Source organism: Protopterus annectens, chromosome 13.part0 (genome assembly GCF_019279795.1).
Source record: "Protopterus annectens isolate FY-2018-M chromosome 13.part0, PAN1.0, whole genome shotgun sequence".
NCBI classification, from domain to species: Eukaryota; Metazoa; Chordata; order Ceratodontiformes; family Protopteridae; genus Protopterus; species Protopterus annectens.
In genome coordinates this window covers 302,277,122-302,421,300 of record NC_056747.1, presented here as the reverse complement: position 1 = coordinate 302,421,300, position 144,179 = coordinate 302,277,122, and positions in this window count along the sequence as shown.

The window sequence follows — 144,179 nt, the reverse complement described above, 5'->3', positions numbered from 1 at the left end:
TCCTTGCATCTCTTAAATCACAATTAAAATCTCCTTGAATATTCCTATTTAGTACAACATTCCTATTTAGTACAGTATTTTCTTCTGATTTTTTGTTAAGTTTTACTGCTTTGCCACCTACTTTTTGACATTTTCTGGCTTGCTAAAGTTTATATCTGTAACAGTAACAGTACTTGGAACACATCTAGAGCCTGTTTACTGCATTTCCTGTGTTGCACTTAATTTAAAATCGTTTTTTTCTCTAAAACTGCATTTTACCTGATTTTGGCCTAGCACTCAAGTGTGGGGTCATTTATTGCACTGTTGTGATTATTTTGCTGCTTGTGTATCTCTGCTACCTTTAAACTACAACAAAAGAAAAAAAACAAAAAAATTTTGCTTTTTCCCACTTTCTGAAAGTTAAGAAAGTTCAGTTACAGATTTGCTGTTCTGAACTGTTTGGAAGTTTCTAGAAGGCCAGTGCTTACTTGGGCTAAAGGGAAGTCTCTGTGTTAACCAGTGTTGTTAGACAACCTGCCTGTCCCTGCTGTCTGAGGAGAGTTACTACTACTACTGTGTAGTTTTTTTGGCTTGGGTTTTTTTGGGTCCTTGATCTCTCTCTCTCTTAAAACCCTACAATTCTCTTTTTGTGCGGTTTTGCGCACTGAGCAGCGTCAGGCAGCGCTGCCTAAACAGGTTTAAACTATTCCAGGCTCCACAAAGTCTGCTCTTCACTTTTTCCCTTAGAACTGTTAAAACTCTCAAAGTAATCACTCTATTCTCTTTCTAAAGCCCTGCACTTGCTCAGCTCTTATAAGGAAACACTAACTAACTAAAGCACTACACCCTCCTTGACTTCTCATAAGTATTAGGCTCCCAATTCGTCCTTCCTGATTAAGTGAAAAATCAGTTCCCTTCCCTAATCTGTTCAGTAAAAAAACAGTTCCCTATACTAATCTGGTATGTCCAAGGGTCAGTTTCAAGGTTACTCTCCAGTCCAGCTGGTGAATCTGGGAATTTTGAGGCAATGTTACAATTGCCTTATGTACACAGACAACCATCTCTTCCTTCCAGCAAACTCTAATACATGTGAGAGATGCAGTTACACAGCCAAACTGGAGGCAGAGCTCTCTCAACCCAAGACTGGCACAGTCAGTCAGGAGGAAAAGGTAACCACCCACACCACAAATCCAGTCTCACATAGACCTATTGCATCTGCATACCCAACACATAAACACACAAAAACATACTCGGAGGCTGTAAATAAAAATCTGCCTAAACAGCAAAGACCTCCTAAGCAGATATCCAAGCAACAGCCACCCCTCAACAATACCCACTAATCACATATCTCACAAAATCAGTGTGCCTCACAGTCACAGCCCTTAAGGCCGAACAACGCACCAAATACACTTGTTATAGAGGACTCTATTGTCCGGCACACTGACATCCCGCTCACCAGACTGAACAAGGAGAAGGTCACTGTAAGCATCCTGTTGGGTGCCAGGACCCGCCACATAATGCAAGCACTCAGGTCACTCCAAAGCAAGTACAAGTATGCCTCCATCATTGTCCATGCTGGTGTGAATGACCTGAGATGTACCTCCCTGGACTACATGAAAAGAGACATAGAGAAGCTCTCTGACCATGTAGCCCAGGCTGGTATGACCCTGACCTTGAGTAGCATCTTGCCCTCACCAAGAATAATGCCACAGTATAAAGACAAAATGATGAGTTTCAACAATTGGCTAAAGTATTGGTGTCATTCAAAGGGGATCCAGTGTCTGTCAGCCTGGGATGACATGCTTGACAAGCCACGTTGCTTTGCTAGGGACAGCTTGCACCTGTCACCGTTAAGCTTTCGTATACTGGCCAAGGTTCTTGCCACCCCCATAGTGCCTTTTTTAGGCAAGAATCAAAGGACAAACCCACCTCCATAGACAACCCAAGGATAAAAAAACTAAAGATAATGCTACTCAATGCCAGAAGTCTAAACCTCAAGATGCACGCACTCAAGGCTCTCCTCACTATGGAGAAAATCGATGTCTGTGCAGTAACAGAAACCTGGTTCAAGGCTCCCGAGAGCACCCCAGCACTACTTGGTTATAATTCATACCATGCATTTCGGCCCCAAAACTCGGACCGAAGCACAAAATGAGGGGGAGTATCTATATTCATCAAAGATACCTACACCTCCAGGTTAGTGGCACTGCACGAAGCATCGGAAACCATCCATGTGCAACTAACAGTGGGCAAAACTGCCTTTCAGTTTGTAGCCTGCTACAGAACACCCACTCTATTATAGGAACCCCACTTGGCATTCCTGAGAACACTGGAGAATAAGAAGGTCTCTCCAAACACTATGTTATTGGGTGACTTCAACTACCCGAACATTGACTGGGAAAACTACTCAAGCCCAAACACCCTCGCCCAACGGTTCCCTGAATTTATAAACTCTAACGCAATGGAACAACTGGTCACCACTCCCACAAGAGGGAACAACATATTGGACCTGGTCATCACCAACATGGGGACTCTATGTTCCACACCAGAGGTAAACATCTCATTGGTAAGATCAGACCATAAACAAATTTCCCTGGACATCCATATCCTGTCCCCACTCCCAGCCAAGGAAATCACTGTAAAGAATTTCTCAAAAGCCAACTTTGCACTTCTCAAGACTGAGGTGGAATCCTTCAAAGCCCCTGAGCCAGAGAATAATACAGCCCAATCCACAGAATCCTTTACAAATGCATTCTATGAGCACCTGCAGGAATGCATGAATTGTGCTATCCCAAATAAAACCAAGACTCACTCCTCCAAAAACAGGAGACTGGTCTGGTGGACCCCGGCCATAAATAAGCTATACAACAGAAGGAGGAAGCTACTACATGACAGAGCAAAATCCCAAAAAGGGAAGGCATCTCTGATCAGTATTAGCAAGAAACTTCGATCCCTCATAAAATCATCAAAGGCCATTTTGAAAGAAAAATTGTCCTAGACACTAATGATAATCACAAGGCCTTCTTTAGTTATGCCAGGAACATGGGCGGAAACTCCCAGATATGCTCTGAATTGTTGCATAACGGTACAAAATATACCAAACCTACAGACATAGCCAACATCCTGGCAGACAGATTCAGTGCAAACTCCCCCCCCCCCAAAGGAGCAAATGCCTATCCCAACTGAATGTAACCTCCCTGACATCACAGATGCACAGGTGAAAGCTGCCCTCTCCAAAGCAAAAAACACAGCATCTATGGGACTGGACGGTGTCCCAGGTTGTGTCTTACACGAGCTCCAAGAAGAACTGAACCCTCACATTAAGTCACTGTTCAAACTTAGCCTTACTACAGGATATGTACCCAAAGAATGGCGTACTGCTACAGTGGTCCCACTCCACAAAGGTGGTGCCACAATGGACCCTGGAAACTATCGCCCCATAAGCCTGACTAGTCTGGTCTGTAAAACTATGGAGCATATTATCATGGACCTCATAAACAAAGACATTGGGAGCCTCCAGACCCTGGACCCTACCCAATTCGGCTTTGTTAAGGGCAGATCTTGCCTCTTCAACCTAGTTTATTTCTTTGAAACAGTTACCAATGCCATAGATGAGGGCAAGGTAGTCCACACAGCCTACCTGGATCTTGCAAAAGCCTTCGACACAATACCCCACTCGGGCATCATAAATAAGCTTACCAGCTTAAATATCAACCCCTATATCACAAGATGGGTTGCAAACTGGCTCAGAGATAGAACCCACATGGTCAGAATCGCAGGTGCCATGTCCGAATCTGAACCAGTTACAAGTGGCATCCCACAGGGATCAGTTCTGGGATCTCTCTTGTTCGGTATATACTTTTCTGAGGTTCAGGCTAACATGGGGGGATTATGGCTGACAAAGTTTGCAGATGACTGCAAACTGGGGCCCATAATCGAATCTCCAGCTGACACAAGCATCCTCCAAAAGGGTCTCACAGAGATGGATGCTTGGTGCCAGAGCCACGGCCTCAAGCTAAATGCTAAAAGTGCATAGTCATCCCCTTTGGGAAAAACAAGGTGCCCACAAATTACCACATAGGTAGTAACCCATTAAGTACAGAAGAAGTAATTAGAGATTTGGGACCAACGTAGATAGTAATCTCTCCTTTGATAATCATGTTGCCAAAGTGGTTAGAAAGACCTTCTATATAGCCCACCTTATCATGAAAGGGTTCGCAGATAGATCAAGAGAGGTCATTGTGCCTTTCTACTTGTCACTCGTCAGGCCCATAATTGAATACAATGCCCTTTTTGGGATGTACCTTACCCGACACCTGCAGCAACTGGAGAGACCCCAAAAGTACCTCACCAAGAGGATCATGGGCTACAAACAGATGTCCTATGCATCTCGACTAAAGAAACTCCAGCTCTACTCAGTTGCTTACTGCCTACTCAGAGGTGATCTATGCCTGACGTACAAAGCCATGTCAAACCCAGAATTAATGGACATGCTCCACCTCAAAAAATCCAAGTCCCTTAGAGCTACACGCTCCAGGGACCTAAACCTCAGCACAAAAATAAATAGGACATGCTGAAGGGACAGATTCATTTCCCAGAGGCTCCCCTCACTCTGGAATAGAATCCCAATTCATGTTAGACATAGCCTCTCGCTCACCCTCTTCAAGCGAAATATTGACGCGTAGATGGGAAATCGCAAATTCACCCCTGGGATCTCTTCTGTATCCTTGCTAGACAGAGGCACAGTAAACTAATCTTAAAAGGGTACCTTCTGTGACCTACTTTACAGAGGAACAGTATCCTAATCTAATAGGGAGGTGGAAGCCAAATACACTCTGGCTAGGCTTATAAATGCCTTAGGGCAGATAGCCTAGTATCTACCTATGAACCTATGAACCTATAATCCAATAATTGTTGAAATAAACTTCCTTTCTTTGCATTCAAAACATGCACATACTGCTATAACTGTGTTTTTTCTTTCCATCAATAATGATTAAACTTCCCTTTTTACTAATGTTACATCTAATATCTTTACCATTCTTCTATAATACTTCCTTTCTTGCACGATGTTCATTTCCCAGATTCCATATTATATCTCCATCCCATACTTTTTTTGTTTGCAATCTTTCTTCCTCTATTAAACATCTTATGTCTTCTAATACAATTATATCTATATCACATTTATTACACCACTCTAAAATTCCTGCTCTTCTTACTGTATTTTATACTACTTACATTTACTGAAATAATTTTTAAATTATCACTCTCCAGTTTCCTTAATTTAGGAGAAATCGTTTACCCTTTTTCATTTTCGTTACCCATTTCCTTTCTTTTTCTTTTAAATTAATTTCTTTAAACTTTCTTTTCCTATCTCTCATTTTTCTACCAATAGAGTTCTCTTTTCCCCTTACTATTTTCCAGTTTGTATCTTTCTTGTCCCTAATTTCTGACTCTTTTCTATCTCATCTCTGTCTTCTTGTTCTTTATTTTATCATTTTCTCTCTAAATTTTCTTCAATTCCAATTTCCAATTCTTTACTGGTTTGTTCTATAGCTTCCTGCCTTTTTACTATTATTAACCTCTTTTTTATAGTTCATCCATAAATGCCCCATTTGTTGGTATTTATAACATTTTAATTCACATTTTTGCATCATGACCTGTTTTTTCACAAATATATAAAATTTTTATCAAAATTATTCACAAACTGTCATTCTTTCCAACAAAAAATGTCCTCAATACTTTACTACTCTCTTATTGCCATCAACATGTATAACACTTTGAATGTGCACAATCTTTTCCATTTCCATTCTCAAAACAACAATACAATACCATCCCCCAGTCCATAAACCTGTATTGTCATAGACATTTGAAATGTCCATCATTTCTTTATATTATTAAATGTGTTTTTAGTCTCTTTTTCTAGTTCTGCACAAAATTGTATATTATTTTTTTTTCTTTCCCCATAATTTTTTTTACTACATACTTGTTCATTGAGTTATTATTTTGTCTCTTCATATTCACACAAAAAAATATCCATTCTCTGAGCAATCTGAAAAAATAATGTCACAGAAAGTCTCTTTATCAAAATACAGGCTCTTACCTCTTGCATCTTGACATGTCCCATACCTCACATTTGTGTAACTCAGTGTTCTTTTTGCTTTGTATTCTCACCACATACTTTCTTTTTGAACCATCAACACTTTTTTTTCTTTCTGTTCTTGCATACTCTCAGTTGTATCAACATACATTTTTTTCTTTGGTTCAACAACCTTTCCGGAATTTCCTCCACATTAATAAATTTGGATTTTGTCCATTATTTCTCCCCACAATACATCTCCTTCATTTTCCAGTTCACTTTGTAATAGCATCTCCTGTAATATATCATCCTACAACCCTTCTGACTGGATGGTTGTAACCATATACTCTTCCTTCACTATTTATTCTGATTCAGCAAAAAACTAGCCTGAAATGCTATCTCTGAATACTACAGCTGTGAGCTGGCATTCACCTCCACTCATCAAGTACTCCAAGTCATGCATCATCCTCCCAGCCAATGCTATGCTAGGATCTAGACATGTGCAAGTAATTGTGGTTAGCTGTTACACAATTATGGAAATGAATAGGATTTTTTATTGATTGACGTTACTTATATTCATAAAGTACTTATTATATACATATTTAGAATTATTTACACTTTTAACAATATAACTTAAAGATATATTAACAAAAACTTCCTCCCACCATTTCTTCCACAACCAAAAATGTATTTTTTCAAGATTTTTGCTAGTATCCATTTTCCAATGAACTTAATTTCATTTAATCTTTCGGTCCATAATGTCCATAAAACAAAAAATATTTTAACCTTTTTTACATCTTGTTTTTTTTCTCACCTTAATAATCATACTCAATGATATCCATGTTTAGTTGTTCAACCTTTGTAATACTCTGTAACATTTTATTTTTACATAACTCTTCACATAGTTTATTCACCTTCGCACAAGTTAAAAACACACGTTCTGTTGTTTCGTATTCACCACAATACATATTCTATCTTGCTTTATTTTATAAGGCATATTTGCCTTAATAGACAAATTACTTAAATACATTCTCCATAAAAATCCTCACATTCATATATACCCTTATGCAATTTATATCTCATTCTAATTGATTTCTTTTTTCATATCTAAATGTTTCCAAGGGTCAATCAAATAATATGTTCTCGTAATATTTAAATACCATTCTTTTCTATACTTTTTAGTCTCATTCACTTTTAATTTCCACAATATAATTTTATTTTGATATTCCTTTACTTCATTTATAACATTTTGAGCCTTTTCTTTATTTCCACTTTTCCCAAAAAAAGTTTATACTTATAGTATAAAATAAGCTCTATCAAATTCTTCTTTTCATTAGAATAACATTTTAAAACTCTATACAAATTCAATGATGCTGCATAGACAACTTGATTTATTAAGCTTAATCCTCCTTCCTTCATATGCAAGATTCCCCTCTTGACTGAGTTAAATCTTGATCCAGATATAAAGGAAAATATAATAGACATTAATTCTTTCTCATATTGTGTTGGCAACACATAAGTATAGGCTATATATGCTAATTTACCCCAAAGGATAGAATTTATTAAATGCACTTTCTTCCTGTATGACAATCTAAATGTTTTCCAAAAAGTACATATCTGCTTTATTTCTTGAAACACCTTTTCACATTGCTTATTCTTATAGTTACTTAATCCAAATATTATTCCTAATACATCTATAGATTCTTCATTAAATTTTATATCTGCTATTTTTCCCTCACATCCAAAGCCTTTACTTTTTTTTTCATTTATACATAGACCAATCTTCCTTAATGATTTATTTAACTTCTCACTTATATCTTTATCCATTCTTTATTTCTAGTGATTAATATGATATCATCTGCATTATAGGTAAATGCAGCTCTTCTGTCATCTTGTATCCTGCAATATCTGTAATTGTATTAATATTATTCACTATGACATTCATAACTAAAGAAAACATAATGTTGCTAGCTAGATATCCCTGTCTTATTCTGCATTCTATTTTTATTTTTTTCAGTTATCCATCCATTCATGTTTATTCTAACATTATTCCTTTCATATATTGATTTAACTACCTGTATTATTTTTCCACTTACATTATATGCTTCTAAAATTTCCCATAAAGAATCATATTGTATTTTATCAAATGCCTTACTCAAGTCTCCTATCATAATCTTTGCTTCTACCTTACTATTTATAATATCATCCATTACTTCTTTTATTATCCATAATAAGTCTTGACTTCCTTTTCCCCTTTCTATCAAATATTGTTTGATCAAGTAACTTATCCATTTTATTTAATCTTTTAGTTGTTATTCTCATGAGTATTTTATAGTCTGTATTGTTTAAAGCCATCAGTCTCCAATTCTTTATGCCATCTTTTTCTCCTTTTTCCATATGAATATGATAATTCCAGTACCATATTTCTTCATCTACTATTCCATACCATTCATTCAATACGTCTACAAATGTTACTTTTTGGCAGATTTCAATTTCATTATACATATGATATTCAATACCATCTAATCCTGTTGTATTCAGGCCAGTTATTCTACATTAAGAAGGTTTGTGGTCTGCACTCTTGTGGGAGGAGAGGCTGGATTCTGCCCTTCTGAGCTGGGAATTTCTGGTCACAGGCTTATTGTGCCTGCTTATTTGAACTGTTTCTTTCTGAAACTGGTGTGCCTTGTTGCTGTAGCATAGACTAGATTCAGGCCTGCTGAATCTAGCTTTGTTTGTATAACTTGAGCTCTGATCCAGGCCATCTTTTTTTGGAGAAGGTTCCCCTGCACCCTAGTGGCAGGAGTGTGCAGTTAGAGCTTGTCTGATTGAAGACTGCTGGAACAGGGCTCAGTTTTGAGTTTTTTTCTGCTTAATTGGGTAACTTGTTTAAATCAGTTTGTTTGTTTTTTATTGTTTTATATATAACAAAAAATAAATGAATAAAAATTGCACTTTATTCTTCTGCTTTTACTGTATTTGTGTTTCTTCCTACTTTATTACTAGGGGCATTGACTACAACTCTGATCTGAGATTTATAAAAATAAGCATCCTTTTTTGTGCATTTAAAGTGTTTTTTATTGTATCTGCTTTATTTTCTGGGAAAAAAAAAATATATATATATATATATATATATATATATATATATATATATACTTGTTTCCCATCTTTCTAAGCTAGTATAGTCCAGTTTTCATGTTAGTGCTGAATTCAGGGCTGTGTTACAAATCTCTGTGATTGCCCATATCTTACTTGGCTAGAAGGCTGTTTCTCTATTCACCTGTGAGAGAGGGGAGCATTGAGCAGCCTATCTGTCCCTGGAGGGGTGGTTTCAGCACAGAAATTAGTAGTTTATTGGCCATTTTGGGCTAATTTCTATCACTTTCATCGCATTTGCTCGGTTTTGTGCATCGGTTAGCTAGGGTATAACTATTCCCGGCTCCACAAAGTCTCCTCTTGAATTTTTCCCTTGGAACTAGACAAACTTTTAACTTAAGCACTCAAGCCATTAATTTCTTAGCCTGGCACTTGCTCAAAACTCATAGTAAGCACTTATAAACCCTAGCACTAGACACCCTATAGTGTACAGAAGGACAAGGCTCTCTATTCAACCTTACCAGCCATTCAGTGAAACAGTTCACTGTACCTATCCAGGCATGTACAAAGGGCAGTTTCAGGTGTACTCTCCAGTCCAACTGGTGAATCTGAGCATTTTGAGGCAATGTTACAACTGCCTCATGTACACAAACAGCCCTCTCCTCCTACCACCAAACACTAATCCATGCGAGAGATGCAATTATACAGCCAAACTAGAGGCTAATGCTCTCTCAACCCAAGACAGGATCAGACAGTCAAGAGAAGGGAAACACTTGCATCACACCACCAGTCTCACATAGACCCATTAAAACAGCACTGGCAAAAAACACACAAAAATACACGAAAACATTCTCGGAGGCTCTAAATAAAAATCTTCAAAAGCAACAGAGACCTGCAAAGCAGACATCCAAGTAACCTCCACCCGCCAACACAAACCATGAAACACATACTTCACAAAACCAGTGTGCCATGCAATCACAGCCCTTAAAGCAAAATAACATACCCAACATACTAGTAATAGGTGACTCTATAGTCAGGCACACTGATGTCCCACTCACTAGGCTGAATAAGGAGAAGGTTACTGTTAGCTGCCTGTCAGGTGCCAGGATCTGCCACATAACACAAGCACTCAGGTCACTCCAGAACAAGTACAAATATGACTCTGTCATTGTCCATGTTGGTGTGAATGACCTGAGCCGTACCTCCCTGGACTACATGAAAGGTGACATGGAAGAGCTCTCTGATCATGTACCCCAGGCCGGTATGACCCTGACCCTGAGTAGCATCTTGCCCTCACCAAGAATGATACCACGGTATAAAGAAAAAATGATCAATTTCAACAATTGGCTAAGTTTCTGGTGTCATTCAAAGGGGATCCAGTGTCTGTCTGCCTGGGATGACATGCTCGACAAGCCACGATGCTTCACTAGAGACGGCTTACACCTGTCACCCTTAGGCTTTCAAATACTGGCCAAGGCTCTTGCCACCTCCATAGTGCCTTTTTTAGGCAAGGCTCAAAAGACAAACCCACCACCATAAATAGCACAAGTAACAAAAAACTGAGGGTAATGCTACTCAGTGCCAGAAGTCTAAACCTCAAAATGCACACACTCGAGGCACTCCTCAGTATGGAGAAAATCGATATTTGTACAGTAACAGAAACCTGGTTTAAGGATCCAGAGAGCAATAGTGACGGAGAAGTACCTGTAGTTTGGAAGAGCTTTTTTTTCCCATTCTGTACAAAATACATCTCCGTATTTTAAATTATGGAGAACAGACATCCTGTAGTTATATTTACAAAGGCACCAGAGTCTAGCTACATATCACAGTTGATGCAAAATTTGCAGTTTGCACTTTGGCAGGTTGAAATACCCTCCTGGTGTTCTTAATTGAAAAGACAAAAAAAAAGCAGCTTCACTACACTGTGCCAGTAGTCACAATAGGTACCTTGAGTGTTAATCTGATTTAAAACACTATAAAAACATTTCTTTTTAATAAGTAAGTGTGCTCTCCACATTAAAAAAAAGAAGAAACTGGTTGAGACTAAATAATTTAAATGAAGCCAGCAAGTTGAATGGGGAAGGGAGTGACAGAGGCTTGGCATGGAGATGTTGTGTGTGATAGCCAATCAGATCATGACATGAGAACTGCATGAACAAAATTTAAAGTAAGACACTTTAAAGGGAGATAGTTTATTTTATGCAGTTAATGTGGTGTATATATCAGCATATTATGACTATTAAAAAAAAACATGTTATCCGAATTTGATGTATTTATTTTTTACTTTCTCTCTTTGTAACTTATCAGGGCAACACTTTCAACGTGATCATTCAGCTGTAATCTAGTACCTTAACACGCTGTTAACCAGATGTTGTAAAATTTACAAATAACTTCTATTTTTTAAACTTTATTATTAAAACAAATAATTTTTACAGATATGTTGTCAACGGACATGTCAGGGAACTGGATTACAGCTGAACAATTGCGTTGAAAGTGCTACCCCGATAATGGAAAAGTACCGAATTTCTCTTTCCTCTCACTATTTGCCAATTCACATACCCTTCTTCACTTGTGTCCACTGATGCTTCTTCCCCTTTCTTTCTCTCCTTCTTTTTTATTTATTTCTATATCTTGTGTCTCAATCTGCCCTTCTTGTTCTTTTCTTTTATTTTCACCCTGATCTACTTTTTGTATATCTTCTTTTTCCATAACTTGTACATTTACTTCACATTCTAACCATGCATGCCCGGTGTTACACCACATTTCTTACATGTCAAATCACATTTGTTAGCTTCATGTTCAATTTTACCACATATAAAACATTTTCGTTTCTCACATTCACTGATTAAATGATCATCTTTTCCACAGGAAAAAAAACAAGTTTTAGGCTGACCTTTATATTTCACAAAACCCCTATTGCCTTTTACATTAATAACGCTAAGAATATGTTTTACATTGCCATTTTCCATTTTTAGTATAACCTCACATTCCCATTCCTCAGTCAGTAAACCCCTTTCATCATAAATTTTTGTTGTGTCCATAACATCTTTGCATAAGCACAATAAATGTCTTTTTAAGTCCTTTGCCTCAATTTCAGTTTTGAATCAGACCATAACTCTTTTTTTAGTTTCTTTATAAAAAGATTGAACCACACACCCTGACCAAGGACTATCATTCTTTCTTTGTTCATATTTCTCTATAATATTTTTCATGGCTTGTCCAGTCTCGAATATTATGCCACAAAATGTCTCTTTATTGATAAGACTAAAAGCTCATTTCTTCTGCTGCAACATCCAATGGTGCAGTCACTGAGTCCCAAACTTTATACCCGTCTAATCCTTCTTCTTTTTTTACTGCTCACTATCACTTCTTTGTGTCCTTCACCTCCTCGACCCTTTCTCCATCCTTCACTGTTTGTGCATAAGACTTATTTCCAGGTAGCTTTTCAGCATTTTCTTGCTGTATTTTTTCCATTATCTTACCCCAAGATGCTGCAACTTCAGTCTCCAGCTTGCTTTGGTTTATAAATTCTTCCCAATAAGCATTTCAGGTTGTAATACTACACTCTTGTTGACTCTCCATCACCTTCATGAACAATTTATTTTGAAACAGGTCCTCCGAATCCATTCCTGTTTCTGCTATCACCTCCAATGCATTCATCTGCTTCATACTCTCCTTCTCCTCAGGTACAAATGATTCTTCCACCTCCACTAACTTAGTATTACTTTTAGTTACTTGCACCAATGTTTCTGCTCTGATATTTTCATTCTCCATTACTTTTAAGCTTGATTCATAGTCACCATTCCTCCTGTTTTTCCGGGCTGCCTACATGCCTGGAACAGAAACAGGAAGTAAGATGTGCCACTCTCTAATGAGTCCCGCTATGCTATGAGTAGAGGAAGTTCACTGTTGCCCTGGTCAAATTGTCCCTGGTTCGTTTGAATATCACATGGGGTCTCCTCTGGAAAGAGTCTCTCAGCCTAGTGAGACTAATCCAGTCAACAAAACATAAACCAAAATAAAATGTCTTTATCATTTAAGTAAAGTTAATGTATTTACTGTCACACTCTTGTGGCTAGTATTTATTTATTTATAAGAATCTTTAAGCACTATTATTTTCTGTGAAGAGTGTAATCACTATTTACATTGTTGATTAACATGAACTTCAGAATGAACTGGCTCCCCACTTAAGCACCATGTTCAATAATAGCCTTGCATCAGGCTTTGTGCCCACTGAATGGCACACAGCAACAGTTATCCCACTCCACAAAGGGGGAGCCACCACTGATCCCGGGAACTATTGACCTATTAGCCTGATGAGCTTGGTCTGCAAGGCCATGGAACATATCATCATGGAACTCATAAACAAAGACATTGGTAACCTCCAAACTCTGGATCCCATCCAGTTCGGGTTTCTGAAATGCAGATCATGCCTCCTGAACCTGATCAACTTCTTCGAGGCAGTCACCAAAGCCGTGGATGAGGGTAAGGTGGTTCACACAGCCTATATTGACCTCGACAAGGCTTTTGACACCATCCACCATTCTGGAATTATAGCTAAAAACACTAAACTAGGTATAAATCCCTATGTCACAAGATGGGTTACCAACTGGCTCACTGACAGAACCCACACTGTAAAAGTTGCAGACTCCAAATCTGACCTCAAAGCAGTGACAAGTGAAGAACCACAGGGTTCCATCCTGGGACCTCTCCTGTTTTGGTATCTATTTCTCTGAAGTACAGACTAACACAGAAGGCCTCTGGCTAATGAAGTTCGCAGATGACTGCAAACTAGGAGCCATAATCAAGTCCCCAAATGATGTGGACATCCTACAGAAGGGCTCACTGACACAGATGCCTGGTGTCAGAGCCATGGCCTCAAGCCCAATGCCAAAAAGTGCAGTGTCATCCCCTTTGGTAAAAACTATGTACCCATGAACTACCACATAGGCAGCAATCTACTTAACACCGAATGCATGATAAGAGACCTTGGGACCCAGGTGGACAGTAGTCTCTTCTTTGATAGTCACATCACCACAGTAGTCAGGAAGTCCTTCTATGTGGCACATCTCATCATAAAAGGGTTCTCATCCAGGAAAAAAAAGGTCATTGTTCCCCTCCACTCATCACTGATTAGATCCATTATAGAGTACAAAGCTCCTTTTGGAATGTACCTCACAAGACATCTGCAGCAGCTGGAAAGGCCACAGAAGTACCTCACAAAGAGGATTACAGGCCTCAAACAAATGCCCTACACTGACCACCTCATAAAACTCCAGCTTTACTCCATAGCGTATCACCTTCTCCAAGGTGATCTCTGCCTAAAATATAAAGTTATGTCAAGCCCAGAGTTGTTGGACATGCTACACCTAAAAAAATCCCAATCCCTCTGAGCTACATGCTCTAGGGACCTAAAACTTGTCACCACAATAAACAAGACACGCTGGAGGGATAGATTCCTGTTCCAGAGACTTCCTATACTCTGGAACAAGCTACCCATCTATGTCAAGCAAAGTTCTTCATTAGCACTGTTCAAGAAAAATCTTGATGAGTGGATGGGAAATAGGAAATACACCCTGGGGATTACTTCTGTGTCTCTGCTCGACAGTGGCACAGGAAAATAACTTTCTTGGGTGGTGTAAGCCATGGAACCTTGCTGGCTAGGCTTATGTAGGCCCTTGGGCCAATAGCCTAGTACCTACCTATGAACCCATGAACTGTGTGGCACGTGCATTCCATGAGACTGCTTAGGCTGATCACCAGTGATAGAAGCATTAATTGCCATATTTAATACTTGGTTTAAGAGCAGCAGGCAAGTTTAAGTCTGTGGCTTGTTCAAGAGTGGTGGCAGCACTGCTGTGCCAAGAAGAAAGTTGTGAGGAATTGTAGAATTCTTCCAGCCTTCCTTTGGAATTGTGTGTGTGTGTGTGTGTGTGTGTGTGTGTGTGTGTGTGTGTGTGTGTGTGTGTGTGTGTGTGTGTGTGTGTGTGTGTGTGTGTGTGTGTGTGTGTGTGTGTGTGTGTGTGTGTGTGTGTGTGTAAGTAATATTTTGAGTTAGTGACCGTTACCCTATATAAAGGGGTACTGAAAAGAATTAGTCCACAAAGACAGAGTGATTTAAATGGTTGTCTTTGTAAGTGTCCTGTGTGCACTCCAATCTAGGTATGGAGGGTGAAAAGCCCATAACTGGGACAGCAATGCATACTCCTTTTATGCTGTTTGGATTCAGGTTGTACTTTATATATTCCTACTGACTGTGTGTACCTTCTTCCTATTACTTCACCTCTTGGAAACAGTACTTACAGCTTACCTCCACATTTGGTGTCAAATGCCACCCATCCTTCCCATTTGGTCAGCAGTGGTGGAATTCAAACCCTATTAATGCCAGTCCAGTACTGTATTTTTTTTTTACTGGAAAAGTCCACATGGGCACAGGCCCATTTTCAATGGAGGCTGGGAAGAAAAGCTGGAATGTACAAACAATAGTAATAGACTGAGTGACACTAATGTTTGAAAGGTAAAACATACAATAGTCTTTACATTTTTCAAAAGAGGGAGAACTGCATTTTAATTCTGATAAAGCATACAGATAGCCATATTGTTTCTGTCTTCAACAGAAAGCAATATGTCTTACAAGAGGTATAATGGTGAGGGAGCTAGATTTGAGAGATAGAAGCCAAGGATGGTTCAGGGTGAAGCAGTATAACAAAGTAGGGGAAAGTGAGTGAGTTACCGTATAGGTAGAAACAGGATATAGATGGAGTTGAGCAGCGATGAGGTTGAAGAGGTGTGATGTGCTAAGCTGGTGCAGCACATTTGCAGAGCCGGGAGTTAGTAAGTGAGACTTTAGCTACAGTTTGAATGAATGTAGCAAGCAGTCCTGTTTTACTGTTAAGTGGAGGGATGAGTTCCCGGATTTTGACATTTGATGGGAGTAGTGGCAACAGCCTGCAGAGATATTAGGTTTGGGCTGAGCTGGGAATTTCTGGTTAAAGGCTGTGCCTGTATATTTGAACTGTTTCTTACTGAAATTGGTGCACCTTGTTTGCTGTAGCATAGACTAAATCCAGGCCTGCTGAATCTAGCTTTGTTTGTATAACTTGAGCAGTAATCCAAGCCTTCTTTTTTGAAGAAGGTTCCCCTGCACCCCAGTGGTAGGAGTGTGCAGTTAGAACTTCTCTGATTGAAGACTATAGGAACAGGGCTCAATTTTGAGATTTTTTTACTGGTTAATTGGGTAATTTGTTTAAAAGCTTTTTCTGATTGCTTGTAGTCATTTAAAGCTGTTTTAAGTGTATTTTTTACTGTTTGTAGTCATTTGAAGCTGTTTTATTGTTGTATTTTTACTGTTTTTGCCTTATCTTTTTTAAAAAAAAATTGTTCCTTGTTTCCCACCTTTCTAAGCTAGTATAGTCCAGTTTACAGGCTAGTGCTGAATTCAGGGCAGTGTTATAATTTTCTGAGTTGCCCATACCTTACTTGGATAGAGGGAGGTTTCTCTGTTCACTTGTGAGAGAGGGAGCTTTGAGCAGCCATCTGTCCCTGGAGGAGTGGTTCCAGCCCAAAAGTTATTAGTTTATAGGCCATTTTGGGCTAATTTCTATCTCTTTCATTTCCCTGCTGTAAAAGCCACATTTACACGGTTTTGCACGTCCGGGCAGTGCTGGTTAGCTAGGGCTAAATTTATCCCAGCTCCACCAAGTCTCCTCTTCAGTTTTTCCCTTGAAAGTAGTCTAACTCTCAACCTAAGCACTTAAAAAGCATCCTACAGTCCAGCACTTGCTCAGACCTAATAGCAAGCACTAATATACCCTGACACTTGATTGCCCAGCAGGGTAAGGCTCATTATTCACCCCTCACCAACCAAGTGACTAAGCAGCTCACCCTACTATTCAGGCATGACCAAAGGGCACTTTCAGATATACTCTCCAGTCCAGCTGGTGAACCTGGGTATCCTGAGGCAATGTTACAACTGCCTCATGTACACAGACAACCCTCTCCTCCTACCACAAAACATTAACATATGCGAGAGATGCAATTATATAGCTAAATTGGAGGCTAAGCTCTCTCCACCCAAGACTGGAACAGGCAGTCATGAGGAAAAGGTTAAGACTCACACCACACCTCCAGCCTCACATAGACATTCTAAACCAGCACTGGCAAAAAATACACATAAATACACAAATCATACTCAGAGGCTCTAAATAAAGGCCTGCAAAAGCATCACAGACCTCCAAAGCAGACACCCAAAAAACCTGCATCTCCCGTCACAAACCAGACAACACATAAAACACAAAATCAGTGTGCCGCACAATCACAGCCCTTAAGGCAAAATATCATACCTAACATACTAGTAATAGGTGACTCTATAGTCAGGCACACTGATGTCCCACTCACTAGGCTGGACAAGGAGAAGGTTACTGTTAGCTGCCTGTCTGGAGCCAGAATCTGCTGCATAACACAAGCACTCAGGTCACTTCAGAACAAGTACAAATATGACTCTGTCATTGTTCATGTTGGTGTGAATGACCTGAAATGTACCTCCCTGGACTACATGAAAAGAGACGTGGAAGGACTCTCTGATCATGTAGCCCAGGTGGGTATGACCCTGACCCTGAGTAGCATCCTGCCCTCACCAAGAATGATACAGCAGTATAAAGAAAAAAATATCAATTTCAACAATTGGCTAAGCTTCTGGTGTCATTCAAAGGGGATCCAGTGTCTATCAGCCTGGGATGACATGCTCAACAAGCCTCATTGCTTCACAAGAGACGGCTTGCACCTGTCACCCCTAGGCTTTCGAATACTGGCCAAGGCTCTTGCTACCCCCATAGTGCTTTTTTTTAGGAAAGACTCAAAAGTCAAACCCACCTCCATAAACAGCACAAATAAAAAAATGAGGGTTATGCTACTCAACGCCAGGAGTTTAAATCTCAAAATGCATGCACTCGAAGCACTCCTCAGTATGGAGAACGTCGACATCTGTGCAGTAACTGAAACCTGGTTCAAGGCTCCAGAGAGCACCCCAGCACTACTGGGCTACAACTCATACCACACATTTCGGCCACAGAACATGGACCGAAACAAAAAAGGAGGGGGTGTATCCATATTCATCAAGGATACCTACACCTCCAGATTAGTGGCACAGCATGATACCTCTGAGATCATCCATGTGCAACTAACATCAGGCAAATCTCCAATGCAAATTGTGGCCTGCTACAGATCACCCTCCATGACCTAGGACCACCACTCCGCCTTTCTGGAGACACTGGAAAACATGAAGGTCCTACCGAACCCCCGATATTGGGTGATTTCAATTACCCTACCGTTAACAGGGAAAACTACTCAAGTACAAACTTCCAGGTCCAGCACTTCCTGGAATTTATCACCTCAAATGCCCTGGATCAGCTGGTAAACTCCCCTACCACAGGTGAAAACATATTGGGCCTGGTCATCACCAACATGGGTGACAGGTGTTTCACACCGGAGGTTAACCTGTCACTGGTTAGATCAGACCATAAACTAATCACTCTGGATGTCCACACCACACCACCACCTCCAACCAAGGAAACCACAGTGAAAAACTTTTCTATAGCAAACTTCACCTTACTTAAGACAGAGGTGGTAAGTTTCACAGCCCCCCACGCTAAAGGATAACAGTGTCCAAGATGCAGGAACCTTTACAAATGCACTCTATGAACACCTACAAGGATGCATGGATCATGCCATCCCTAGCAAAACCAAGACTCACTCCCCTAAGAGAAGGAAACCAGTCTGGTGGACCCCTGCCATAAACAGGCTATACAATAGAAGGAGGAAACTAGTTAAAAAAAAAGTAAATCCCAAGGAGGAAAGACATCCCTGATCAGTATCAGTAAGAAACTAAGGTTCATCATAAAATTCTCCAAGGCTAACTTTGAAAGAAAAATAGCCAAGGATTCGAAAGATAAACACAAAGCCTTCTTTAGCTATGTCAAGAATCTAAGTGGCAACTCGCAGATATGCTCTGAGCTAGTGCAAAACAGCACAAAATATACTGAACCCACTGATATTGCCAACATCCTGGCAGATAGATTCAGTGCAAACTTCACCCCCTCTCACCCCCAAAAGGGCCTACAACTATACCAGAAAAGTGTAGTGTCCTGGAAATCACAGATGCACAGATGAAAACAGCCCTTTCAAAAGCCAAAAGCACAGCGTCAGTGGGGCCAGATGGTGTCCCAGGCTGCGTCTTGCACGAACTACAGAATGAACTAACCCCCCACCTAAACACACTGTTCAGCCTCAGCCTCTCCATAGGCTATGTGCCCATAGAATGGAGCACAGCAATGGTTATTCCGCTCCACAAAGGTGGGGCCACAACTGACCCTGGTAACTATCTCCCCATAAGCCTGACTAGCCTGGTCTGCAAGGCTATGGAGCAAGTTGATAGCAATCTCTCATTTGACAACCACGTGGCCAAAGTGGTTAGAAAAACATTTTATATAGCCCACCTAATCATGAAGGGATTCACATCTAGATCAGGGGAGGTCATCGTGCCTCTTTACTCATCCCTCATCAGGCCCATAATTGAGTACAATGCCCCTTTTGGGATGTACCTTACCAGACACCTGCAGCAACTGGAAAGACCCCAAAAGTACCTCACCAAGAGGATCAAAGGGCTCAAACAGATGCCATATGCTGCCCGGTTAAAGAAACTCCAGCTCTGCTCAGTGGCATACCGCCTGCTCAGAGGTGATCTGTGCCTGACGTATAAAGCCATGTCCAACCCGGAATTAATGGACATGCTGCACCTCAGAAAATCCAAATCCCATCAAGCTATGTGCTTGAGAGACTTGAACCTCAGCACTGAAATAAATAGGACATGCTGGAGGGACAGATTCATAACCCAGAGGCTGCCTTCACTCTGGAATAAAATCTCAGTCCAGGTTAGACAGAGTCCCTCATTGACTCTCTTCAAGAGGAATCTTGATGAGTGGATGGGAGATCATAGGTTTACCCCGGGTATCACTTCTGTGTCACTGTTAGACAGAGGCACAGTATACTAACCTCGAAAAAGGGCATAGCAAAATTAATTTAAAATGGGTGGCGAAAGCCAAACACACTCTGGCTAGGCTTATAAATGCCCTAGGGCAGATAGCCTAGTATGAACCTATGAACCTATCATCATGCAACTCATTAACAAAAACATTGAGAACCTCCAAACACTTGACCCGACCCAGTTTGGCTTTGTTAAGGGCAGATCATGCCTACTAAACCTGGTTGACTTCTTCAAGACAGTCTCCAAGGCCATAGATGATGGGAAGGTTGTTCACACAGCCTACCTTGACCTCGCCAAGGCTTTTGACACCATTCCCCACTCGGGAATTATAGAAAAATTCACTAGCCTGAACATAAACCCCTACGTCATGAGACAGAACTCACACGGTAAGAATAGCGGGTTCCAGGTCCGACTCTAAACCAGTCACAAGCGGTGTCCTACAAGGCTTGTTCCTGGGATCCCTACTGTTCAGCATATACTTCTCAGAAGTACAAGCAAACACAGGAGGACTATGGCTAACCAAGTTCGCTGATGAGTGCAAACTGGGAGCCATAATTGACTCTCCGGCTGACACGGACATTCTCCAAAAGGGCCTTACTGAGATGGACACCTGGTGTCAAAGTCATGGTCTCAAGCTAAATGCCAAAAAATGCATAGTCATCCCATTTGGGAAAAACACAACACCCATGAATTACCACATAGGTGGCAGCCCCTTAATACAGAAGAGGTAATAAGAGATCTGGGAACCCAGGTAGATAGTAATCCCTCATTTGACAATCATATTGCCAAAGTAGTTAGGAAATCCTTCTATGTAGCCCATCTAATTACTAAAGGGTTTGCATCTAGAAATAAAGAGGTTATCGTGCCCCTCTACTCGTCACTCATCAGACCCATCATAGAGCACAATGTCCCATTTGGGATGTACCTCACAAGACAGTTCCAACAGCTGGAAAGACCACAAAAGTACCTCACCAAGAGGATTACTGGCCTAAAACATATGTCCTATGCAGCCTGACTGGAAAAACTCCAGCTGTACTCAGTCGCATATCACTTACTCAGAGGTGATCTCTGCCTGACTTACAAAGCCATGTCCAACTCAGAACTGATGGACATGCTCCACCTAAGGAAATCCAAGTCACTGCGAGCCACTCGGTCTAGTGAGCTAAACCTTGCAAAACAATAAATAGAACATGCTGGAGGGATAGATTCCTGTCACAGAGACTCCCCATGCTTTGGAACAAAATTCCTAACTAGTGTGTGTGTGTGTGTGTGTGTGTGTGTGTGTGTGTGTGTGTGTGTGTGTGTGTGTGTGTGTGTGTGTGTGTGTGTGTGTGTGTGTGCGTGTGTGGTGTGTGTGTGTGTGTGCATGTGTGCGTGTGTGTGCGTGTGTGTGTGTGTGTGTATGTGTGTGCGCACTTGTGTATGTGTGTGTGCGTGTGTGTGTGTGTGTGTGTGTGTGTGTGTGTGTGTGTGTGTGTGTGTGTATATATAGAGAGAGAGAGAGAGACAGAGAGAGACAGATTATATATATATATATATATATATATATATATATATAGAGAGAGAGAGAGAGAGAGAGATGTGTGTGCATAACACACACACACACACATATACATATATATATATATATATATATATATGTGTGTGTGTGTGTGTGTGTGTGTGCGTTTTTCCTTGAATTGGTTTCTTTTCAGTATGAGATAGCAGCCTTCCTGAGAAACAAATATGGTTTCTGCTACAGTTTACTATTCACACTTCTCTGTGATGTATCAATCAAAAAAATGAGAATATTAAAGCATGGGGTGAATCCTTCTGCATGAGCAATGCAAGAGGGCTTCTCCATAGCATTTAGGGGTCCTGGGGTTTCACCCCAGTACTTCATGCCCAAGATAGCCCAAGTCATAATTTTGTGGAAGATACTTAAGTGACCTTATTTTAATAGCTACAGCCCTTGATGTATGACATAATAAGTAGTCATTTGATAGAGCAACCTAATTAGTTGATCTAGTAACAAAAATTTGATTATTATTTGCAAATAAGCAACTACTTAGATGAGTTAAAAAATGTAGATTCCTGGCTGCGAATTAGAAAGTAATTGTTAGTCAAAGTACCCAAAAACGTTAAGCAGCTGGCACAATAGTAATGGACAGTTTGATGACTCCGATTAGTAAACAGACGTGAAAACCTCAGGTGACACATTTGTTACATGTTTGACCACTAAAAGGTATTGGGCTGGCTACTTAGTGACATAATTTATTACTGACTTTTTGTTATAAATAGTGCGAACACAAGACAACTGAAGACAGCATAATTTAGCAGAAGACTGAAAGCATAGGTTAGAAGAAGTAATGATGGAGACACATTACTTGAGTGACAAAATATGGTTATTCCTTACCTGAATGACAAAGGTACAGTCCAACAACTCCATATTTATAGTTTGGGAATGAAAGGCTGTAGTGTATACTAGATTATTTTTAGCCAATGAAAAATGTTTACATAACATACTATTAGCTGTCTATACAGATCATCCTTTAGATTTATCTTTGACTGGAGTAGGTATATCCTGCTAATGAAATGTCTGACAATACAGAACAATATAGTCCAAGTATGTAGCTTTAGTTCCTGTCAAGGTGTAATCCCTGGGACAAACGTATAAATCTTATAACACTGATGCTTTTTAAACACAGTGTCACTGTGGTCCAAGGTTATTTTGAACAGTTTTGCTTGTTTAGTGGTTCATTATGAGGACTATGGACCAGATTCTAAAAGATTTACTCTCAGTGTAAGTCTGCCCTGGTTCCAAATGACCTGCTCCCATTGTAAGCAACTTAGTTCTGTGTATGGCCTGTCTGTAAACAGGATTACAGAGGGGGGGGGGGGGTTCCAAAACACCTTCTCCTAGCCTGATCTCAGGGTAAGTGGTCACTTACCCTGACAGCAAGTCTTTAGGAATCAAGGCCTTTGTGTAGTGCTGTATCTCTCAGTGGAGTTAACAAAAGGTTCTGATGAAGTGCCTTTTATCCCATCGCTGATCTATAAGATCTGCTACTGTCCTTGCGTTATTTGCAAATAGGCATTAAATATTTTGACTCTTACTTAGATAACATTGACTATAATCACAGTACATAAGTTGCGCAGTAGTACAGCTCCATTGACTGACATATTTGAGAAAAGAATTATACAGAATTCAAAAGACAGTTAGGAACATTTAAGGCTTCATATTTAAATATTCTGGTTAAGAATCTAATGAAAACTTAGATGAAAAGTCTGTTTTGCAGCAGAATTGCACAAGGCATGTTTAAAATATGATAAGAACAAACAAGGTACTCATTGTCATGATTAATATGTAAAAGGTGGACTATAACTAGCTAGTTCAGACAACTTATTTTAAAATCATTGTAGGTGGTGGTCTATCCAAAATAAACAAATGAAATTTTGAGAATAGGCAACAAAAACTCTGATAAGTATGGGACGAAGGAAAGTTATATTCTAAAATACATTTCTCTGTAATATTTTATAAAAAAATACACATTTGGAAAATTTCAATGCTACAACTTATCTTTAAAGAAAGGCATTAAAAATTACATTTCAAACTACTGCATAAGAGAAGCAATTATGAAACATGTCACTATAATATTTTAACTCACATAACAGAATAACATTCATGATAGTTTTGTACCTTTCAGAACATGATGAAATACCCAAGTAATGAGTTTTATATGCCTTGTTTAAGTGATTCAGCGGTAACAGGCTTTGGCCTGTTACTGCTAAATTACTTAAACAAAACATACAAAATCTGCATGTTAATGTCCATTTTGTCTAGTCGAGACAAATAGCTCTGTTAAGAAGCAGTCAAAAGAAAGCTTCTAAACAGATGGCTTAGATGCTCAAAAATATTAGGATAACAATTTCAAAACACACTTTATATAAACATATACACACAAGCACATGCACAGGTGGTCTGCAACACATATGATATTGTGGTGGTTAGCTAGTCCCCCCTTATGTCAGTTAGCCTTTGTTTAGCTTGACATGGTTCTCATGTGTGTGTGTGTGTGTGTGTGTGTGTGTGTGTGTGTGTGTGTGTGTGTGTGTGTGTGTGTGTGTGTGTGTGTGTTTATGTGTCAGCGGGTGGGTGTCACAGGACTGGGGACAGCTGCCAAGGATATACCTGACTACTAAGCTAATGCATATTGATACCTGCATGCAGTGACACAAGCAAGGTGCAAGACGTGTGAGATTCCTGATGCACCTGCCCCAAAAACAGCTAACATCCCTGATTGTAACATTGCCTGACACTGACCTTTCCATGGCTTCCATCAGAGAAGCAACACTGCAGTACTGCAACCTCCCTCCTGCAGGATAGAGGAAGTGGCTTCTGCTACTTCATAAGACCCCATCCTTCAATTTCTAGCACCCAGGCTTCTGTTTAGCTAGGAACATAACCCCTACATCACTGGGCCAGCTCTGTCATCTAATATTTTGTTTACTGAGGACAAGGAGAGCCTTGCTGTTTTATTTGCTCCAAAAAGCATTTTACAACGACAGCATGAGCTTGCAAGTAAGAAGATTCTCAGTCACCACTCCAGTCTTAAGGTTACATCTCGTTGGTCAGAAAAATCCACCGCTCCCTAGATTGGTATTAGTGACTACAACATTGTAAAATAGTTCGCATCATTGAGGAAAGAAATATATTTAGTCTCTATCTTCTTTTCAAATCACTGGGAACAATGTGAACATACAAAAAAAGGTAAAGAAAAACAAAGAAGACCCTTGTTGCAACAAAAGAGAAAAAGAGAAAGCATAATTTTATCAGGATATGCTGTCTTGCCATCAGATGGTAGGGATAAAAAAGCCTGGTCCATTAGTAGTGCAAGTAAGAAAAATGTCATTAATAAAAAAAAAAAACTACAAAAGGGAAATTACTCTGACTGTGGGGGAGGGAGCCCTTTGATGTATAAGGGTACAAAACCGGACACTGCACAGATATTATCACCACTCATTTACAGAGGGAACCAATAGCTCCACTGGGACAGATTGGATTGCATTTCCTGAAACCATTCTTTTTAAAATACAACAGCATCGCTAAAGATTTGCATCTAGGCAGAGACACAGTGTCCATCAAGGGGACAGAGCTATTTATGAAAGCACAAAATACGCAAAAAAATATACCTCATCTGGGCAAAGACTGATTGTTGAACACTGTTAACCAATTAAGACAAGAAAAGACAGGCCTTATTTGCAAGGAATTAGTTTACTATGCATGGGTTGTTATGTATTTTTGAATACAATAAAGTCATCCCCTGAATCCACTTTGCATATAAATAATATGATAAGATTTTGTTTTGCTTAACCTTTTTAGTGCTAACTTGCTTTAAGATGCTGGTCTGTTAAATTATATTTCCGTATATGAAGTATGCAGTAGTATACAGTAATACTGCATGTGAAATATAGCAAAGAACTCACAATGAATACATTTAATTTTTTTCTTTCTTAGTAGCAAATAAATAATGCAGCTGAAAAAAGCAATGACCAGCATTTTAGAAAAATCAGTTTGAAATTGATCACTTTTTTCAAATAATAGTAAGTTAATAATCTTCACCTCCACATTAGCATAATAATAATAATAATAAAAACAATAATAATAATAATTATGATGATTAAACCCGCCTCTGCTCTCTACATGCATCCAAAATATTTGGTATCCACTCAAGAATGAAGCATATGAATTTTTCCATAAAACTGAACGTATCATGAACAACAAAAAAGTCACATTTTTGGTAGCATTGCAGTTAGGTGCTTTATTTACTGATGGAGATAAGGACAGCAGCAGGTGTGGTATCCCCATTTCCTGTTTAATGATCAGGCAAAACTTGCAAAATCAGAGACATCTGTCACAGTGCCAGGTTTATTATAAAGGTATAATCAAAAAGGTTTAAAAAAATACTTACTGTATAACTTAATAAAGCCCACTCAGTTGTGAGTAATGTTAGATTTACTCATATTTAGTGACATTTGCCCATTCATTCTTGCCTCTTAAGGGTAAACAGCACTGGCCATGGGTAGAACAAACACTGCTGGCAGTTCAGTTAGATAACACTTGTCTGACACAGATCAGAGAAAAAGAGTAAAGTTATTCACCGAGGCACTATATTTACAGGTGAGCACTTTCGTCTACAAAAACATTTTCTGTTGATTTAGACTTCGTCATATTAATGTCAACTGTATATAGTTTAAAGGGCCAGAGATGTAATAAACACATAACATTTGTGTAGTTCATGAGAGAAGCTTTCTCTACCCACTGATAGTGTGATGTATAAATAGGGGAGGGGTGGGCTAAGGCTGTTGATATGGGAGGTGTGGACAAGTACGACATGACAGCTTTTGAGCAGAAATTGTAAAGTGTGTGTGTGTGTGTGTGTGTGTGTGTGTGTGTGTGTGTGTGTGTGTGTGTGTGTGTGTGTGTGTGTGTGTGTGTGTGAGTGAGAGAGAGAGAGAGAGAGAGAGAGAGAAAGAAAATAGGATGATAGGTGGAATATGAGCTGTCATAAATGAGGTTTATGGTGTGTAGCTGGTGTATGGTGATGTGGAGTTGGGGATCTGTAATCAGGGTAGGTAAGTCTGTACACTGAAATTGACAAAGCTAGGTTTAAAATGGTTGGAGAGTCACCACGGTCACAGAGGAGAGATTACAGCAGTTTTGCACTTGGTGGGGCAATGGACACAGTGGCTGAGGTTGAATGGTCATAAGTACCTTAGTGATGTATGACTATCCTCAAACTCTGTTGGAAACATAATGAGACTTACTCTGTTCTCCTTTTTTCTTTACTTTCCTTCTTCCCTATTTTTTTCTCTCTCTACACTCCTTACAGCTTTTCTTTACCTCTCATTACACTTCAGCATTCCTCTTATAAAATTTATGTACTAATTTTTTGTATTGTAATGTTCTTTGTGAAGCACATTATGTAGGTTGTAGTTTATGTATTTTTTGGTTCTCAGATTGTAATATGCAATCTCCTGATTAAAATTTTTTTTTATTTACTAGTTGTTTACTGTTAGTTTTATACTTGTTATTACTTCTTTTGTAACACCTTCTGAAACCATGTAATACTCATTTTCTCCCCGGGCCTCTACTGAAAATGGACATATATCCAGATAGACTAGCCCGGTCAACAAATGTAAAATAAATAAAATAAATGACGTGTAGCAGGATAGAGGATTTTGTGGGTCCCTTGTGTTGCTGTCCATAAAGAAAGTACACTGTGCTAATAGGTGGGAAAAATGGCTTGGACCTAAGCACAAGTTGAATAAAAAGAACAAAAAACAGAACACTGAATATGAATTAAATAATAATGACCCTGCTAGGAAGAAAATGCAATAAAACAAACAAAATTAAAGTAAAATAACATAAAATAAAGATTATTACAGGCCCAGTGGAGTCTTTTGTGTGTGTGTGTGTGTGTGTGTGTGTGTGTGTGGCGGGGGGGGGGGTGTTTGGAGTTTAACTGTGAATAAATGAAAAGTATAAAAAGTATAAACATTTAAAAATGAAATAAAATAGTGTTTTGTGTTACCTCACTGTATGACTGGGTCTATATTAAATTTTCGAAGTTTCAAAACTTCGAACCTCATATGTTTGACAACATATGAGTGAAGTTTGAAACTTCGAACATATACTAAAAAATTAAAAAAAAAAACTTACCTGAACCGCTCTGAGCAGGGGCCTCACACCCCCCCCCCCCACTTAAATATACCAACTTTGAGATTGCACTTCAGTGCAGAAAAGGGAAATTTTCCCATTCTGCACAATACAGAGCCGTTTCTTTTAACCTTTGAACTTTTCAAACTTCGATCATATGGTGTTGACCATATGACATTCGAACTTTGAAAAGTTCAAATAATTAATAGGGACCCGTGTGACTGACTAATGGGCAAATTATGTGACTGGTACAAGTGAGAGAAGTGGCCTGTGGAGGGTGTTGAGGAAATGTGGTATAATCCAGAATGAGAGATACATTCCATTTACTGAAAAGGATGGTGTGAGACCCCCTGTGATTTGGGGTTGAATTCTTCCCAGTATGCTGTAAGTTGGAGCGTACATGGAGAGCACTGGAGCCAGAGTTAATCAGTTACACAGCATTTACAAAATGAAGAGAAATTAGAAAAAATACAAAGACAGTGAAACAAAAATACAAATGTAAACATAAGAAAGGTAAAAAGTGCATAAGTACAAAAAAGTTTAATCTGGAAGAAAAAGCACATGAGAAATTCTGGAGAAAGGCAAAGGCAGATGTAATATGTAAAACTCTTGTAAGTCTACATGAGTGGATTGATTAGAGAAAATACAAGCCTGATATCATAGAAATATACCACTACTGTGGTAGAAAGCTGAAATGATGTAGAGAGACAAACTAAAAAAAAGATGCAAAAAGGTGTCAAAAACATGTGTTTATACATTTGTACATATAAAACACACAGAATTAGTCAAATCAAGTCAGTGCCCAACAAATTTGGAAATAAGCTAAACTGATAATCTATGCAAATAAAGACTAGTCAAAGCAGGTGAATAATCATAATATTGAGTACTGAAATGCATGTTGGTAACAACTCCAAAGTAAGGTTCGTAGGCTCATAGGATCGTAGGAAGTTACTAGGCTAATGGCCCTAGGGCCCTTACAAGCCTGGCCAAGTTCTACCCTTATGTGATGACCCTCCACTGGAGCAGTAATCAAGGAGCCTAAATACTCATCACTGGCATCTGTGGCGGGACATTCACTGAGGGGATAACAGGTACACACAGACCTCTAGCACTCTCTCTGTCCAACCAGTGCTTCGTGTCCCCGCCCAAGTAGCTGACACACATACACTCTTTGGGGTTTGATTTACACACACACACACACACACACACACACACACACACACACACACACACACACACACACACCTGGGAAAGGTTGGCACAGGTTTACTAGCTATGCTCCCTTCTGCCCAGACTATAAGGTAATTTCCACTGCCACCAATCACTCCTGCCAGCTACCTTAGGGCCCTTAATAAAGGTTGTCCAATTTTACTGTGTAATATTAATACTAATACAAATGGTAGTTTGACCAAGAGCAAGGCTATTAGGAGTGTCCCACACAGTATCACCAAATAAATATGCAAGAATACAGAATTCACTGACTCAGAGACTTCTCAACATAATATCTAAACTATTACTGCTGGGATAGCTTGCAGAGTGACATAATTTCTTATCATCTGACTTCTGGTTCCTAGGCAAACCCCCCATTGCTGAAGCTGGTAGTATTTAACATCTACCTGTAAAAATACTCATACAAGGGCTTTTTCTCAGATCTTTGTTAGGTGTTGGAAGTCATAAAACAATTACATTTCTTCATGCTTACAACGTAGCAATTAGTTCACCCTAAAGACAACACAGAAAGCTTCCTAACACAGACTTTGTGTCTCTAGCTGCATTGAAACATCTTTATGGTGTAGCCTATAAAGTAATTTAATTTCAGGTATTTTTTTTCTAACATTTGCTGGACTGAAGTTAACCTCCTGTATTCCAGTTTTCACTGTTAAAATATATACATTTAAACAGTTACAATAGTGCATGCACATTTCTGTTCTCTTCCAGTAGGGCACATTGCGGGTACATTTTAAACACAGCACTTTACAAATACCTTTTCAACACAAACATCTGTACAGAGGAGTTTGATATACACTTGACATACAGTTCTAATACATTTGTAACACAATCATCTTATATAAATTAGTTTGATATTCACAAATGACATATAACTATTTACAAAATTCCAGTTTGTCACATCTTATTTCCACGATCAGCACTTATTACCCCTGTACAAGAGGGACACAGGTGGAGCCCATGGGGTGAATTCACAGTTACCCATCCAATAGTCCAGACTGTGTTTGAAGATGGCTAATGAGGTGCTTTGTTGACCTGAAGTGGGAGTCTATTCCAAAGGTGTGGTAACCTCTGGGAGACAAATCTGTCCCTCCAGCAGGTTCTATTAATGTCACATACCAGGTTTAGGTCTTTAGAGTAAGTAACCCATGGCCATTTGACTTACGAAGATGCAGCATTTCCAATAAAGCAGGGTCAGCGATTGCCTTGTATGCAAGGCAGAGATCACCTCTGAGTAGTCTGTATGAAACAGAATAAAGTGACAGTGATTTCAATACATAGGACAGATGCTGAAGACCTTGAATTTTCCTTACGAGGAACCCTTGTGGTCTCTCCATTTGCTGCAGGTGCTTGGAAAGGTACATACCGAAAGGGGCATTGTAGTCAATTATTGGCCTGATTAGGGAAGAAATCCTGCTTAAGGCAAGGGACATACCTGGCTGAAATACGTAGTCTGAGAGCTCAGTTGTGTCTCTCTGCATATAGTCCAGAGAGGTACATCTCAAGTTGTTCACACCAACATGGACTGTGGCGGAGTCATAACAGTACCTGCTGTTGAGAGACTTGAGTGCATGTGTGATATGGTGTATCCTGGCACCTGACAGACAGCTGACCGTGACCTTTTCCTTATCCAACCTGGTGAGAGGGACATCTGTGTGTCTCATGATGGAATCACCTATCACTAATATGTTTGGTTTTGTGGTTTGCCTTAAGGGCTTGACAGGTGAGAAACTGGTGCATGAGCTATTATGTGTATTGTGTTCTGCAGAGGAAGTATTATGTGTAGTGTGCTTGTGTTTGGGATGTCTCTGGTGGTTAGGCTTGTTTCTGGTGAGGATCTCTGCATATTTAGGTATGTGTGATGTGGGTTTGGGTGGAGTAGGAGGTGAGGTGTGTACGCTGAGAACCCGCTTGTTGTCATATGTACTGAGTGGTGTGTGAGAGAGCATGGATTCAAGGTTCTTGATATAGTTGCATCTTTCATGTTGAGTTTATACAGACTAGGAGGAGAAGAGGGTTGTCGGCGAACATGAGGCAGTTGCTACACTACCTCAGGATGCTCTTGTCAATCAAGCTGGCTGGAGAAACTGTGGGAAATTATCTGTCCATAGTGTTAGGTAAATTTATATGATCAGGAAAAGAGGTCACACTTAGCAATGGCTAGTGGGTGAGAAGTGTGTTGGTACCTCTGAGGCTAGGCTTAGTGTTTCACCTGACAGTAGAGCAGGATAGCGAAAAACCTCTGGAGGACCAGAAGAAAAGGGAATATTTAACAAGCATCTATAACCACCAATGGTAACCACTGCTGTGCCCCAGTGCACACTGGTGCACTGCACGCAAACAAGTGCAAACACGGGGCTTAAATAAAACATGAAATAACCCTTTTAACTCAAACTAGCCAATAATGATGCTCTCTCTGAGCTCTAGTCCAACCACCCTCGATTAGATGGGACCCAGACAGTACTCTCATCCCACAAGGGTGCAGTAGGTCCTTCAATTTATTGAAAAGGATACAGGAGGGAAATCCAGAACTGGATACTGTTTTATGAAAAGTGAGCAGTGAAAAAGAGTCAGTAATAAAAAATAGTAAGAAATGTTCTAGCTAAAAGTATCTTTTAATGGATATTGCCTTGTTTGTGGTAAAAATCAGCACCATTATTTTACTTTTTGTAGACAAGCTAGGTTCAGTAAGGGCTCCCTGGTGTAGGTTTGCAGTCATGAAACCTGATATGCCATTCAGGTTCCTTATATTTCAGCAAACTTTCAGATTCTTCTTTCATAGAAATGATGGGGACCAAATCTTGTACATGGAAATTAAGATTGTGAAGTTCATTCAAAAATGTGAATGTCTATAAATAGCCTAGTTTTCAGCTTTCTACGATAAATGCTAAACATACTCAGAAGTTTTCTTGTGGAAAGTCCTGGTTGTCTCTCCCATGTAAAACATAGGGCCTTTGGAATATTTCTCAGCATAAATCATCATTATGGTTTTGGACTTGGAGTTTGGTCTGGAAGTATAGTTCCTTCTGATGGAGCTACCAAAAAAACTGTCCTGAGTTGCTACCCAGGTGGCATTGGTTACTGTTCACACAAAACGATGTTCCTAGTAGGAGTGATAGATTCAGTGAAAAGGGTCAGTCTTACGGAGATTCCAGTCTTGCTTTTAGGTTCCTTGCCCGTTTGAAGATGATGAGTCTAAGTATATTGCACACAAACGTATCCCATAAAGATTCTCCAGTTGTTTCTGAGGTTCTTGGATGGATTTTCAATTTGTGGTAAAAATCATCATCACCCTATTACTTTTTGTGCATTCACTATCTTCAAAAAAGGCTCCCTGTTTTGGTCACTTTCTGAGTGATACAGGGCTTCAAGTAGTTGGGGTGGGTCTAGTATTGGGTCACGCACACTTTCAGTTGTTATGTTTTATATTCCCTTTTTAAAAATTCACTAGACATGTCCAGTTCATGGGAGAAATTGCTGAGTTTGCCCTTAGCTTGGTCAGTCTTAAGGCTTGAGATATGATGACATTATTTTTTGTGAATGCAGGGTACCTGCTGGTTGCATGCACATTTTATTTAACTCTGATAGGATTAAAATAAAATCCTTGAACAGTTTTGAGCTCAAGTTATTTTGGGGCCAGCACTGTCAAGGAAAGTCAGTTTGTGGTAATCTGTATGTTCACAAAAATGAATGTGATCAGATTCCAAATCCTAAGCCATTATGGCATGGGCCTTTGACAGAAATGTCAGCATGGCAAGCAAGTACTGCATGTGGAATGGAGGTGTGCTCAGTCTCCAGGCTGTGGAAGTTAGGGGAAGCATAAATAACAATCCTGCTCCAACAAATGTAGGAGATCCATCTGTTATGGGCAGAGGTCAGGTAATAGAAGGAGAATGAAAACACATACAAAAAAAAAGGAAGCCTATTAAATTCATATCTAGAATTCTGCTCAAACTTTATTTTATACAAGCAGTTTGTGAAAAAAAAGATGAGAAACTAAGCTTTCTGTATCAGCTCAAAGACTACTAAATAGGTAAGACCAGGTTGACTACAGCAGCAAGAATTAGTCCTGCTTCTCAACAGCCACTGTTGATATATACAAATACATTCTGTTCGCCATAGAATAACTAATTTAACAGCTGGTATGATGTATAACTACACTCATTATTTCATGTAGCATTCCATCCTTAAGTGGGTTACACTCCAATAACTGCTACTATAATTCTGGGTCTAAACGCCTGCATTAGTAATGATGCAGACAGCAGGCAAATGTAATACCTCTTACAGACCTGTCCGTGAGCTCACATCCATTAAGATCCTCATACTTAAAGTGCCCAAAGTACAGCTTATCACTTTGATGGAGGAAAAGTTGTTTAGTGTTTATGTATCAAGGCAAAGGAATATCTTCCATGAAAATGTAACCACAACTTCTCCCATGGGACTTTTCATAGAACCTAAAAGCTTGTTTAAGTGAAAGACCTGTACTCCCAAGTTCGATTCTCCTACATTCCAGCTCATTTCTCCCTTGCGGCCTCCTCCCCATCATCCTCTGAATCTTATCACCTCTCCACCACAACTATTCTAGTTGCTGAGGTGTTATTGTATTCACCTTGCTTACTTTATATGTTCATTTGTATTTTTGGGGTGGGTCACAACTGAAATGTCGCAATATGGCTTACTTGGTCAATATATGTGTAAATAATAACTCAGTATACATCTCCTTTTTCCACTTGTCTTGCCTCTCTAACTATTCATGTTCCATCTAACTTTAACTTGTTCTCAACCCCCCTTCCTACTTAGTATGACTTTGATACAACTCTGCTCATCAGTAACTAAGTTATAGTCCTCCATTCTCTTCACCCACTGAACCATTCCAAAACAGAGCTATTCATTCTCTGTCTACCGCTTTTGCTTCTTCTGAACTTCCTTCATACTCGAAACATTTATTCGCTCATTCTTGCAGTCCTTACTTGTTCTTATTCTCATTTACAGCAACCTTAAACTGTCAGCAGTGACACCATTATCTCTCACTCTGCTGTCAGCGGTGACACCATTATCCCTCACTCTGCTAACTGTCAGCAGTGATACCATTATCCCTCACTCTACTAACTGTCTGCGGTGACACCATTATCCCTCACTCTGCTAACTGTCAGCGGTGACACCATTATCCCTCACTCTGCTGTCAGTGGTGACACCATTATCCCTCACTCTGCTAACTGTCAGTGGTGACACCATTATCCCTCACTCTGCTGTCAGTGGTGACACCATTATCCCTCACTCTGCTAACTTTCAGCGGTGACACCATTATCCCTCACTCTGCTGTCAGCGGGGACACCATTATCCTTCACTCTGCTGTCAGCGGTGACACCATTATCTCTCACTCTGCTAACTGTCAGCGGTGACACTATTATCCCTCACTCTGCTGTCAGTGGTGACACCATTATCCCTCACTCTGCTAACTGTCAGCGGTGACACCATTATCCCTCACTCTGCTGTCAGCGGGGACACCATTATCCTTCACTCTGCTGTCAGCGGTGACACCATTATCTCTCACTCTGCTAACTGTCAGCGGTGACACCATTATCCCTCACTCTGCTGTCAGTGGTGACACCATTATCCCTAACTCTGCTAACAGTCAGCGGTGACACCATTATCCCTCACTCTGCTGTCAGCGGGGACACCATTATCCTTCACTCTGCTGTCAGCGGTGACACCATTATCTCTCACTCTGCTAACTGTCAGCGGTGACACTATTATCCCTCACTCTGCTAACTGTCAGCAGTGATACCATTATCCCTCACTCTACTAACTGTCTGCGGTGACACCATTATCCCTCACTCTGCTAACTGTCAGCGGTGACACCATTATCCCTCACTCTGCTGTCAGTGGTGACACCATTATCTCTCACTCTGCTAACTGTCTGCGGTGACACCATTATCCCTCACTCTGCTAACTGTCAGCAGTGATACCATTATCCCTCACTCTGCTGTCAGCGGTGACACCATTATCCCTCACTCTGCTAACTGTCAGCAGTGATACCATTATCCCTCACTCTGCTGTCAGCAGTGACACCATTATCCCTCACTCTGCTAACTGTCAGCGGTGACACCATTATCCCTCACTCTGCTGTCTGCGGTGACACCATTATCCCTCACTCTGCTAACTGTCAGCAGTGATACCGTTATCCCTCAGTCTCCTAACTGTCTGCGGTGACACCATTATCCCTCACTCTGCTAACTGTCAGCAGTGATACCATTATCCCTCAGTCTCCTAACTGTCTGCGGTGACACCATTATCCCTCACTCTGCTAACTGTCAGCAGTGATACCATTATCCCTCAGTCTCCTAACTGTCTGCGGTGACACCATTATCCCTCACTCTGCTAACAGTCAGCGGTGACACCATTATCCCTCACTTTGCTAACTGTCAGCGGTGACACCATTATCCCTCACTCTGTCAGCAGTGACACCATTATCCCTCACTCTGCTAACTGTCAGCAGTGACACCATTATCCCTCACTCTGCTAACTGTCAGCAGTGATACCATTATCCCTCACTCTGCTAACTGTCAGCAGTGATACCATTATCCCTCACTCTGCTGTCAGCGGTGACACCATTATCCCTCACTCTACTGTCAGCAGTGATACCATTATCCCTCACTCTGCTGTCAGCAGTGACACCATTATCCCTCACTCTGCTAACTGTCAGCGGTGACACCATTATCCCTCACTCTGCTGTCTGCGGTGACACCATTATCCCTCACTCTGCTAACTGTCAGCAGTGATACCATTATCCCTCAGTCTGCTAACTGTCTGCGGTGACACCATTATCCCTCACTCTGCTAACTGTCAGCGGTGACACCATTATCCCTAACTCTGCTAACAGTCAGCGGTGACACCATTATCCCTCACTCTGCTGTCAGCGGTGACACCATTATCCCTCACTCTGCTGTCAGTGGTGACACCATTATCCCTCACTCTGCTAACTGTCAGCGGTGACACCATTATCCCTCACTTTGCTAACTGTCAGCGGTGACACCATTATCCCTCACTCTGTCAGCAGTGACACCATTATCCCTCACTCTGCTAACTGTTAGTGGTGACACCATTATCCATCACTCTGCTAACTGTCAGCAGTGACACCATTATCCCTCACTCTGCTAACTGTCAGCGGTGACACCATTATCCCTAACTCTGCTAACAGTCAGCGGTGACACCATTATCCCTCACTTTGCTAACTGTCTGCGGTGACACCATTATCCCTCACTCTGTCAGCAGTGACACCATTATCCCTCACTCTGCTAACTGTCAGCGGTGACACCATTATCCCTCACTCTGCTAACTGTCAGCGGTGACACCATTATCCCTCACTCTGCTAACTGTCAGCGGTGACACCATTATCCCTCACTCTGTCAGCAGTGACACCATTATCCCTCACTCTGCTAACTGTTAGTGGTGACACCATTATCCATCACTCTGCTAACTGTCAGCAGTGACACCATTATCCCTCACTTTGCTAACTGTCAGCGGTGACACCATTATCCCTCACTCTGTCAGCAGTGACACCATTATCCCTCACTCTGCTAACTGTTAGTGGTGACACCATTATCCATCACTCTGCTAACTGTCAGTGGTGACACCATTATCCCTCACTCTGCTAACTGTCAGCGGTGACACCATTATCTTATCCATCACTCTGCTAACTGTCAGCAGTGACACCATTATCCCTCACTCTGCTAACTGTCAGCGGTGACACCATTATCCCTCACTCTGCTAACTGTCAGTGGTGACACCATTATCCCTCACTCTGCTAACTGTCAGTGGTGACACCATTATCCCTTACTCTGCTTTCTGGTTTAATTAAGATGTGTTAATTATTCTGATGTACTCTTTCCTTGCATATATGTATTACATGACTCCTATCACTGATTCCTTATATTAGCTGAGTTTTGCTCATATTTCTGTATTCTGTAGGTTGTTCTTAGGTTCATAGGTAAGTACTAAGGTAGCTGCCCTTTTGGGCCATTTTAATCCTAACCAATTTGCCTCAGAGGGGAGAATCAAACCCTGTACTTTGTATATGTGAAGAAAACACCTTAACCATTATGCCAGCTTCCAACCCTAGCTCATTAAATAGGTTCAAAGGTGATTACTAGACTAACAACCTCAGGGAGCCTTTTTAAGCCTAGCCATGCTTCCCAGGGTGAGAATCAAGCCTTGCACCATGTGCCTGTGAGGTAAACACCTTAACCATTAAGCTAACCCCAGCCTTGTTGATTTTTGTTCATTTTCAATTGTACAGTTTTTACTTATTTTATAGGTTCATAGGTTGGTACTATGCTATCTGCCAGAAGGCATATATTAGCCCAGCCACATTGTGCGGTATTCACCGCCCCCTTTAGTAGTTCCCTAGACCCTTGTACTAGCAACTAGTACCCTTGGCCCCTATCTAGTAGTGCCGTTGGTGTGATCCCCGGTGTGAACTTTCTGTTACCCATCCACTCATCAAGGTTCCTCTTGAACAGTGATAGTGAGGGGCTCTGTCTTATGTAGATCGGGACCCTGTTCCATGGTAAGGGAAGTCTCTGCGAAGGGAATCTATCCCTCCAGCATGTTCTATTCATTGTTGTGTTGAGGTTTATATCCCTAGAGCGTGTAGCTTGAGTAGATTTGGTTTTGCTAAGATGGAGCATGTTCAATAATTCTGGGTTGGACATGGCTCTGTACGTTAGACAGAGATCGCCCTGAGAAAGCGGTATGCAACAGAGAACAGTCTTAGCTTTTTCAATCGTGCTGTATAGGGCAACTGTTTGAGGCCAGTAATTCTCTTGGTTAGGTACCTCTGTGGTCTCTCCAGCTGCTGGAGATGTCTAGCCAGGTACATTCCAATTGGTGCATTGTACTCAATAATGGGTCTGATGAGGGAAGAGTAGAGGGGCACCATTACATCCTTAGATCTTGATGCGAACCCTTTCATGATCAGATGGGTCACATAGAAGAATTTTCTAACCACTTTGGCAACACGGTTATCAAAGGAAAGCTGGCTATCTACTTGGGTCCCTAGATCCCTTATTTCTTCTTCAGATTTCAGGGGATTACCTCCTGTGTTGTTTTTTGTGGGTACTCTGTTTTTTTCCAAAGGGGATTACTATGCATTTTTTGCATTTAGCTTGAGACCATGGCTTTGACACCATGCATCAGTCTCATTTAGGCCCTTCTGGAGGATCTCCATGTTGGATGGAGACTCTATTATAGCACCCAGTTTGCAGTCATCCGCAAACTTAGTCAGCCACAGCCCTTCCGTGCTTGCCTGTACTTCTGAGAAGTATATGCCAAACAGGAGGGGCCCCAGGACAGAGCCCTGAGGCACACCACTCGTTACTGGTCTGGATTCAGACATAGATCCCGCTACTCTTACTTTATGGGATCTGTCTGAGAGCCAGTTTGTGATCCATCTTGTGACGTAAGGGTTTATGCCCAGGCTGGTGAGCTTATCAATAATACCCAAATGGGGAATGGTGTCAAATGCTTTAACAAGGTCAAGGTAAGCCGTGTGTACCTCCTTTCCCTTATCTATAGCCTGAGTAACTGTCTCAAAGAAATCCACCAGGTTCAGGAGGCATGATCTGCCCTTGACGAAGCCAAACTGTGTGGGGTCCAGCGACTGGAAGTTCCCAATCTCTCCATTTATGAGTTCCATAATGATTCGCTCCATAGCCTTACAGATCAGAGTGGTCAGGCTTATTGGTCGGTAGTTCCCAGGGTCAGTTGTGGCCCCAGCCTTGTGTAGTGGGACCAACGTTGCCATGCGCCATTGTCTGGGCACATATCCTGTGGAGAGGCTGAGACTGAACAGGGTATTAAGATGCGGGGTTAATTCCTTTTGGAGCTCGCGTATGACACAGCCTGGGACACCATCTGGTCCCATGAAGGCAGTGTTTTTAGCTTTAGCTAGAGCCTTGTTAACCAACATATCAGTAATAATTGGACTTACACAATCCCCTGGAATGGTAATAGGCCCTGTAGGTGGTGAGGGGGGGGGAAGAAATTTGCACTGAACCTGTCAGCCAAAATGTTGGCAATATCAGAAGGGTCAGTGTATTTTGTTCCATTTTGTACTAGCTCAGAACAGACCGGAGCGTTGCCATTTAGGTTTTTGATGTAGCCATAGAAGGCCTTATGGTTATCCTTGGCATCCTTGGCAACTTTCTTTTCAAAATTAGCTTTAGTTGACTTGATGAGGCCCTCAATGTCTTACTAATGCTGATCAGGGATGATTTTTCTACTTGAGATTTGGCCTTTTTTTGTATAAGTCTCCTTCTTTTATTGTAAAGTTTGCTTATGGCTGGGGTCCACCAGACTGGTTTCTTCTTGCCTGAGGAAGGAGTCTTGGTTTTATTTGGGATAGCATGGTCCATGCAATCCTGAAGATGCATATAGAGTGCCTTGGTGTAGGATTCCACATCATTATCCTTCTGCAAGGGAATAGTGAAGCTTTCCACTTCGGATGCAAGTAGTTTGAAGTTTGCTTTGGAAAGGTTTTTGACTATGTTTTTTTTGACTGGGGGAGGTGGAGGGGTGAGGATGTCCAGGGTTATCAGTTTGTGGTCGGATCTGACCAAGGAGGGAGTGATAACGGGTGTGGTACAGTGGGCGCCCATATTTGTGATGATTAAATCCAATATGTTGTCCCTCTAGTGGGGGAACATACTAGTTGTTCAAGGGCATTTGAATTTATAAATTCTATGAATCGCTGAGCATAGGAGTTGGAACATTGGTAGTTCACCCAGTCTATACCAGGGTAGTTGAAATCACCCAAGATTATGGTGTTGGGTAGGACCTTTATATTTTCCAATGTCTCAAGGAATGCAGAGTGAGCATCTTGGGACATGGTGGGCGATCTATAACCGGCTATGACTTGAAATGTGGTTTTGCCTGCTGATAGTTGCGCATGGATGATCTCTGGGGCATCATGCTGTGCTACTAACCTGGAGATATGGGTATCCTTGATGAATATGGATACACCTCCGCCCTTTGTACTGCGATCCGGTAACTGAGGCCAGAAGGTATGATATGAATTGTAAACTGGCAGTGCTGGGGTGCTCTCTTGAGCCTTGAACCAGGTTTCCGTCACTGCACAAACATTGATTTTCTCCATGCTGAGGAGAGCCTCGAGTGTGTGCATTTTGAGGTTGAGACTTCTGGCGTTGAGTAGCAGTACCCTTAGTTTTTGGTTACCTGTGCTGGTTATGGTGGTTGGTTTGTCCTTTGAGCCTTGTCTAAAAAAGGCACTATGGGGATGGCAAGAGCCTTGGCCAGTATTCAAAAACCTAGGTGTGACAGGTGCAACCCATCTCTGGCAAAACAGCGAGGCTTGTCTATCATGTCATCCCAGGCAGACAGACACTGGATCCCCTTAGAATGACACCAAGAGCTTAGCCAATTGTTGAAATTGATCATTTTGTCTTTGTATTGTGGTATCATTCTAGATAAAGGTGGTATGCTACTCAAGGTCAGGGTCATACCAGCTTGGGCTACATGATCAGAGAGCTCCTCAATGTCTCTTTTCATGTAGTCCAGGGAGGTACATCTTAGATCATTCACACCAACATGTACAATGACAGCGTCATACTTGTACTTGTTCTGGAGTGACCTAAGTGCTTGTGTTATGTGGCGGATCCAAGCACCCAACAGGCAGCTGACAGTAACCTTCTCCTTGTTCAGCCTGGTGAGTGGAACATCCGTGTGCCTTACTATAGAGTCTCCTATTACTAGCGTGTTAGGTATGGTGTTTTGCCTTAAGGGCTGTTGTGAGGCACACTGCTGAGGTGAATTATGTGTTTTCTGGCTTGTGTTTGGGGTGCAGGTTGCTTGCTTGTCTGCTTTGGAGGGCACTGTTTCTTTTTCAGATTGGTACCTAGTGCCTCCGAATATGTTTTTGTGTATTTATGCGTATGTTTTGCCGGTGCTTATTTTGTAGATTCATGTGTGACAGGTGGTGTGATGCAAGTGTGTCCCTTATCCTCTTGACTGTCTGTTACAGTCATGGGTTGAGAGCGCTTAGCCTCCAGTCTGGCTGTGTATTTTCATCTCTCACAAGTGTTTGTGTCTAGAGGTAAGAGGAGAGGGTTGTCTGTATACATGAGGCAGTTATGACATTGCCTCAGGATGTCCAATTCCACCAGATGAACTGGAGAGTACACCTGAAGCTGACCTCTGGACATGCTTTGAAGAGTAAATTGAACTTAAGTCCTGTGGACGATCGGGTGTCTTATGCTATATTATAATAGTGCTGTCTAGGAAATTTGGAGAATAGTAGTGCTGTCTAGGAGATTAGGACAAGTGCTGATTTCTGTTTTGCAAGTGCTGCAATAAGAGCAGCTGATCTGAAGCACATGATTTGAGGCTTGCCTAGTTCTAAGGGAAAATTTACAGCGCAGACTTTGTAGGGCCGGGAATAGTATACCCCAACTGCCCGACGTTGCTATGTGCGCAAGACCACGCAAAAAGAGAGTTGCAGGGTTTTTCCTCTAGATAAGTGAGGAAAGTGAGTACAAGAGCTGGTTTTCCCTAAGCAAGTGAGAAAAGTAAGTACAAAAACTGTTTTCCTCTAGGTAATGAGGAAGATAGAGTGCTATAGTAATTAGTAGCTTATTTAGTGCTTACAAGTTCTGAACAAGTGCTGAGCATGAACAAGCAAATTTAAGTGCTAAAACTAAGAATCTGTATCTGCACTAGATGACTAGATTACTTATTTAACTGTTTAAAGTCTACACCTCTAATGAGGACATTAATTGCCGATCACTCTTCTGGCTTGGCCTGGCCGACTGCTTATCATTACCAAATGTAGGCTTTCAGTCATATGTCAGACTCATCTCAAAATTCTCCCCTAAAAATAGGTCTATGGCTTAATAGGCCCTATCTAGTCTCCATAATAAAATAAATCAATAATAAAGTTCATGAAATGCATCCCACTGGCAATGTGGCTGGATCATTTTATAAAACATGTTATCTTGCTTCAGTATTTGCTTATGCAGCTGGTATTCATCACTCTGACACAGATCTTTGTCAAGCTTGTTAGGTTTTTCTAAGCAGTTTCTGAGGCCCTCGTCTGTGTACTGATCTAGGTGCCTTTCTCATCAGAATGCCTGTAAATAAAATAGTCTGTTTCTCCCTTTGTCATTGCTTCCTTGTGGTGGTCACATCACAAGTGATTAGCATTTTTTTTTTATTTGCCAGCGCTGAAGAAAGTTTACCTGTTGTGAAACAGCAGCAGCTCCAGACACAACTCTCTTTCCATCATGGACAAATGCCATATGCCTCCATTTGCAGACTTTGTCAGGCTTTACTTCCCACTGCCAGGGACTGATGCCTAAAGGCACTGGATGCTATTCTGATTTAGAAAAAATTGTCCCAGACTGAAATAAATAAAAAAAAATCTGTTGTCATACCCTAGGCTCATTTGTAGAGCTAGAATAGCTGTATTACTATGAAAGGAACTAAGTGGAACATAAATCTTTCTTTTCACTACATCTCCAAATAACTTTATCCTCTCCCCATCATGTCTTCCAACAGTGGTTTGGTGTTGTTCCAACTACTCCTGACTTAAGCGTCCAGATATGATCACTACCCACAGAGCTGGGATTGCTATGGATATTGATACATTAGGAAGGAGAAGGGGAAACATAGAGCAGAGCACAGCAACCTGGCTGTCCTGCTATGTAGGTAGATTTCTATTCTGCCATACATTGGCTGCTTGACATCACATGAACATGCACCACTGAACATAATGTCAATTAGTTCTTGTCCCCCAATATGCTAAATTTAATAGCTACCTGCCATGTAACTACAGAACTACCCCACTACCCACATTACTAGGAGAGTGCTAGATTGCAAGCAAAATTTGCACTACCCCTACCAGAATGAGCAAGCTGAGAGTTGTTACTCCATTCAACTCCTCAACCCCACCTGGCTTCTCTAGCACTTGAGCCCCTAATAGGACCCAAATAACTTTGTTATTATGCGCAACATTAAGTTATAGATATCCCTTATCTGTATGTATATGAAGTATGTGAGTCTCTCTCTCTCTCTCTCTCTCTCTTTCTCTCAACCTCTCATTCTCTTTCTCTCTTTCTTTCTCTGTCACTCATTTTCTCCCTTTTAGCTTTCCATAGTCTTAAAACAGTAAAATAAACTTGACTTGAAATGTGTTGAAAGCACTGACATATGCACTTTGTAGAAAAAAAGGGGTGGAGGATATGACATTTAACCAACTCTTAAAGATCAGTTGGGGAGACAGAGAGACTTAAAAAGGAAGAAAAGAACAGAGGGAGGGGTGTGACTATAGATGGGAAGTGTAAGCTTCTTAAATGATGGAAGGAAATATATATATATATATATATATATATATATATATATATATATATATATATATGTGTGTGTTTTTTTTTTTTTACAGAAAAGGTGGTATAATCCTGAGATAGCCATCTAAGCAAAACAGTGAAGTGCAGGTCAATAGATATATCAAAGAGATATCTCTGTATGAATGGAAAGTAGGTAGCAAAAGAAGACGTGGAGAGGCAGCTGCACAGAGGCTATGATATGCACCAAATGTCTGGATCCTGTAGAGCACTGGTCATCTTCTGTCATTCTCTTCATATGCACTTGATTCCTTAGCCATGAACAACTTTTCATGGACTTTAGTCCCCTCCTGAAAACATTTAGCTCATGGAAAAGTTGACTGATGTGTGGTGTAGCTTGTCTGAAGTGGCCAGTATCCTTGAGGGAATTCTGGGATGCATGAGACAGAAGTTTTTTTGTTTTTTTTTTTTTTTTGTAAAAAGTAGCTAGATTTGTGGCACAGAAAGATAAAGGCTTGATTGTGATGCCACATGGCTTGTGATTAACTAGCAATCTAAGTGTTGGACAAACTGACAGGGGAAGTTTAGACTGAGAAACCACCACTGGTTGGCCATCCTTGGTAGACTGAGGCAGATAACTCCAGTGCAGTATTAGAACTTGGCAGAGGATAATGTTCCAACAAGACAACAGCAAGGGCCTGAACATGCACCCATTGAACTGTTCATGCATGTGTCATAGGCAAGTAAAGTGTACATGCACAAGTGCTCATGCCTAAGGGGTAATGATGTGTTTTACATGCATATCAAGGCTGTTGTAGCCACTAGAGAGTTCTGGGTAAATAAAAGCTTCCTTAATCCCTGAAGGTGAAATTCATGTTTCTTGTCACTCTCCACTTTCCCCTGCTGTCATTGTAGTCTAGGTGGGGAGATAACTTAGCTCACGGGGAAAGTGTTAAATTACTAGCAGCAGGTCTAGGAGAAAAGAAAATACTAATAAAACACCTGAAACTGGAAATAAGGGGCTGGGGGTTAACCAGAATCTGCATCCAGTTGCTGGAGAGATGAGCAAACTAGTTGCATTAAGGTACTATTATTTATTTATTTTATTTTATTTTACATTTGTTAACCAGGAAAGTCCATCTTGGAACGAGCCAATTTTCAGCGGAGGCCCGGGGAGAAACACTCCAGACGCATGTCTTTTGCTGACAAAATATGTATTTTTGTGTTGCTTGTTTTGAGTATCCTTATTTAATTGGAAAAGTTCAAAAGATGATTCTCTTAGCTACATTTCTGGGAGGTGTCCTTACCATGACTGACCTTCAAACTTCCCATCCCTCAGCCATTGCACATTATTCCACTAATAAATAACCCCATGTAAATCTTCTTGCGGCAGAACCTGGGTGACTTGGAAAGGGACAGACTGGAACCTAGGCCTTACTTCTACAGCTGATGAGATTTTATTTTTATTTTCATTTTTTTCTAATGTCCCTGATGCCATAATGTGCTGCATAACATGTTACTTGTATGCCAAGCAATTGTATGGACTATTCTAAACAACGACAGCTGTCACTTGTATTTACCATGGAAACCTGCTCCTGTTGACCCCAGGCCTACACCAGGGAGTGAACAAGCAGCCAGAGGACTGACTGTCGAACACTTTATCCTCCCTCTTGCAGCATGTACATGCTTAAGGAGCTAAGCTTACTAATAAAGTCAAGTCACCAGAAGTACAGACAGATGCTCTACCCTTGCATTAACAGCTGTCATTTTTTTCTTTTTACAAAAATTATGACTGTGCTTAAAATGAATAAAAACATTTATTGTGGTGATGATGCCCATGCAAATTACCAGTGACGGAATTGTCTAGTTCCTTCTTAATGCATATATCACTGCACATTTGCCTTTTAGTATGTAAGAACTTTAAAAGTTATTTTGCCAGTAGAAGAGGCCTGGCTGATAAGAACAGGAACAATACAGAACAGTGATGCAAGCACACAGCTTAAATCCTGCAAGCCTGGTCACATTCTTTGAGGTGTAACCCAAAAACCTGGATAAAAGCAAGACTACAGACAAGCAGTTCCATAAGACCATTAACTTTATGGCAATGGTAAGCATTCTGATCTGGAATGAAGAGGCCCGTCCTTGTCAAGAACCAGGACTAAACCCACTGATCTTAGTCTGCTCAGCATATAAATATTTCCCAGGTTACTAGCCTCCCCTCTTTACCCATAATGCTCTGCGAATAAGCTTTCTCTCAAGATCCTTATTACTTTGTAGCATCTTCAAGTAAACATACACATGCATTAGTACACCTAGTTAATTCTTTGCTTCCTCTAGCAGTTTAGTGTTATATTCCTAATTTTGCAGTAACTGACTGCATGTGTTCTTCTTAGTTACTGTACATTGCTCCTATAGAAGCTTTGGTTGGTAGAGAAGTTACTAATAGTGATTATGGAGGGTAAAGCTGCAAATGTAGGAACAAAATCCCACCGCAGGGTAGGCATTTTGTTTGTGTGTGTGTGTGTGTGTGTGTGTGTGTGTGTGTGTGTGTGTGTGTGTGTGTGTGTGTGTGTTTGTTGTTTTTTTTTGGCAGGGAGAAGAATGTTTTAAAGATGACTTTGAATTTTTGAATCCTTTAATCTGGTGCTTGTTAGAAAATGGAGAAACAATATTTGGTTATCTAGATATAAGGGAAGTTTCACATTCATTCCTGACAAGGCTTCAGTCAAGAGCTCCCTCTCGGGGTTGGCCACATTGGGTTTGAGGGCTGAGCCCACGGTTGATAAACCTAAACAGAGAGAGGAGGGTAAGGTTAAGAAACTCAAAAGGGAACATAAGTTAGAGTAGAGCAGGAGAGCTGATAAAGACAAACTTAGAGATTCCACTCCAGGTCCCAGTTCAAAGAAGTCAAGACCAGAGGAGACTCCCAGTGTTATTTCTCATTCTGAAGTTTCCAAGCTGCCATTCATTGCTGCTTCCAAAAGGTTTCATTAAAAACATATTTGATCTGATGGTGTTTCATCTCTCTCTGATACAAAACTGAGAAAAATGTATCCCTATAAACATTCTTTGGTTAAATTTTACACGTCTCATCAGAATTCTTCAGTGCCCACAGAAAAAATATTATTGGAAAATTGTGGACATATTTATTCAGATCCAACAAATAATGACTCAAGGCAAAGTTGTGACTAGGGTGGGGATGGGGCTGAAGGATGCAACTGCCTGATGCAAGCTATCAGGGGGGACACGATCGTCAGGTGCATGCAGTCCTGTGTACTTGCCTGATTATCCCATTATGGAGACAGTTGTGGACATCTGTCCCTTCACTTACCCATGTGACTGAATATCAAGCTAATTTATCTAGCATTCATCATGCACTGCCATACATTAAGTGTTATCCTTGGATGCCGCCTGTTGACTACTACACATAACAGTATTTATAATTGCTATGTAGTGTATGGAATGCTATGATTATGCTCCAAAACCAAGAAAATGATAAACATGTTAAGAGCTTCCATAGGACAAGACAAGATCTTAGAGGTGCTTAATAAAACCTTGTTAAGGACACTCTAAGTCCTATTATGTGACTAACAGTGGGTAGCGTTGGCTGGCAAAGAACAGTGGCAGAAGGTAAAGCAGCTTTTAAAAGCTGTTAGAATTTCACCATGTCCCATATTTAAAAGCTGTTTTACCTTTTGTCAGAGGAACACTTTGTTTCTTCCTTACGTACCTCTTAACTGTCCCCAGCATATGCAGAATGTCCCTGGTTTTGCTTCATGTTCCTGCTCTGTCTTTCATAAAATGTTTGATTTTCTGGTAAATCATTAAGGATTATACTCAGTCGATGGTGCCAGACATTAACGTTTTGTACTTACTATTATTCAGAATACGTGTTGATTCCACGCCTGTTGTTCTACTAATTTTTAAGTGAATTAGAACATGTAAAAACTGTTCTGCTTTTAATCCATTTCTCCTCTTATTTTTGGATTGCCACAGAATTAAGTTGAGAAGGATGCTGCTTTCTGTTTGACAGCATGAGTTAAATGCTTTACCGAATTTTTAAAAAGCCAGTAAAACACTTTGTGCTTCTACGCTTACTCTTTTTTCTCCTATAACTGGTAGTATATGCAAGAGATAAAGCTCCATGCACTGCAAAGAATTATGATCTGGTCTCTGATCATAACTCCCTATTATGAGATCTCGACATTGATTGCAAAATTCACCTTTTGAGTTTTATTCCTGGGGTGAATTTCCTGGCTTCCATGTTTTGAACACATAATAAGCTAGTTATGGTTGGAGACCCGATCATAATCCTGTATATTGCACACTCCCTCACCTGAAAGATGCTTCACCTTTTCAAAAGACAAAGGAAAGAAGTGTTAAAACCCTAACAAAAAAAATCCAGCCAAGAGGTCCCACCAACCCAAAGGATCAGATTTCTACTTCAGATTCTTTTTAGTTCCTAATAAGAGCAGCAAAATGAGGGCCATTCTCAGTCTGAGTGACTTAAACCATTTTATTCCCAAGGAGACGGTGTGTATTCTCATGGTTCAGCTCATCCCTCCCAGCCTGTTAGAAGGAGACTGCATGTAGTCTTTGGACCTCCAGGACACCTACATTCAAATGAAGATCAACAAGGACTCCAAACGGATTTTATGCTTCTGCGTCATAACCAGCTGTTAGCAGTTCCAAATTCTTTCATTTGGCTTCACCTCATCTCCATGGCTTTCACTAATTGCTTATTTACAGTTGCAGTGAAACAAAGAACAGCTTATCTGCAAGGGATTCAGTGCTGACTCATTTCCAGCATTTGGGAATTATGAGATGGGTGCCATCTCAGATGCTCAAATTCACAAGAAGCACGGTGGCCTCTCTGCCTTACAAGGCACTTCTACATGTCTACAGCATCCTTCCTCTATAAAATACTGTGAATCAAATCATCCAGGCTCATTTATTTCCTCCATTTCCTTTTCTCAAAATCATGTTTCCCATGTCAGCTACTGTTTACATGCATTCCAAAGTCAGATTTTATCTCAGATGTTACATTAGAGTTATTTAATGGACTCTGAGAGTCCAGTGGTGTGACTAATGATTCCTTATGTCTATCCGTCAGGATATGAAAGACTTTCAATGTTTGTTTAAGACAATGGATGCAATTACAAACCTAACTCTGGGCATGCCATTTCTGATCCCCACACCTGCTGTGGCTGTCACCACAAATGTCACTGCCTAAAGTTAGATAGTTCAAGAAGTGTGGTCACAGAAAGAGGTCATCTACACATCAACTTTGTATAAATGAGAGCTGTCTTCTCCCCACTACAGGTGTTTCGAATTTCACTCAGTAAGGTGCAGATATAATCCATGTTGAAAATATGGCAGTACTTCAGTGCATGAATAAGCATAGAGGAAATCGCTGCTTCCCCACTCTGATGAGACAACTTGAGGATATGGAAATCATCTGTTCCCATGCTTTCTGGTAGCTGAACAGTACTGGGAGAAGCTATTTCTTTAATGGACAGACACACTGATACTCATTATTTACTGATACCCTTTGAGTGGTATTTAAGTCACTCACTAGTGCTGTAACACTCCCATTACTGGGGGAAGTCTTGCTGTGATCTGCCTGCATGCATCTTTGACCAACACCAAGTGCAACAACATTTTTTTCCCGCTCATTCTCCTTTGGGAGGATGTCTTGCAAATGCATTCATAAAAAATGTCCCCTAAGACTCCTTTACATTTTTCTCTCATTTCTCCTGAGCCCAAAGCTCACATAGAAGGTCAGATGAGGAAAAACAAGGTCACTTTCATAGCACCACATTTGCCTCAGTAAGTTTGGTTCCCTCTGTTATGGCCTCACCATCTAGGGAAGCCTTACATTTTAGGTCTTTTAGAACCATTTTGACTCACCTATCAAGTCTTACCCATACTTTCACTCCCTCTCAAGGTTGCTGCAGTTCCATTGATGTTTAGATCTCCCCATAGACCTAATACCAGGAAAATGTACAAAATAAATGTGCACAGTTCTTTTTGGGGCTACTGCAAAGAGTTAAGAAGATTTACTACTCATATACCAGCCATATTGAACTATGTGTTGCAGATTTTTTTACACTGGTTTAAACTACTCCGCCATCAAAGTGCAGATTTAATGCATCTTGGAAAACTCTCTCTCCGGTGGCCATAATTTTGGCCAGAAGACTGAATTGTAAATCTTATATTTGTCAATACTCCATACCTGGTCTGTCATAAGGAAAAATGCACATGCAAACTAATACGCTTTCTTGTCCAAAATAATTGCTGAAATTAATCTTAATCAGTCCATGAATCTGCCTGTTTTCTTGCCAAATTACTATAAAAGAGGAGAATATTTGCTGTATCACATGGATGTTAGGCATCTCAAATTTTACCTGGACAGAACTACATGTATTAGAAAAGATTCCCAACAGTTTATTTAATTCTCCAAAAAAGAAACTAGGCTGATTCTAACATCAATCTGTCAAGGTGTTAAATTCTGTTAATGCAAATACAATAAACCTTTGCTTTCAGTGCCAACAGATAAGTCAACCAGGGCTGTTACTACCTTAAAAGGCTTTTTTTTGTTTGTTTTTAGTAGTGCATCCTTGCATATCTGTGCAGTAGCTACATGGCCTTCATTGAATATTTTAGCATCATTGGATGATATCTGTGCAGTAGCTACATGGCCTTTATTGAATATTTTTTCAAAGTACTACAAGGTAGGTGTGATCTCTAGCTCTGGGTCTTCATTTGGAGACACAAACACTGGGGTTATGTTCCCATGAAGAGGACCACCCAGGAAAATAAGCTTGGGATGCTATCCTGATTGCTGAGAGGCTAGAACTTCTTATCTCAGATACAGAAGTTATTTATTTATTGTAATGCTAGATCTAGATGAGTAGCTCCACCCACATCACCCCACCCCACACACAAACACAGTGCAGTGCCGGTGTAAACATTTTGGGGGTCCCCAGCAAATGTCAAGTTGGGGGCCCCCTGGGCACTTTCAGTCTAAGTATCACCCTGTCACTGCCACCACTTCTATCCATCTTTTTAGTTCATGCTGCAGGCTTTTAGGAGTAGTACACACAGACTGACCTGTAGCTACAAATATCTTATTACAACAGGCATACATACCACACTGTGTTGGCCCATCTCACAAAGGGACATTTTACAGTTACTGGCATTTAGGTGTAACAAAAATACATTACAACAACTCTATGTACAGGGGAGAACTAATGTGCAATGGAACCTTAGGCACTGCTTACTGTTTCAGCCCCCGCCAAAAAAAAAAAAAAAAAAAAAAAAACACCCTCCAGAGTTTCCCCCATTTTGGGCTTCCCACTTATGCACAATACTTTTTTTTCTTTCATTTCTCACATTTTACCTTTTTTCTTCAGCTTTTTCATGAAGCCATAACTTTATATATGCTTTAAAGTGCTTTTTAATTTTTTTTTTTAACCCAATGATGGCTTGAACAGAAATGATGATTAAGGAAAGAAATTCAATGTTGCTGTTCAGCTTTAGTTTTCCTTCTGTCTTTTCAAAATACTTTCTTGACCAATACAGCACAGTAATAACCATTTAGGAAATAACTCAATTAAGCCGGTGCCCCTAGAAGCTAGAGCAATTCCTTTTAATCCAAAAGTGGCCTAAACAAAAATCGTGAGTAAGAAAAAAGAATTTCAGTCTTATTTTTTTCTTTCAATGAAGACAAGTTGTATCCAAGGCTTAAAATTCAAAGCTGACAAAAATAGTAGCTCAAAATAAATTAACAAGTCAATTGTTGTGAGGATACACAGATCCTGTATGGGAATACTGCCTGCCTCCCTAATCCTCCCAAAAAGACAGTCACTGCCTATGGAACCCTCTGGTGTTAGATTGGGATGAAAGCAGAGATTCAAATGGCCACAGACATATATTTCAAGTGACTTCTGACATACATATACATAGCATGCCTACTTACTCCTCGATCCTAACCCCCAAAGGCAACCAGCTGTATATGTGCCTGTTGTTTGATTGTGAGGAAAGTGAAACTAAATAATGACTGCAATAATGTATTCTACTTTGCTGCTGCCAGGCAGTACACTGCCCCTACAGGAGCTAAAGTAACCTTCTTTGTATACCTCTGAGGTCTGTTAGAAAAGTAAAGGAAATGATAACTACACAATCCCCTGCACCCTCATAACCTACGGTAAATTTCTGTACACAAGCATCTGAGCAGGGATGTTTTAGAATGTTTGTGGTTGAGGACAAAGGCTATTATCAGTTTTATCCTAACAGTCATATCATAACTCCATTCAGGCTAAAGAGTGCAATCAGAAAATGAAAGCATTTTTTTCTCCTCATTTTTCCTCAACCAAAAACAGCTTTTTTGGGGTCCCCACAGTCAAGGATGATTAAGGGAGCCTCCTGTATCCATTTATACAGTTTAAGAAGTGGGGGCCACCAGCTTCCTAGAAGATCTAAGTGTCTGAATGCTCTGTGATATATTTTCTGCTTTACTTTTGAAATATAATCACTTGTTAGTTACATTTTTATTGATACCCTGAAGAATAATGTGTGTGTTCCGGCATTATTGGATATGTGCATTGATAAAAATCTGTGATATTTTTTACACACACACACACACACACACACACACACACACACACACACACACACACACACACGCACGCACGCACGCACGCACGCACGCACGCACACACACACACACCACAGCAATGCTAATTTTGTACTTATTTCAGCAAGTACATTGCACAACACTAGTAATACTACACAAGATCAGTGCATTTAGCAGTAATCAAACAGCAACAGGGATAAGTCACTTTTATTTACCTCAGTAAGGAGTAAATTAATACCCATCACTATCCCTGATTTCACAGATATTCCTGATTTTGTCTCATAATTTTGCTCTGTTACAATAAATCCAGTCATCAGAGTTTTATACTTATTGTCTAAAAATGCATGTTGATGCAAAATGTGTTATTATAGTAACTTTTTAAATGAATTAGAGTAATATATAAAATGTGTTCCTCATTTTGAGACTTTATTATGCTATTATTTTTATCACTGAACAGAATTCTTCAGCAAAGATGTTGAGAGTTACAGTATCAGTTGTTCTGCCAGTATGTATAAAAACCTTGAAAGAGAAACCATTTCTGAAGATTAGAAGCATCAGCTCTTAAACACCACAGTTTGCAATGAGATCGGTCACCCTGGGCTGCTGGTCTCTGCAGTGCTTACTCTGCTTATGTTCATTACAGCTTTGTCCTAACAGGGTCATATCACAGTCCTGTTCAGGTTAAAGAGTATAACTGAAACTTAATACATTTTTTCAACTCATTTTTCCCCAACCAACAGCAGTTTTTGTGGCGCCCCCACACAGTCATTGATGATTAAGTGCCCCCCTCTAGCCACAGTTATTGCAGGTACCTAAAACTGGCTATGTTGTTAATTTTAGTGAAGAGGATGTCCACCATCAGGGCTTAACTAGGCCAGGGCATTATGCCATTGGTAAAATATTTAATGAAATTGTAAAGCTTGTTATTTGACAAAATACTGTTACTATAACTAAAGATCTTTGAATTTTGAAGGAGATAAATAGGAGTTATTATTACTTACCTGCTTTATTAAGTATACAAGATTGCTGTACTAGCTTTTGTTGGTTTGACAGACATGTTACAAAATATCAAGATAAGATAACTTGCTGTGGTTGGGGGCCCCCCCAGGACCAGAGGGCCCCCAGCGACCGCAGGGTTCGCTGGTGCCTAAAACCAGCTATGACACCATCCACTTGTTTCACAGCAAATGTGCTCTAGAGTTTCATACAGTACAGTGGTTGATTCTGCTCTGCAACAGTGTGACCTAATGGAGATCTGACAGGAATCTTCCTTGCAGAGCACTGTGGGTAAAAGGGAGGGGCTAGTAACTTCTCACGTTTCAGATGGTGAGCAGATTAAAGACTGGCAGCTTTAGTCCTGACTGTTGAGGAAGACGGACCTGCTCATACAGATCTAATGTTACTTTAAGTACATAACTTGCATTTTAAGCAAATCACCTCATTATACAGTATTGTTGTACAAGTGAAGCTGCCAACTAACCTGTGGACAAGATACAGAGAGCTGTATTTCATTGCCACTATGCTATAAGGACAGAGTGCTGTTTGATGCCCCTCAAGAACTGAGGCATGTGGCATGTGTGACCTTACTGATTTGTTTGCTAAGGCAGTAAGTTACTTGATCCAAGGACCATTTTTCTGCTAAAACTTAGCACTAATTACTGTTTCTGATGACCTAATCAGGTTTTGCATTTTCTTACACTAAATTGTGAAGTCATTTTATAAAATGTTATTTATAACTGCCATTCTTTTCAGTATGTATATTTAGAAGCATATTATCGTGTGACATTCTAATGATAAGGGTCAGTGACCAATGGATTGCACATCCCTTTTGTTGGAAGGTCAGCCAGATACAGTAAATAGGCCCTTAGTTTGCCTGGTTTACCTATCAATCAATCAGTCAGTCAGCAGAAGTAGTACACAGTCCATTCAGTATGTGTGTGTAGTGTGTGTGCTGTAGCTGGCAAACAGAGAGGCAGCCAATACAGCAATCTGGTACCTGTGGTGGGTTTTCAGAACTGTCCTGAGTAATTTAACAGCAGATTCATTCAGTCATGCCCTACACTGACAAGGTCAATTTAAAGATTACTTACATTTGTATGCCAAAAACTACTTCAATCATGTTACTTAAAATCTCAGGTCTCTTTTGAAATGTCCAAACTTGAAATGCCAAGTCCTGAAATGCTACAAAAACAAAACAAAAATAAAATAACACGAGAAGAGTGAATACTTAATATCTCTGTTTCCTTTAAACTTGGTTTTTGCAGGAAACAAGTCCCCAGGACCCCACAATGTAGGGGCCAAGACCCTCACACTCTCAGAAATTATATATATCAACTTTAGGATTGGTGCATCTCAGAGAAAAGGAAATATTTTGAGACATGGCAATCTGAGATTAATATATGTCAGTCCAGATTTTCGGTCATTCAGTCTTCACATTCCAGGGCCAGTACTGTAGGTCTTGGCATTTTAAACAGTTGCACACATTTAATAAAGTTTTCTGTAACACTAGGAAACAAATTAGTTACGTTCCAGATTTAATAGTATACTTTATGAGAATTTCAGGGAAAATGTCAGATTTGATTTCTGAAAATGGAGGGACTACTGCAAGGACTGCAACCACAGCTGTGTCTGAAACTAAAAAAAAAACGTACTTCCTTACCTCCAGGTCTGATCTTGCAGCTTTTATATTTGTGTTTGGCATACCTTAGTATTCAACTGATGTCATTAGTTCACAGAGACCCAAATAACAAGTTCAATGAGGCAGAAATACTTTAATAGGTTCATACGTTCATAGGTTGGTACTAGGCTATTGGCCCTAACAATTCCCTCGCTCTTCCCACAGTATTTACTTCCCTGGACCCCTGTCTTGCAGGGCGACTGACATGATCCCCGGCGTGAATTTCCTATCTCCTATCCAATCATCAATGTTCCTTTTGAAGAGGGCCAAAGAGGCGCTCTGCTTGACATGTATGGGCAGTCTCAGAGTCTGGGGAGTCTCTGGGTCAGGAACCTATCCCTCCAGCATGTTTTGTTCATTGTGATGACAAGGTTTAGATCCTTGGAACGTGTGTCTCTGAGGGATTGGGATTTCTTTAAGTGTAGCATGTCCAACAGCTCTGGGTTTGACATGGCCTTGCATGTTGAGCAGAGATCGCCTCTGAGTAGATGATATGCGACAGGTATAGGTGGAGTTTTTTTAGATGGTCAGCATAGGGCATCTGCTTTAGGCCTGTGATTCTTTTAGTGAGGTATTTCTGTGACCTTTTCAGTTGTTGCAGATGTCTTGAGAGGTACAAACCAAATGGGGCGTTGTATTCTATAATGGGTCTAATGAGGGCTGCGTACAGTGGGACAATGACCTCCTTTTTTCTGGATGAAAAGCCCTTAGTGATGAGGTGTGCCACATAGAAGGATTTCCTGACTGTTGTAGCGATGCGGTTATCGAAGGTGAGACCACTGTCCACCTATGTCCCTAAGTCTCTTATCACACTTTCGGTGTTTAGTGTACTGCCACCTATGTGGCAATTCACAGGTAGATGTTTTTTCCCAAAGGGGATAACTATACATTTCTTGGCATTGAGCTTGAGCCCATGGCTCTGGCACTAAGCATCTGTTTCTGTAAGGCCCTTTTGTAGAATATCCACATCATTTGGAATTCAATAATGGCTTCCAGTTTACAGTCATCTGCGAACTTTGTTAGCCAGAGTCCCTTAGTGTTGACCTGTACTTCAGAGAAGTAGATGCCAAACAAGAGCGGTCCCAGGACTGAACCCTGAGGTACTCCACTTGTCACTTGTCTGGAGCTGGATTTGGAGTCGGCTACTTTTACAGTGTGGGTTCTGTCAGTAAGCCAGCTGGCAACTCATCGAGTGAAGTAGGGATTAATGCCCAGCTTAGTAAGTTTATCTATGATTCCAGCGTGTGGGATGGTGTCGAAGGCCTTGGCAAGGTCCAGATAGGCTGTGTGGACCACCTTACCCTTATCCATGGAGCTGGAGACTGATGTGAAGAAGTCAATCAGGTTTAGGAGACAGGATCAGCCCTTCACGAGCCCAAACTGCGTGGGGTCCAGTGTTTGAAGGTTGCCAATGTCTTTGTTTATAAGTTCTATGATAATATGTTCCATGGCCTTGCAGATCAGGCTCAGCAGACTGATGAGGTGGTAGTTCCTGTGATCCAAGGTGGATCCCCCCTTGTGGAGTGGGATAACTGTAGCTGTGCACCACTCAGTGGGCATGAAGCCTGAGGTGAGGCTATGATTAAACATGACACTTAGGTGAGGTGCCAGTTAATTTTGTAGTTCATGTAGTACACAGCCTGAGAGGTGGCTATCAAAACAGTTATTCTAAATAGTACTTCATCTCTACATTTTCCAGCGACCGCTAGTCCTAGAGAGACAATTGGGTTCTGCCACATTTCACTAACTCTGTGTAATCTTTATTAGATGATATTGGCTAACAAATGATGAGCACAAAGCTGGCCTGTCCTCATCCTAAAATAAAATGGTAGTCCACAATCACTAAGGTCAGTCTTGGGGGATCTAAGTAAATGGCAGTTTTGCACCAAGAAATGTAGGGAGGGATAGTAATTCTATGGTAAAGCAGGCTAATGGAATGTCTTTGCTGACAAGAGGGAAAAAAACAGAAATATATATTTTCCATTGTGACCCTGTGATCCTCTTTATGAACTGAAAATGCTATGATGCAAAAAATAAAAAAATAAAATAAAATAAATAAGTAATCCAGTAGTAGAATATTTGCTTTAGATCTTCTTTAAAGATTGAGTTAATAGGTATGAATCCTTTCCTAGATGTATGTGGCATGGTGCTAGTACCCAGCCCACAGGCTATCACGTTGTTAATCTCATAACAGACTTACGTTGAACTTTGGGAGTTTCGGTGTATTCTGACTTCACTCCTGAATACTTTATCTGTGTTTGGGTGGAGTTCGAGGAGTGAATGACAGGGATTTCCTTGATAGGAGCAAAGGGCAAACAATAAAAGCTCTAGTTTTTCCATTGGTCACCCAAGGCAGTCTCTTCATGCAATTAAGGCAGAGAAATTTCAGTTTCTAGCAGGAAATGCCCTGACATGTGTTGATCTACACTAGTATCTAAATGTGTGGGTGGCAAGGTGATACATGCACTATAGAATTGTTCTAGAGACGTAAGTAAACAAAGTACACTATGTGCAATCCAGAATATGTTTTTATTGGTGTAATAGAATGGAAAACACAATTACAAACATTAAAGCTGAGACACAAATGAGACTCTGAAAGATCATAGGTTTATAGCAAAATTGTTTACAGGGGCCCATTCCTTTCCACCCCTCCCAAAATAAAAAAGTTTGTCTGGTGTATAGTCTATAGGTAGCGTTATACTGAATGACCTACACAGCCAATAAGAATGGTACAGGAGGAGACAACCAATAAGTTACAGTTTTGATGGGGCAAAACTAAAAACAACTGGTGATAGTAATTCAGGATGAAGCCACACAGACAGAACCCATAAATGAATACCATTTAAATACTGCATTCACAACACCTGAAAAAAAAAAGATCTCACTGAAGCCTAGTGTGTGTGTGTGTGTGTGTGTGTGTGTGTGTGTGTGTGTGTGTGTGTGTGTGTGTGTGTGTGTGTGTGTGTGTGTGTGCGTGTGTGGTTTTGAATGCTTATAGCAATGGTAGGAACATTTGCATAATCTGGGAGATTAATGTGTATGACTTATCTTACAATCTTTCTATTGCTCCTTGCCAGTTGTAGGTGACACTGTGTTGCCACATACCAAGATGGGCAAATATCAGCACTTTAACAAAAGTATGGCGGTATGGGGTATGAGTCTGCAGTCCAGCAGGGAGTGTGGCACATGCTTTTTCCAGTTTCTGATCTGAGTGTAGGCAGGAAGCAGGACCCTGGGTACATTTACATTACTCTGTTCTTTGCTCTATCCTATGTGCTGAGGTCAACAATCATTTCCCCTCTTTTCAGTCTTAAACAATTTGTTCCCCCACCACTCAGTGAATCCCAAATGCAGAGGTAAGACCCAAGTGGAGGGGGCATTTATCTAGTCAGTCACAGAGGAGTTTGTCTCCTTGCTGGGATCTGACAATGTGAGCAATGATGGTGTTTCTAGCTAGGCCCTAACCCCACCTTGGTGGTTGATGTGGGCTCCCACATCACCACAAGAGCCTACTGTGTCCTCACTGTATGTGAGAGTAATTCCATCCACATATTAATGTGGGCTACGCTTACCAGCCTAGTAAGCCAGGCCCACGTCCCCAGTAAACAGCTGCAGTTTTGTCACCTTAAAGCCTCCACTTATGTGTGGTGAAACATCTAACTGAACAACAACTCTGTCACCCCCGGGTAGGCAAAGCCAGCAGTAACCACAGTTTTGTTTAAGTCCTCCACGAGGTAAACTGTTTCTCACTCATGTTACCTGCAGTATACTAATGCATCTTTTTCTGAAAACTTTACTAGCTCTGCTTTCACACACATTCTGTATGTATCACTTTATCTGCCAACTGTTAATGTCAGTACTGTAACTTAGACCACCTCAGTCCTAGTCAAGGGGTTAACTACTTAATCCATCAAACCAAACTGCATGGAATCTTATGTACATATTGATAACTGGTATTTTTCCTAACATCTTAGGCCTTGCTTAGTCACAAGGGTGAAAGGAGTGCTTTGTATTTGTCATTAAGGGACTTGATATAAGTAAAGCTGGAACATTTCATAGAAAGACAAGCCCTACTTTTTTTTTAACCAAGGAGTTTAGGTCATACTATGATGGTAAACCATGAGACGGTAGTGGAATACCACTATACAGCATGGTTTTCTTATGTAGTTATGGGGGTTTCCTTTAACTAATAAAACTCAAACTTTAAAAATATGTACTACAAAATGATAAAATAGTAGGTTGTCCATTTTGGAAAGGTGTTTGTGTGGCAAAGAGGGATAAGGCATATCGCTTGTCTAGTCAGGATGAAGTAGACGAACATTGTGGGTTCTGTTCAAGCAGCTTTATTATATACAAACATAAACATGTATACAAACTAGCTGTCTCATAAATAGATGTTCACTCTCTGGCTGTACTCACAAAATGGCACTGAAGATAGCATGTGTCTACAATTTATACTGCACATTCAGGTCTTTAGAAATGCTTCTTAAAAGTACAACACATCTGTTATTCTATGTCCTCCATCTTTGAAAATGACATTGACAATATTGACTGACATGCTATAGGTACAAGTAATTTTCATCATGCAATTATACAAAACTAGATACATATATACAACTACTACCAAGTTGCTGTGTATCTCACACTGGGCCAGGAGATATGAAAAAATCGTGTGACTTATAAACTGGAATTGGGATTAGCAACTGGGATTGTCTCTGCTGAATGTTCAACCTTAGGGACGTTATGAACATTATCAGAAATGGTAGTGGGAATCAAGACACATTCTGGGACGAGAACACTGAATCACTCTGATATTTAGAGTCTGCATCACAGGAACAATGCTGTGGTAATGGTTCTAGTACAGGAAGTAGATGTCTGCGATTCCTTCTATACTCCATACCCTCAGATTTCACAAGATAGGATCTCGGCTCTTCACATATATTTGTTACTTGACCAATCCGGTCGAAACCTTTCGCTGTTTGTATCCTCACTGTCTTTTCTTCTTTCAACGGATGAAGAAATCTGCTCGATTTGTCATAACTAGACTTCTGGAAAGAACGCTTTCTAAGTAATTGGGTTTTGATTGTTTTGTTGTTTTTAGCTTTAAGCCTCAATAAACTGGAACTGATAGGCAATGTTGTTCTGGTTTGCCTAGAAAGAAGTCTTTGAGCAGGTGATCCAAGTTATATCATCATGGGGTATGTTTCCGAGACTAAGTTCAAAAAGACATCGGTACTGTCACGCTTTGACTTCTCAAGTAATTGCTTTACATTCTATACTGCATGTTCAGCTAGTCCATTTGATTGCGGATATTCTGGACTACTAGTTGCATGTACAAAGTCTCATTATCTTGCAAATTTCTAAAACAACTGACTGGTAAATTGGCTACCATTGTCAGAGATAAACTTTTCTGGACTTCCATGGAATTAGAAATGACATTTCAACTTGGTTATAACAATAGTGGATGTTAGGTTAGATAGTAAATTGATTTCAAACCAGTTCGAATAAGAGTACTAAGTAATGTTGATTGTTCCACTTGAATATGTCAGTGGCTACTATTGACCAAGGTAGTTCAGGAATTTGACTTAGCTGAAGTGGTTCTTTTTGCAAATGCGGTTTAGTACTATTGCATACTGAACATGACGAAAGTACTCTATCAATGTTTTTTGCTAGAGAAGCCCAGAATACTAGTCCTCTCACCCTTCTTTTGGTAGCTTTGGAACCTGGGTGACCATGATGCAAAATCTAGATGTATTCGTCTTGTAAGGAAGCAGGAACAATAGTTTTGGGACCTTTGAAAATAATGCCATCTTCCATCAACATCTCATCCCTGCAAAGAAAGTAGGGTTGCACTTCAGGTGGTACACTAGATTGCTTTGACGACCATCCAACATCAATGTAGTGGTTTATGTTTTGCAAAACTGGATCAGTCTTTGTATGATCTCTTAGCTCATCAAGTATTGTGGTAGGACATACTTCCATCAAATTGAAGTAAAAATTTTCTGAGTCAAGCTGCTCTGGTATATTTCTGGGCAATCTGAATAAGGTATCAGCCAGATGAAGAAGTCTGCCTTTTGTGTAGACCATTTTGAAGTTGTATTTTTGCAATTTAAGCATCATTTTTTGCAATCTCTCTGGAGTTGGATGTATAGGCTTCTTTAAAATAGTAACCAGAGGTTGATGATCAGTTTCAATCTGAATATCTCGACCATAGATATAATCATGAAACTTGGAACATGCAAACACTATTGCTAAAAGTTCTTTCTCAATCTGAGCATATTGCATTTCAGTTTAGGTAAGTATTCTAAATGCATAGGTTACTAGTCTACCTTCTTGAAGAATAACTGCAGCAAAACCAAATTTTGAAGCATCGCAGGAAAGAGTTACTGTTTTTTTTTACATCGTAGTATCTTAATGTAGGTGGAGCAGCTATTTTCTGCTTAAGTTATTCAAATGCTGTCTGGTGATGTTCTAACCATGACCACATAACATTCTTACATGTTAGCTCTGTCAAAGGTGCTGTCACCTAATTGAAGTATGGTATAGACTTGCCTAAATAGTTGACCATACCAAGAAAATGTTGTAGAACTTGTGCATTATCTGGTGCTGACATCTCAAGAATGGCTGCCTGCTTGGACAGGTCTGGTCTCAAGCCAATGCTAGTAAATAAATGACCTACATATGTAATTTCTGGTAGTCTGAATTTGCACTTTAGAGGATTAAGCTTTAAGTTTACTTCACATGTTCTGTCTAGAACTCTCTTAAGGTTTCTGTCATGCTCTGCTTCACCATTGCCTCCGACTAACAAGTCATCTACTATTATGGCACAGGGATAACCTGAAAAAAATTTCTCCATTGCACACTGAAAGACTTCACTTGCAGAATTTATTCCAAATGTCATCCTAAGAAATCTGTATCTTCCAAATGGGGTACTGAATATAGTCAGTAGTGAAGATCTGCGATCAAGCATCGCTTGCCAAAATGAACTTTTTGCATCTAAAACAGAAAAAAACAGTGCCATTTGGTAATAAAGCTGCATTTTCTTTGACTGTACACATGGGATGATGCAGTCTTTTTAATGCTTTGTTCAAATCTCTTGGGGCAGTGCATATTCTGATTTAGTTTGAGCCTTTTTTGTGAGCTGCTACAATGGACAACACCCATTCGGTAGGTTCTGTAACTGGACAAATTACACCTTGCTGCACCATTTTGTCCAACTGATCTTTGACTTTATGCTGCATAGCAATCAGAACTTTTCTTGTTGGTCTGACCACTGGACTGATCTCTGGGTATAACTTCATAGAATACACAACTGGAAGTTTGCCCAACTTGTCATTGAAAACATCAGCATACTCTGAAAAATAGTGTTAGTGAAGCTGGAACTGGGACATGTGCTTACTTGATGAACTTCTTTGGTAAAAGAAAATGGATTCATTCTCAAACTGTTTCTGAGACCCAGTAATGACTGTACAGGTCTTTGAACTACATAAAATAATAAGCTATAACAGTTCTTGGCCACATAACATGAAAGCACTACTGAGCCTTCGGTTTGAATTTTTTCACCTCCATAACCAACAAATTTCACACAAATGGTTGCCTTTAGTTGTTCACTAGTTCTCACCTTAGCAAAAGTATCTGCAAATATAACATTACATTTTGAACCAGTGTGTACTTTGAGCTCAGTGGTTTTACCATTGATTTGGACAGTACAAAATGCCTCATTCTTTGCCAATGAATCTACTGCATCAATCTTGTCACCAATTACTAATACACCATCTACATAGAAAGCAGATTGTTGCAGTTTGACTTTATCAATTTGCTTTTTGAATGACCATTCTTTATAATAGTGTGAGGCTTACTTGATTTGCAAAATTTTTAAAAATGATTCCATTTCTTACATTTATGGCATTGCTGACCAAATGCTAAGCACTTTTCTCTTTTAAACTCATTGTTGGCACCACAATTGCGACAGTTAACAATAAAGCTTGATTTGAGTTTTGCTGATTCACCCTTGTATGGCACTGAACATGCTCCTTTAACTGAACTAGTCTTAGAACTTGCTGGAAGATTGCGGAACCTCCTAGAAAAACTCACAGGGGCAGCAGCCGCCATGTGCTTAGGCCTGTTTCTGCCTGCCACATTTTGCATACTGTCTACATTTACTCTGGAGCCTGCTGAAACCATGCTCTTCTCACTTGCAAGCATATTTGTGTGCCTTTCTGTAACTGTGTGAATTTGACAAATCTCAATAGCTTTGCTCAGTGTTAAATCACTGTCACGAAGCAAAACCTTTCTCACAGCAGCATTATTAATACCTCACATGAGCCTGTCCTTTATTAACTCATCTTTCAAGTCACTAAACTTACACATCTTAGCTTTATTTCTCAGGTCAGTAATATAAGCTGTAAAAATGTCTCTTTGCTTTTGATCTCTTATGTAAAACAAATGCTTTTCTAACATAACATTGGTCTGGGTGTTGCATATTTCTCTAAATTTGTGCTTCAAACATTTGGGGTCTTCCCTTGATTCAGCCTGCACAACAATATGACAATGTTCCCCTTCACCTTCATATACTGCTGGTGCATATACAAACGAAAACTCTCTTTCTATGGCCTCTGACCCTGCTAGGTTTGGTAACATGAATGTCCTGGTGCGTGCATCTGTCAGAAAAAGCTGCTTGTATGAATATATCATACTCTTGCTCAAATATTCTCCAATTCTCTGCAATATTCTGATCAAAAACAAGTGGTATCAGTTTGCGAAAGTCAGCTGCCATATTAATACATCTCAGTGAAGACTTTTGCCAGTATGCATGAACACAGATTTATGCCAGTAGTTGTAACTATGCCCAATAGCACAACTAGCCTCTGTATAACTGAACTTTGCAAAATACCTTTCCCAGGTACTGTAATACTCTTGAAATCACTGTACTGCAACAATCTCTTATCATCATTTTAAGAAATATTTTGAAGTAATTCCAGTTTGTGAATAAACAGTACATAGCACACTGAAAGTTCCCCCAAATGGATGTACTTTGCTAAACAACTCTGTACGGTGCAAGAAACACTCTGTAATGGTGGCACTCTGCAAATAGACACATCCAACACAAGAAGCTTTTTGAAATGGCTGTATTTCACTGCACTTTACGAAATAGTTGCACCTTGTACACAACAAATTCTTCGGAATAAACGCACAGTAATAAACACATACTGTAAGCACTTTTGCACACTTTGAGATATTTTGAATAACTCTAGTTATACTATTCAGAGCTCCAATCAATGCAAAGTAGTAGTTTATGCCAAAACACAGTAATTCACCTACAAACATGCAGTTGCCTTGCTTTATTTATACTCACTGTGCCCTTTTTGCCCTTTGTTATATTCCTTTTCCTCATTTAATCTCTTTTCATGCCCATTATATTTCCTTGTACTCGTTTTAACTCTAAACATGCTTGTTTTACTTTAAACATGCTCGTTTTGTAATTCTGAGGTAATTCTGAACCCTCTATGTGCTTTTCTGATGCTCGTGTTATCACGCCTCTTAATTTCAAACATTTCGCTTAATTAATAAACTTTTTTACGCTTTTCATTTGCTTAATAAACATTTTCATGCTATTCATTTACTTAGTATACATTTTGTACCCTTGTAATGCTCCATTTTATCTTTTTTATAAAATACATCATTTGTGCAAGTTTTTATTACCTTTAGTTTGTTTCTGGCCCTTTTTTCTCTCACTTCACTTAGTTTGCCTTCACTGTTAACTCTGCACCTCGTGGCTCTAAAAAGCAGTCTCTGGAATCCCGGTTTGGACACCATGTCACTTGTCTAGTCAGGATGAAGTAGATAAACATTGTGGGCTCTGTTCAAGCAGCTTTATTATATACAAACATAAATATATATATATATATATACAGACTAGCTGTCGCATACATAGATGTTCACATTCTGGCTGTACTCACAAAATGGCACTGAGGATAGCTTGTGTCTGTTATTTATACTGCACATTCAGGTCTTTAGAAATGCTTCTTAAAGGTACAACACATCTGTTATTCCACAAGGCACCCTTACTGTGTTTTGAAGGTGCATTGGAATGCAAGTTCAAATCCAGAGCTATGAAGAAATATTTCATGTGTACTCACATTTTGGACTACCTATTATTTTATTATTTTGTAGTATGTATTTTAAATTTCGAATTTTATTTGTGAACTAGGTGCATAACATATATCAAGGAGTGAACTTCACACCCTCCACACTGCAAAGTTTCTGGTTGGTTTGTTTTTGACCCAGTATAGGTTACGTACTGGGTTTTCTGAGACGTCAAGGGATACCACGGATTTTTCTTTTCGATATAGGTAAAATACTTGTGATTACTTTTTCTGTCTGAATTTTCTTGACCTGAATACTGGGCAGTTTTTACTCAGAGTCTACTCAGGTAACTCATTTCCTGTAGAAATTATTTGATACTGTATTTTGAACCATTGTGGACAACATACAGATAACCTATGGCCACTCTGAACACATGTTCACCTATAATAAAAAAAAGTTTGTCTATTTTAGGACTTAAAAAGATCATTTTGAAGAAGTGCCTGGTGTACAGATGACCTTTCTTGAAGATGCAGCAGTACTGGGACTACTGCATTTTTAACTATTTTTCATTCAGCCACTGCTTTATAAAATGCTCACAATTTCCATCTGTCTTCCAGGCCACCGTACAAAGCTGTGAGAAAAAGTCTGGATTGTAGTTGTTCTTGTACATCCATCATACGCTGTTAATGATGCTCTGGAATATATTGTTTCAGGAGTTACAACTATGTTGCTGCAGTATAAACTTTTCTGACATGTTTACAGATTATTTTCCTTGGTAATAAATCAGAGTACAGCAAGTCATTGACTTTAGACCATTCCTTCATAAATAGAAGTACTGGATACTTTCTAGATTCCTTTCACATGGGATTTATTATCATGAGTAACTGAGCATGGCTGTTGTAGAGTGTACATCTGCTGGAGCCATAGCCATTGGTTCTTCATATGGTAGCCATGACAACCCTTGAACTCTGCTGTACAACTTTGTTTCTATATATTAGGTGTTTAAAAGTGTCCTTGTGTCCTCCTAGTATGGAACACCAATTTGTACTGGCTGTGGTCACCAAAGGCATCTCTTCTTTCATATTAAAAATATCAAGATATGACTGGTTATCTGTAAGTAACATAAACTTCCCTCTTTTATAAGCACCAGATCCAAGGAAAAGAAGGATAAATGCCAAATTAAGTCCAGAATGTCTTATCTAATCTGTCTTAATTAGTAGCCAGAGAGCTGGAAGAGATAGTCATGGAGAAATGGGAGTGACAGGTCATCAACATCTCATGCATGCTAAGTGGGAGGGGTTGGTATGTGCCCCAGTGCAGAAGTGGCACCTGTGGGCCACACTGCATATGTACACTCTGTATGAAAAAACAGGCTGTAGAGGCCTGAGCCTGTTAGTGAGTGCATTACTGTCTAACTGGACCTTGTGGATATGTGGAAATATTCATCCAAGTGGGACCCTAATGTTGAAGGCTTTATACAGCACCTACTGAGCAATATGGGTAGGGATTAGAAGAAGAAGAAAACTCTTCTGACTAACTGTGAGATGATGGCCCATGATCCTTGACTTTCATCTCCCATTCCTGGTGTCCTTGGACACTGGGAATTAGGCTAAATAAATGGGTGAATAGGAGACTGATGGCCTAAATGGTTATAAAAAGATCAGAGGGATAAAAAGAGCTAAAATTAATAATATGTAAGCACTATTAGACTTTTCTCACTTCTCAAACTAAGTGAATGTCAAGGATTTATTTGTTTATGTGGTATAAGCTACATTCAGTTTCTCTTAATAACCTTAAAGCAAATGCTATGAGTTTATCTCTACCATCTTTATTTTTAATTATTTATTTATTTGTACTTTTGTTTACCAGGAAAGTTTGACTGAGTCATACCAGCCATCTAGGGAGAAACGCTGCAAGACAGTGTACAACCAAATAGTAATAGACATTCTAGAAAACATTTGAAAGCACAAAGAAATAGGCATTGCAAAAGCGATGTATAGCACACAGCAATGTAAAAGCTTTCTACAGAATACAGTACTTGGATGTTTGCAAAAGCTTTAATTATTACTTATTCTCAAGAACATTATTTATTAAGAGAAATATTTATTAATAATTGGGCAATGCTTATGGATGATCCACATTGTAAAAAATATTTAGGTGATATACCAAAAATAGTTTACAGAAAAGGTAAAAGTTTTAAAGACATACTAAAAAAAGAATCTTATATAACTACGAAAAATAGAAATATAGTAAAAGGGATGAATAAATGTAGAGCCTGCAATTGGTGTTTCAAAATTAAAGAAGGACATGCTTTGCATCTAAGAAATAAAAAATATTATTTGAAAAGTAGATATAATTGTAAATCTAAAGCAGTAGTATATTTAGCGAGGTGTAACTCTTGTCCTGTATTTTATATAGGAAAAACAGAGAGAATGTTATCACAGAGAATATATGAACATGAATATTCCATAAACAAAAATAAAACAAATAATGCCTTAGCAAAACATATTAACGAATTTATAGATCATCAATTTTATTTTACAGTAATTGATCATATAGAAGTAGATGATAAACATCCCTGGGGTTATTGTTAGAACAAAAGGAATTACAATGGCAAATTAAAGTACAGGCCAATATGTGGCCAGGAATTAATGAACGTAGTTCAATAGCCCCAATTTTAAAACTTAAAGCATTAAATAGAAAGAAAATTAAAGATCAAGATAAAATAATTTAATAATTATTATAATGTGTAGTTTTTTTAATTAATTATCATTAGTTATTATATCATATATATTTATTAAATATTTTTAAATAAATATTTTTAAATAAATATTTATATTTAAATCATTATTGAAGGCAATCATTAAGATAATTTAATTTATTTATTTATTTTAATTATATATACTTATTTATACATTAATTTTATATAATACAATAATATATTTTTTATATGGTTAATCCACTTATAATCTGGTTATTGATCCATAATTTAGTATATCTTTTGAGGACGTACAAAACTCAATGTATACATAGCTATTAGATTCTATTTCCCTATTTATTACTATTAGGCATGCGCGAATTTGAAGAGCCATATGGCGGGCTTTTTTGAATTTACAGGAAGTTATAAAAGGAAGTGATGTTTTTTAAAACAGTATCTGATGAAGTTTAAGATTACTTAAACGAAAGCACTTTAGTATTAAATAATAATTATTTAATGTTTGATAAAAAATATTTTTTGCAGAAGAAAGGTATTGCAATGGGCTCTCCATGTGGATGCACATATGCAAACCTTGTTATGGCATTCTGGGAGAAAAAATATATTTTTAATAGTCATTATTCTTCATTTATTAAATGTTATCACTGTTTCCAAGATGATGTTTGCCTCATTTGGATTGGTACTTTAGAAATTTTAAATGAATTTTTAACATATATTAATCAAACCACAGAATTTTTAAAATTTACATGGAATATTAATGAACATAGTATTAATTATCTAGATATACAATTGACGAAGGATTTAGAAAATGAAACATATATTGCAGCTATCCACAGGAAAGAATCATATTCGAACAGCTTCCTTCACTATAATAGTTCTCATCCCGAACATCAGAAAACATCTGTAGTGAAGGGACAATTAGTGAGAGCTGCTCGAATTATTACTAATTTTCAACAATTTGAAATAGAATGTGATTTTTTTAAGAAGTATGTTTATTAATAAATGTTATCCACAAGCATTGGTCGATGTATTAATATTAGAAGTAACCAATAAAAGACTAAATGGTCATTTTAAGCCTATTCTATGTAAACAAGAATCAGTAGAGATTATTAATAATAATACATTTAATATAATAAATGACCAAATTATTGATGGTAGAAATAAAGTTGAAAAGGATAATTTTGCAAAAGCTTTAATTATTACTTATTCTTAAGAACATTATTTATTAAGAGAAATATTTATTAATAATTGGGCAATGCTTATGGATGATCCATACTGTAAAAAATATTTAGGTGATATACCAAAAATAGTTTACAGAAAAGGTAAAACTTTTAAAGACATACTAAAAAAAGAATCTTATATAACTATGAAAAATAGAAATATAGTAAAAGGGATGAATAAATGTGGAGCCTGCAATTGGTGTTTCAAAATTAAAGAAGGACATGCTTTTCATCTAAGAAGTAAAAAATATTATTTGAAAAGTAGATATAATTGTAAATTTAAAGCAGTAGTATATTTAGCGAGGTGTAACTCTTGTCCTGTATTTTATATAGGAAAAACAGAGAGAATGTTATCACAGAGAATATATGAACATGAATATTCCATAAAGAAAAATAAAACAAATAATGCCTTAGCAAAACATATTAACGAATTTATAGATCATCAATTTTATTTTACAGTAATTGATCATATAGAAGTAGATGATAAATGTCCCTGGGGGTTATTGTTAGAACAAAAGGAATTACAATGGCAAATTAAATTACAGGCTGATATGTGGCCAGGAATTAATGAACGTAGTTCAGTAGCACCAATTTTAAAACTTAAGGCATTAAATAGAAAGAAAATTAAAGATTAAGATAAAATAATTTAATAATTTATATATGTGTAGTTTTTAATTAAATTATCACTAGTTATTATATCATATATATTTATTAATATTTTTAAATAAATATTTTTAAATAAATATTTATATTTAAATTATTATTGGAGGCAAGCATTAAGATAATTTAATTTATTTGTTTATTTTAATTATATATACTTATTTATACATTCATTTTATATAATAGAATAATATATTTTTTATACGGTTAATCCACTTATAATCTGGTTATTGATCCATAATTTTAGTATATCTTTTGAGTACGTACAAAACTCAATGTATACATAGCTATTAGATTCTATTTCCCTATTTATTACTATTAGGCATGCATGAATTTGAAGAGCCATATGGCGGGCTTTTTTGAATTTACAGGAAGTTATAAAAGGAAGTGATGTTTTTTAAAACAGTGTCTGATGAAGTTTAAGATTACTTAAATGAAAGCGCTTACATTAATTTATTGTTTGTTCATTAATGCTAATACTGAAGTTCGCACATTTTTATTGTTTGTTTGTCTATGCAACTACTGAAGTTCGCTTTGGATTTATAATAAATTTGGTTCGTATCCAGTTGGTGGCTTTTCGCTTTGTTGTTTGGTATACAGTACTTGGATGTATAAGGCTATACATGGTAAAACTAGTTCAACTGCACAGAGCTGACAAAAGACCCATAATTATTTTTTTTACCATAATTATTAATATGATGCATAGACGGAAGAGGATATTCACAATATATAGAATATATCCAAAAGTAGTTCTAGGGTGCCATGTGTGTAAATCCTGAATCCACTGTGGAAATGGTTAGGCATTTTCAAATAGCCTAACTTCTCCTAGTGGCAGACTGGATATAGACATACTGTCACAGCACTGGGCCCAAAACTGTGCATATGTCTGTACATGTGTGTATTACCCAGCTACAATGTGAACTATGTCTGATAGGCCCAATCCCTGTCTCTCTATCTGTCTTTAACTGTAGTCAACAAAAAAGGAACTAGGCAGAAAACTGGACTCCAACAATGCAGTAACATTCACACACATTTAATAATTAAGCGCTTTTTGTCCCGTGGATTCACGTGAACTTCATCAGATATCGACATCAAAGTATTCTCCCCTTTTAAAAAACACTCCTTACCAAGTCATATGACTTGTAAAATTTTCATTTAAAGAAACATCCATGCTAAAATGTATGAAATACAATCTCCAACAATGATGTTGTGTCTTTCGGCTTTTCCCGGTTAGGGGTCACCACAGCGGAACTCCGGTCCGCTAATGATTGGCAGTTGATTTTTACGTGCTGAGTTGCCGGCCCTAACGCACAACCTTCAATGAAGGTACGCCCATTCACGCATGTCTCCACAGAAGATGCTCTAGCTGAGAATCGAACGGGACAACGTCTTGCTGTGAGGCGACAAGTACTCTACTGCAGCACCACCCCCACGGTATTACAATCTCCAACAATATGTAAAGAAAAAATGTTAAAAGATATATTTATAAGCAAAATTAACAGTTGTGTGTGTGTGTGTGTGTGTATGTATATATATATATATATATATATATATATATATATATATATATACTATACTAAAATACTATCTAGTTAGATTTTTTAACTTTAATAAACAATGAATTGAACACATCATTGAGTCCTGGATGGCTGTAAGCATTTAAGTGTACCTGCCATAACAGTTCTAAGTGTTCTAAAAGAAGACTGGTAGGTCCTTCTCTTATGTCAGTAATAGCCTGATCTATGACACAGAATTTGAAACTATGGTTCAGATTCATCAAGACATGTTTTGCTAATGCAGTTTCAATCTTGCGTCTACTAATGCTATACAGGTACTTGTATACTCATTCTTTGAGTTTACATTCCGTTTTGCCTATATAGAAAAAGGCACAACATGGAGTTTAATAATATAAGACAAAGACATCGTAGAGAGAGTAGGAATGAGACTTAAAATTATTTTCAGAAAAGGAATGAAGTTGAAAAGTTTACCTGAGGGTAATAAAAGGCCGATATGTAAGAATACAGGTCTGTACCAGTGTGGAATTTGCTTGTATTGTAAATATATGGAATTGGGGCAAAATGTGGAAATTAATGGGTTGAGATTGAGCTGCAAAAATAAATTGAATTGCAACTCGTGAATAGTTGCCTATCTTGCCAAGTGCCAATTTTGTGCCTCTTTAGAACTGTTATGGCAGGTACACTTAAATGCTTATAGCCATCCAGAACTCAATGACGTGTTCAATTCATTGTTTATTAAAGTTAAAAAATCTAACTAGATAATATCTTAGTATAGTTATTTATATATATATATATATATATATATATATATATATATATATATATATATATTTATATATATATATATATATATATATATATATTTTTTTTTTTTTTTTTTTTTTTTTTACAACTATTAATTTTGTTTATAAATATATTTTTTAACATTTTTTGTTTACATGTTGTTGGAGATTGTATCTGATACATTTTAGCATGGATGTTTTTTTAAATGAAGATTTTAGAAGTCATATGACTTGGTAAGGAGAATTTTTTAAAAGGGGAGAATACTTTGATGTCGATATCTAATGAAGTTCATGTGAGTCCACTGGACAAAAAGTGCTTAATTATTAAACGTGTGTGAATTTTACTGCATTGTTGGAGTCCAGTTTTCTGCCTAATTCCTTTTTTGTGGATATTCAGTTTGTTTGTATGTGGGTTTGGATTCTGGGGTCTATATTATCGAATTTTCAAAACTTAGAATCTGATATCGTTGACACCATATAATCGAAGTCTTGAAACATCGAAAATGTAATAAAACACAACAACCTACAAAAACAAACCATTTAAACGATCTAAGCAGGGAGGCAATCCCCCCTGCACCTCCCACTTGGGGGGCTGCACCCCCACACCCCCTGCTACTTAAATATACCAACTCCGAGATCGCACTACAGTGCAGAAAAGGGAAATCTTCCCTTTCCGTGGTGTACGGAGATCTCCATTAAAAGATTCGAAGTTTCAAGACTTCAATTATATGGTGTCAACCATAAGAATTTCAAAGTTTTGAAACTTCGATCTTCTGATATAGACCCAGATTTTGGTAGTCTAACTGTAGTCATACTGAGCCTTTGCTAGATGTTTCTCTCATGAAAGGCAGAGCTGCCAGCATCAGCTTTTCACAGTCATCCTCTATGGTTGGGTCCTTCGGCTTTTGGGCCACTAACTGAACCTCGGTCAGATGGGTGATCCTTAAGGCATTTCCCTCAGTAGCATAGACCCTGCTGCTAGTGGGTTAACATTTTATCCCATATGATAATTTTCTTTTATTTTTGAAGATGTCCACAGTCCATTTCCATTCATTTATCTCCAGGAGCAGTGCATATAACACCCATAATACCTTTGAGAAGTTCTGCAAAAACTCAGCATAATACTTTCCAAGCACCCAATATGATCTCAGCTGCAACAATTGCTTAGGTCTAGGTGCCTGCAGCACAGTCTCCACCTTCTCCTGTGACTGTAACTCTCAACCCCCTAAGCACAAGAAATCTGGACAAAACCAAAAATTATGGGAAAACAAAAGCTCAAAATCAGGACAGATTTTAAATATTGCTCTTATCAACTTAGAAAGTTGTTACAATAAAGGTGTTGCATTAGCATGTAGTTTCAGAAGGATAGGAAGTCTGAAACACAAATCTTTGTCATTATTTAGTGACATCAGTCCTCAATGATGGGCCAGAAAACCACACATTTTATTAGAAACAAACTGAAAATATGAAGCCAAAATCTGGACAGTTCAGCTGTATACCTGTGACCTATATAGTCAATTCATGCCAATCACATAACCTCATCACAAAAGTTCATCTTTGAAATATTCACCCCTATCATTATCTACTTTAAGAAGATACTCTGCTAGCCTATCTAGGATGGCTTCAAGTCAGTTGTTCAGATCACCAGAATTCACAAGATAACAATATGAATATACTTGAGAATTCAAGTATAGCAGCTGACTTGTCAGCTGCAAGTGACCCTGCCCCTGGATTCACATATGAGTGAAATATTACTGGTTGTATATGACTGTTTATTCATTATTCCTATCCTGCAGCATTGTGGTGACAGATTTTATACTGCCTGCCAGTGATCGATCAGTCATTATCCAAGGTGTAGTGACCTTGGTGTGAGAATAATAATGTAGAGGGCTTGCCAATCACAAACTTAGTAGTGCTTAAAAAGCATGGCAATAAATTAAAATTGTCTCTACTTAAAACATGTAGATGGCAAAGCATCTTATGGTCCCTATTATCACTTGCCTAGTATTGTTCCTATATTCCTATATGCCTCATTAACACACAAATTCTTATAAAGTCTATTTGTGAGTCAAGACTCTGAATGTCTCTGTGTTTATTTAAGTAGTCCCAAATAACATCAAGTGATATCAATGCAACCTGTCACAGGTAGATGTGATAAAGCCTAATTTGCTGGACCTAGTTGCCTGAAAGTGAATTTGATGCATCTGTGAAATTACTTTCTTCAAAATGCAGTGATAATGAAGTTAGAATAATTAAAAAAGAGGTGTATAGGAAATCCTCCTGTGTAGGAAGTGTGGGGAGTAAAATATCCCCATAGAAACATTATTTTCAGAATGCATTTTGATATTGTCAATTAATACTGTTTTAGTAGATCAGATGCAACAAAACATGAATATAGCTAATGAGTAGTATTTGTAATCACTTGAAATGTTTCTGCACAAGTCTACATTCAGTAGTAGTTTTGGCTTTACATAATTAATATGGTTTGTTTCAACTCGGAAACACTGCTTATACTTTTTAATTATCCTCAAACAGACTGAAATGCTTCCTCCCAAATTCATATCTAATAATGTGTAAAACAAATTGACTCTTTCTACAGCTTAAAAGGTCAATGTCTGTTTAAGCACACTATTTGCCCCTTTTTTTCCTGATGCTACAATCCAAGTAAAATATTTTTATACAATGTTCTATGAAAAAAATGTGAAATTTAGTTCATTTCACTTTCACATAATTTATTCATTTACCAAAATTCTTGGAATTCATTTCAGCATTTGAAAATAAACTCATTAACTTGTGCCTTATAGCACCAACATTACAGTGCATTTTATTCCTTATAATGTTACACAAAATACTGCGGTGGTGGTGCTGCTGTAGCATTGTCGCCTCATAGCAAGATGTTGTCCCGTTCGATTCTCAGCTAGAGCGTCTTCTGTGTGGAGGCATACGTAAATGAGGCATGCCTTCGTTGAAGGTTGTGCGTCAGGGCTGGTAACCCGGTATGTAAAAATCTACTACCAATCATTAGCGGACCAGAGTTCCGCTGTGGCGACCCTTAACCGAGAAAGGCCGAAAGACACAAAACAAAAACTATTACACAAAATCAGTTTTGCTTTCTTTTTAATGTAAATTATCTATGGGTTTACTAAATACTGGATATTTTTGACTATTGCTCCCTTTTTGATAAGCATACAATTTTTTGACAATACTTTGTTCTATATTTCTCATTGCATTATTAAGGATTCACTGATTCATAATAAATAAAAAACACCCGTATAATAACTGCTATAAAATTTGCTGCTAATTAGTTCCTTTGATAAGTAGCCACTGCTTTCTGACCCTCATAAATTTATTGTGTATGGCTTGTGCAAAACCTTACCATACAATCTTTTGATAAAAACACACACTGTTTCCACATACATATGTAGTCACTGCATACCGATTGTTGCATTTTGTATATTCCATTTTTGGTAAACCTGTAATTACTGCACTGAAGAGTTTGCATGGACTATTATTGAGAATTGTATCACATCTCGCCACAAAATCACACTGCCTTAGTCATGCAACAAAATAAAGTCTTTTTGCTATTTCCAATCCCTTTTTAGCTCCTTTCTGCTCAACATTTTACTCAAGCCATCACCTAGTTGGCAACCTAGATCAGAACAGTTTTCTATGCTTCTTTTACCCTGATGCCTATTTTTACTGCTTTCATGAATGGAGATGACCTCATCACCATTGACTGATTACTTGGTCTAAGCATGCATATGTAGCTGCATAACACTAATAAATACACAGCTGTGCTTCAGTACTACTTTACTTACAGCATGAGTCTGCACTTGTCAACATTAATATCGGTGTCTGGCACATTATATAAATTACTTCAAACCACAAAGAAAAAACACAGGAATGGTCCGTAATCAGGAATTGCAAGCTGGCATCAACCACAAGAAGGACGACAGTTTACCTAGGTTTCGTCTTTATTCACAGACTTCTTCAGAACAAAAACCTGTACAAGCTTAAGGCAATAAATACACTCCCACTAATTAAATTCAATTAATTTCAATTAAATCTAATTAAGCATACCCCTCTCCCAATAAAATATTGAACAAGCCTAAACTTCAAGTTTAAAATACTTGAAAACATATAATGTACACCTAATAATCTCATATAAAACCACTAAATGTGTCTTATCAATACAATATATATATGAAAATAAATCCTAAATTTTAATATATACATGAACCAAAAAGATTAACTACACATAAAAACAATAAATCACAATGTATCTGAACTAATTTTGAACCCCTAAAATTAATGGCCAACAAATGTGAATAAAAATGTTGAATATGGAAATAAAACTATAAATATAAACATAATAATGAGTGAATAATATAATGAACCATTTTAAAATTTATTACATAAAATCCAATAGAAAATATATCAATTGAAAATATATCAATTCATCCCATGATATGTTTTAACTTTAAAATGGGGGCAATACTTATATTGTCATTGATGCCTGGGAACACTGTGGTGTCCAACTTCAACTGCCACTTCATTTCACATATGTCAAGGTGTACATCTAAAACTCCACCTTGACTATCTTTTTTGATATGCTGTATCACACAAAATCTGAGTTGATGCCCAGTATTTTGTTCTATATGTCTGACCAATGCATTAGTATTTCTTATATGTTTAATATCCAAAATATGCTCACTGATTCTTTTGTTAAAAGATCTACACGTTTTTCCTACATAAAAAGCTGAGCATTGGCAACATTTGGCTAAATAAACAACATTTTTGGTGTAACAATCAAAATGCCCATGTATACCAATAGACATGTTAGCCACTACTATTTTTGAACCTGTAACCAAAATGTACTGGCACGTTACATCTCCCACACTTAAAGTTACCCTTAGCCCTGTTTGAATTACCTATATCACCCATACAACATCCTCCCTTTTCAAACAGTTGCTTGAAAGATCTTCCCTTCCTATATACATATTTTGGAGGGTTGTTTAACTTACTCCATACATTATTATCCAGTCTCAACAACCTTCAATTATTATGTTTAATGTCCACTATATATTTAGTATCATAGGAATATGTGGTGATGAAATATATGTCAGATTCACCTGTTTCAGTACCGTTTTTTATACTGTCATTTATACCATTTTTTGTAATGCTACTCCCCCTTTCAATTTTTGGATTTATATTATTACTATTAATATTATTATTCGTTAAAGAATTCACATTTCTATTCATCGTTAATAATGCCATATAAGTACCTTCATTCCTTTTCCGTATTACTTCATCACCAATGGAATCACACAAAATGGTAGGATAACCTCTCTTAATAAACATACCCTTTATAAATTCCACCTCACTAAAAAAAATCTCGTTCCTCACTAACCATTCTGGCTGCCCTAACCATCTGACCTTTTACTATGGCCTTCTTCTGATGGCTAGGATGCCAGCTATGATAATTCAGATATGAGTTTGAAAAGGTGGGCTTTCTATAAATACCAGAAGTCAAGCATTTCCTTACTTTATCAGCCTTCAACTGAACATTTAAGTATGACAATTCATCCTTACTAAATTCAAAAGTGAACTTTAGAAACTGCACTGTATCATTTATATAATCAATAAACATTTTAATTCTTTCAACACCACCCTCCCAGATCACAAAAATATCATCCAAAAAACAGGTGTAGTGCTGAATATATTGCTTATATTGACTAGCAAACACATACTCCTGCTCCCAGAAGGACATTATATAGTTAGCATATATGGGGGCACAAGCAGCCCCCATTGCCACTCCTGTATTTTGCTTAAAATAATGCCCTTCAAAAAATATATAGTTATTATCTAATATAGCTTCCATTAGAGTAACAAACACATTAATACGGTTTTGATCATACATCCCAGTCTTTCCTAATTGACATTCTAACCATTGTAATCCAATACCACTTGGAATTACCGAAAAAAGATTACAAACATCAATAGCCAACAAGACTGTATGTTCACTAATCCTAACTGTTTTGAGCTTCTCCAAAAAATGCCATGAATCCTTTGTAATGTAATCAAATTTCTTTATGCCTTTCTGTAAATGAAAATCCAAAATCTACTAATAAAACATGTCTTACTTCTCTTCCCGTCTACAATGGGTCTAAATTTGACATTGTCCAACCCCTTATGCAATTTTGGAATCCCAAAAATGCTGCTGACCATTGGAAAATAATTTTTTAAATAACAATACTTGGACTCGTCAATTTGGCCTTGCATTAAAAGGTCTTCTATCAGCAAATCTATTTTTGAATATGCTACATGCACCTGATTCAAACTACTTTCCTCATAAGTGTCATCCCCTAACATACTTAACATATAGTCAATGTAATCATTTCTGTCCATAATAACTGTACCACTACCTTTATCAGGCTTCATAAACCTGAGAGTTTTGTCATTAATTAATTCTTTTAATAATTTTTGTTCGTCTTCATTTAAGTTGTTGGCCCTATCATATGCCCTATTTTCAATACAGTTCCTATTTTTCTTCATATATTCCCTTATATCTAACTCACAAATCTTCTCATAAAAAGCCACTATTCCATTTAAAGGGGGATTAAATTTACTTGGCTTTCTTAACTCAATTCAACCTTGTTCCGTTGTGTTTTCAAAAAACATTTTAAGGTTCATTCTCCTAGTCAACATTTTTAAATCAATCCAAATCTCATTTAAGTTCCCCCTCATTACTGGAATAAAAGAGGAACCTTTTGAAAGCAACTCCGCATGTTTGTTATTTATTTCTTTGCTAGAATAATTAGAAACTCAATAGTCACCAAATGTGTTAGGGACAACACAAGGATTACTTATTGTTACAGCATTACTGGCCCCCTGCATGGCATCAATGACTTCCAATAATTGACTTAATTCCCCATCCTTACTAACATTGGTCAATATTAGTTCACTCAAATGCATGAAACTATCATTAACATCTAAACAACTGGGGCTCATAGAAAAATGCCCCTTAAATGCATCACTAACATCACAATTTCCAACTTCCTCCATCTGTTGATCAAATACAATTAAATTTTCAACATCAGCAGTAACCCCACTATTAGAAGATTCAAAAACTGGGTAAATACTCAGTTCAACTATCGACTCAGTTGAATTATTGACACTCGGGCCACTGGATGACAAAACACTCCCCGCCAATACATTGGCATCAAGTACCTCACAATTTTTGCTGCTACTGGTATTCATAACAGCTGTTAAGTCACTTTCAATATTACTTAGGCCAATGCCATCAATAGCGTTAACAGAACTCACATTTACACAATGCCGCTGTTTAAAAAATATGTCAGCTTTGCATACTTATGCGTCAAGTGAGTGCTGTTCCAAAACGGAACTGGTTCCAATAACCCCACTTGACCCACTGTCCTGCAAACACCCAATCAAAGGCCCACTTACTTCACATAAATGTCCATGTGAAAAGTCTATCTCCATCCACCTTGGTTCGTGTTGCACTGCTGCTGGGGATAATTCCATTTTTTCGGCCTTGCCCCCTGCCACTGACAGTCGCGATTGTCATCTATCTTTTGCTGCTGGCCTCCCTGTCCACGATTCCGCAACCTCTCTGAATGCCTTAACCCTCCGTCTAAAGGGAAATCCATCAGATCTGCGCCTCTATTATACTCATTTGACTTTCTCGTCACTTCCTGTCCCACCTCCGACTCGCGATTGGTTGAAACCCTTCGGTAACCATGGTTACCCGCTGAAAGGGGATATACACTCTTATTTTTATACTCATCAGTATCTCTACAAATTTTATTTAACTTTCTTTGATGTATGACTGAACAACTAGAGTCAATACTTGCCAACATGTTTGTATAGCTGGTCTGATAGTGTTCAAAATTCAAGTCAGCCAAAATAAATTCATTTTCCTCTTCAAGATCTGCTAAATAACGAGCTATAAGCTGGTCATTGAATTTAATCATTATTTTCATTAATTCAAACCCACTTCATCAATCATTTCAGTCTTCCCTTCAATACCATTAGGATACCTCCATCATGTCAAGGTGGAGTTTTAGATGTACACCTTGACATATGTGAAATGAAGTGGCAGTTGAAGTTGGACACCACAGTGTTCCCAGGCATCAATGACAATATAAGTATTGCCCCCATTTTAAAGTTAAAACATATCATGGGATGAATTGATATATTTTCAATTGATATATTTTCTATTGGATTTTATATAATAAATTTTAAAATGGTTCATTATATTATTCACTCATTATTATGTTTATATTTATAGTTTTATTTCCATATTCAACATTTTTATTCACATTTGTTGGCCATTAATTTTAGGGGTTCAAAATTAGTTGAAATACAGTATGATTTATTGTTTTTATGTGTAGTTAATCTTTTTGGTTCATGTATTTATTAAAATTTAGGATTTATTTCCATATATATTATATATATTGTATTGATAAGACACATTTAGTAGTTTTATATGAGATTATTAGGTGTACATTATATGTTTGCAAGTATTTTAAACATGGGGTTTAGGCTTGTTCAATATTTTATTGGGAGATGGGTATGCTTAATTAGATTTAATTGAAATTAATTGAATTTAATTAGTGGGAGTGTATTTATTGCCTTAAGCTTGTACAGGTTTTTGTTCTGAAGAAGTCTGTGAATAAAGACGAAACCTAGGTAAACTGTTGTCCTTCTTGTGGTTGATGCCAGCTTGCAGTTCCTGATTACGGACCATTCCTGTGTTTCTTCTTTGTGGTTTGAAGCAGTTTTTGTGTGGTCTATTTATTCACATTATATAAATGATCTGATCCTGCATTCCTAAACAGTAAAGTACTGCATGTTATCTTATGCCAGGTCTATCTTCCCCAGTTACTCTGATTGCTAGGATGTAGTTTTGAAAATAAATCATACAAATTTCCTGTGGTCCAGTGATGCAAGGTTTGATTCCCTCGGCCTCCATTGAATAACTGTCTGACTCTGAACAAGTCCCTTAACCAGACTCTGCTCCTGGGCTGAGTCTGAAAAAAGGTCCATGGAGATCAGCATTCTACTGCAGAATACAAATACAGATAAAATAAGTTTATTTAAACTGAAACTGCATACTTCCTGCACGGGGAAGAAATGCTGTAGGCAAGGAAGTAACCATTTACTGGATGGCAGAATTCAAAAAATCTTCACCCAAACTTCAGATGGAATCATAGGTGTTCCACACAAGAAAGGAAGTAGACAAGGGAACAGGCTAGTTTATTATGTTTAGTTGAGCAATAAAAAAGGAAATAAGCAAATATTCCAACATTGTAGCTGTTTATACAACAATCCTAGATTTTATATCTGCATACTTTATACTTGTAGCTTCAGTGGCACTGAATAAATAACTACAAACTTTACCTGGGCAGACATAGTTATCACCCTGCCCAGTTGAGACTATCAAGTGCTTCAAACAGTCAATATCCCACATTACTGTTACATGTTGTTCCCAAAGTCTATACTAATGAAAAGAGATAAAAAAATCAGATAGGATTTGGATGCATCTCATTGTTTGGTGGCAAGAGGGAAGAGCAGAGTTGAAGAGAAAGAGGAAGAAGGAATAGAAGGGGAATAGACCAACACAGCCTTGAGGAAATAATGTTTTATGAAATGCATGTTTCGTCCCTGAAATGTATTTTCTAAGGCTATGGTACAGTGCAAATCACCAGACGGAATAAGCCAAGATGCTGTGCTCTCGTAAGGCTGTTAATAGCTAATGTGCTGGCAACCTTCTTCCTTGTGGCAGCGGAGGTAACAATCAAAAGGTATAGCTAAAAATCCTATGGTTACCTGTAAGGACCATGGGAGCCAGTCACATCTCAGATTAGAAGTATCACTGAAGAACCTTTTCTTTTGTGCAGTTCTAGTTACCGGTGCCACATTAGCCTCTGTGGTGAAGCAAAGGTATTCTTCTTGTCTGGCCGCTAAGGAGCAAAATTACTTGCTAGAGAATTTTCCAGCAGGTTAGGTTTGGTGAAAGAAAGAAAGAAGCCTGGAGACAATGCAGTCTGGATCAGTCCTTTATTCAGTCCAACCCATACTGCATGCTATCATATAATGTGTCAAAGATGTTCTTAATTTGCATTGACTTTATGTACTTCTGGGACCACTTAACCTGCTCTTCCAACAAATTCACAGAGAAGAAGCCATTGTCATCTAAGATGTATTCTCCATACTGTTCCTTCTCATCTTTATGACTGTTTTATATATGCCAAATGACTGTTGCTTAATATGTACTCTTTTGTGGCAGGTTATTATCATATCACTCTCAAGTGGTCCTCATTATGAGGATCATCTCTCATTCTGAATCTTAAAAAGTCCATGTTCCTTGCATTTCCACACTGAAAAGGTTTGTCACACATTCAGTGTTAAGAACTTTTTAACTGATATCCTTGGTAAATAATACTGAATCGTGTGGTTCTTAGTTGAAGTTATTTTATTGCCAAGCGTTATTAAGTGTACAACATTTCTATTAAAAACCCAAACACTGAGTGCTTTCATCCCACACACACTTCCTTGGATTTCATTAGAAATTTTTTGCAATTTAGAGCAAGCTTTGGGTTCTGGCTCCATCCTCCTTCATGCACAATATTTGTGGTTACTTGTCATGTGCATGACAATGACTGATTTTGTGTACAACATTTTTCCCATTTGTTCCACAATATGAGAGGCAGTGTTCCACATTCTGGAGATAGAAGGTTGAGAGCTCTGCATTATATGTATACTTCCATAGGGCTTCTTTATATCCTCAAAGGTACTCTGTTTTTATTTAGTCTGAATTTGGTTATCCAAGTGTCACATTGACTTACGTTTGATTGTTCACTACACATGACAGGGATGTGTGGATTACTTTGATCTCAATGTGTTATTCCTTCTCTAAGACTGTGGTATCCTAGATATAAATTAAGTATTGCCTCATTGTATTTTTAAAGTATTGGTCTTTCTCTGGGTTGCAGTGATCTCGACTCGAGAATAATAAAGTAACTGGTGTGTGTGTGCTGAGGGGGCAGTGCAAAACCATTTGTTTGATTATGAGTAGCCAAAATGTTTGCATGAATGGACTGCTTGTTTGAGTGCTCCTAAAATAATCTTTTATGTACTCACACAGTTTCATGCTCTGGTGTATGAGGCAATACGTCCTGAACATTGCAAATTTAAGGTGACATAGTACATCATAAGCACAGCATCTTCAGGGCAAAATTCTTCCGAATCACGAAAATGTCATCCTCTACTCAAACTATTCACCCTTATCAATGTGCTAGTCCTTTTCTGACAGATGCTACGAGCTTGGATTTAGTGATTTTCTTAATAAATTTAAAAGTATCACCCACTCTTCTCTCTCTCTCTCTTGCTCTCTCTCCTTCCATTTTGAGGGATGTGTGTACATGTTAAGTTCTATTAATCTCTCATTTTAAATGTTCTGCCACATAATGCACACTCCACTGACAGCCTTCCTATGAAAAGCCTCTATCTTATTTATGTTTGTGAGGAACAGAGTCTCCAGAACAGCAGAAAAATCTCAAGATCAGGGTTGCCCAAAGTTTCTTTTCACCTTTGTGCTAGGCAGCACTTCACATTTTCTTCCAATTTGTAGCCATTCCGTGAATTTTGTCTTTGAAAGTGCATTACTTACAATTACAACCAGTCTCCCTCACATTACAAAACTCTGCATTTTAAGTGCCCCAAAACAACACTGCCATTTGACACCCATGTTTAACTAATTCTTGTCATCCTAAGAAGCGTAACCACTATTTTCACTTAATTAAAGTCTCTGTTCTCCTTTTCTTCTTTACTCTGTATGCTTGCAGTACCTGCATATAAAAATCTTTGGCTAATGCCCTACTAATTGCAAAAAAAATATATGATGTTGAAATCTTAACTGTATAATTGTTGTACACTGTACTCGACTCTGTTATATCAAGTTTATTCACTGTGCATCATATTGTGTGTTCTGTTGTATATTGTCTATTTTTATTTGTGTATGTTATCTCTGTATGTAATCATGGAGCTTCTCTCCCTGGGCCTACACTGAAAAAGGACAGCTTGTCGAGTCGGACTTTCCCGGTAAACAAATGTAAAATAAATAAATAAAAATTTCCATATCCTGTTTCATAGTGCTATGTTGTCCTGTGTAAACACTCTGGCAGATCCTAGTGCTTTTTCTAAGAGACGTTCTTTCCATCGACCTGTCTACCATGCCTCTTATATAAGTATTAAAGAGGGCTGGACCAAGCAGTAGCCTCTGTGAGAGGACTTCCGTTACTGCTGACATCATTTACCACTGTTATTGTCTATGAGCTACTATGCAGATAACTTTATTTCCCTACATCCTTGAACTCTCTATGCATTACAGTTAATAAAACTTACTTCCATTTCATTTCGTGCAGGCATTAAAAACCCATCTTCACTCTTCAGCCCCCAACCTCATGTCTTGTCACTGCCTGACTTACTTGACTTACAGCTTATACAGCTGTTTTAGTCCTCAAAAATAAAATGCTATTTTTTTCATAATCTAGAGTATCTACAAATTACTGTAACATTCAATACTGTAAATTGTCAGTATGATGGTAAACTTGTTTTGGGGCACTTAAATTGATCATTGTATTGTTTAGGGTGGAACATATAGGGCATGTGATTAGTATAATGTACCTTCAAGAGCCTTAGAGGAAAAGGTAGTCAGTCGTGATCTAGGGAGCAATATCAGTCTTCAGTAAAGACTAGAATGATAAACAGCTTTTGTGTGTATATCTTACCTGTGTAAATTAAGAATATATTTTCTTTTTACCAATATGCAGATGCACACTAGGTCCTGACAAGCAAATCAGGCATTTTTGTAACTTTTGTTCCTCTATTATTATTGACACAGTCACATTAACTTTTTTTCTATATTGTTATTGATACTATCACGTCTTAAGTATGTATATTTTTGATCATTTTAATATGCTTTTTATATGTAACATACTTTGGCAGACAGTGCCTGAAAATTTGAATGGTTTTGGCCAAAGATATGTCTTAAAATAAGAGTCATTATGTGATGGAGAACTTTGCATTGCGTGACACTAACTACTACTACCTATGAACTGAAACATATTAACAGTACATCACCTTATACTTGGGAACATTACAATTCTTTAAAATACCAACACGTGTCTGTTTTCTCTCTCACTGATAGGATTATGGTCTGCTTCCTGAATACCTTCATTTGCATTTTACAGTGTGTTATCTCTTAGATGTCCCCTCCCTCAGTACTTTAGAGAACTCATCAAAGAACACTGTAAAACCAGTGAAAAATGAGCCCTGCCCTGCAGAAAGTGTTTTCCCTTTAGACAGAGCAACCATGAAAGTGTGCATTACCCATAAAGGAGGCTCTCCAGCTCTTTGATCTGATAAAAATTGTTTAATTGTAAACAAATAATTGAACAAGTGATACAGACACAAACATCAAGGTAGGTTCTCCATGCCTGCAGTTGGAGCAGATACATATGCAAAACTAAAATCAAAAAGTTTGGCAAAATCTAGAACAAATCACAGGCTGGGCTCAAGTAGGCTGAGGGGAGTACCTGGAAAATCAGTAAAGGTGGGCTTAGAAAAAGAAATTTAAATTAATCGGTTCTGGGTTTCCTTTTAATACCTTGGCTTTTTATTTGAATCTTCACAGTCTAGTGTTATTAGAAAATATTTAGTACTTGTACATAAATACATTCAGGTGCAGCTTAATAGGAAGGCAGCAAGGAATTTCTAGCAATCAGCCAGTCATATGGGCTATTTTAAGTCTGAAAGCCTTTTGAGTCTTGATTAGAGAAGGATGTACTATAATGGAGTAAATGATTAATCGTAGGATATTCCTGGTGCCTGTTTCATATTAATCTTGTACTGTAATAGTCAGAACTTGTATACAGGACAATGGGCCTGATTCAGAAAAATCACTTATTTTTATTTTATTTATTTATTTTATTTTATTTTACATTTGTTAACCGGGAAAGTCCAACTGGATACAGGTCCATTTTCAGTGGAGGCCCAGGGAGAAAAGCTCTAAATGTACAAAAACAAGTGTAAATACAGTGAAATTAGTGAGTTATCACAAAACTGAGATTTGTTTAACGATATGTACACACAGGTACATGTTTTTCTCACATACACACAGCAAAGGTTGGAAGCAAGTAGCTGAGAAAGAAATAGTTAAAGATTTAATCTGAAAAAGGAAAACATATTAAGGTGGTTATCATACATGGTGTTGTGTTAACTTTAAATCTTTCCAGTAGGTGGGTGATACACAGAATTTTAAACAGTTAGAAAGTCAGAGTTTTATTCTTGTAATGAGGTTCTCATTTATGAATTATGTTTGAGTGGGAGTTAGTCAGGGTTTGTACAGGGACAAAGCCACTGCATTTTTATGTGGCCATGTAAGGGTCAGAGAGCACAGTTGAAATATAGCAATGCGGTCTGATGTTGATTTATGCGGTAGAAGTGATGTTGCATGATGAGGACAGAATAAGAAGGCAATTCACTGACAAAAACACATCATATTATGCAATGACTGGTACAGAACCACAGGGGTCCAGTGGTATGTTTACAGCATGCACATGACTATGTACATTCAAAGGTACAACAACATGCCTGTATGAGCACAGCTGATAGTCCCAGTGGTATGTATACAGCATGCACATGACTATGTACATTCAAAGGTACAACAACATGCCTGTATGAGCACAGCTGGTAGTCCAGTTAATGGTTATACAGCAAAGTCCTTACAATTTTTATATTATAAATGGAAAGGATAGTTGAGAAGAAGCTAGAAATGAGGAAAAAGTCCAACTGGGCATTCCTAGACTTAGAGAAAGTTGATTTGGGCAGTACTGCAGTGGTTTGAAGTTCCAGAAACATTGGTAGAGTTAGTACAGGCTATGTAGAAGGATCTAATGACTCAAGTATAAACAGTATTCAGCCTCACAGAGGGGCTCCCAATGGGACTGGGTGTACACCAGGGTTCAGCTGTCAGCCCACTGCTGTTCATACTGGTGATGGACTACATTAGCAAACAGGTTGGAGGGGACAGATCAACAAAGTTACTGTATGCAGACAATGTGGCATTACAGGCAGACTCTGAGCAAGAACTTCAGCAAAAGATAGGAGAATGGAATGCAAAATTGAAGGCACATGGGATGAATCTAAGCACAGATAAGACAGTGGTAATGGCAGCAAATTGAGAAAATCAGAAGAAACTGAGAAATGCGATAGAAGAGAAGAGAGTGGAACAGGTAAATAGCTTCAAGTACCTGGAAGGGGTAGTTGAGGAGAAGGGAAGTCTGACTGAATAGATCAAAGTTAGAATCAGAGGGGCTGCAGCCAACTGGCATAGCGTCTCAGGTGTATTCTATGACAGAAGAATGCCAAAGAAGCTGAAAAGTAAGGTGTACAAGATAGTGGTGCAACCAGCACTGCTCTGTGGTACAGAAACCTGGGCAGTAAAGGAAGAGTAGATGAAGAAGCTAGAGTTGATGGAAATTAAGTGCTTGAGAAGGGTAATAGGATGCCCACTGTGGGACAGATGAAGAAATGAGGACATAAGAGCAAAAGCCAAAGTAGCTCCAGTTACAGAAAAGATCAACAAGAACAGATTACGGTGGTTCGGACATGTGCAGAAAAGCAGAAGACAATCTGGTGAAGAAGATTTGGGACAGACAGCAAGAAGGTAAGAGGAAATGAGTACATCCAGCAAAGAGGTGGATGGATTGTGTGAAAGATCTGCGACAGTCAGGCATGAGTGTTGAAGAAGGTAGGAGTGTGGCACTGAATTGAGAGAGATAGCGACAGTTAACACAATGCCCCAACCTCATGTGGAAAATGGGAAAAGGGGCTGATGATGATGAAATGGGAAAGAAATGGGTATACAGAACAGGTAGAAAGGGGAAGAGCATGTAGAGGAGGAACACACTGAAGGTCAAAAGAATGGAAGAGGTTTGTATGGGTGGGAAGCAAGGGTGTTTGTACGTGAGACAGGTGCCTATTTTTATATTTTCAAGAAGGATAGTGGGGAAAGTAGCACTGGGAAGGCAGGGGCAGGAAAAAGAGTGCAGGGATGGCAGCAGCAGCAAACAAGCAAAACAAAGGACAGACAAAGACAAAACGATGATGGAGAGGACTGGACAAGAACTGAGGAATGATTTGACACACAAGGAAAGGGATGAGGATGGGGGATAGGATGAGATGGGGTAAAGTCTGACTTTCATTCAGCACAGTGTCACTCCCAACCTGAAGTTAGTCACCTTTGTTTCCAATGTCATGGGTGGACCCAGCCACTGTCACTCAGATGGTCACTGCCAGGCAGCTGTGTGACTCTGCCAGTTGCACAAGAATATGCCCCAGGCTGCCAGTTCAGAAAAGCATCTGCTGATGCACCAGGGCCATCACCAGGCTTTTCATCTGCTTTCAGGTGACATAGAAACCTCTAGTAATGTTCTCCCCAATGGGGGCCCTACTCCCTCCCCCACAAGAAAGAGACTGCCAGAAGGTACTATGGAGCCTCCAGATCACCTCTTGCTGGATGACCTGCAACAACCTGTAAACAGGCTATCCTGGAGACTGTAGAGAACCCTGCAGGTGATGGCAAAGGAGGTGCAGAATGTAGTGGCCTTTGCAGCATCATGTCCATGTCCACTGCAATGACCATCATTGTATAAAATATGAATGTAAATGGGGAGAAACAAAACAATAAAGGGAAAATTAAAAAAGAAGAAGAAGATTCCAATAAAGAAACAGAAGAGCAAAAGCAGGTGTCAGTAGTGTGTTGCACTGGGTGGCAGTGTGACATTCCTCCTCAGGGTCAGTGATCAAGGAACCTCAATCCTCACCACTGACACCAGTGGGGAATATTCACTGTGAGAAAAATAGACACACATACGGTATTTCCAGATGCAGCTCACTGCACCAGGTACAATATCCCTTAACAGCACACAAAGAATGAATACCCCTGTGCCTGAGCTTTCTCTCCAGGCCCCAAATAAGACTCACCGTTGACCACTATATAGAGGATTCCTTAGAGGGGTGTTCCAAACCAAGTCCTCCATCACCCTGTCTGTGAAATCAATGCTCTCAGTGTCCCTGTTCAAAGTAGATGTCACATACACCCCCACCCCCCGGATTTACTAATCCTCCGTGCAGGACTAGCTTAGCCCTGCACGAAGGCAGCCATTTAGGAGCAAGATGGCAGCGCGCCATGCATAATAATGAGGCACACTGCCTGAGTTCCTAGGCTTACATGGAGCATGTAAGAGTGCAGGGGGTGTGTCTGAGAGCAGAGCTCTCAGAATATACATGCCCCTACAATGAAGAACAGCAGAAAGGGGTATAGAATGAGCGAGACTGCTCATAGGTGACCGCATATCCCCACCAAGAGTTCCCCTTATGTACAACAGCAACAGTATACATACATAAAATGAAGAAACCCTTTATTTTTTTATAAAAGTCCGATTAAAGCTAACCATAGATGCGCGGGTGTGCCCTTTGCTTAGCTACGGTTAATGCAGCTTAAATGGCTGAAGAGGATAACAAGGAAGATATATGCAAATGAAGTAGCATAGCAATAGTGTAGTGGGCAGAGCATTCGCCTTATGAGCAGACATTCCTGGTTCGATTCCCACTGCAGCACATTCCATTTTCCATGCCAAAGCAAGTCATGACTAATATTTATGTTGCATAACCCACTAAATAACATATTTTCATGAACTGGAGTACTGCAGTAAATGCACATGTGAGGTGTCAGTGTCATAATGAATAGGGCACTAGTAAACAGGTTTAAGCACAAATAAGCAGTAGTAAACATATTTAAGCACTAGTAAGTGGGCATAAGCCTGTTTGAGCGGCGGTAAGCAATGCCTACACTGGTTAAGCAATTCTAAAGCTAACTCTCTGTAAGCAAATGTAACAGCAGGTTAGCAGTGCTTACTGTCGTGCAAACCTGCTTACAACTGCTCAAAAGTGCCTTAATCACTCTGTATCCAATGGCCCTTGTTCTGCCCATCAACAAAATAAACAACCATGCAGGTCTCAAACCCAGGACCCTATACACCATAGTCACAGTAGTTAACCACCAAGCCATCACAGATGTACAGAAGAATGAGGTATCAGCAAACAAGTCTTCACCATAGTAAAACCAAACTAAACCTGTGAAAGGAATCAGTATACAGACATATGTGCCTCAACCCATTACATAACATAAATATGTGAACCGGAGTACAGCAGTAAGGCCAGAAGTGAGGTGTAATTGTAATAGAGTGTTGAAGTCCCCAATAAAACACAAGGACCCCATAGAGTGTACGTACACATTAATCATGGATATCAGGCAGATATATAAGATGTAATGAATAAGAAATCAATGCCAAAAAGAAAACATAATGCAAAGTCTAATGTAAGCAACTCTAAGCATCCCATAGGCCAGCTTAGGAGGTGTAAGCAATGTGTAGGCCAGATAACTCAATGTGCCCAGTAGTATATACCTTTAAGCAATGCCAACCTTAGTTAAGCAGGTTTGCCCATAGCTTAGCCTTTTCAAAACTGGCCAATCACGGAAAAATGCGTGAAATCGGTCCTACTTAAACCCAAGAGGCGTGAATACGTCTCATAACTGTGTAGCTTCCCCTTGCAGGCACTATGGCAGTAAGGGGAGAAGGTATGTACTTTTGGGTGCAGCGCTGGTGCATCCAGGAGTCCAAGGTCATGGCAGGACTCCTTGTCAAAGACCATGATCAGAGACTGCTGCAGGGCCAGTACTAGGGCTCCCAGTATAAGGTGGAGGCCTGGGACCATCTTGCCCGTGACCTCACCAGTGCCACTAGCATACCCCGAACTGGTGAGCAGGTCAGGCACCACTATGCTGACCTGAAGCGATGTAAGGGGGACCTCTTGGAGGAGTGGCTTCAAGAGGCTAGAGCGTCAGGGGATGTTCCAGCTGTGTGTAAGTATCACCCCAGTATGTGTGTAATAATTGCCAGTTCAGGTATATCATGGATAGGTATGGGTAAATATTCCTCTTATGTCCCCCACAGCTGCAATGGAGTGGAGTGTGAACCAGGAGGCCCACATCAGTTGCCTGGCGAGGTTGCGACGCGAGGCAGGTCAGTAATACTCATGCATTTACTGTCATAGGAAATAAAAATAAAAGTAGTAGTAAATTAATTGCTTGTATAAAACCTGTATTGTTCAAGGCAAGTACTGCATACACTAGAGAATATGGCAGGAAAAGTTCCATATTGTTTGTAAGTCAATAAAAGTGTAATAGCCTGATAAAACAGGTCTAACTGCTGGACTGCATGTGTATATCCTGGTATCATACGGTAATGTAGATATGCAATCATGTAATAGTACTGTAGTATTAAGCACTGTTACCCACACCATGTGGTTGGGTGGGCATTCGAAAGACATGCGTAAATGGGCGTGCCTTCGTTGAAGGTTGAACGTTGAGCTGGCACCTCTGCGTTTGTGAAAATCTACTGCCAATCATTAGCGGACTGGAGTTCTGCTGTGGTGACCCCTAACCGGGAAAAGCCGAAAGACAACAACACAACCCACACCATGCACCATAAATTGAATGTGTAGGAATGCCTGTATATGACAGGTGTAATCTCCAGAGGCCATTTAGTACAACTGAGAGACACATAGACAGTAAACAGGGAAAATGCAGACAACAAAAACCGAATAGTACATGCAACTGAAATGTGAACTGTTGTTTTTTTAGCACACACAGCCACGGTTCGAATCCTGCCAGTGGTAGTAGTCTGCATACAGAATCGTACCCCACAACTGTACAGGTATGTCCAGAATGTCTATTAAAGTGGCCCATATCTATTGCCTATCAACCTGTCCCCCTGGGAAATCAGTGGGATGATCCCAGACATATAGGCAGTAAACAGGAAATACAACTGATTGACACACAGCTATGAGAACAAAGCTGGCACACTAGCAACTCCCCAATACCTTATGTGACTAAGAAGTCAGGTATGTCCCATTTACACCCTGACTTGTCAAGTTGTGGTCAGAGTGTGTACAGTAACAGAGTGAGATGCATGTGCATAATAGTAATGTGGAACCTGGTACTGTATGTGGGAACATTCAGGTAGTGCTAATAAACATTCTTCCCACAGGTCTGTCAGATATAAACACTGTGCCCAGAAATACAAGAATGATATGCAGTTGCTCTGAATAATGAGGTATTACACATCACTGTCACCCACACTGTCCTACAACATATAACTGTATTGGAAATCTGTATACGAGTGTTGTAATACAAGGTCAGAATGTAAAAGCCCAGGGGATTAATAAGACAGAAAGCAGATAGGAGATATACAGCAATATCTATATAGCAGACACAACTGTGATGGACAGTGTTTATGTTGTGGCAGACACAGCCATGGTCTGAATCCTGGGAGTGGAATTAGGCTGCATACAGATTCATACCCCACAACTGTACAGATGAGGCCAGAATGTCCAGTATATATGCGCATATCTGCTGCCTGTCCCCCTGTCCCCTTGGTAAGTCTGTGGGATGATCCCAGATGTTTACCCAGCAAACAGGGAATACAAGTGATTGTTAAACACCATGAGAACACGCCTGTCACTGTAGCAACCCCCAAAAACTGTTAGGAGAGTAATATTTCAAGTATGCCCTATCTACACTTCCATGTTGTCAGGCTGTCACCAGAGTGTGTACAGTAACAGAGTGAGATGTATGTGCATAATACTAATGTGTAATCCGGAACTCTGTGTGGCAACAGTCAGGTAGTGCTAACAAACATTGCTCCCACAGATACATTGGATACGAACACTGTGCTGAGAAATACAGACCATTATAACCTGCAGTGGTACTGTTCACTCTGGTATTGTAGGGAACTGTGAGTGTTGCAGTTTCTTTGAATAATAAAGTATCTCTGGTCACTGTCACCCACACTGTGCTACATAATATAACTGTGTAGGAAAGCATGTATATGTGTGTGTCAGGTCACTAAAGGTGGAAGAGGGCAATATTTTAGATGTGTCCTGGCACACCAGCATGTGGCCAACACATGGCCAGAGTCTGTGCAGAAAACGTTGGATAGCTATGTGCAAAACATCAACCCAGAATCCAGGAGTATGTGCAGAAATAGCTAGTTAGTGTTAACAAACATTTCCTTCACAGGTATACAAGGTAAGAGGTGTATACTGCAGGTTAAACCGGTTCATGTGTAATGATGATGACAGCCATATCACTGTCCAAACTAAGGCTATAGGGTAGTGTAGTAAGACTTGTAAGGTACAGATAACAGCACTAACTAGGAAAGTAATGTGGACTACAGGAATATACTAGTTGTTAATTGACATCTTTCTCTCCCTCCCACCATATCTCCAACAATAATCAACATACCCACCCCAACTGGCATGTAATGACTCTGATAATGTCCATTTGTTTGATAGATATTTTCATGGTTCCCATGCATGTTCTATATTGAATTATTCCAACATTGGTGGCATGGTGCCATCAATGTACCTGCAGGCTGTACTTATCACCACTGTGGTCCCATATATGCATGTGTTTTGTTTGCTATGCAACTGTTCCGTATCTGGTGTCTGGGTTAATGGGAATATCTATGCATGCTGATATACCTAACCCTGGAATGTGTTGACCATTACTAACCCACATATGATGATGAAATGTAAACACTATAGCACGCCTGGGAAGGCCGGTCCCAGTGGACCCATCTGCCTCACCTTAGTTGGCCATGGCACTGGGCACCAGCATGTCTGGGGCCCAACCCCGGACCTCCATGTCCGTTGGTCCTGCACCACCTTCGGGTGAAACCGCCTCAGGGGATGTGGCTCGCCCTCCCGGGAGCGGGCGCAGACAGGCACCTGTCACCCTTCACCAGGTCGGGGTCGTGGAGCGTAGAGAGATCGACCAGCAGTTTGAATCTTCTATGCCAGCTCAAGGGTTGTGTGTCACAATTAGAGAGTCAGCCTGGCTCTGTGACTCAGCCCACACACAGCCACCTTTGGGTCTGTGAAGGTGCAGTGATGACTGCCCATGGGTGGGGACTTCAGTCCCACTGTTACCACTAGGGGGCTTGTGGGCTTCTGATATCCCAACACCCCTCCCCATCAAGGTGTTTACCCCCCACATGTGTCATATACAACCCCTGTATGTGTCTTGTTTGTCTTGTCTGTTAACCTACCCAACCTACCTCCCCAAATATACCTACTACCCCTCCCCAACATCCCACTCTCATCTGAAAAAAAGGGCAATCTGTTCCCTCAAAAAAATCTCGCCCCATGCATAGCTGTCCATTTCGTACATGTGTCCACTGGACACATGTAATCTGGTCTAATTGGCATCACAACTTATTATTGTTGTCCTCACCCCTTTCCCAGGGGTTTGAGTGTCCAAATCTACCTCCAAATTCAGTGTATATGCACAGCTGTTGCTGTAGAAGAAATGGGCAGCTATGGACCTACACCCTTCCTGCACATCACTGGCTATTTTCCCTACTGTCTTTCCCTCTTTGTGCCCCTTTTTTCACCACTTTCCTATCAACCCCTTTTTCTTTTCTTTTAAAGAAACCAGCAAGGGGGTAAGTGGGAGTAAGCACCTTTAAGCAGCAGTAAGCGGGTTTAAGCCTGTTTGTGAAAGGGTAAGCAATGTCTACACAGGTTAAGCAATTCAGAAGCTAACAGAGTATAGGAAACTGTAACCAGAAGTTATCAGTGCTTACCTCCGCACAAACCCACTTACAACTGCTTTAAAGTGCCTTAATCACTCTGTATCCAATGGCCCGTGTTCTGCCCAGCAACAAAATAGAAAGGCTCTGCAAGGCTCGAACCCAGGACCCTGCACAGTATAGACAAAGTGATTTACCACTAAGCCATGCCAGATATACATAACTCAATTTTCAAAAACATATCATCCAGCCCAGTCATGCAACAGTACAGACACTATTCCAACATTTAGATTTATGTGTGTGTGTAAATATATTAATACCTAAACAGATACAACAGATCTATATATATATATATATATATATATATATATATATATATATATATATATATATATATATATATATATATGAACATATATACATGCAAATGCCTACATCAACACATATATATGTCTACACCTATATGTCTACATATACACAGCAAGCTACATATATGTAAGCAGATGTATATATCCAAAATAGGTATATATGGCCATACATCTGTAGATAACAATGGTAGATTAACTAATACATATATGTCCACATGCACTGTTAATGGGGTTGAGAGGCCCCAAACAATATACGACTTGTACGAATAGGTATACCCTCCCACAGCCAAACACGGCCACCCTGCAATACACTACCAAGTGTTGCAGATCCCATAACCAGGACCTGACACGACATGGGCACAAGATGTTAATAGTTCTACATCCCACCTGTATGATGTCAGGCTGGTATTGGTAACATATCATGCAGTACAGTCTCCCATAGGAAATGTAAAATGTGGAAGCTATCAACATCCCCAGGATACATATACACAGACACATATATGCAGATACACACACACACACACACACACACACACACACACACATATATATATATATATATATATATATATATACATATATACATGTGACTACACATACACACGCAGAGATATGTACAGTAACATACATATGTAGAAGGTGCACACAATATGGAACAGCCACTATGCCTACAGTTAACACCTTAACAACTGGACACTGTATGGGCCACCCATACAAATGACAATCGTTGCCTGCAACATATACCCACAGAGAGGTCATAGGATATAACACCACACACAGGTTTGCAGAAATGGAAAAACTTTATTTGTGAACTATTACAGTTTTATATGCCATGTCATATAGCTGTTCAGACACTGACATCCATATAAAGAGAGTAATGCAACTGTGAAACAGTTATACTAATACAGTAGTCTGGAAAGGTTCACAACTGTTGCTGCCCAGGCCAAGCCCTTCAGACTGTACAATAGTAAAGACAGACTGGGTCACAGGATACCAAACAATAAACAGTAAGTAATGCAGGTGTATAGTTTAACAGCTTCTATCTACACTCTGTACAAAATTACTAGGTGGTAAAGACTTCAGTTGACCAAATGGGATGTAACTGTTACATAACAAGGCATAACTGATGCCATCACAAGCACGCTGACAAACAGAACAGTCTGTATGGCAGAAGGCAGTAGGCTTGCATTAACCCAATTTATGTAAGTAATGTAAATATAGGTGAATTGTATGGTACTGTACATCCAGATACCTTAAGGCAACTCACCTCTGATACCCCCACAATTTGTAACAGCCTAGGTTATTTCTGGTGCATCCACCACCCCAGACTCTATAATACAAGGCCATATACCACTGTTACATACACTGGCCTCTGGAGTGCATAAGGGCACACACGTATTGTGTAGGTGAAGCCCACACATATATGCCCCCAGCCCCACTGAATATGTGGGGGATACAACAGCAGTGGACTGATGGCAGCAATGGCAGCATGGTATACTCACAGCCCACTACAGAACAACTCCTGACAGCATGTCATATGTGCAAAGCTTGGTATGTAGGTGGAGGACAGAGGCTGGAACACAGGCCCATATGTGGAAAACTGTTGCCATACACTAAGCAATTCGCTGGTGTTACAGGATAGTCTGCCACATACCCTTAGTCAGGGAATTGAGGTTAGAAACATAAATGGATGTAGCAATGTACTGATAGCACTCAATGCACACACTGCCAATGAAATATCTGACACAGGACCTGTGTGGTGGACAGACAAAACATGATAGGCACACCACTGGCCACCAAGAGGATAGGCCCACAGTTGAGAGCTATGCGGACAGACTGCATTCCATGTTGTAGGGAGTAGAGTGTGAGGCATATTTGGCAGGTAGTGTAGCCATCCATCAATGATGCCTTATAGCTATTAGTAACACTGGTTGGTTGTGGTCTCTATAATGTTATCCATTTTTGTTGTAGGTGTACATGTGTCAGCACTATGATGCCCTGTGCATATGATGATACCTGTGCCACATTCCTGTCATCCATACCATCAATGCAGGGACAGGCTGATATAGTTCTGATGCACATGGTGACTGTACCACAGTGTACCACAGTACTGCAATATACCATGTTGTAGGGAGTAGAGGGTAAGGCATATTTGGCGGGTAGTGTAGCCATCCAGCAATGATGCATTATAGCTGGTAGTAACACTGGTTGATTGCAGTCCCTATAATGTTATCCATTTGTGTTGTAGTTGTACATGTGTCAGCACAACGATGGTCTGCAGTCATATTCCACAACGGGGTATGTCACTATGCTGACACCATGGCTGTGGCATATCTGGGGTACAGGTGAACACATTTCACAGGTTACTAAACCGGTTATTGCCTGTGCTACATGGACAGGTGGCCCACTGAGACATATATACTCTGATGTAGACTCATCCACATACATGCACACTGTTACTTGGCAACACTGGGATTAGACCCCTACCTATCTGTGTTGTGATACTGACGTGTGTGGCTTACACTGCACACACCACACAGCATTTAGGGTGAGGTGTGTCCCAGGTTACATGGTATATGCAGAACATCCCCAACATGTATAGTATGCTAATGTGGGGTGTAATGGGTGTATTTGGACGATACATAGTGTGACATACCATCATATACACATTTACAGACATATAGCAGCGAAACACACATCTGAGATACCAGGGCCTATCGCTGCTAACTAACTTGACCATGTCTCCAATGTGTTACATGTAGGCTGCACACATGACATGCATAACTGGCTTGGATTGTGGTAACAGTTACATGTATTATTGATGGTGACAGTGGTAACCATAACATGGTACACATGGGACATATACCTAGTGTACCTTGGTGTAATGACAGTGTACACAGCACCCACATCTCCCACTGGATAATATACTCCCTGAAACCCATGATGGCACTCTGTCATACCCACCATCACACATTGGCCTCGACTGTGATACAACCCATAGTATACCCCAACATTGGTACTACAGGGATATGCATCTCATGCACATGCCACACGCATAGTAGGGTGTCATTCAAGCATAGGTTGCCTGTACATATCCCAGCTGGATACCTGCCATCTGCACATCTGTACAGGGACTGACAGTTATCAGCTTGGCAGGTAGCTATGCAGTAGCACGAGTGCGGTGACAGACCAGTAAGGGGTATATACTGTGACACAGCTTACACACCAGGGATACAACAGGGAGGCCTCGGTGTCCAGCCATGCTCGCAGGTGTGCCTGTTGTCAGTACTACATTAATCACTCTGCTCTTGCCAGGGTTAGCACTGTCAACAGTTGTACTGCCATGATACACTACATGCCAGTGTGACAGCACGTACCCTGGGCTACTACACCTGTATGTAACACATTCACATGGATAACAGTGCTGTACAGGCCTCATATATGTCTGTGTCCTACACATGACACTCACACCCCTTGCTACTGTAAAGACAGCACATAGGTGCATGTATTGTACATATCATTACATACACTTATTACATGTTATCAAACTGGGTTATGTATCCTGGTTACCAGAGCTAAGCTAGGCTTAGCAAGTATCAACATTGCTGCAATATAACAGCTAAGCTGATTTGTGCACTGGTATGTGCTGCCTACACTGTGTAAGTGCCTGTATGTTTACCCATAGCTTAGCACCGCTTAGATTCGCACAAACCCTCTCAAACCTGCTTAAAGCTGCTTAAAACTGCCTTAACCACACTGTATCTGACAGCCCTTGTCCTGCCCAGCAACAAAATGAACAACCCTTGCAGGTCTTGAACCCAGGACCCTTTACACTGAAGTCACAACACTTAACCACTATACCATGACCACTGTGAAGACTGCTGTTGTTTTACCAATATAGATGTCAATAAACATATTGAGTAGTATTCAACTTGACTGTAGATCCTAAATTGTGTAGTCCTTGTTATTAATATGACTGTTGCATCACATATGTTGTTTCATCATAATGTGCACATAGCAGATACATGGGAGGGTATACACAACAGTGACGTTTACTCATGACAGGAATATGGTCGTATACATATAATAGGTCTATATATGTCTACATGTACATACACATGTATACTCATACATATGTCTGTATACACATCTGTATAGTGCTACATATGTATGGCCATGTGTATATTTCTTCGTATGTACATATGTGTAGATATATATATATATATATATATATATATATATATATATATATATATATATATATATATATATATGTGTGTGTGTGTGTATATATATACATATGTGTATAGATATACGTATATGTATATATAGATATATGTGTATATAGCTATATATGTATGCACATCCTATGTGTACAGATATGCCTACTTACGTTGGTATATATGCAGATATCTATAACTATACGTGCATACATATCTATTCTGATATAAATACTACTGTCAATATATATGTAGATATCCATACGTATATGTGCATATGTATCACTATCTGTATATGTATATATCTGGGTGTGTATATGTATATCTATGTACATATTCATACCTATCTATATATGTTGATATGTATATCTGTAAATATCTATATAGATATCTGGATAATTATATATGCATATATTTTCACCATATGTCCTGAACTTGGAGTGTAGCCCTACCTCAGCCCCTATAGTCCCAACTTCATAGTGCAAGGGGTGTCAGGTATGTATAGCAGGTATATTAGTAGACTATTGCTGCTGTAATAGGGATTGTCTTCACAGACATGGTGTGTGTGGGAGGTCACATCTGCTTTTCACATGTGCACCATTAGCTACTGACAGACATCCTAAGGACATCATAGTACAGTACCGCTGCTAGCACATAATGCTCCTGTGGACTACAGCAGAGATACTGGCCAATATATGTGGACATTCTGACACACTCTGGACAGTCCAGTGGTATACACAGAACCCCTTAGTGCAAAACATGTGGACCATGCCTGACAATATGGATGTTAACAGCCATGTAGATGGGTATAACACATAATGACTGGTATACATTTTCCCCCATAGGTTATGCATTCACACACTCCTGACACATAATAACTGCTGGTACAGAGGTGCCATGGCCACATACTACCCACTAGATATTGACATACATCTGTACAGCATCCCACTGCTTTGTCTGACATACATGACTGTTAAGGGAGGCCCGGCAGCAGTACATCTGGCAAGTATCTGGACATGACATCTCACTGGGTAAGTACACTAAGCTGCTAGGCATGTAACAAAGCACTGTGCACGCTACAGGCAGACTGGCTCAACACTTGCCTACATCTCCTAAGGGGGGATGCACATGTACCTGCATATATAGCAGACTCTACAGGCATGTCACAGCACAGGGTAAGATACATCTGTGTGAAAGTGCATAACCACAACCAATGTGCACACAGCCACAGCCACATATGGTAAGCTAGCATAATATTAAAGTATATGGACTATCTGTTCAAAACCATCCTCATATGTGCCACTCACACACCAACCCTACATATACTGGGCCACTACACAGTGTGGCCTGATGCCTGTCTGTGGTATAGGACATGTGTGAGTATGGCCCTACAAACATTTAAGCCAATACGGTAACATACAGTGGAGCAGAATGTAACATCAGATAGGACGTGACCAAGAACAATGACATCTACCACAGTGTGTACACAGGCCAAAGTACATATTAACAATACACACACTGTCAACATTCACCATAAGTACACAAACCTCAGTACTGTACACACAACCACAGAATGTCCAGGTTATGTCATTAAATATAACCCCTACTATACATAACGTGTAGCAGTCTGATATCTCACTGGCTTGTTATCAGATATGATGACACTTATTATGGTGTATAGCACATATGCACCTTTTAATGCATTACATATGTACAGAGTTGTGGCTGGAAGCACATACACAGGGCCAATATTGACATGTTGCTCTGATAACCTCATACATTTACTGTTGTAACAGGTTTTGTTGCAACATATGTCCTATGAGGGATATGAAGTCAGTAACTGTCACGGCTTTCACCATCTATAGACTGCAATCCTCACACTACCTTCTGCAGTTCACAGATAGATGCTCTGTGGGTAACACATGAAACCAAAGGCACCACACACTGCCCAGTCTGCAGATGACCCTACAAATGGGGATTCCTCATAAACATAGCACTGACATGGCAGGTATTAAAACATGTAGGACAGCCATATCCACACACACCCTGTTAAACAACATTACTCCAAATGCAGTATAGCAGCGCTTACAGTCTATAGTCAGGTCAGGCACATCCCCCTCCTGTGTGTTGCCATGTTTCCACAGTGTATATTGTTAGAGGTAAATCCCCAATCCATCTGAGATGCTGTTTGCCAAACAACAAATTGAGTTCCTGCTCACATTGCGGGAGGGTGGCCTAATTGCGGGAGGGTGGCTCATCCACGGGGTAAGTGCTTACAAACACAGGGCACAGGGGTTTGAGTCTCATGAGGATAGTGTAGGAAGCACAATGGCCTGCAAAGAGCCTTAACAGTTACTAAAAAAAAAAATAATGTAAAGGCCCAACACCAACATGATGTTCCTAGATATTGGAGTGTGTTTCCATGTAATTGGTTATGGGAATGTTACCACAGCTGTTCCACATGCAATCAGCTTGAGGAGGGCTGCAATTCGTGCACAGGCCATCAGCTGATCATGAGCATCACTTAAAATACACATGCTGCTGTCTAAGCAAAGCAGGTGTAGGTCTCCACATCCACCAGAGAGGGAGTGAGAGAGGCAGATAAAGGCAAATACAAGTCAGGGAGGGGTGGGAGAGTAAAACTTAAGCATGTTGGTGTCACACATCTACCAGCACAGGGTATCAACCCCCTGACGACTATGTAGTGCTATCACATTTCTATGCAGTTATTGGATGCACCACACAGGTTACATGTTGTGGAGCCCTCAGAATGTATGTATGATGGTGAGTGACATCTGAAACAAAGATATGGTAGCTATATGGTAGATGTAGTACATGGGCCTGTCTGCATGAACAGGTGCCAGCGTCAACACAGCCACATTCTCACAGGGACGCACACACACTGGCACACTTGGCAGGGCCAGGAATACAACTCATCACTAGTGAGATTGCCACAACATATTATTGTGCAGGTATCACATGCACCACAGGGATCATATGGAGGTTATATGGGCAAAGGGTATGGGGAGGTGTCTGACATCAGACAGCATGCTTCAGTATGCCAGTGGGGGTTGTAGTGAGTGTGAATGTGAACATATGCATCACACACACACACACACACACACACACACACACACACACACACACACACACACACACACACACACACACACACACACACACACAGTGCCAGTACTGACATGCATGGGTGCATTGATTCATGGGTGTGTAGTAGTCAACTGTGCCAGTTGGCTATACAAGGCTAGGTGATGGGTATACCTTGGTATCAGGCCACATGACAATGGTCTGCATTGTGGTTCAGGGGTGTAGTCTCTGGATTTTCCCACACAGGTGGGTATTATATTCACCATCCAGTCACCTGGGTGAGTATTGCATGTGGCCAATGTTGTGCATTGTTTGCCATGTATGTGTTCTTTAGTCCATGACATGGACAGTGTCTGTGATGTGCACACCTCCCACATGCATGTACAGTGACATGTGGAACTGTACCTGGGGTGTCTGGCCCATGTTGTGTATACAGATTATCATCAGATGTGTCAGTCCTGGCTTCATGTAGTGGGAACTTGTAATAGACAGCAGGTTTACCCTGCACCTACATTGACAGCATGCTAATGGCATTCCCTGGTGTCAGTGGCATTTGTCCATATAGGGTATGTTTTCAGGCATGGTATGTCCTTTGTGGATCACATTTGATGGCACCACAGGTGTTGCAGGTGTCCAGTTGGGAACATGTGGAAGATGCACTGTCTGCATGTATGTGCCTATTGGACAAATGGACAGGGTGCCATGCCCTCTTTAGGTCACTGCAATCACTCCATAGTTACTACCAGTGGGCAATATGCAGTGTACTACCAACATAGCATCTGTTGCCTAGGCAAGTGTGTGTGTGTGTGTGTGTGTGTGTGTGTGTGTGTGTGTGTGTGTGTGTGTGTGTGTGTGTGTGTGTGTGTGTGTGTGTGTGTGTGTGTGTGAGACATGGGTTGAGAGTGTTCTCTGGGTAATGCTAGGGTTGCTAACTTTGTTTGCCTGGCCTTGATGTCACATGTATGGGTATGGATTTGCACCCCAGCAACTCGGATATTACACATCTGTTATCCCTGTACAGTGGACATTGTGATATATACTAGGGCCACCATATAAGAAATTAGCAAAACCCACTCCACATTGGGCCCAGTTGTTACACACTCACAACCACCTCCACACAGGATACTAGTTACACACACACACACACACACACACACACACACACACACACACACACACACACACACACTCCTCTGTCATGTCTGGGATTAGAACTCCTACCTAACAAGTTTATTACACTACAGCACTACGCAGTTATAGTATGCGCCATGGTGATTACTGGAGTACCATTTCCCCAAAGGTGTATTTCACATTGGATGACATCAGCAGGATTGCCAAAGTAGGGCATTCAAATTGTAGTGAGTGTGGCTAGGCTAAAATGCATTCCTCCCTACACAGACATTGACACACACAAAACATCCACAACCTATATGTGTGGGTATAGAACCCCTAACAGAGGTCTATATCACACTACAGCTTGAAGCTGTTATAGGACGCGCCACAGGGATTACTGGAGAATTCCTTCCCCAAAGGTGTATTTCACAAGGAATGACATCAGCAGGATTGCCAAAGTAGGACATTCAAATTGTAGTGAGTGTGGCTAGGCTAAAATGCATTGCTCCCTACACAGACATTGAAACACACACAAAACATCCACAACTGACATGTGTGGGTATAGAACCCCTAACAGAGGTCTATATTACACTACAACATGAAGCTGTTATAAGATGTACCACGGGGATTACTGGAGTACTCTTTCCCCAAAGGTGTATATCACATTGGATGACATCAGCAGGATTGCCAAAGTAAGACATTTGAATTGTAGTGAGTGTGGCTAGGCTAAAATGCATTGTTCCCTACACAGAGATTGAAACACACACAAAACATCCAGAACTGCCATGGGTGGGAATAGAACCCTACCAGAGTTCTATATCACACTACAGCAGTAAGTAGTTATGGTACGCGCTATGGAGATTACTGAGCTACGTCCTTCCCAGAGGTGTATTTCTAGGTGGATGACATCAGCAGCCTTACCAAAGTAGAGCATTTGAATTGTATGGAGTGTGACTACCTTAAAAAGTATTGCTGTCTACACAGACAGAGTCAGACAGAAACACACACACACTTGCCAAGTCTGGGACTAGAACTTCTACCTAACTAATTTATCATACTATAGCAGTACACAGTTATAGGATGTGCTATGGAAATTACTTTGCTACAACCTTCCCAGAGGTGTATTTCTAGGTGGATGACATCAGCAGCCTTGCCAAAGTAGAGCATTTGAATTGTAGGGAGTGTGACTTCCCTAAAAAGCATTGCTCTCTACACAGAGAGTCAAACACACACACACACACACACACAGTCACACACACTTGCCAAGTCTGGGATTAGAACATCTACCTAACTATTTTATCACACTACAGCAGTGCATAGTTATGGCACGTGCTATGGAGATTAATAGGCTACAACCTTCCCAGACATGTATTTCTAGGTGGATGACATCAGCAGCCTTACCAACGTAGAGCATTTCAATTGTAGTGAGTGTGACTATCCTAAAAAGCATTGCTCTCTAAACAGACAGAGGCAGACACACACACACACACACAGTTGCTGTGTCTAGGATTGGAACTCCTACTTAACTAGTTTATCACACTACAGCAGTATGTAGTTATAGGCCACGCCACAGAGATTCCTGGGCTACAACTCTCCCAAAGGTGTATTTCACAGTGAATGACCTCAGCAGGCTTGTCATAGTAGGACTATGGGGAGGGCAGTGTGTGTGTGCATGGGGAATAACCCATTCATCTAGAGGTTGACACACCACATAGGGGCACACACAGGGTCATATTTCACAGGTACTTGTATACAGCTACTAGATAACTACTTCCTTGTACAGTCATGTTGCACAGCTAGCACGTGCACCACATAGTTTGCAATGCTGACAGATACCAGTGGCAAGTATCTGCAGTCAGTGACATCTGAACCTCATGTGGTTGTGGCCCTTTGGCTGTGTGCTGGGTGGGACAGGCCTGGATGGCTCCTTGTCACAGTCACCCTCTTCCACACATCTATGTACATCTACCTTTGGCTTATTATAGTGTGTTGTCCTTACATATATGTCTGTATTCCTATCAACTGTGTGTGCAAGGCATGAGTGGTGCATATTGAGGAGTGTCTGTGCTAACATCTATGACTGCCAGTAATGTCTGGTCCAATGGTGTTTGCAGACATGGCCTTCATGTGTTTAAGTGTGTGAGCATGCCCAGTATGACCTTTCAGTATATTGTTGACTGACATTGCCTTCATTTCTCTAAGTGTGTGAGCATGCATAATATGCCCGTCTGTATTGAATGTGTGGATCGAGTCCAGGTAGTTTGTACTGCAGTGCTGACCTTTGTGTTGTACACCTGCAGGTAGCATGCTGTTTCTGCAGGGTATCTGTCGCTCATTTGGCATTGACTGTTACTACATTTCCGCATAGGATGGGGGGCACACCTGACTATTTCTACATTTTTACACAGGATTGGGGGGCACACCTGACTGTTACTACATTTCTACGTAGGATGGGGGCACACCTGACTATTTCTACATTTCTACACAGGATTGGGGGGGCAAACCTGACTGTTATTACATTACTACGTAGGATGGGTGGGGCACACCTGACACTTGTACACATTTGCTATGACTGTACTGGTATGTCAGGTACTCCATTTCATTCTGTATTCTAACCTATCTTGCTGACTAGAGGCATATCAGTGTACTACAGGTCTTAGCTTTGGTTGCCCTACATATTAATGTCTGACTGTCTACCCTTCAGAACTAACATCCCACTGCCTGACCTGCTGTTGTCTGTCTGTGTAGGCCTGGTGGGGAGGTTACCCATAGCCATCATTCAGAAGCCATAGCACATGCTCTGTTTGGGCTTGTCTACACCTGTTCTGCTGGCTGAGACTGTTGGGTATGTGAATCTCCCTGACTGGCATGTGTGAGTCATATGGACACACATGTCATCCAGCACACTTCCTGCAGTGGGTTTTGTCACCGTGTGTAGTAGTGGCTACTATGGTGACTCCAGTATGTGTTACAGATGTCATGGTGCCACTATGGGTATCTACTTTCTGCTGCCATAACATTCAGCCACCCAATTCCCTTGCATGCTCACATCCATACCATAGATACAGGTAACGGCACATTCTACTCCATTTGGCAATTGGTAGGTTGATTGACTTACCTTGTGGGTGTGTCAGAATTGCAGATGGTGCTGGAGGGCTGCCTATGTTGGATACACATAGTACACTCCCTATACATGGTTGAGCACAGGTATTGTCATGTTTGGCATCCCTTTTACTGTATGTGCAAGTCAGAGAGAGGTGTCATTCCCTGGGTCCCTACTGTGTCAGTGTATGTGCTATGCATTGTCCCTTTGCAGTGGCCTCGGCATACTGGGCAGGCCTCCATCTGCCTACTGGGGCAGGCTCAGGTTGTTCCTCCTCTGAGTCACTCTGTGCCTGTGCAGGCCTTGGCATTGGTGGGGGGGGGCTGTGTGGCCCTGCCCCATGCTGTTCCTGCTGCAGCTGTTTCCGCAGGATCATATTGTGTAGCATGGCACATACCACAACAATTTGGGTACATGTAGCTGGTGAGTACTGCAAGGCTCCACCGGATGTGTCCAGATATTGAAACTGTGACCTGAGCATCCCAAACACACGCTCTATTATAAGTCTGGTCTGTGTGTGTGCCTCATTATGGCGCTCTTGTTCAGGTGTGTGTGCATTTCTGATGGGTGTCAGCAGGCACGGCTCCAGTGTGTAACCAGCATCCCCCACTAGGTGACCGTAGGGAATGTCCCCATTGGTAAATCTCTGGTTCAGCTGCATCAGATGCCAAATGTGGGAATCGTGATAACTTCCAGGGCAGCCAGCACACACACACATTCATTATAATGCCCTGGGCATCACAGACGACCTGGCAGTTGATGGAGGGGATGCCCCTGGGGTTGATGTAGGCCCTAGCCTGTTCACCAGGTAGTGCTTTGATGCATATGTGCATGCAGTCTATAGCACCCACTACCTCAGGGTATTCTGCTATTTGGTGGAAGAGATGCATATTGCTGCCAACACCTCATGGGTGTTGAGGAAATATACATGCTCGCTGGCATGTGCTGACATGGCATCCAGGAACTGGTGGAATACTCTGGATGTTGATGCTTGTGAGATCCCCATGATATCCTCATTTGAGCTTTGGGAGGTACCTGTGGCTAGTATTCCTAGGCCTACATATACCTTGGTATCCACTGGGATGGGTTTTCCTCAGTCAGTTTGGTGTGTCAGGTGTGGCCGGCACAGCTCAACAATTTGCTGTAGGAGGTCCCTGTCCACCCTATAGTGCTCCACTATCTTCAGCTTATGTAGCCCCTGGTAGGTTACCCTGGGTCTGTACACTCTTCTCCATCTCCTCACTGTGGGTTGATCAGCAGCATTTACATCCTCACCACCCTCAGCCTCTTGCACATGTTGTTCTATTTTGCCTGTTGCAGCCCCACTCATTTTGTAGGTTTGTTTGTTAAATTTCCCCACTTGTATACACCGGTGGTGTAGAGTATGGGAAAAACCAGAGGGGAAGGTGTTTGCATAGTTTATAGTAGTGTTCTAGGCTAGGCTGGTCTGCTGCCTGTGTAATTGGCTGATTCTGATACATTTCACCTGCCAGCTATGCTAGTTCTCCTTGATTACCTTCCTACTGCTGTTTTTCCTTTCCATTGCCTTCCTGTTTAAGCCAGGGGTCGTGCCGCACAAACAGAGTGCTCAAATGTGCACAGTGCTGCTATTTCCTGGTTTAACTTTTTTTTTTCCTTTAAAACCCGGAGTGCAGCACGCACACCTGCTTAGGCAATGTAAAGAGTGCTAGGCAGATTCAGACACGCCCCCTATCTTAGCTGTGCTAAGCTAGGAGCAAACCTGAGCCACAAGGCTTATATCTGCTTACAGTTTGCCTGACACCCCCCCCCCCCATGATGTCACCTAACTCCTAGGCTTGCACCAAGCCATTCTTATTCTTACACTGTTGGGACCTGACTAGCATGCTGGGGAAAACTGGGATTCACTATCATTCCCCTCATTTGTATAGGATTGCCTGCTAATGCTTAGTTACGTGTCTCACACTGAGCCTCCCCCCTTAGCAACCACTACTCTCTGCCCGTTGTCTTCTGCCTGCCATTGACTTGCATGGCAGAATAGGGATTTTAGTTAGAATGCTTAATTTAGGTTTATTTTGTTATTTTTCCCCCAATCCCGTTTGCGCACCGCTGCCCTACGCTTAAACAGCCGAGATCGGCTAAAAAAAATAAAAGTTGATATTTTTTTTGGCTGTTTGCAATGCCAATGGCTTTATACTTGGCCATTGGCATGCTTCCTAAGTGATATACAGCATTTATTTGGAGCTGTCACAGCTGTGTTTTGGATTTTGCAGAAATGTACTCGGTTACTAACCGAGTACATTTCTGCAGATTGCACTAGTCCCGCACGGCCGGTTGCATGCTTCCTTGATCGTAAATTCACCTCATTTACATGGATTTATCCTGCAAATTAAGTGATTTGCACACAGGGGCTTAGTTAATGCAGGACTAGTGCAGGAGCGCTCATGCGCGCCCCTGCAGGCTGTTCCTGGATCGCACAGCAGACATATTGCCTGCTAGAGCTCCTGCACTGATCTTGCACGTCGTGCAAGGCATAGAGAATCTGGGGGATTCTCGTTGAGATTTGAGTTTCACACACACACACACACACACACACACACACACACACACACACACACACACACACACACACACACACACACCTGGGAAAGGCTGACACAGCTTACCCACTCTACAACCTCCACCCAGACTATAAGGTAGATTTACTCTCACCAGAACACCTAAAGCCAGCTACTTTAAGGCTCTCACCAGCATACCCAATTACACTTAGTAAAATTAATACTTTTAGAAATGGTACTGTTTAACCAAGTAGCAGGACTTTCAGGAATGTGGAGCCACAGTGCCACTAAATAAATGCAAGTACTCTCAAAGGTTAAATATTTTCTTAAAGATCAGCCACAGTGAAAGGTTTATATATTTTTAATAATAAATAATAAAATATCATGAAAATACTGGATATCTATTTAGAATAAACACCGGAGTTTTAATCACAGGAAATATTAAAAAAAAACAGCATAGGTGGAAAGATTCAGACAGATACAGAAAAAAACAATATTTAGTTAATCTCACTATATTTGTTTAACTGACTGAAGAATTACTATTCCCTAGTTACTTACTAAAGTAAGGCAAGATGAAAGTGGATGAGTGTCTTGTCAAGTCCAAAAATAGAGTGCACACCTCACATCTGTCACTAGTGTTCAAATACAATTTCAGTGCTGGCTACAGAATGACATCACATCTGGTAACCTGACTCTGTGGTTCACACACTACCCTCTCACTAAAAACTGAGCTAGGATCTGGCACTGATGTGTCACAATACACACAAAGAACTTCAGCTAAGGTTTATTACAGCATCTGGAAAATGTAAAACAATTCCAACACTTTTGCCCTTCCTGCAGAAACTAACAAGCCATTCTCTGGCACCCTAGAGTAGCCATTAGTTCACCACTAAGGACAATAGACCAGGATGCCAGCCCAGGATTTTCACAGACATTGTGTCTCTGGCTGTATTCAGACCTGTGAGATAAAATCTTTATGGCCTACACCAAGTCATTTAATTTCAGGCTATTTTTCTGAAGGTTAGCTGGGCTGAGCTTAACCCCTTCCCTTCCAGTATCCTCTGTTAAAATATATACATTTAATCAGTTACAACAATACAGTTTGACATACTTGTGTATTTCTTTTCTGACCAGCAGGACCCACTGTTGATACCTTTTTAACATAAGTAACTTTACAAATAAAATTTTAACACAAGCATCTGCACAAATCAGTTTGATATTAAAATGACATATAATTATTTACAAAACTCCAGCTAGCTATGCTGGCATATGTTATACATGCACTGTCCTACTCCCCATTGCACAGCTGGTACTACCTCACATCATCACAGGCAGTACAGTCCCTGGAGGAGTAAAACATTGTTATATATGCAAGCAACCTATGCAGTTGTTTAGGGCCCTGTGCTGCTGGGGGGGCAGGTCACATTAATTTAAATTAAAAAAAAAGTTTCCTTCTGCTTTAAGGTTCTCATGTGAGTGAATGTGTGTTGGATTGCTTGTTTCCCTGTTGCTTTAAGTTTTGGCTCAGCACTGATCTACGTGTGAATGTGTATTGGATTGCTTCATTCCAACCAATGAGATACACAACCAATGAGATACACGCACAGAGAGCAAAGCTTGGAACTAGCTGATTTTCAAACCATAGCAGCATTATCACAGGAATAAGCAGTGCAAAGCTGATAACTAACTCATTGTCAAACTGCAGCAGTGTTAATATAGGAATGAGTGAACTTACAACTACAGGGGAAAACAGTAGCAATGAGTTTCACAGACAGGTATTACAGACTTTAGCATAATGGCCAAAGCAACTATTTGCAGGAAGCAACAGTGTGAATGGAGCCAGAATGAGCAAATAAACAGTAGCATTTACAGATATCCTAAAGAGAAAGTGTGTGTGTGTGTGTGTGTGTGTGTGTGTGTGTGTGTGTGTGTGTGTGTGTGTGTGTGTGTGTGTGTGTGTGTGTGTGTGTGTGTGTGAGTAAAATGCTCTAATTAGAGAGGGCAGTTTACTTAATTAAGTCTCTTGCTCAGGCTCAAACGCTGATTCCTTACTACAGGAAGAGTTTTAATCCTCTACATCAACTGCCAGACCCATTGATAACTCACTTAGGAATGTAGTCAGTCATTAGACCTAGTTGAAATGTTCTGAAATGGATATTTTTGTCACTATTAGTTCATGTGTTTTGTTTCATTGCTTAACGGAAAAAAAATGTTCAAAACTACAAATTTAAAATGCACTATAACAAATGTTGCTGTATTAAAGAAGAAATACATTTAAAACAATCAGGAAGGAAAATCAAATCATACATGCACTTATGCATGGTCCTAACAATGTATTACTGGGTGCCCAGGGTTTGAAAACAGCCTGGTGACCAAGGTGCACTTAATCTGCCACTGCCTAGGTTTATTTCAAATTAATGTGAGTCTAAATGCACTTTCAATAAATGTGAGTTTCAATGCATTTTCAACAAATGTGAGCTTCAAGGGAAGAGAATTTATTGTTGCTTATGCTATGTTTGTTTTCAATGTGCAACTGTTTTGCTTTGTTTAGCAAATGGCCATCAGTGTTTGTGCTATAAAATTTGAACGCAGTGTTAGTAGAGCAACAGGCAGCACACTTGTCTTTGGTGCAGAACGATATGGGTTCTTCTACCACACCAGCCAGATGGATTGCTGACACTACAGTGCAGTATAGGAGGGGAATGCTGCACTCTTTAGTGTGTTGTCCTCCAGATGAGATATTAAACTGAAGTCCTATCTGTCCAAAGTGGTGGCAGCTCATTTGGATATAAAGGATCCCACGACACCTATTAAAACAGTACGGGAAGTCCACCTATGCCCTGGCAAAATTTCCCCTAGTAGTATAACTACCACCTCAGATCTACCCTGAAAAGGGGCTACTAGCCAAGTGGGACTAACCTGATCAACAAATGATAATTAAATTAAATGTTTTAAATTAAAACCATATTACTGAAATCACTTCATAAGTAAAGAAGAAAATAGTCTGTACACTTAACAGTTTTGAACAGTGTATATGGTAATTGGGGAGATAGAGATAAGTAATGGGACACTGCAATGACTGAGGGGAGGAGGCCTTGCTACATTACCCTACCTAGGGGCCCCATTTGGCCATGAAGTAGTTCTGATAGAATGACAAACAGAAAAACAATATAGAGGCCAGACAAAGAAATACTATATCAGAATGTGTGTCACAAGGGACAAACTTAAATATCACATAACCAGCCCCCCCCCCACCTCTTGTATAGGGAATGAGAAGAATGCATGAGTTTTAGACAGTGTGACAGCAATGGGCGGTGACATTAGGCTGAACAACCCCTGAGCCAGAAGTGATCAACCCATAGAAGCTTGCTACGAGGTGGCAGACATGGCTTAATAAACAGTGCCCTGTATGGCACCATGGAGACCATGCCATATGTACATCACCACATATGTCCAATATTAATACACATGGGGCACTGAAGTATACCTGGGCTGTGCCTGCAAATGGTCTATCATGATTAGTGACTATGCTAGTAAACAAATTTAAATAAAAAAATAAATAAAATAAATACAACCTGGTGGTAATAGTAAACATTGGGCACCTACAAAGAATTGTCACATGACAGACTGCCAGATGCATGCCCATGGTATGTCATGGGTAACTGGTACAGACAGGGTGGTAGAATGGCCAGTATATGTGTAAGACATTGTAGACTGACTAGGGCACCGTGTATTAATGACAGAAGTTTGTCCATGGAGATATCACTGAATCACGACCATGGAAATATCACTGAATCATGCCAACCAATCAGGTCCAAGGTAGACAATGACAGATGGGATGGAGTTGGCACACCTACAGCCAGCACAGTCTGCATTGCCATGTCAGAGGTGGGAATTCTTGACAGAAAGATGGGCAGTAGAAAAATTCTACCAGCAGTCATAAAGTATGTGACACTTAAAGCAAAGCTTTAATCAATGGTGAAAATAATTAGCAGCAATGCAAACATGGACAACAAAGCAGTTGTGTAACAAATATGCATCTATAAAATCAATGATATATACATACCCTGAAGCATAAACAGGTTTGATTTCCACCTTTGGCAAATCAGCCCATTGGCCTCTATCTCACCAGGAGCTCAAAAACAGAAAAAAATGAAATCTCTCCATGAAACCCAAGAAATGCATATAGCTGAACAAGACTGCATGTACAAGCAACTACCAGTTACTACCACTTACTGTAAAATTATGTCTGCCTCTAACCTCTTCTTTCAATTAGCTAAGAAGGTTATGGTGGCACTTCTTTAGGTCAGTGTATCAATGCTGGTAGTGGTCTCCAGACTGGGCGATGTCCATGACATCACTCACTATCTTTTAAGGCAGTGATAGGCATCCATCTTATACTGGGAGCCCACACAGGAATTCCCCAACAGGCATTCCTGGTGGTCCTGATGCAGTAAATACAGAACAATGTTAGTTTACTTCCTACACTACATTCTACAGCCTTCCAAAGCCATGATCACTTTACTAGATGCAGTCAAGAGGAAGATGCAACGATGTGGGTTGGTGGTATAGCATGACACACATCAACATTTAGCAGGACACAGCAATGAAGCCCAATGCTACCATATGGGTAGGGGGAGAAATGCTGGAATAAGGGTATCAGCCCCAAACAGAATGTTGTTGGCCATAGTTGTGGCACATTGTTGTTAGGTGCAGACATGCAAAATAAGAAGCTGTTAGCCTCGCAGAGGTCATGGACCTGCCTGTACATTTGCACACCACTTAGCAGTCTTCAGTGTGTGTGTGTGTGTGTGTGTGTGTGTGTGTGTGTGTGTGTGTGTGTGTGTGTGTGTGTGTGTGTGTCTTTGTGCAGCTCCTCACACTATCGCATGTTTCAGGAATTGTGAGTGGAACACAAGCTATTACCAGGAATTTGCAGTGGGAAGGGTTGATCTACATCTGCTGTGGTAAGGGTATACAGGCCAGCAGCAAGTCAGCAGACTGACTGGATAACTCCAAGAGTCTTTTTTTTTTACAGAGAAGAGCTCCACAGCTACTTGCTGACTGGGAGGGTGACAGATATTATAGTTTCATACTTGCTATTCTTCAGAAAATGCGTGTTGATGCAAAACGTGTTGTTAAAAATTGTCCCTTATTTTGGCCCTTTGTCCCCCCCAGCATTTTTGTTTTTGTCTGGAACTTTTAGGCTAAGAAGTTAAGAGATATGGCTTTGTGATATTCACTATTACCCCTGGTATGTGTCTCAGACATAGAGGACTGAGCTCTGATTTGTAATGTCTGCATCTGTAAGTCACACATGGAACACAGGGTCAAGATGAGGCTGTGATGGCACACTAGATAACCAATATTAGGCAGGGGTGAATATGGGCAGCACACAGTAGGGCAGGTAAGTGTAGGCTTTTGAGATAGTGCATCCCCATACTGCCTTACTGGAGCACTATAATTGCTACAGATGGTGTTGTTTATATTTACTGCATGCTTACAGCCCACCGCTGTATGTCCACATTTACAGGCAGATACATTACCCTAATGAGAAGAAGCAACTAGAAAATTCCCAGGCTCAAAGACCAGTGCACTACTGTGGACCCCAATGATCATGGACGTTGGATACCAGAATGCAGACAAGAGTGACCAGCCCTTCTGTGAACATGTGCAGCATGAACTAGAGGCAGATGTGAATACAGTCAGTAGCCAGAACATGGCAGTCCATCTGGCATGTTGTAATGCAACTCACATTATCTTGTATGCATGTCACAAGGCCCACACCATTGCATGGGTGAGACTGACCATGGTGGGGGTCCATAACTGCAGACCACCCTCACCCTATTGTTCATGTCTGGGGAGTGTAAAAGGATGCTGTTACTTGGCAGAGGCCTGGATGTGGAAGATGAGTGGGTGCATCATCCTATGTCTCTGTTAAGATGCACCAGGCTGATAGGTTGTGCTCAGTGCTCTACCCCTGTTAACACATTCAAATACATAAATACTTCCTTATGTTAATAATACATTTTAATGGCACACCTGCACATGTGATCAAGGATGGTCAACACCACCATATCTCCTTTACAGGCATATCTAGATTACAGGCATAAAGACATACCATGAAAAGTACATTTGTTTGCATTCTTTGTGTTTCTGTTATCTGGACCATCCATGCATCATAGTGAACTGGGTCTGTCACTTACTAGTAATGTTACACAACGGTGTTTGTCTATTTTTACAGATGCTACAGTTATGGTATCCTGTGCTGTGGAAGATGGCATATTTAATGCCAATGCTGCATATGACACAGCCTGTGATAGTGGCCTTACAGTAGCACAATCAGATGACACAATGCCACTGTCAGCAATGATGACTGTGGGGGTGAACATACTACGCATGTACATTAACAGCACTCTGTTGCCAATAGAAACTGCATCCACTTATCCAGAGCTCATAGAAAGATAGGTCATGCCTGGCACCAGGACAAATGGAATACCTTCATACCCTGGTAGTGGCACCTCCACAGATAGTGATGACAGGGGTCAGGAGCAGATGGTTGGTGAGCATCACTGCCATGGTTTCAACTCTTAAGTCTATAAGTGATGTAACAATGGACATTACTCAATGGATGTGGAGGCCTATCAATCAGGCACAATGATATTTCAAAAATATTGTAGCAGGTGCACTGGATGGGCTGTGGGATAACCTGTGCGAAGGCACTACCCAAATAACTGACATGTTTGGTAGGCACATGGCTCCCCTCACTGTCACCATAGGGCAGCCTGCCTCCATACATCAGGGCTGACTCTAATCCCAAGGCCACTGCTCATCTGCCTCTGCTGTGGATGTACCCCAGAGGGCAGGTAGGTCAAGGTCATATTCTGCTACCTTTTCCACCCCCCAGTACTGTGGCTACTGCAGCATGGTGTAGCTGCCTGCACAGATGTAGGCTAAATGCCAGTCTATGGCATCACAAGTCAGTCACACTATCATGGTTCACCTTTGTCCTTGCTATCAGTTGTTGATGCCGGTGTCATTTCTTGGTGGAGGTGCACCCATTATCATGGACATTCCCAGACTACCTCATTCCTACTTGAGGTTTCATACGACCTGATACAATTCAACCACACCCGCAGAAGCTGTGTCCCCTGGAAACCATTCTGAACAAGTACCAAATACTGCTTGACACCTAGTCCTCTCAGGAAGCACTACCCCCTCTGTATACAGTATACCCAGAGCCCTTCAATCTCCTGGCCTTATTACACATACCCATCTCCATCTTTAGTTCCCACTCCCTCATTGTGCCCATTGCCAGCTCATATCACTGTGCCCCTCTCATCCTATGCATATGATGACAACTGTATCCTGCCCTCACTTCTGTGTTATATGGATAGGTATTCTCAACCCAACCGCGGGGAGGACATGCAGACTCCACACAGAAGGCACTCCCCACACTCCAGCCGAGAATCGAACAGGAGAACCTCTTGCTGTGAGGTAACAATGCTACCGCTGCACCACCGCAGATGATTGCCATCCCCATTAATGAACATCATAAATATTTATGTTAGATGACACCCTTTCCTTTCAATATCCTGTTGATTGTAGGGTAACAAAAGCTTCTAGCCAATTTAAAGTTGCTTATAAATGTTCAGCCTATTAACTCTTGAAGTGTGCCAATCCATCACTATCAACATCATATTGCCAAGGCTTGTATATGCATTGCCTTTAATCACACCTTTATCAGGCCACAATACCACCATAATCCAAACTATGGAAGAGAAAATACTAAGATTTATACACTTGTCTAGTACTAATGAATATTGTAAAAGTATCGCAAAGCCCGATTCCTCTCTAACTACCAAATACTGTAACATTTCAACTGTTTAATGACAGATACTGCCTATGCCTCCCAACCTCTTAGCACAAGAAATCCTGACAAACTCTAAATAACGGGGGGACCAAGACCTAAAAATAGGGACAGACTGTAAATATCAATTTTATAAACTTAGAAAGCTGCTAAACTAACAGGATTTCTTGCAGTTTCCTAAGGATAGGAAATCTGAAACTCAAATGTATATCATTATTTAGTGCCAGAAAAACACACATTTTATGAGGAAGAGCCCAAAAATATGAGGCAAAATTCTGGACAGTTGAGAGGTATGATACTGCCCATCTCTGGCCAACAGATTTATTGTACATGAATCCTTCTATGCATTATGCAGTACTTATGAAGTTCTAAAGGCCTTAAGCTAAAAAGGCCTGCATTTTTCCTTAGTTGTGAAAAATATTTCTTAAAGATGACTCCTGCCTCTTAGACTTCCTTCTGAGATTACTTCAATACAAGGTCTCACTTAATTCAAGAATCAACTAAAATAACAACTTATGAATGAATACAAATGCTGCTGTTTTAAAGACAATGGTTAGAGACAATTGCTATTGTATAGGCTAGCATTTGTCATTAACCACCTCACCAAACAATCTTAACAAACTGTCCTTATACATTAATCAATTTATGCATTATTTGTCTTGGACTCTTACTATCTAATAGCATTTGTTTAGAAATAGATAACTTAAAATGTTCTTAATGCGTTTGCAACGTGTTTAACTCGTAAGTACTGAAATGAATGTCTTATCTTAGACTCCTACTCTTCAATATGTTGAGACTTATTTCACTTGTAAGACTTTCCTAAATGAGTCTGTTAGATATTTAACTTGTAAACATTGTGCAGTGTATTGCCAATATATACCTGGGACCATGGAGAAACTGAAAAGGGTACTGTAGCAGCCCTTTAACCCATTTAAGAAACTTGAAATAAATAAAATTAACAGAGTTGACCAAAAAGTTGCATCCACTTGAAGGAGATGAAAAGTAGTCATGACAGAACACTTCTCTAGTCTTCATTCTGGCTATGTCTTTTAAGACGACATAAGCACAATCTAAAATGTCCCCATTTTTTCACTGAATATTACTGAAATGTTTGCTACTGCTAAGGCCATGTCTTTTTTTAGCTCTTGGTTGTCAATTTACTTTCAATTTAGTTGAAGAAACAAATGAATGTAATTAAAAGTATGAGGTAATTTTTAATTACTAATGTCCAACTGTGTATCAGGGAAAACTACTACTTCTCACCTAATAGGAACCCCTTACAATGAGGCTGGAGTTGCCACATCGCCAGTGACAACCATTCAGAGTGACACTCAGAGATTCCCAACCTACCATTGTTACCATATGCAATAAAACCATTTCTTTTTAATTGCAGGTGTGGTTTGCATTCTTTATCTCATTCCAAGCCCAGCCTTGCATGTGCTGTATTCTTCACTCCAGTCAAAGACCATCCTCCATTTAGCATGACAATAACAGTACGCAATACCCAAGCATCAGTGATTCCAGTAATAGAAAGTTTAGGTAACTCATTCTAGCACTGTCAGGACTCTGCAATAAAGAAAATTGTCCATAATCATCTTCTGTACTTCTGCTGTTATGATCATAACTCGATCATATAATTCAGTTACTCATAACTTCCATCTGAGATGGAAATTCCTCAAAAGCTGTCTATTATACAAGTGTTTTTGCAAGGGATCAAGCTCCCCTGGGCCTCCCAAGTTTATACATACAGATTCATCATCATCATCATCATTACAATTGTTTTTTTTTTTGCTTTTTTTCTCAGAGAATGTTTTTCTAATTGTTCAGATTTATTAGCCAATTTATAGTTATTTAGTGTAGATGAAATGCTGAGATAAAAACATATGTATTTATTTAACTGATGTACATTTATATCATTTTTATTGCTCATGTATATACTACTGTTTGTGTGCTATTGTTATTTGGCCTCAGTCATGACTGAAAGTATAACCACATAAACACCATTTGGAAGTTAATTGTCAGAGAGTTTAATCACAAAGAACAATTAGCACCAAACAGGTAAATACACTGTTTAAAAGCACTTTCAATCAATAAAAACAAAGAACTTGATCAGAATCAAATTAGTTTCCAACAAACCCATTAAATACAACAAAAAAAAATCACATGATACTAATCAGCCAATCATGGCAGGCCCAGTTAATCACTTATGTTAAACATTATTTTTATTATTGTTATTATTATTGATAACAACCAATTTGTTATCTGAATAGAGAGCAGAGCAAACAAATCATCCGTAAACTAGGGATGTAGGTTTGAGTATAAGCCCTACTGTCAACTTTGAGCATGCTCACATGTCCAAGGGATATCCATGCAATGGGGCAGCATGATGTGTATTCAAACTTCTATCTGACATAACTAAAGGCCCTGCCCCTCTTTTTCAAACAACACCTCTGTACAATACCTGTTCTGCCACAGGGATTCTGCCATGGCAGGTGTTGCCCCAGTCCTCCCCTGTCTCACATGAACACCAACAGGTGCCCAAGCCAGTAGTCAAATGCAGGTCACCTGGACTGTAGTCAGAGATTTATCCGTCTGTACCAGTGGAACTGGGTAGTTTGGATATCATTCTTTATTGAATAAGAAGTAATTTCTTTCTTAGTCTGTGTAAGACTGGTACTATGACTTTTTATACCACTTTGAGATCCTCTCCTGCTGCATATTTATACCTGTTGTAAGCCATGAGGAAAACAGGTTGAAGACTGGGTCTAAAGTGCATAATTTGGGCATTATTTCCTTATTTCATCTTAGAAAACACCTGGGAAGTGACTATTAATTTTAAAGTACTGTACTGTGTTTTGTGCTGTAGTAGATTTTTGCATTTTGAACTGGTTTAGCAAGTAATCTCCTAGTGAGAGAACGGATACTACTATTGTTCTGGATGAAATTTCCTATTGGCTACAACAGCAGCATGTTTTGTAACTGGCCTGTATACTCCAGTTTGTTTTTTTAAACTCAGTGCGTTTCCAGATGTTAATGCTGTACTTGGCAGGCCTGAGATTATATGAGCATGCCCAAGGACGAGTTCATGTCATTTGATCGACAGTTCATTTGATCGACAGTTCAGGTTCATTTGATCGACATATATAGTTAGGGGGTGGGAGGCACAGAAATGAACTGTCGATCAAATGACATGAACCCCCAAGGACATATACTTGACTTTGACCTCTGACCTCTAATCATACCACACTATTCCTGGGGACTACAGGGCAGTTCTCAGTATGGCTGTACAATTTTTAAAAATAGTTTTAAAAGATCCAACTCTTAACACCTTCTAGTTTTGTTAAAATATCCACATAAAAAGTGATGTCAATTACCTCTCAACTGTACAGATTTTTGCAGAATGTCCAGATTTTTGCTTAGAATTTTCATCCATTTTTCATATAATTGTGGTTTTCTGGCAAATTAGTAGCAACTCATTAAAGCTTGAAGATAGAAAATAATGACAGACATTTGGGTTTCAGATTTCATACCTTTCAGAATATTCATGTAAAACCTGTTAGCTATCAACGTTCTAAGTTTGTAAGAGCAATATTTAAAAATTGCCTCTATTTTTAGGCCTTTGACCCTCTTTTATTTATGACTTTGTCCAGATTTCTTGCTGTAAGAGGTTGAGAGGTATAAATGTGCTTGAACTAGCCTTTTGAAGTGTACAGTTGGAAATAGGTACCCTGAGACAGTATAACAATTGCCTCTTACTTACTGACAGTCATTTACTTCTTCTACTAGATGTCTCTATATATGTGAGTTGCAAGCATTTAGTAACTTTGGAGGCCACTCTGTCATCTAAACTTGTTTGGTAGTACCTACCAGGTTGTGAGTACTGACATCCACCTCACACAACCATGCTCACCTTGTCCTAAATCATCAAATAAGCTATTGTATGCAGAGGTACTCAAGAAATCCCTACACACCTCAAAGGCCTCTAAGATATATGTTGCGTAAACAGGATACTCAGCAACAGACTTATATGAAAATAAAATTTATAGAAATAATAAACAGTAGAAGAGAAAAAGAGGGTCACCCAGCTGGCAAGCCAACATCCTTAATGTAACAAGGCTGAGCCAACACAACTGCTAATGTCCTAGAATGTCCTAGTCATTGGTGACTCCATACTGTGACACACATGCACCACTCATCAGACTGAGCAAGGAAAGGCTGAAGGTAATTTGTCTCTCTATTGACAGGATCCACTATGTCACGAGAGTTTTCAAGTCCTCTCCACTCAAGGTACACATATGACTTGGTCATTGTGCATTTGGGAGTGAATGACTTGAGACACACATTCCTGGAGCATATGAAGAAACATGATGGAGCTCTCAGAACGTGTGTCTGAGGTTGGTATGGAAACAGTCTTGAGCAGCACCCTACCATCACCACAAGTGATGCCACAATACAAACAAAACATCATTGACTAACTATTGGCCAAAACTTTGTCCCTCCCCAGAGTGCCTTTTTTTAGGCAAGGTCAGTCTCCTCAAACTTCCAGCATAATCAGACAAAAGCAAGACTTCATAAGAGTTGCACTGCTCAAAACTAGAAACCTGAATAGGAAGTTGCACTCCTTCCATGCCTTCCTGTTAATCAGAAATATAGATATCTACATCATTACTGGAAAATGATTTCAGTTTAATAATAGCATACAATCAGTACTGGGTTTCAGTGCCTACCACTTGTTCAGACCCACCTCCCAAAATGACTATATTGGTGGTCGTGGCATGTCTGTATTCCTACGAAGACTCATAGTGCAAGACAATGACCTTGATCTACTCCATATCCTGCTTGCCATTAATAAAAACCCACACCATATCATAGCCAATATCATACTCCCCAGCCATGTCACCAGCAGCCCACTAGGCATATCTAAACAAACTGGAGTCCCCTCCCCATTGAACCAAATGTTATTCTCCTGCAGGAATTTCAACTATCTTTCCATAAATTGGGTAACCTAGATTTCATAGACATTAGATCTTTAGATTAACTAGTTCACATCCAAACTACTGCCTCCAGAAACATTGGATCTAGTCCTCACCAATATAAGCCCACTATGCTCTACAACTGCACTTGCCCCATCACTGGCCAAATCTGAGCAGAGCTCAGTAATATTCACTATGACGTTTAAACCTGATCTATGAAAAAACCCTTCTGCCATTGGATATTATTCAAGAGTCAAATTTACTACAACTAGCTGATGACCTGAAGAAATGTAAGCACCCACCCTCTCTTCTTGATGACCCTATATCATACCCTGCTGCAGTCAGGAAAATTTTATGTGCTCCCCTAAATGCTTACATCGCGAGATTAGTACCCATCAGACACAAACACAATGATATGTTTAGGAATAAACTCCTACAGTGGAACCACAGAATAAATAAACCTGTACAATAAAAGGAAAAACTTGTCTGTAAAAATAAACGGAATATCCCAACCTCTAAAAGTGAACTCAGAAAGATTAATAAAGAAGGCAGAATCAAAATAGGTAAGTACAAAATGAAAATTGCCTCCTATATAAAGGAAGTTCTCAAGGCCTTTCATAGTTATAGAGTAAATCTTAGAAGCAATACCTGGCACTGGCCTGAGCTAATACATAAAGCAATGCATATGCATCACCAGAGGGCTTGGTTAATATATTAGTTGATACATTTTGCTCTGATGTTACATCCTTATGTCTCCTTAACTGCCTGCAAATATTATTTTTATTTTATTTTATTTTACATTTGTTTTCCGGGATAGTCCATCTGGGTGCAAGCCCATTTTCAGTGGAGGCCCGCGGAGAAAAACTCCAAAAATAAAATATTCATAGGCATTCATATAACAAGAACAAGTACATTGATATAGCAAGACAAGTGCAAATGAGCATTGACATCACTGGCACCTCATTAATATCATATGATCAAGTAACAGTCTATATTGACATATATAATATCATAAGCACTGTTTACAGAGTATTGCACTTTAACATTTTAATGATATTAAAGGCTGCTACATGTTTAGTTTTGTTAGTCTGGTTACTCTAGATTGCATGAGAGAGAGGAGAGGGGGGTTTGAAGTGGGAGAGATGTCTGGTATAGTAGTAGGGGTTCTCAGATGGAGACAGTTTTAGGGGAAAGAGACATGCGGGTTGGGGAAAAAAGGCATGCAGGGGAGGGATTAGCCAGGGGTGATGCAGAAGCAGATATAGTTTCTATATATGTGGTCTTGTGGTTGTTTCTTGAATTGGGTTGGATTTGTAATGTTTAAAATATGCTGGGAATTGTGTTCCAGGTTTTGGAAATATGGTGGGAATAGAGGGTAACCTCAGCCTTTTTGTTGCTTTTGGAGACTTGCAGGTGGATTTTATGTGAAGATCGAAGTTGTCGAGTGTTAGTATATGGTTGAGGTATTTGTTGTAAGGCTGGGGTTCTGTCTGGCTACTAAGTGGTGGGTGATGATGAGTTGGGTGTAGGTTAGGTGTTAGGGGAGTTCTAAGCATTTTAATTGTTGTAGGAAGGAGCATTGGTGGGACGGACCTGTGTGGGGAGTTTGTAGAAAAATTAGGTATTTTGTTGTAGCAGGGGAAGCAGGACTATTCGACCTCGGACTGTTCACCCCCAATGCATTTTTATACAATTTCATGCATAAATTTATATGTATTGTATATATGATTTTTTAGTGGACATTTCTACCCCAGACTATTTGACCCCAAATATATTCTTTTAAGTACTTTATCATTAAGTTATTAATTAATCAATTATTCAATAATAACACTGTTAATTTTTCATTGTAAATATATTTTTTATTAATATTTTTATTTTATTTAATTATTACATTGGTTAGTATAAATATAACATTTAAATCTTTAACATATAATGACTAGTGTTATGTTTCAACATATTATGACTACTGTTACTTTATAACATATGTTTTCCATCAATTAAATATATCTTTTTTATTTTATATTATGTTGATATGCTAATTAATCTATTATGTACTATAAATAATTTCTTTAAAATTAAATGAAATCAATTTTTTATTCAGGTTAATATGCCTTCTACTCCTTGAACATTTATACTACCACCAAAGCTCAAGCAGCAACATGCAGTTTTCACCATTTCCCACCGTCTACCATCAAAGCACATCAGAACCTTAGGAAAGTGAATATGGATGTATGAGTAAATGCAAACACTTTTGATTTCCAGCAACATTGATAGTGTGTAGTGCTGCAGAGGACATGATTTGACTGCAGAGTGCAAAGACAAACATACACACAATATAGTCTAATCCATCTACAGTGCACAAACATTCCTAAGTAAAACACTGTTTTTAAGGACTTGAGAATTTATTTGTAAAAAGTATCAACAAGTAGTTCAAAGCTTAGAAGTGCAATTCTAGGGCCAAACATCCATTTCACTATCACAATGCTCAGTGCCTCTACAGCTTACACCCACAGCCCATTTACTTCAGCGGGGAAACAAACAGAACATCAGAGCAGACATCTGTCAAAATGACTGCCCATTATGTTTTCATTTTTAAATATTATTTATTTTTAATCCTTACTTGTTGTTTTATCGCTAGTTTTCTTTATTTTTATGTAATAATGACAGTATCATTATATGAAAACTCTGGACTAGTTAATGCCATGAACGTCCGGATTAGTCAGCAAACATTTTTTTTTGACACTTACTATTTTTGTATATATAATTAAAGTTCCAATTTGCACTTAGTTTAAAGTAAGTGCAGTCGAAGCACATAAATAGAAAATAAATACTTTCTAAACCAATTTTAAGAAGGTTTAGACAGTTTTCCATTTCTATTTTTGCTTTGATGTGCTTCAGCTTCACTTACGTTACATTTTTTACTGGGGTCCAACAGTCCGGGGTCAAATCGGTTGGGGACGAATTGGCGGGGTCCAAACGTCCTGTACCTGTAGCAGAATTTGAGTTTAGTAAGTTCAATTTTGCTAAGGTTGGTGAGGATGGGGGAGGCATAGTGTAGAGTGGATAGGAGGTGAGTTCTGGCAATGTCTAGTCTGGATTGGTTTGTAAGGAATGGCTTAATGCAGTAGAGAGAGCCTAGTTTGATGTGAGTTTTTTTTAATGGATTGAGATAGGTGAATGTCAAATTTCAGTTTTTTGACTGTAACACCTAGTAGCTTGGTTTAGGAGGTGGCAGTTATGGTAGTGTTATTTGAGGAATGTATATGAAAAGAGGTTGAAGGTATTGTTGATTTGGTGGGAGAAAAAGTATCAGCTTGGTCTTGTTTGGGTTCAGTTTAAGGTTAGCTTTATTTAGCCAAGATTCTACTTCAGAGATGGATTGTTGTGTGATGTTCTGTAGCTGCGTGAGGGAGGATGCATTACATATGAGGGTACAGTTGTCTGCATATTGGATAACTGAGGTGAGTGGGGTGGATTTGCACAGTTAGTTATTGAATATGCTGAAGAGTAGGGGGCCTAGTATGGAACCTTGTAGTACTCCTATGTTAACAGGGAGTAGAGATGATAGCTCCTGTTCCCACATAACAGCTTGTTGGCATTTGGCTAGGTATCTATGGAACCATGGTAGGCTGGAATGGCTAAGGTTTAAGGTGGCTAGATATGACAGTAGTTTCTGGTGTGAAACGTTGTCAAAGGCCTTGGAGAGTTCTAGAAAGATGGTGCAAACAAGTCTGTTTTGGATTCTGATGTACAGTGTTGGTGAAACTGAGGAGGGTGGTTGTGCTGATATGGTGGGGATGAAAACCATGTTGTGTGTGAGAGAGGAGGTTGTTCAATAGAAGGTGATTTAGGAGCTGAGTGTGGATACATTTTTCAAGTATTCTGGAGAGGGGTGAAAGGATGGCGATGGTTCTGTAGTTTGTGAGTTCTGTAGCATTAGCATGTCTACACCCCACAGATCACTTCAGTGTTAGTCGTGAGGGCACTCACCAAAGTCACGAACACTTGCTCCATGGTTACACCAATGTGCCAGACTGCTTTCTTGTCAGCACTTAGCATAGCCTTATGGACTCTTTATTAAACCTATTCAGATTCAGCCTCCCTACTAAATTCATGCCTGAGGTGTAGAGGACTGTAGTAGTCAACCGACTTCACAAGGGAGGACCTGACCCTGGTAGCAATAGACCTATAAGCTGGACCAGCCTTATCTGTAAGGCACTGGTGTGCATTATTATGGAGCTTATTAACAAGTGCATCAGCAGTCTATCATTCCTTTTCCTAAACCAGCTGAGGTTTGTTAAAGGTAGATCTGTCCTCCTAACCTTTGTGGACATCTTTATTAATGATGCAATAGATGCAGGTAAATTGGTGGACACTGCTTACCATAACCTGATGAAAGCCTTTGACACCATCCCACATTCTGACATTATAGATAAGCTAATCAAACTATATGTAAAACCCTATAAAATCCACTGCATAACAAACTGGCTCATTGACTTATTTGTGTTTTATTTCAGACATTGTTTTTATGCAGACTAATACAGAAAATATAATTGTGAAATATTGCAGGCATAATGTAGCAGGCTGAGATAAGGACGCACAACTGTACTTTGTTAGACAACAATGTGAAGAAACAGTATTGTCAGACACTGAATGACTAGGAGCCTAGTTAGAAGCATTATAGGGGCAGATGAATAGATCATCATCATGCTATAACCGTGTTTTATGACAGGATCCATATGAATAGAGTATTGTCAGGCATAAGGAGATTTACTGGACATGAAAGAGTGTGAAAAACATGTATTCAGAAATAGTTGTTTCCAGAAGGATGGCATTACTAAGTTGTCATTTAGATGAAGAAAGAAAAGTTTATTAGATGCTATAACAGTCAGCTAAGAACCATGAATTGTACTGAAGAATATTCCCAAGGGACCACCTAAAATGAGGAACTGCTGATTTTGTACTTTATATATAAGCTAGCCATTAGTCTGTCATGTTTAGATTTGCCTTTGCAATTCTCAAGATGCTGCTATCCTGTTTATAAAATAAAAACGGCTTGTTACAACATGAGTTATGTCTTCTGAAGATTTTGTTTGAGTTTTCATCAGATTTTCAGCACAATCCTATTAACCTAAATGTCACAAAAATTAAGCACCTTATTCTGATTGAACACCTCTTTATGGGGCAGTTGTACATAATTTAGCTTCATAAGGATCGTTTAACTGCTATTTAGATGGTGCTTGAAAGCTGTAACTATGGCCACCTGTAACAGGTGTGGAAAGTAGTCAGACTACTCAGTGGATTATCTTGCTTTGTTTGTGTTGAACTGGTTTTATATAATCTGCATTAGTTGCCAGCAGCCTTTTGGTCCAGCTTTAAAGTGGTAGGTCTTATTTATCAAACTCTGTTTGAGGTGGGCTACCATTAGAGTAATTGGAAACCTATCATCAATCTTAGATTCTCCATTCATTTAGTGGGCACTGCTAGTGATCTCCAGGTTTTATATGAGGCATTCAAAGTTCACTTCATTTGCCCACTTTGCTCCCACTTTTGTGAAATACATTAATCTACTAGTGGATAAATCAGCAATCCCTGGAGCTCTTCAAGAGGTCCCACAATAACGTCTTATTTCAAAAAACTTTATTCTGATTACTATCCTGCCTCTCAACCTGCAGACACTGAAAGTCTACACAAAGTCTTGTGAAAAGTAGGTACATCTGGCCAACAATCTGGATATCCATAAACATAAAATCTGTGTAACTCCTCCCACTTAGAGTGGAACCATTGGACAGCACACACCCATATGATATATGCAATATATCTCCAAAATGTTTCTTAATATTTAATAGATCTTCATTAAATACATAAAAATTTGTGTAAAACACATCAGAGTTATACTTTACTAAATCAGAAATAATCATACTTCATTTTGCTTCTCTTTTAATGTTTCTGACATTTAGTATGGGAATAGTACATTTTATAAAATGACACTTTCTGGTCAAATATATATTTTTTATTATTCTACCCCAAAATGAGGTCAGGAAGATGTAGGGTGGTGGTATTTCTATCTTCATTAAGGACAGGCACACTTCCAGACTGGTTTGCCAGCATGATGCACTGGAACTACTCCAGGTACAACTGACAGTTGGCAAGACACCCATCCAAGTTATAACTAGCTATAGACCCCCCTCCATGACTCAGAACACCCATTCCTCTTACCTGGAGCTACTTGACTCCATCAAGGTACCCCATAACACCCTGATCCTTGGTGACTTCAACTACCCCACCACAGACTGGGTGACTATTCTTGCACTAATGCACTCTCTCAATGATTCCTCAACTTCATCAGTTCTAACACACTAGACTAGCTCATCTCATCCCCCACAAGAGGAGATAACATTCTGGACTTGGTTCTTACCAACATGTGTGACCGAAGCACCACTCCCATAGTATGTTCCTCCTTGGTGAGATCAGATCATCGGACTGTCTCATTCGAAGTGTCTGTCCCACCCAACCCCCCCCCCCCAGCCATAATCAAGCTAAAAAAAAGTCTCAAAAGCTGACTACAACCTCATAAGGGAGGGTATCTGTGGCTTCATACCACTTCCCCCTATGCTGAACAGTACACCAGTGCAGTATACAAGCATCTATACAACTGCATGGATTCAGCCATACCCAATAGAACTAAAACCTGCTCCTCAAGGAAACACAAACCTGTTTCGTGAACATCCTCCATCAACAGGCTTTACAACAAAAAGAAGAAACTGTTGTCCAAGGGTAAAAGGGAACAAATTCCAAATTGGAAAAACTCTCTCCTTCACCTCAACAAGCAAATTAGATTACTAGTGAAAACCTCCAAGGCCAATAATGAATCAAAACTAGCCTCCATAACAAAGGAAAGTCTTCTTCAGTTACATCATGAACCTCAGTGGCAAAGCCCAGGTTTGTTCCAAATTAGTACTTAACAGTATCACTTACAATGATCCTGTTGACTTTGCCAACCTGCTAGCAGATAGGTTCAGTGCAAACTTCACCCCCTGTCCCCCCAAGGCCCTTTCAACATCGCCAGTACTTGTCCCTCATCTCACATCTCCATAAATCAAGTGTTACAGGCCCTATCCAAGTTAAAGAACACACCTTCCATGGGACCTGATACTATCCCAGGATGTATTCTGCACCAGCTCCAGCAAGAACTGGCTTTGTCATTGAGCACCCTATTCAATCACCGTCTAAATACTGGCTTTATTCCAGCAGAGTGGAGAACTGCCATTGTCATCACCTTGCACAAAGGTGATGTCACTGACCCTGGAAACTATCGCCCCATTAGCTTGACAAGTCTGATCTCTAAAGCCATGGAGTGTATTATTATGTATCTCACAAACAAGAACACAGGCAATCTCAAGCACTTGAACCCACCCAGTTCGGATTCATCAAGGGCAGATCTTGCCTGCTGAACCTGGATGACTTCTTTGAGACTGTCAACAAGGCCCTGGATGAGGGAAAGTCAGTACATACAGCTTATCTTGACTTGGCCAAGGCCTTTGACACAATCCCCCACTCAGGCATCATCAAAAAGCTAACACAACTTGGCGTAAATCCCTATCTCATCAGGTGGGTGGCCAACTGGCTCACTGACAGGACCCTCAAAGTCAAAATAGGCACCTCCACCTCCCATAGCAGATCTGTCACTAGTGGAGTTCCCCAGGGATCTGTCCTGGGACCCCTACTATTTTGCATCTATTTCTCAAAGGTCCAGACAAAGACAAAAGGCCTGTGGCTGACCAAGTTTGCAGATGACTGTAAGTTGGGTGCTGTCATTGACTCCCCAAATTATGTTAACATGCTGCAAGAGGGTCTCACAGCAACTAATGACTGGTGACAAAATCCTGGCCTCAAGCTAAATGCAAAAAAAGTATCATCATACCATTCAGCAAAAATATGACCCCTATTGATTACCACATCAATGGCAACCTCCTAAGCACACAACCTGTGGTGAGAGACCTGGGCATTTAGGTTGATAACAACCTCACATTCGACCATCATGTAGTGGCAGTGGTCAGAAAAGCCTTTTACTTGATTCATCTCATTAGTAAAGGAATTGCATCCAGAAAAAAGGAGCTTATTACCTCTCTATACTCTTCCCTCATTAGACCAATAATTGAGTATAACGCCCCATTTGGGATGTACCTCTCCAAACACCTGCACCAACTGGAAAGGCAACTAAAATACCTCGTAAAGAAAATCCATGGCCTCCAACACCTATCCTATGCTCACAGGCTCAAATCACTTAGCACTCTATTTGGTATCGTACAGATTGTTCAGGGGTGATCTGCATCTCACCCACAAGGCAATCTCGGACCCTGCCCTACTAGAGATGCTCCATATCCATAAGTCTCACTCCTCATGCATTACCCACTCAAAAAGCCTGAATCTAATATGCAACATCAGCAAAACCTGCTGGAGAGACAGGGTTATCTCCCAGAGGCTGCCCTGTCTCTGGAATAGACTTCCCATACACATCAAACAGAGCACCTCACTGACCCTCTTCAAGTGCAGCCTTGATGAGTGGATGGAAAACCACAAATTTGTCCCAGGGGTTCCACCTGTGTCCCTCATTGCAGGGGTGACAGGTGCTGACTGAGGTTTTTTTTTGGTCATAAACTCTTGGCTAGGCTTGTAAGGGCCCCAGGGCCATTAGCCTAGCAACCTCCAATGATCCTATTCTCCCTATCCACAAATTTACTGATTCTTCCTCTAATTCAGAATATTCTCCTTTAACGGCAGCACATATTTATTCTCAGTTTTACTTCTCATGTTTCCATTTCTACTACTTGTTTAAGTGCATAGAATGGACAAACTGAATAACAGAAATGGTGGATGATCGCTAGTGCACACTATGTAAAGAAACACTCCAACAGATTGTCAAGTGTAGTTTTGAAGAAAGAAGGTAGAGAGGGGCCATGACAGAAACATAAGTATTTCAAGTCTATCAGTATAGACCATGTGGTTAAAAGGCATGCCTTAAAGTTGAAGAGTACATTGTGTTATAGGAGATGATGTGAAATATTATTTCACAGAAAGGGCGCTGGATATTTAAGCAGCCTACTCGGAGAAGAAGTACAGTAAAAAAAGAACAGAATTTAAACATGTGGTGGAGAAAGCTCTGCATGTTATCCAGTTTCTGTTTTCAGAGAAATGGGCAAACTAGACTGCCCGACTGGTTCTGAATCATACAGTTAAAGTATGTGAGAATAGCTTTTATCACTACAGATTATTGCAATAACAACATCTGTATGACATACAATATGCTACAAAAACATCATTGGTCCAGTCAGATAAGTGCTACAATGACAAATTTTGCTTGCCCAGAATTATTTGAAAATATTATATATTAATTTTCTTTTTCTATTGATATAAAGTGTCATGATGTTATGGCTCCATCCAGAACCTCTCCCCTTACCTCACAGATCCAGTAATAGAATAATAGTTATGAGTATTTCAGAAATGTGGTTGATAGAGATTGTATAAATTAAAATGCTTTCCCCAAAATTATACTGTGTGTGCAGTAAAAGAAAATATGGCTTACTTTGCAAAAACAGTTAATTTCTTGTAAATGTTCAGCTTAGATATTAATAACATATAGCTGTGGGCTTACTGTAAAGGCATCCTGTTATAGAAAAAAGGAAGTTGACTTTCTTTGAGCTTTCAAATGCAGAAATAAATTAAATAAACTACAGACACTTCAAGTGATGTAAAGATGACGTGGAGAGACTTTTTATGAAGTCTTCAGATACAGCATAACCAAAGAAGGACATAAATCATGCAAATCAGAAGAACAAGTCACAAGGACATTAAAAATAACATTGGTTCACATTTAAAAGAGTATATGAACTGGACAGTATGTTTCAATCTTTGGTGACGTTTTTGGACTGAGTGTTAATCAGTCTGTGTAGCTGTGTTATAATAGAATTGAAATAACTCTGACAGTATTAACTGTCTGGCAAGAATTTGTATTAATACAAATAAATATTAACAGATACAGTAGTATGGTGTCTGTTTGTCTGCCAGCCTAGCTCTCTGTTAATAATATTTTACAGTGATAATAATATTTTACAATGGCGAGTCTAGCCCACTGGCCGTGAACCTAGCCCACTGGCCACAACCTTTTTTTATCCATTACCAACAGTTAATTTTTCATAAAGGCCTTAAATTTTTCGTGAGTTCAACAGATTGACAGTTCCAGTGCATCAACAGATCAACAGTTCCAGTACTTCGCTGGTGGATAGAGTGACGCCGTAGAAGCTGTCCTGTGGCATTCCACTATCAAGTCGTCTGTTGAAGGACACCGTGTCTTCTAAGTGACTTCAGCCTGATCACCTGTTTGTCATCTATGCAAAATATCAACACCACAATCCTGAACAGCAGCTGATAAACTCCCCAACACTCGAGTCCTTGGATACCGACTGAACAAAGTTTTTATTGCATCAAAAATAAAAATAAAAAAAAATAAAAAATAACACTGGAGCTCTTACACGGGGTTAAGCGCTTTCATCTGTCAATTCGCAGATTTCATCAGAACCATTGTGCTCCTACATTTCATAGTATTTAAACACTTTTAGGCGCCAAAATTCAATTGGCTTCAATTAAATTAAATTAAATTGAATTGAGTTAGAACCCGCTCTGTTTTTAAAAAACATTCTGATATACAAAACCTTCTATTTGTAAAAAACACAGTGTTACACATAAAATATAGACCTTGGAGGATTTCTACACAATACTTACATCTGTTTACACTAATAAATTATGTTGTATAAAAATATATTTAAAAATGTTTACAAAATTTTGTATATATAATACAATAAAATAAAATATAAATGAAAAGTCAAAGTCCTAATTCAACCCATACACTATAATGTACTGTACCCAATGAAATACTGAATGAAATAAATAGATAAGAATCATACATATAATTGATTCTAATATATCTAAACACATATTAAATACACATAAACAAAACTATACTAAAATAATGTATTATATTATAAACAAGTTATGAAATGATTAGTACAGGAGTGTGTTGCTATAAGAGGCACCCCTAAAAACAAGTAATCTTGATGATGTTTGTAATGGGAATTGTGCAATGTGAAGTTTGAGTTTAAGCACTATTAGTTTAATTCCAAAAAGGGTTTGACACTAATAAAATCATTTATACCAGGTAATGTGGTTGCCTGTACATATTTGCCATTTACTTTCTATCCATGACAGGTATGTCTTCCAGTTCCCTCCTTTATCACTAATCTCTACCTGGTCAATGATAGCAAACTTAAAACTATGTTCTTTCCCTTTTTCTACAATGTGTTTACATAAAGCATTTTTTGTATCTCTCTTTTTTATCCTGTACATATGCTCATAGATACGTGTCTTTAGCTTCCTCTCAGTTTTGCCTATGTAAAAGGCTGGGCATTTTGTACAGGTAGCTATATAAACTATACGTTGTGTGTTACAATTTCCATTTTTGTAACGTATAGTGGTATTCATAATGTTGTCTAACTTAATTTTTTGCTGAATGTCTATGTATGCACATTGTTTACATGTACCACATTTAGTTGTACCTTTCATTCTTTTGTCACTAGTATCTCTTCTTCCATATTCCATTATTCTCTTAATGTTGCCCCCCATTTTAAATACTGTATCAATGCTTGTTCCTTCTATATTACCTATAGCTCCAGCTGTATTAATTAGCGGCCAATGTTTTTTTAGTATTTCTATAATTGCACTGGAAAACGGGTTGTAAGTAATCACGCATACTCTTCTATTCCTTTCGTCTTTTTTGTTGTTCATAGACACTGTACCACTCCCCAATAAAGGGGTATACTTGTGTCCCCATTGTGCTTTTACATACGAGGTGACATTCTCCAGCAATTTCTTTGGGTATCCTCTATCCAAGAATAATTTTGTAATTTTACCCAACTCAATAGTCATAATTTCCGTGGTGGAAGACATTCTTGCCGCTCTAATACTCTGTCCCTTGACTATATTCTTGAAAATGTGTGGAGGGTGACAACTGGTATAATGTATGTAGTCGTTGGAGTAAGTAGGTTTCCTGTATATCCTTGAGATAAAACCTGTTCCAGTGTTGCCAATCCAAGTGTCCAAATAGGCGATACCCTCCTTATCATGTTGTGAAGTGAATTTCAGAAATTGTGTGGTGTGATTAAGATAATCCATAAACGAGGAAATCAATTCTTGTGGTCCTGTCCAAATGATAAAAACATCGTCCAAAAATCTGGTGTATAGTCTGATGTGCTTGTAAAACTCACTAGGGAAAATAAATAGATTCTCCCACTCGAGCATGACCAGATTAGCAAAAATGGGAGCACAAGAAGCTCCCATGGCTACACCTCGAGTTTGTCGGAAAAAATCTCCCGTGTGATATGTAATTGTGTTCAAGAACAAGCCCCATCATGTCCATAATAAGGTTCACTCTATCCCAACTACATCCAGAATATTTACTTAAGCTACTTTGAAAGTACTCCAAACCTATGGATGCTGGTATACTTGAAAATAAATCCTGTACATCTATGGTGAGGAAGGTCAATTCTTTATCCCATACATCCACTGTAAGTTTGCTTAAAAAATCCCAGGAATCCTTGACCAAGTGATCCACCCTGGTGTATATCTGCTTGGTCCATTGGTCTATAGTGGTCCCTATTTTGAAGGTTTTGGACCTTGATCCTGAGATAATAGGTCTGAATGGAGGTTTGTTCTTATTCTTGTGAATCTTAGGGATTCCTATGATGTGTGCCATGATTGGATATTCAGTTTTCAAGTAGTCGTATAACTCAGAAGTGATACGATTGTCGATGAGATATTCCTCAAGAGCTAAATCAATTCTTCTGTATCCAATGTTTATTTGGTTGATGGATATTTGCTCATAGTTCCCTGACTCTTGTAATATTTTATTAATTTCGTTGAGGTATATCTGACTGTTGTATATCACTATACCTCCACCCTTGTCAGGTTTCATTATTCTAACCTCATTGTTCAATATGAGTTCATCCATACATCTTCTTTCCCCTTCGGTTAAGTTGTCTGCTGGGAATAGGTGACCCCTACATTTGTTGTTTGATTCCTTATAGAGGTGATAGATGTCTTTGCAAACCATTTTTTCGAAGCTAGCTACATTACCATTCATGACAGGGATGTATGTACTTTTTTTGACAAGTGTGGTTCTACTCTTTGTAGGGTTGTTCTTGTTAGAATCGTCATTAAATTGAATAGCTAGGTTCAACCGTCTACAAAATAGTTTAATTTCTTTAATTAGATCAAATAAATTAAACTTGACCGTGGGTATAAATTTCATTCCCTTACTAAACAGGGATATGATATCATCTGTAACTTTAATATTAGTATAGTTATACACATTGAACCCTTGATAGCTACTGATTGTGAGATTATTCTCAGCAGTCTCCCCCAACACGGATGTTTCTATTGTACATTGTACATTATCCGTCCTGTTAACATAAATATCTGAGGATTCACTAATTTTAGTGGTGGTGTTGGTAACAGGTGTACTTGATGCCTCAGAAGGGAAGGATGGACACATACCAACTGTAGGATCGTTATCTGTAAAAGTCACCTTTTTCTTTTTCTTAGATTTGTTAACATTCAATATCTTCTTTGTTGTTTTTTTGGAGCTGGGTAATATCGCCCCCCCTGAAAATTTTCATCCTCATTAACTCTGTAATTTCTCTTTCTACCCTTCGTGGATACCACCTCAAACCTGTCCTTATCATCATTATCGAAACGTGGCCAGATGTAGGCTCTATCACAACTATAGAGCTCCAAGTCTCTTTCTATTTTGTGCATTTTCCTATCATACACATTCCTAACTTTCCCTTTTGCTAGGTTAAACTGGTTGGAATAGCAATCATACCAGTGCTCAAACATGTCATCATGTATTATGGTTTCATTTAAACACTCCACTTCCTGTAAAAGTTCATTCATCTTCAATTCATTCCATTTGATTAGTTGTTTCATATAAGTAAAACCAAAATCGTCAAACATTTTGTTAAATTCAGTAACAATATTGAGGTTGAACTTAATACCCAAGGGTAATTTAAAAAATCTCAATCCCTTAGGAACTATATGTAAACTGAGACACTTCTCAAGATAAGCATTGTCTATCCGCACACTCTTTAATTGTACTAATTTTTTGCCCAACAAATAAATTCTGTCTTTAATATCGTCATGTTTGTTGTTATGTTTATAGGGTCTCTCATTGTGTTGCAGTCCAGTCGCAGACACTGGTTTGCTTTTAAAATCAAAATCATCCAACAAAAAATCATTAACCATATTACCATTGTCTTTGTCATTACAGTCCATGGTTAGTTTGTGATTTCTTTTAGGACTTGATAAATATTTGTTAAAAACAGTACCTGTATTTTTGTTTTTTGCCGTGTTGGCAACTGATGAATATGTTCGTATTTTGTCCTGATATAATTTTGGGCGTGCACCCTTTCTTATGTTCTCCTCATTGGTGTGGAACAGACTAAAATCAAATGTAAAGTCTGCTTCCATGGAGACATCTGCGGTGTTCTCACCTAAGTCAAGTTGGCGCCTACCTCCATCAATAGAGTTCTTGCCCTGTCCATTTGGGATCTCGCTCGTGTTCACACTGTCGATCGCTTCATCCACAAGCACCAACTGTGCTGTAACAGTGCTGTTAGAGTTCCTTGATTTCCTGGAATGGCCAATTGCCCTGCCATCCGCTATGGTCTCCGTTATGCTGTTGTTAGCAGTTTTAGCGGTGCCTCCGCTCACTAAAACCGCTTCAGTAAGCTTGTTGACTAGTTCTAAAAGTTTATTAACGTCGCCTTGTAGTGATGTCATCTCAGTCCGGAGAGTACGGTATTCCTCAGAGCTCAATGAAGTGCTCGGGGTAGCCTCTTCTGCCATGTAAACGACCAGATAAAACAAATAGTAGAAACAGCAACACCACAATCCTGAACAGCAGCTGATAAACTCCCCAACACTCGAGTCCTTGGATACCGACTGAACAAAGTTTTTATTGCATCAAAAATAAAAATAAAAAAAAATAAAAAATAACACTGGAGCTCTTACACAGGGTTAAGCGCTTTCATCTGTCAATTCGCAGATTTCATCAGAACCATTGTGCTCCTACATTTCATAGTATTTAAACACTTTTAGGAGCCAAAATTCAATTGGCTTCAATTAAATTAAATTAAATTGAATTGAGTTAGAACCCACTCTGTTTTTAAAAAACATTCTGATATACAAAACCTTCTATTTGTAAAAAACACAGTGTTACACATAAAATATAGACCTTGGAGGATTTCTACACAATACTTACATCTGTTTACACTAATAAATTATGTTGTATAAAAATATACAAAAGAATAATGAAACCTGACAAGGGTGGAGGTATAGTGATATACAATAGTCAGATATACCTCAACGAAATTAATAAAATATTACAAGAGTCAGGGAACTATGAGCAAATATCCATCAACCAAATAAACATTGGATATAGAAGAATTGATTTAGCTCTTGAGGAATATCTCATCGACAATCGTATCACTTCTGAGTTATACGACTACTTGAAAACTGAATATCCAATTATGGCACACATCATAGGAATCCCTAAGATTCACAAGAACAAGAACAAACCTCCATTCAGACCTATTATCTCAGGATCAAGGTCCAAAACCTTCAAAATAGGGACCACTATAGACCAATGGACCAAGCAGATATACACCAGGGTGGATCACTTGGTCAAGGATTCCTGGGATTTTTTAAGCAAACTTACAGTGGATGTATGGGATAAAGAATTGACCTTCCTCACCATAGATGTACAGGATTTATTTTCAAGTATACCAGCATCCATAGGTTTGGAGTACTTTCAAAGTAGCTTAAGTAAATATTCTGGATGTAGTTGGGATAGAGTGAACCTTATTATGGACATGATGGGGCTTGTTCTTGAACACAATTACATATCACACGCAGGAGATTTTTTCCGACAAACTCGAGGTGTAGCCATGGGAGCTTCTTGTGCTCCCATTTTTGCTAATCTGGTCATGCTCGAGTGGGAGAATCTATTTATTTTCCCTAGTGAGTTTTACAAGCACATCAGACTATACACCAGATTTTTGGACGATGTTTTTATCATTTGGACAGGACCACAAGAATTGATTTCCTCGTTTATGGATTATCTTAATCACACCACACAATTTCTGAAATTCACTTCACAACATGATAAGGAGGGTATCGCCTATTTGGACACTTGGATTGGCAACACTGGAACAGGTTTTATCTCAAGGATATACAGGAAACCTACTTACTCCAACGACTACATACATTATACCAGTTGTCACCCTCCACACATTTTCAAGAATATAGTCAAGGGACAGAGTATTAGAGCGGCAAGAATGTCTTCCACCACGGAAATTATGACTATTGAGTTGGGTAAAATTACAAAATTATTCTTGGATAGAGGATACCCAAAGAAATTGCTGGAGAATGTCACCTCATATGTAAAAGCACAATGGGGACACAAGTATACCCCTTTATTGGGGAGTGGTACAGTGTCTATGAACAACAAAAAAGACGAAAGGAATAGAAGAGTATGCGTGATTACTTACAACCCGTTTTCCAGTGCAATTATAGAAATACTAAAAAAACATTGGCCGCTAATTAATACAGCTGGAGCTATAGGTAATATAGTAGGAACAAGCATTGATACAGTATTTAAAATGGGGGGCAACATTAAGAGAATAATGGAATATGGAAGAAGAGATACTAGTGACAAAAGAATGAAAGGTACAACTAAATGTGGTACATGTAAACAATGTGCATACATAGACATTCAGCAAAAAATTAAGTTAGACAACATTATGAATACCACTATAATGCTACAAAAACGGAAATTGTAACACACAACGTATAGTTTATATAGCTACCTGTACAAAATGCCCAGCCTTTTACATAGGCAAAACTGAGAGGAAGCTAAAGACACGTATCTATGAGCATATGTACAGGATAAAAAAGAGAGATACAAAAAATGCTTTATGTAAACACATTGTAGAAAAAGGGAAAGAACATAGTTTTAAGTTTGCTATCATTGACCAGGTAGAGATTAGTGACAAAGGAGGGAACTGGAAGACATACCTGTCATGGATAGAAAGTAAATGGCAAATATGTACAGACGCAACCACATTACCTGGTATAAATGATTTTATTAGTGTCAAACCCTTTTTGGAATTAAACTAATAGTGCTTAAACTCAAACTTCACATTGCACAATTCCCATTACAAACATCATCAAGATTACTTGTTTTTAGGGGTGCCTCTTATAGCAACACACTCCTGTACTAATCATTTCATAACTTGTTTATAATATAATACATTATTTTAGTATAGTTTTGTTTATGTGTATTTAATATGTGTTTAGATATATTAGAATCAATTATATGTATGATTCTTATCTATTTATTTCATTCAGTATTTCATTGGGTACAGTACATTATAGTGTATGGGTTGAATTAGGACTTTGATTTTTCATTTATATTTTATTTTATTGTATTATATATACAAAATTTTGTAAACATTTTTAAATATATTTTTATACAACATAATTTATTAGTGTAAACAGATGTAAGTATTGTGTAGAAATCCTCCAAGGTCTATATTTTATGTGTAACACTGTGTTTTTTACAAATAGAAGGTTTTGTATATCAGAATGTTTTTTAAAAACAGAGCGGGTTCTAACTCAATTCAATTTAATTTAATTTAATTGAAGCCAATTGAATTTTGGCACCTAAAAGTGTTTAAATACTATGAAATGTAGGAGCACAATGGTTCTGATGAAATCTGCGAATTGACAGATGAAAGCGCTTAACCCTGTGTAAGAGCTCCAGTGTTATTTTTTATTTTTTTTTTATTTTTATTTTTGATGCAATAAAAACTTTGTTCAGTCGGTATCCAAGGACTCGAGTGTTGGGGAGTTTATCAGCTGCTGTTCAGGATTGTGGTGTTGCTGTTTCTACTATTTGTTTTATCTATGCAAAATATGGTAAATTCGTCACAGTTATAACATGGATGCCAGTACAGACAGTTAACTTTACAATGCCCACATATTGTATATATAAATTTACATGGTTTAAACCTTATGTGTCCGACATAAAATGTAAATCTAAAATGTTTAATGTTCAAAATTTAGATAACAGTTGTGTTTGTAGATGCATAAATGCCTACAATCCATACATAAAATGTTCAGCAATTCATAAAGACTGTTTTTTATGTCAAAGTTATTTTCCAAACTTATGTCTATCTTGTCACAGGAGTCTAGTTTGTAAGCCATACCGTAAGAGATATCCTATTCTCATAAACAATCTGTTTGATTCTGGCGTTGTTAGTTCTTCACATATACAACAGTTAAATGTACCTTCTGCAGTCACCTAAAGCTCATACAGTACAAGTGTATGCAATTATTGTCAGTAATGTAATATACTACATAAAATGTTATTTATAGTAAATATTGCACATGCACAGAAGGAAGAAAGTCCTAACATAGTAGTGTGTGCTATTAATATTAACCTTTTAAAGAAAAGGTTTTCACAGCTTTTCAAAATTTCCCTAGAGACAGTAGTAAGGGACAGTAATGCGATTTAGAGGAACAGACTCAGTATAGTATTCAGACTTTACATAATGACATGTCTGGTTTAACGTAACAATCAGATACAGCCCAACAACATTTACTAAGGGCACAAACTACAGAGGATAATCTGACAAGACAGTTACAAAAAGCCCAGCAAGGTTTACAAGGGGTACAAAATACATCAATTGACATAGGGCAGGGTTCAGCAGAAATGACAGTTATTTCTCCTGCTGATATATATCAATAGTCTTGTTTATTGCAGACTCTGCCTCAGTGGTAAGACAATAAAGTAATTTTGTTTCAATATGTTGGCATTTAAACAATGGTTGACATACACTGTGTGGTCTATTTAAAACAATGCTTTATTTAGATGATTTTTTTTTTCTTTTTTGCATTTACACATGCCAGTTTGGGTCAGACTCAGAAGGGGACTCATCAACAGTGTTGGCAAACCCCTAAAACATGCTCCAGTACTACGGGAGTTATAGGCATTGATTCCCAAAATGATGTACAGGGAAAATGTAGTATTGTCAAAATCAAAGCACATAAAAAATGTAATGCAGAAGAGGCTACAGTAAATGCTTTGGCAAATCTCAAAGCAAAGTAAGCAGCTAAAACTGGTGAGTGTCTAGACTCACGTAACTGTTTTAAACTCACAGACAAGGTAATGCCAGTAAAAAAATATCTGAAAATGATCAGACAGTCTAAATGGCATGACAGAAAAAAACAAAATAATGTTTTGGTCAGGCAAGATGTTAAGTTGAAGCAATTCCATCAGACAGTTAATGACATTCTGCAAAATGCAGATGCAGCTTTAAAATCAGTTTCTACCACACAGACAAATACAGACTCAGAGATTACACATCTCATACTCCACCTGGAGCAACAGAAAAGTCAGAGTGCTAGACAGTTTAAAAGAAGTACGCAGTATTGCAGATGCACATAGGAAATGTACAAAAACAGCTTGTAGACTACGTGGGAAAAGGAAGGGGATGTAATACATGGTCTAATGAAAAGACAAACACAGGAGAAACACGAGCAGCTTCTGCTCCACCAGGGTTACAGACAGATACACAACGAAGTTCAGAAAAACAGGTGATATGTTTTACTTGTAAGAAAATAGGCCACATTAAACAGGATTGTCCATATTACAAAAGATGGAAGGAAAGTCAAATACAAAAGGGTATCTATGCGATAATAGTACTTCTTCAAAACCCAAAAATAGGGAAATAAATCAAGATAAAGAAAATACATTAAGGGAGAATCAGTCACAGGAACAAATACAGAGGGATATAGAAATACCCTATGGAATGCACAGAAAACCCACCATATAATCCCACACATGGTGCAAGTCAGGAATTAAAACGTGAAATTGAAAGTACAAAGTACACATTAGACAGGGAAGACACTAACAGTCAACAGGGAACAGAACATGCAGTCTGTGTAATAAGAGACATACGCAGAAAAAACAGATCAGAATGAAGAGTTTGCATCCAGATCGAAGAGGTCATTGGGCCCCTCTATGCATCACTCGTCAGACCCATCATAGAGTACAATGCCCCATTTTGGATGTACCTTACAAGACACCTGCAACAACTGGAAAGACCACAGAAGTACCACTCCAAGAGGATCACTGGCCTCAAGCAGATGTCCTATGCTGCTCAACTGAAGAAACTCCAGCTGTACTCGGTTGCATACCGCCTACTCAGAGGTGATGTCTGCCTGACATACAAGGCCATGTCCAACCCAGAATTGATGGACATGCTCCACCTAAAGAAAACCATATCCCCTCGAGCCACATGCCCCAGGGATCAAAACCTCACCACAACAATAAATAGGACATGCTGGGGGGATAGATTCCTGTTCCAGAGACTTCCCATGCTCTGGAACAAGATTCCAATCTACATTAGGCAGAGCTCCTCACTAACCCTTTTCAAGAGAAGCCTTGATGAGTGGATGGGAAACAGAAGGTTTACCCCAGGGATTACTTCAATGGCTCTGCTGGACAGAGGCACAGGGAACTAATCTAAGGTGGTGGCGAAAGCCAACACATTCCGGCTAGGTTTATAAATGCCTTCGGGCAGATTGCCTAGTACCTACGTATGAATGTGATTCTAATTAGGGGTGTGCCCCTCCCACCCAAGTAACCTTTCTCACAAATTTTAAACGTGGAAAGAACGGACGCCTGTTAGTGGACATATGGGTGGAGGGGCCCCTATGCAAAGATGTCCTGCTTGATATAGGGGTGGCAGTCTCAGTCACTAAGAAACAGTTACCTGTAAATCAGTTAAAAAAAATCTTACATTCAAGGCTTTGATGGCAGTACTTGCATGGCCATAAGCAGTAAGCCAGTTAAAGTATGCTTCACAGAAAATGGATCTTCAATACAGGGTACATTTCTTATGAATTCCAGTTGCAGAACAACAATCCTTGGGGTTGATATTTTCAGCAAACTGGGAATAGTAATTGATTTCAATAAAAATGTTTTATAGTCTGCCACAGCAGAAGACAGTTAAAAACAGCTCAGCAATTTCCTTACTTTGTAATTGACGTAAGTAACTATAAAAAATGCATTACCAAGAGACATTCACAACTGCAGGATAAATGGGAGCAAATCAAATCACAATTTCAGCCCTTTTGGGCTACATCAAAGACAGACTGTCAAGTTAGCAGTACCAGTGAGTGTAGGTAATCCTTCAGATTACATTCCTCCTTTTCAAAAGCAATATCCAATCCCCAAAGAGGTGGGAGAGGATACGAAGAGGTGTATAGAACAATGGGAACAGGTAAATCATAAACAGAAAAGAGTATATATGCAAATAACCTGCAAACATCAGGGTACACAGAAAAAGGAGATAAGCAATACACAGCCTTGCCTTACTGAAAAGGGTAATTATAAACACTAACAGTATAATAAAAATGGTAAATTATGACCAGTAGAACATGGGGATAATCCTCCCTATAACCCAGATCATGGCAGGCAATAGGCATTAAAGCAATAAATTAACAGAATACAGGTTATCAGTTGGCAGCAAAGTACAGGGATCCTTTAAAGCAATGGAAGACAATGTTAGTATACAAAACTCAATGTAAATGAATTATACAGAGGAGACAGAAAAAGACAGAAAAATAAATATTACCTTACTGGTTTAATAAACCATGATGGATTCACAATAAACACAGATATAACCTACAGACATACAGATGCAGAATAACGTTAATACAGATACAGTGTAAAGTTAAAGTTAATACAGATACAGTGTAAAGTTAAAGTTGATACAGATACAGTAAATACATTTACAGTAATCCAAATAGTATATGCAAAACTAAAGAATGCAATTAAAAGTTGGGTATGTAAGTCCAAATCTACGTCTGGAAATAGAGTAGCATTTAAGGCAGTACCTATGACAAATCTTAAATGCCACAAAGTTCTATAGTAACAAGAGAGGGTCAACCCCCCCCCCCACATTAAAAGTACAGTATGTCTCCAAAGGCAGCTTATGCATATAGCAAACGGGATCAATATTGGTAAAAAACAGTGACTGTAATGTCATATTTTCAAAACAATGTCTTACATAAAATATAAAAGCAAACAGTCTTATAAACAAACTAGTACAGCAAGAACATCATTAGTCAGACTAGTGTAACTGCCATCCTGGCAATAATACACAGGAATACATACAGGTAGTAAAGTACAGA